Source organism: Vigna radiata, chromosome 6, assembly GCF_000741045.1.
Source record: "Vigna radiata var. radiata cultivar VC1973A chromosome 6, Vradiata_ver6, whole genome shotgun sequence".
NCBI classification, from domain to species: domain Eukaryota; kingdom Viridiplantae; phylum Streptophyta; class Magnoliopsida; order Fabales; family Fabaceae; genus Vigna; species Vigna radiata.
Genome location: NC_028356.1, coordinates 7,773,884 through 7,918,062, shown reverse-complemented (window position 1 = coordinate 7,918,062; position 144,179 = coordinate 7,773,884). Strand labels below are relative to the sequence as shown.

The 144,179-nt window shown below is 31.7% G+C and overlaps 14 protein-coding genes and 1 non-coding gene across 22 annotated transcripts in view; 4 read left to right on the top strand and 11 right to left on the bottom strand.

Annotated features, from left to right (window-relative positions):
• The window catches only part of LOC106764146, a 12,446-nt gene extending 5,496 nt beyond the window's left edge, over positions 1-6,950 (bottom strand). The window contains exons 1-7 of the mRNA XM_022782030.1: positions 6,877-6,950; positions 6,431-6,511; positions 6,146-6,211; positions 5,964-6,062; positions 5,128-5,183; positions 4,896-5,055; positions 4,556-4,762 (exon numbers count right to left, since the gene is read on the bottom strand). Of these exons, the coding sequence (XP_022637751.1) occupies positions 4,556-4,762; positions 4,896-5,055; positions 5,128-5,183; positions 5,964-6,062; positions 6,146-6,211; positions 6,431-6,508 (666 nt within the window). The 5' untranslated portion in view covers positions 6,509-6,511; positions 6,877-6,950. The remainder of the gene's footprint in view (positions 1-4,555; positions 4,763-4,895; positions 5,056-5,127; positions 5,184-5,963; positions 6,063-6,145; positions 6,212-6,430; positions 6,512-6,876) is intronic.
• Positions 6,951-9,885: 2,935 nt separating this feature from the next.
• Positions 9,886-12,930, bottom strand: LOC106764503 (metal tolerance protein 4-like). Its single transcript, XM_014648781.2, has 7 exons — positions 12,750-12,930; positions 12,365-12,534; positions 11,895-12,093; positions 11,321-11,499; positions 10,879-11,029; positions 10,498-10,631; positions 9,886-10,123 (listed from the first exon to the last, which is right to left on the bottom strand). Exons 1-7 carry the CDS (start codon positions 12,928-12,930, stop codon positions 9,944-9,946), a joined length of 1,194 nt encoding a protein of 397 aa, XP_014504267.1. The 3' UTR covers positions 9,886-9,943.
• A 6,573-nt stretch (positions 12,931-19,503) lies between these two features.
• LOC106763113 (cytochrome b-c1 complex subunit 8) lies at positions 19,504-22,182 on the bottom strand. The gene is made up of 2 exons (XM_014647302.2): positions 21,810-22,182; positions 19,504-19,790 (listed from the first exon to the last, which is right to left on the bottom strand). The coding sequence occupies exons 1-2, from the start codon at positions 21,977-21,979 to the stop codon at positions 19,742-19,744; spliced, it is 219 nt and encodes a 72-aa protein (XP_014502788.1). The 5' UTR covers positions 21,980-22,182; the 3' UTR covers positions 19,504-19,741.
• A 1,250-nt stretch (positions 22,183-23,432) lies between these two features.
• On the bottom strand, positions 23,433-27,629 carry LOC106765150 (KH domain-containing protein At3g08620). Of its 2 annotated transcripts, XM_022782029.1 has the most exons (8): positions 27,393-27,629; positions 27,092-27,162; positions 26,879-26,967; positions 25,764-25,915; positions 25,002-25,115; positions 24,761-24,877; positions 24,466-24,609; positions 23,433-24,012 (listed from the first exon to the last, which is right to left on the bottom strand). In XM_022782029.1, the coding sequence occupies exons 2-8, from the start codon at positions 27,115-27,117 to the stop codon at positions 23,866-23,868; spliced, it is 789 nt and encodes a 262-aa protein (XP_022637750.1). In that variant the 5' UTR covers positions 27,118-27,162; positions 27,393-27,629; the 3' UTR covers positions 23,433-23,865. The 2 variants fall into 2 exon arrangements, with proteins under 2 accessions (XP_022637750.1, XP_014505149.1); XM_014649663.2 differs by having other exon boundaries at positions 27,092-27,629.
• A 9,727-nt stretch (positions 27,630-37,356) lies between these two features.
• On the bottom strand, positions 37,357-38,310 carry LOC106763354. Its single transcript, XM_014647553.2, has one exon. The coding sequence runs from the start codon at positions 38,308-38,310 to the stop codon at positions 37,357-37,359; it is 954 nt and encodes a 317-aa protein (XP_014503039.2).
• Positions 38,311-59,637: 21,327 nt separating this feature from the next.
• LOC106764839 (ABC transporter B family member 25, mitochondrial) lies at positions 59,638-77,845 on the bottom strand. The gene is made up of 20 exons (XM_014649251.2): positions 77,265-77,845; positions 76,725-76,955; positions 76,452-76,626; positions 73,806-73,867; positions 73,416-73,459; positions 72,493-72,595; positions 72,166-72,273; positions 69,970-70,053; positions 69,821-69,881; positions 69,287-69,432; positions 68,974-69,090; positions 68,451-68,536; positions 68,213-68,301; positions 64,097-64,152; positions 63,790-63,870; positions 63,637-63,702; positions 63,447-63,539; positions 62,664-62,728; positions 60,486-60,621; positions 59,638-60,177 (listed from the first exon to the last, which is right to left on the bottom strand). Exons 1-20 carry the CDS (start codon positions 77,556-77,558, stop codon positions 60,034-60,036), a joined length of 2,241 nt encoding a protein of 746 aa, XP_014504737.1. The 5' UTR covers positions 77,559-77,845; the 3' UTR covers positions 59,638-60,033.
• A 6,429-nt stretch (positions 77,846-84,274) lies between these two features.
• On the bottom strand, positions 84,275-91,678 carry LOC106765311 (sister chromatid cohesion protein SCC4). 2 transcript variants are annotated; one of them, XM_022782028.1, is made up of 13 exons: positions 91,243-91,678; positions 91,004-91,155; positions 89,359-89,542; positions 89,016-89,132; positions 88,356-88,857; positions 87,614-87,652; positions 87,392-87,513; positions 87,020-87,166; positions 86,701-86,790; positions 86,478-86,602; positions 85,686-85,891; positions 84,982-85,106; positions 84,275-84,895 (listed from the first exon to the last, which is right to left on the bottom strand). In XM_022782028.1, exons 1-13 carry the CDS (start codon positions 91,453-91,455, stop codon positions 84,707-84,709), a joined length of 2,211 nt encoding a protein of 736 aa, XP_022637749.1. In that variant the 5' UTR covers positions 91,456-91,678; the 3' UTR covers positions 84,275-84,706. The 2 variants fall into 2 exon arrangements, with proteins under 2 accessions (XP_022637749.1, XP_014505372.1); XM_014649886.2 differs by having other exon boundaries at positions 89,401-89,542; positions 91,243-91,677.
• A 103-nt stretch (positions 91,679-91,781) lies between these two features.
• On the top strand, positions 91,782-91,854 carry TRNAF-GAA. Its single transcript has one exon. It is a non-coding gene; the product is annotated as a tRNA-Phe (tRNA).
• A 9,769-nt stretch (positions 91,855-101,623) lies between these two features.
• LOC106764506 (peptidyl-tRNA hydrolase, chloroplastic-like) lies at positions 101,624-102,483 on the top strand. The gene has a single exon (XM_014648785.2). The coding sequence runs from the start codon at positions 101,624-101,626 to the stop codon at positions 102,263-102,265; it is 642 nt and encodes a 213-aa protein (XP_014504271.1). The 3' UTR covers positions 102,266-102,483.
• Positions 102,484-102,705: 222 nt separating this feature from the next.
• On the bottom strand, positions 102,706-105,042 carry LOC106764205 (calcium uniporter protein 6, mitochondrial). 2 transcript variants are annotated; one of them, XM_022782027.1, is made up of 3 exons: positions 104,930-105,042; positions 104,082-104,618; positions 102,706-103,368 (listed from the first exon to the last, which is right to left on the bottom strand). In XM_022782027.1, the coding sequence occupies exons 2-3, from the start codon at positions 104,616-104,618 to the stop codon at positions 102,883-102,885; spliced, it is 1,023 nt and encodes a 340-aa protein (XP_022637748.1). In that variant the 5' UTR covers positions 104,930-105,042; the 3' UTR covers positions 102,706-102,882. The 2 variants fall into 2 exon arrangements, with proteins under 2 accessions (XP_022637748.1, XP_014503933.1); XM_014648447.2 differs by lacking the exon at positions 104,930-105,042 and having other exon boundaries at positions 104,082-104,923.
• Positions 105,043-106,988: 1,946 nt separating this feature from the next.
• Positions 106,989-109,541, bottom strand: LOC106763071 (transmembrane protein 56-B-like). 4 transcript variants are annotated; one of them, XM_022782026.1, is made up of 8 exons: positions 109,221-109,538; positions 108,928-109,016; positions 108,720-108,855; positions 108,485-108,559; positions 108,281-108,402; positions 108,127-108,202; positions 107,693-107,752; positions 106,989-107,328 (listed from the first exon to the last, which is right to left on the bottom strand). In XM_022782026.1, exons 1-8 carry the CDS (start codon positions 109,326-109,328, stop codon positions 107,326-107,328), a joined length of 669 nt encoding a protein of 222 aa, XP_022637747.1. In that variant the 5' UTR covers positions 109,329-109,538; the 3' UTR covers positions 106,989-107,325. The 4 variants fall into 4 exon arrangements, with proteins under 4 accessions (XP_022637747.1, XP_014502727.1, XP_014502728.1 ...); XM_014647241.2 differs by having other exon boundaries at positions 106,991-107,328; positions 108,131-108,202; positions 109,221-109,541; XM_014647242.2 differs by having other exon boundaries at positions 106,995-107,389; positions 108,131-108,202.
• Positions 109,542-115,313: 5,772 nt separating this feature from the next.
• Positions 115,314-116,477, top strand: LOC106763353. Its single transcript, XM_014647552.1, has 2 exons — positions 115,314-115,634; positions 116,421-116,477. The coding sequence occupies exons 1-2, from the start codon at positions 115,314-115,316 to the stop codon at positions 116,475-116,477; spliced, it is 378 nt and encodes a 125-aa protein (XP_014503038.1).
• Positions 116,478-117,211: 734 nt separating this feature from the next.
• LOC106763352 lies at positions 117,212-118,976 on the bottom strand. Its single transcript, XM_022782177.1, has 3 exons — positions 118,926-118,976; positions 117,634-118,875; positions 117,212-117,549 (listed from the first exon to the last, which is right to left on the bottom strand). Exons 1-3 carry the CDS (start codon positions 118,974-118,976, stop codon positions 117,289-117,291), a joined length of 1,554 nt encoding a protein of 517 aa, XP_022637898.1. The 3' UTR covers positions 117,212-117,288.
• Positions 118,977-120,982: 2,006 nt separating this feature from the next.
• On the bottom strand, positions 120,983-124,090 carry LOC106765301 (CBS domain-containing protein CBSX3, mitochondrial). 2 transcript variants are annotated; one of them, XM_014649877.2, is made up of 6 exons: positions 123,959-124,090; positions 122,777-123,043; positions 122,600-122,681; positions 121,864-121,937; positions 121,590-121,650; positions 120,983-121,375 (listed from the first exon to the last, which is right to left on the bottom strand). In XM_014649877.2, the coding sequence occupies exons 2-6, from the start codon at positions 123,032-123,034 to the stop codon at positions 121,233-121,235; spliced, it is 618 nt and encodes a 205-aa protein (XP_014505363.1). In that variant the 5' UTR covers positions 123,035-123,043; positions 123,959-124,090; the 3' UTR covers positions 120,983-121,232. The 2 variants fall into 2 exon arrangements, with proteins under 2 accessions (XP_014505363.1, XP_014505364.1); XM_014649878.2 differs by lacking the exon at positions 123,959-124,090 and adding an exon at positions 123,514-123,911.
• Positions 124,091-143,613: 19,523 nt separating this feature from the next.
• LOC106765165 (2-hydroxyacyl-CoA lyase) overlaps positions 143,614-144,179 on the top strand; it is a 3,102-nt gene continuing 2,536 nt past the window's right edge. Inside the window, exon 1 of the mRNA XM_014649689.2 lies at positions 143,614-144,179. This exon is cut by the window's right edge and continues 920 nt beyond it. Coding sequence (XP_014505175.1) covers positions 143,723-144,179 — 457 coding nt within the window. The 5' untranslated portion in view covers positions 143,614-143,722.

The window sequence follows — 144,179 nt, the reverse complement described above, 5'->3', positions numbered from 1 at the left end:
TATTTTATCAGTAGTCATTGAATTTTTTTCAGAAAAAAATAAATGGTACAGAAATTTAAATTTTACTTACGTAATATTTATATATTTTAGATTGTAGAATTCATATTATAAATTTATTGTAATATTTATATTTTAGATTATATAATTTATAATATAAAATTTTAAAAATAATTCAAAATATAATATACTCTTGATGTAAATTTATATTTTAAATTATATATATAATCTGTAATATAATTCTGAAAATATTTTGAAATTTACATATTTTGCAAGTTGCAAGATATGGAATGTTTATGAATTATAGATTTTAAAATATAATTTTATATTAGGAATTGTATAATTTAAAATGACATTTAACATTAAAGATTATGCAACAAAATACAATGGAGGTAAGAAGGTGCATAAAGAAATCCCCTCATATTAGATATGTTATAGGCAGAAGTTCCTGAAATTGTATGCCAATTTGTTGCCAACTTTTGCTTCTCCTTACTTTATTTTAGCAGAAAAGCTTCATCAAGCAGTACTAAATTTTGTTTACTTGTGGACAATCTTCACAATCAGTTCAGTCAACAATTTCTTTCAAATAAAAGTATATATATATATATATATATATATATATATATATATATATATAGCACTTTGATCTCAAAGCTTTTAGGCTCAGTTCTTTTGTAAGGATTTGGAGGAGATGATTTGGAGAAGATGATTTGAGTAGATTTGAGTGGATTTGAAGATAATTTTTTTGTTGTTTTTTTGTATGGATTTGTGGATAATTGAGAGTGGATTTGGAAGTAAAACTTGTGAGGATTAGTGTAGAATTTGATTGATGCAACCTATTAAAAAAAATTGTGTAATTGATAGAAATTGAAGATTACCAAAATACCCTTAATTATTAAAGTAATATGAAATTGTAATTATTAATTTTATATTTAATTGTAAAAATGTTTATAAAGAAAAAAAATTAATATTAATCATTAAGAATGTTTACTTTAATTTTTTATCTCAAAAACTATTTTTTAGAGTCCATCCATGTATTTCTTAAAATTGAAGGAAATTTGCAGAGCATTTTTAGTTATGGAGGAGTTGCTTAAAAAAGTTTAGTTATTTGAAAGTGTCACATTCGAAGCAACAACCATTTATTAATCCTCATTGGGTGATATTATCTAAAGTTGGAAAGTCTTTTTAAGATAATAAATATTAGTGTACAATGGAAATGAATGTAGAGTTTGTGAACCGTAATTGGTGTTGCCACGTGCATGGTTGATTTTAGAAACCAATGAGGACAAACTTGATATTTTACTTCAAATCAGTGCAAATCTCACCATAGTAGCGCGGAATAAAAAATGAGTGTATCTCGCAAATCAGCTTAATTCTATCCTCGCAAATCCCACCAAACGAACACAATTTAATTCACAAATCATTCTTCACATTTCCACGTGAACAAGAACATCTGCTCAAACGAACACAACATTAGTCTCTTTGAACAGTTCGCATTTCATTTCTTTTGGTTTTCAAATTATTCTTACTATCTACTATCACAATAATTCATCCAAAAACTGACAGGGATGTGCAGCACAAGTACAACATAAGAGTAATTAGTAAGAAAAAAAAACTATGGTCGCAATTGTCTTCTAATTATAGTGATTCCAGAGTGAAACTGACTCCTCGCCTTTTTTTTATGTAAGTGCTTCTTGAATCTTGATATAGACAACAAATCCTATTTGCATGTGTTTTGCTCTTAAAAGCTCAAGAAATGTTAAAGTTGTAGTTCATTATTAAAAAGTGGACTTAAGTCTAACTCAACTTCATAAAATTAGTTTGTAAAATAAGATTTACACCTCACTTATATATTATAATTTGGTCTTATCTCTAGTCGATTTAGAACTTCCAACACTCATTTGCATTTTTATATCATAGTTGTGAATTAATGCATCTATGTGTTATGTGTAGTTGTAAGTTGTAGTTCTTGAAAATGTCATGGTGATTTATCTTTAAGTATGTTAGGAGTCTCATTAAATAGAAAAAAAATCAATTTAAAATATATAAATAAATATAAGTTTTATTTAACAAATTAGTTTTATGAAATTAACTTAAATTTAAAATACACTTCTTGAATTTATTGTTACATTGTTCTAAGTTCTATTGCACAAAACATGAATTATTTTACTGTTAGAGTTAATGCATAAATATTTGGGGCAACATTTTAATAAATCTTAAACTAACATTTGATACAAAAAACAGTAAAACAGTTTTCATCAACTTCCAGCTTTCATAGATGGAAGTTGGAAGTGTCAAGATTGCCACCTAACACCCTTTAAAGGAAAAAAAAAAGACAAACATACAATAGAAGTCATCATCATACACTCCATATATATATATATATATATATATATATATATATATATATATATATATATATATATACTTTTTATAACAATTTTTTACTAATCATTAGCTCCAACATATGCTTTCTTTCTGAAATACTTTGGAGCTAGTTTTTTTCTATTTGCTTCTTCAACCTTTTCTAAATTGCTATCAGCATCATGAAGACAAATTTTCTTCTCTAACCTGTCTGAGTCGTGAATTCCGTTGATACCCTTTGACTTCCTTGTCTTCTTTGACAGCACTAGAGATACCATGGGCTTCTCAGTTTTCAATTGCACTTTCCCTTTCAAATCTGTAGTAGCCAAAAGTATAGATTTCTTTTGTGTTTTTTTCTTAGAGATTTTAGTTTGCTTAGTTAGATTTACACCCTGTGGCTTGACTTCTTTGTCTAAATGCTCCTGAGAACTCTCAGATTCGTTAGTTTCACATGCGGCTGCCCGTTTTGGCTTTTTACTCTTGGGTTCTGACTCAAGATTACATTTTGCTTTCCGTACTTTAGTTGCATGCATATTTTCTTCAACTAAAATATCATTTCCCTTTTCTTCAACCAAATTTGGAAATGCTCTTACAATATAAATCTGCAGCAATAACAGGTTAGGCTCATTATTCTTTTTGACACATTTCAGTTCATGTCATATACCAGGCATGCCTACAAATTAAAGTACACGTCCTGATTTCAGATATCTAATAACAAACCATAGACAATATCTACACCAAGTTTGGTGTAGATTTTGATGTTGATGGCTCATTAATAAAGATATCAGGAATTTTGAATCTGGGCTATTTGCATGTTTTTTACTACTCTAACGGGTAAGAGTAACTGTAGAGATCACCAAACTCCTCAAGAAGTTTGGAAGTGGAATTAATGCATGGTTTTGGAAGCATATACACTCATTTCTAAATCAATAAAAATGATTGATGGAACAGCATAAAGTGTGTCTTTGTGACAGTGGCTTAAATTCAAAATTCTACAGATTGGAACTAGAAATCGAGATGATGAGTTCCATGGAGTAATCACTGGCAGTTGGAAAGTGAAATAATGTCTCGTCAAGTGTTAAGAAAAACGAAATGTTAAAGATTTTTCACTAGATATAAAATCTCTAAATGATCAATGGTGAACTTTGGAAACTTTATGAAGTTTTGAATGAGAAAAAACCTCTAAATTGTTAAAGGTTAAGCTCTGAATTTTGACAAAGCTATGAAAGATGCATCATGAAATGCACCGTTCCTTTAAAAGGTGGAAAAAATTATATACAGAAATAAATAACGTTCCCCTTATTGTATATCCCTTTCTCATTCTCGTTTTCACAACAAGAGAGCCCCTCCCGTGTTCCAAAGTGAAGTGTTTTCGTAGGATGTGGGCCACCGACCACGGCAGTGCTATCTACTTTTATTAGAGTTGTTGATTCTCAAATTCTTATATTAGTTAGTTACTTAGTTGGGGCTAGGATTATTAGAGAAATAAGATATCTACTGTATAATGCACTCCATAGTCATCGAGCAGTTAAAGCTCCCAAAAGAACGTAGATTTCCCCAAACCCAAAGCAACACCACGTTTGGACCAATCGGTCACCGATTCCACAGAGGACTGATAGGTAATTACATATTAAAACCATAACCACAAATCTAAGATAATTAACAAGCTAAAACACGCTTATGGACTCTTGTGCCGTTCAGAAAGGTAGGTGATTCATTTATTACGAATTTAAGACTTTATTATGATAATCCATCATATTCATTTAACTAACTTGAGAGTTAGAGTGTCTTTGATAGATACACTATCATAATACTAAAACTAAAAACTATCATGACAAAGACCCAAGTCGATGTTAAAAGACTAATAGAAAAGTGTGAAGGAGTAGTTCTCAAGCCCACCATCTGAAACAAGATATATTACCTATAATAAATAAGAAAGATGGAAAGGAAGGGTTGTCTTGTCGTTTGTAAGAGAATTTGGGCATTGGTAGATGCAAGACCGTCATAGTTTAGAGACTTAGACACTATCTTCCGGGGAGATATCTGTTAGTCTTTGGATTAAAATACCAGGTTTCATTCATGTTCACCCCAGAAATTCGTCATTTGTAAGTTATTCTTGAAGTAATGACAATATAGCAGGCATAACAATTTTAGGGCTTTAAAGTAGTGTTACAAGAGTGCTAACAAAAATTACCTTAAATCTCGATGGTTCAATCAATTCAAAAACAAGGGCATCTCCATCATCCAGTTTATGATCCAATGCAAATGCTCTCCAACCACCGCTAAGTCCACTTTTGTTGCCTATGTAAACAGCCTTGTATTCTGAGCCGTTTTCATCTTCTAAAACCATGTCACACACAGTTTTTGGAAAATGTTCCTCACAAAATTTAGAAGGAAGACCCTAGCAAAATAAAGATAAAATAATATAGCAGGAAAATTAGCTTGTGTTACCTTTATTAGCAATACAAATCAAAAAGAACCAGCAGCAGGTTAAGTGCAGGACATAAAGAAATATTTTGTGAACTACAACCTACCAACCAAAAGCCCTTATAAACGTGAGACCAAAGCATCGACTTGATAAATGAGGGATTTGAAGAGTTCAAATTGATTTGGAGTGCCTCTGCAGCCTCCAGAGCATAAAGTCTTTCCTCTTCTGTAGCTTCTTTGATTTCATCTAAAGGCCTCGCAGTGTAACTGTGGATCCCATAACTGTGTTTATTAATATTTGATGAGCAATCTAGAAAAGTCATTAGTTAAGTAAACTACCTTCCCCGTGTTGAAGATATTGATCTCTTCCGCAAAGCTGGAAAGTGTATACTCACCTGTGATACAAAGAATATACACACTGTGAACTACACGTATCTGCTGGACCAACACCTCAGAAACAGAGTGACAAAAATCAATTTTTTTAAGCCACATAACACTAGAGAGACAAATACGGATGCTCATTTATTACCATAGCTGATCATTAATAAGTAGATATACCGAACAAGATGGGATTGACTAAAAAAAATTAGGGGAATTGTTGGGTAATTCTTAATTGGTGATTCTCGTGCATACTTAATTACTATGCTCTTGAAAGTTATATTTGACTCTAGATAAAACCTACATGCACCTTTGAACAAATGAGAAGCCAAACTTAAATAAAGGTCTTGTAAAAGTGAAGAGTAATTGTTATTTCTGAGAAAAACAATCACGCCACCACTGTATAAAGAAAGCTTGTTAAGAGTTGAATAATCCCGCCCATTCAATCTAATTTCCAAGCATTGAGAGTCAACTAGAGAGTGATGAGATTTTCAAGTTTTCAAAAAGAATTGTAAATTTATTGAGATGGTGAATATTTAGTTAGCATATTTCCATGAACATAGGCAGATGTTGTTGAACTACAAAATCAGGCTTATTCCATTGTTTTTCTTTGTGGCGTGCTGTGTGTTTCTATCATCAACAATCAACTATTGGTGTGTGCGTACATTTTGTCAACATCAGTGGTACTAGTTAAGATAATCTATTTTCCGACCAAATTTGATTTTTTATTCCTTTTTGGCTCCCATGTTTGTTGTTTGATCCTGCATGATGGTAGTTTGAAAGACAAAATTACTTACATCTTCCCTGTATGAAGGAACTGGGTTCCGCACACGAGAAGATCGCCTAGGTTCCACTTCCCCATTTGACTTCTTTGATTTCAGTTTATGAACATGATGCTGCACAGTCACAGGATGAAAAAAATTAATCAAATCAAATTCAGGTTCTTTGCCTAGAGAAGCCAAATAAAATACAACTTTACCCCTGACTTCTTTGCAGAACTTGTGATCTCAGTCAAATTTTTTGAAATCTTTGAAATTCCCAAATCCTTGAGAGCAAAAGGTAAAACCAAGTAAATTGAACAGTCATAAAAATTCAAAACATAAGATCAATAAGAAGCAAAGGTATGCACATTTCAACTCAAAAACATGAAAATCTATTTTTTTCACAAGCATACATATGCTGCTGAGAAAGATTAAGATATTATATAAAAAATGAATAAGAATGTCAGCTAATACTATATCATCTGCAACTAAATGGTGATTACCTCAAACCTCTTCTTGTTTTCTTCAAGTCTTTGTTTTCTGGCCTCTTCGTAAGTGTTGATTGTACCACCCTTTGCCATCTGCTGATGCACAAGACACAATGCAACAACTTACATCAAATATCATGTACCCAAAATAACTCACCAACTATTACCCATAAAAAAAAATAAAAATAAAAATAAAAAAAATAAAAAAAACAGAAATATTTACAATGGCACATTATAAAAAGACTAAAGTTGAAATCTTTTTAAGTTCTTTCTCTTCCAAAAAGATAACTTTTGTAACAGGATAGTCACTAAAATGGGTCCTGCACAAATTGGAAGTGATGGAGGTTGTGAAATATATTAGAGTGAAGCTTTGCGCACAAAACATAGAACCCACAGTAAGAAAGTAGAAGAAAGGCTGCCAAAAAAATTGAAGAAAATAATAAAGAAAAAATTATCATTACCCAAACCAGAAGTAGAAAAACCACTGGAGTGAATAGAACTTGCTTTCCTAGGGAAGTAGTAAGTGGGAATTTGATATTCAAAATTGCAGTGGATATCAGATTTAACCCTTCTATTACTAATACATTGTTAAGTATATATAAGGAAAATTGTTTTTACAAACCTTTTAATTACTTTTACTATTTCTGTTTCAAAATTATTTATAACACTATAATATAAAATAAAATACAGCCAATAAAAATATTAATTTTTTTTAATATAGGATTAAATATGTTTTTTTCTTTTAATTTTTAATGTAAATTAAAATTAGTTTTCTTTTTATGAATTTTAATTTAATTTTCATTTTTATAAATACATAAATTTATTATTTGTAATTAAGTTTTATTAAGTTTATCTGAAGTTAAATTTTAGTTTATTTTACTTTATAAATGTATAAATTTATTATTTTTAATTAAATTTTATTAAATTTATTAAATATTTGAAATAACTTTTTTAATTATTATTAAAGTAAAAATGTGTCAATATTTCTAAAACTAAAAAAACTAAATTAAATTAAAATTTTAGAAAGAAACTAAATTTAATTTTTACTTAAAATTATATAATAAAAACTTATTCAACCATTAAAATATAACTCTTTCTTTAAATATAAAATCAAGTTTATATGAAGAATTAAATATTGCAAGGACAAAACTTCTCCTTATATCAAACTAGCATAGCGACTCGTGCCTACGAACGGGCTGTCTTTTGTTCCTATTTGTTAATAATCGTTTTTATTTTGTATATAAAGTTGTGAAATTATTTGTAACGAGAAATTATAAAAATTAGGTTGTAGTGTTATAATTGTTATTATTAAAATAATTGTATAGTATGTTTGTTTGACTGAGTTAGTTTTTTTAGGTCAAACTTTTCAAGACGAGCTTTATTAGGACGAGTTTACTTAAATTGAATTGTGTCAAAACAAGTTTTGTAGGTCAAGTACTTGCAAGCCGAGCTCCAGAACAAGCTCAGTAGGTCAAATACTTACAAGTCAAGCTCCTATAAGTTGAGCTTTCCAAACCAAGCTCCTTTAATCTGAGCTATTCCAAGTTGAGCTCTCTTAGGTCAAACTTCTCTTTGTCGAACTCTCAAGTTAAGTTCCTTTCAAGCCAACCTGCTTCAGGTCGAGGTTAGCCTGAGCTTATCCAAGTCGAGCTCCCCAAGGCCAAACTCCTCCAAGCCAAACTCCCCTAAACCAAACTCACCTAGGCTAACTTCCTCTAGGCCCAATTGTCTAGGTCGAGCTCCTCCAGCTGAGTACTCAAGGTCAAGATATTTAGGTAAAGCTCTTCTAGGCCAACCTTTTCTAGGCTAAGCTCTTGAGGTTGAGCTATCCATCAACGTCGAACTTTCCCTCAAGGCTGAGTTGTCCCTCTAGGTAGAGTTCTCCCTCAAGATTAAGCTTCCATCAGGTCGAGCCCCGCTATGCCAAGCTCCTTCAAGTCGAGATCCTATAGGCCGAGGTCCCTCTAGGCTGAGCTCCCTTTAGGTCAAGCTCTCATTAGGATGAGCTTCCATAGGCCAAGCCCTCCAAGTTGAGCTCCTCTAGCCCGAGCTCTGCCAATCGAGCTTTTTAAGGTTGAGCTCCCTCAACCAAGCTTTTTGAGCTCCTCAGTGGACAAGGTCCTTCAACCAACCTCTTAGGGCTGAGCTCCTTCAGCCAAGCTCTACGAGGCCAAGCTCCTCCAAGGTTGAGCTCTCCACACCTTTTGTAACATCCCATTTATAGATGCCATGAGAAATTATAAAATATTTTGTAACACTCAAACGACCCATCGTCTAACAACTCAACCTCAACCTCAAGTTACCCATCCACATGGTCTAACAACCCAGTTACACCCACAGAGGACCCATCAACTAATAACTCAATTACATCAACAGACCATCCATCGTCTCACAACTTAGTTACCCCCGCGTCTTGGGTATTAGATCATCTCAAGTGTTAAATCGTTTGAGGTGTTAGACCGTGTGGGGTGTTAAATTGTCCAAGGTGTTAGGCGCTCTAGGGTATTAGATGCATTTGGCGTGTTAAACGCCTTTAGGGTGTTAGACTGTTTGGGATGTTAGATTATTTAGGGTGGTAGACGTATTTGGAGTGTTAAACATGTTTGAAGTATTAGACTATATTACATCGTATGGGGTATTAGACACTTGAATGTCTAATTGAGTCAAATTTTAAAAAATGTTTTTAATGTTGTTTGTGACACACACAAAAAAAAAACTAATTGAATCAATTTTTTTAAAAAAATAAGACTTGATTAAAACAAAAATAAAATTGAAAACACACTTGCCACATTTTAACTAGAATAAGAACGAAAAGAGTAATTAAGTCTTATTTTTAATATTTGATTCAATTAACATTTAACATGGAATGAAAGGAGTAATTAAGCTTTTATTTTTAATATTTTTTTCAATTAACATCGACTTAGTTATATATAATTTTTTTTTAAATTAGATACGATGAAAAAGATAAAAATGAATATATATATATATATATATATATATATATATATATATATATATATCTTATTTTCATTTAAAATTATTAAAATATATTTAATTTATTAAGTAATATAAAAGCATATTAATTTTTATTTGATTATTAGTTTCGTAATTTTATTTCTAAAATACACATTTATTTATTTTTAACTTTTTTATATTTATTTAATCTCTCGTTCAATTGATATTTGAGTATCTTATTTGATATTCATCTATGTATAATTTCTTTTTTTTCTTATTTGATCAACCTAAATATAACCTTGTCATATAAGTTAATAGTTTTTGGTCTTTCCAAACACACTTTACAAGAAGGGGTAATAATGTGTTAAATTACTTACATGCTTAATGATAGAAGTTCAAAGGACTAATGTTTTGTGTCGACAATATAACGTTTTGTGCTCATGTAAGATGCAATTGGAGATTTTCATAGAAACATAAAAGTGTATATTGATCTTTTATTCCTTGTATTCATACCACAAATGAAGGTTAAACTTAGAGAAGTTTACACTTATTCTACATGGTCTTCAAATGCACTTAAGGCTGAGTGTCTGGAAGTTTGCTAAGAACTGAGTGTTCTGGTTTGTGATCACATTCGAAGTCTAGATGAACAAACGCTCTCTCAACTTCTGGAAGTTTCTCTAGCTTTATCTGAAGGCTCTCTCCAATGGCATGTGCTTCTTTTAAGGGTAAATCCTCCGGCAGTTCTATGTCAACCTGAAATCAAAAGAACCAATATTATAACATCTCTTATGCCCTCCTTTCAGAACTTTTGAAGAGAAATGTTGAAACTCTCAGTCAACTAAGGTTAATTTAGAATATGTTTATATGTATATACATGAAAATCTTGGTTTACAAGTTAGTTTTTATAAATTCACTTAGGTTTAAAGTGAATTTCTAACAAGAAATCCTTACTGATACTAAATTCTGTCTTAGCTTTTAATCTGCACACCCCCTTGTGTTATATACATGGAAGAAATGAGAACCATTGCTCTCATGATTTTCCTTTTCTTGTAATGTCTGTATTCACAGTATTTTTCTTTTCTTATATATATATATATATATACATGTATGTATGTATGTATGTATACCTCTGCAAAATATAGAACGCCAAATGTGTAGGCGCGGACAGTGTCAATGCGCTTAATTTGATGAGAGTGCATTAGGACAAGATATGTCAGCTTCTGCAGAACTTCAGGAGATGCAGATTGTCCCACTAGTGAAACTGTAAGTTTAACAAAATGAAACCTCCACTAATTAATTTTGCATATAAACCATTCATGTTTATTTTTCTATATATTAAAAAAAGGACATTTGTGTTGCAGTTCCTGTAGTGATCTCTAAACAAAATTGAAATTTCAATTCTTTAATGAAAGTTTTTATCATAGACAGCACAAGTTATTGAAGAAAAACTCGGTTCTGGTTAAAGAGCAACACTAAAGCAAAAATACTTAAAGAATTATGTCTAATACCTGCATTTTCCATCACAGTGCCAGACCAATTTGTGATAGTGTAAATTGAAAGTAGAATAGCACCAACCGGGTCAATCCACCAGTAAAATTTATCACCAAGAACAGCTGCAACTAATCCAATCACATTTGTTACAACATCAAAGTGGTGATCCTGCAAGTTAGCATTTGTGATATTAGAACTGTCAATTTGGCTCATTCCATAAGCTTGATCCTAATCTACGAGAGTTGGAACCAAAAATATTCACATGATCAAAAGACCTCTCATTAAAAAAATCCATAGACCAAAATGTTAACAATAACCCTGTAGGTTAGGACTAGCTCATGAGCGATTTTCAATCTGAATAGGTCTATCTCGACTTACAGTAAGATGATGTTACAGCAACCTCTTTAGTTAGTTCATTATTCATTGAGCAGTTTATTATAAAAAGATAAGGACACATACATCTGCATAGGCACGGACAATTTTGTTTCCTGAGCTTCTACAATAAAGCCAGAGTGCAAGCTTCACCAGTGTTGCAAATATCATAACGGAGTACAACCATACCAGTTTATCATAAGACATCTTCTCAGGAGGACTGTTTTCTATCAGTTGTTGTATAGCCGTGATTAGTACCTGAAAGCCTGTAGCAAAAGCATATGATCTTTATGTTTACTAAGAACAATAGAACTTTCAACTAGTCAGATTCTATGCATATCAGCACTAGCTCAGAAAGCTGAGCATGTAATGTTTCTTTGTGAATACTTTAATTAATCTTGAGGTACATTGTTTATCAAAAATGAATCTAGAAGTTGCAAGATGGGAAAGTTTTGCATGAGTTCATCATTGTAATCTGCATCCAGCATACTCATCAAAGGAAAAAGAGAATGTAGATGAAAACATTAAATGATTGAAAGACAAACAACTTTGCTGCATGAACCTGTTTGGAGAAGGAAAATATTTTAGATAATGACATTAAATAAGCATTTATAAATGAACCGTTTGGAAGCAAGGAATAGGCTAAATCAATTCAACTCACCAAGTGTCGCCATGACTGCAGCAAAGATAATTATTCCCACTGGCTGCACCCTCAACTTCCCAATTGGGTATTTATACATGTTTACATCCTTCATTGCAAGGTGGGTGAACCAAAGTATGCCACCAGCCATGAAGTCAAGCAGAGAATCCAATGTTGATGCTGCAACAGCTATTGATCCACTCCTTATAGTCACATAAATCTGGATGTGTATATGAATATATAGTTATTTAGCAGACAGTACAAACAACTATGATACATAAAACAACAAACGTTAAAGGAACTTATACTAATCAATTGTCAGAAACATCTTCATATGAAGTTTCACTTGCATGAAGTGAATCCTATTAACGATGATAGATAGCTTTATAACTAATGGAACCTGGACTAAATAACAGCAAGCCTTATCTATTCAGAAAAACTACTCGAAGTTTCATGAATAAATGAATATCTACATCACATTAATATATCACCTTCAATGCCAACAAAGCTGCATTTGCGTAATTAGAAATCTTCATTGCTCGTTCATGTTGGGCTTGTTTTTCAATGTCTTCTGCATCAGTGCAGTCCAATGTTACTATGGAGTCAACTTCTTCAAATGACTTCAGAGTAGCAAATTGCCTTTCATAATATTCTTTCTCTCCTATAAAAATAGAGAACATACCACTTCAAAGAAGATAAAACTTTATGCTTGGAATACAGATCATGGCTCTATGACAAATTAAAGCAATCAAAACATTGAATCACCACTGAGAATCACCACAACACAACATTGAATCTGCAAAAAGGTTGTTTTCAATGTATGCTTAAAAGACTAAGCCATGGTACCATACAAGTCTAATATTCCCAGAGAGATACCTTGGGTTAAGTGGGTAGTATTGGAGAAATTATGATCAAACTCAAAGGGAGACTCAAAGTCTAGGCCACAACGGACCTTATCAGGAAGCTTGGACAAGAAAGTTGTTCTAAGGGAATTAAAAGAGTTTCCATCATGGTTCTGGTTCCCCAGTAGTGGCCTTGAACTGTTATTCTCATCCATTCATTCACAGCTTTTAGATTTTGGTTTTTAAAGTAACTTTAACGTTATGACACAGCCCTTGTAGAACCATCCATCATGCTTATTGGTGCTGTTCATACAAGCTCTTGCTTGTTTAGAAATTTATTCAAAGTGGGGCATTTGACCAAACAACAATGACACTCGGGAACAAGCATGCTGAATGCTGCATGCTCCATGTTGTCACTGCAAGGTGTCATGCTATTGGGTTGCAGCAAACTATTAAATTTGGAAGGTTTGACTTATACTTTCTTTGAGTTGTGCTCCCATACATGAACATTTTTTAAGTTGCAGTTAAACCAAACAACGGATGACGAAATGAAGAGTAATTGATTCAATAAAGATTTTTTAGTTGACTAGATTGGTTGTTTCAAATCATAAGTTACATCAATTTAATCCTTTAATTATAGAAATTGACACCAAAACTTATCATTTTATCATTAAATTGACAGCACTTTCTCGTTTTGAAAAACAGAATTGAAGTGATTTCATGGAAGATTTGAACTGTTCGTGTTCTACATGTACGTGGAGGTGGTGTAATCAAAAGTAATAGTAACAATCTGCTTTCCTTTATTTTAGGAAGTTTGGTTTCAATGTGACAGCAGAACTTAATGTCTTGTGCAGATTTTAAAGTTGAGAGTTTTATATTTTACATCAATAGCAACAAGGAACCTAAATATACAACGTTACACAAATTACTTAAACCTCTTATTTTAATTATAGAATAAATATTATAGCATTTTAAGATTCTTTTTAAGGTCATTAAGTCATTATTTTTATATTTTTTAACTACATAGAAGTTATGGAGCAGTTTTTATATTGTTTGAAAGTAAAGCCCAATCCATTATTTTCAAGGATTTTTGAAACTGTGATGGCCAGACTTTATATAAACGGAATAAGTTACTCTCGGTTTTGATTACTAAACCTACTTCTCTATTCAGAAAAGCACACCATCTTGAGTGGGTTAAGGTTTAGAAAAGAAAAGTTGTCCCTGTGTTGGGATTACAAAATTGCAATGACAGGAGGTACGCACATTATTGCATATTATTCTTTCATTCTTACTTCCATTGTTCTTGATCTGAATGTGTTACGGTATTAATATAATATGTTTAGATCAATTTTACTCTGCTCTAATTTTATCATTTGGTATCAGAGTCGGTTCATTCCTCTACCTTGCATGTTTTCGTTGATTTGGATTTCTTTTATTTATGGGCTTTATTATTTTGATGTTTTTAGTCCAAACAAAATTTCCAAGTTAACGTGGAAACCCTGATTCTGCGTTTCAGTTTTTGGGTCAATTCATGACCTATTACAATATTGTTATTTTTCAACCCTCATCTAAGAATTTGCAGGCTTGGTAAAAAGCAATTAATCTTTGAACGTGATATATATATATATATATATATATATATATATATATATATATATATTTAAATGTTTTTGGATTAATAATTATGCATATTTTATGGATATTATTTGTATGTATATATTTGTTGTTATACATGCAAATATGTGCATTATTATTAATATATTTGCATATTAAGAATTTTAAGTAAATATTTATGTATTATTAATGTTTTAGTAGTAATATAGTTTTAATAGATTAAAGAGTAGTCACAACATCTTTAATCAATTAAAATAATAAAAATTACTCACAGAAATTTTTTCATATTTATATGATTAATTAGGATAAGATATTAAATTATATTCTTCAATTTACCCACAAGAATGAAGAAAAGGAACATAATTTGATAGTTTTATCATTAAGAGAATGAGTCTAATTGAGTAAGACTTTAGCTCACGGGCAAGTTTTATGTTAATAGACTCATTGGTAAAGACATGTTTTGCATTGGTAAAACATGACATTTATTTTAGACTCAAATTATATAGTAAGCATGTAATTTTGAATTTGCAGTTTCTCAATCTATGAATTTTTCTGATATCAAGAGTGGTATCCCAAAGTTGAAAGGAGATAATTATAAGGTTTGGAAGGAAAGAGTTCTTCATTTAGGCTGGATGGACATAGATTATGCTATTAGAAAACCAGAACCATTGGGTATTAATGAGACCAACACTCAAGATGCCATTGATCTTTATGAAAAATGGGAGATGTCAAATCGTCTCTCTATTAAAAACCAACATTTCCGCTGGGATCCGGGGTTCAGTTGACCAGTGTGAGAATGTCAAAGATTTACTAAGGGCTATTGATGAGCAGCTTACGACATCCGATAAATCTCTTGCCAGCATCCTTATAATGCAGTTTTCATCCTTAAAGCTAACTGGAATTAAGGGAGTGAGTGATCATATCATGCGCATTAGGGACATTGTGGCTCAACTGAAAGCTTTGGAAGTTACCATGTTTGATTCTTTCTTGGTACACTATATTTTGTGCACTTTGTCTCACCATTATGCCCCTCTCAAAATCTCTTACAACACACATAAAGATAAATGGTCCCTTAATGAATTATTAACCATGTGTGTTCAAGAAGAATAAAGGCTATTAATAGAAGAAGGGAAGATAGTGAACTTGACTACTTCTTTTGAGAGTAAGAAGTACAATACATGTTTCTACAATATATCTACTCATATATTGCTCACTGCTCACTTCCCACTAGCCTCCTTAGGTTTTGAATACCTTGTAAGGTATTAGAAACATGGATTGATTAAAACTAGTCAAATTAGATTCATAACAGAAAAAACCAAATGGAGTACCTTTCTTATCAAGCCAATTCTTAAATTTTAAGCAATCTTTCTTCATGTGTCCTTTCTTTTTTCAAAAGAAACATCTGGACTCCTTCTTAATAACTGACTTAGCAAGAATCTTTCCCTTCTTATTAACTTGGTTCTTCTTATTCTCAAAAGAAGTAGTTAAGTTCGCCCTCTCCCCTTCTTCTATTAATAGCCTTTCTTCTTCTTGAACACACATGGTTAATAATTCATTAGCAGACCATTTATCTTTATGTGTGTTGTAAGAGATTTTGAAGAGGGCATAATGGTAAGGCAAAGTGCACAAAATATAGTGTACCAGAAAAGAATCAGACATGGTAACTTCCAAAGCTTTCAATTGAGTCACAATGTCCCTAATGTGCATGATATGATCACGCATTCCCTTAACTTCAGTGAGCTTTAAGGATGAAAACTACATTATAAGGGTGCTCGCAAGAGATTTATCAGATGTCGTAAACTGCTCATCAATAACTCTGAGTAAATCTTTGACATTCTCATACTAGTCAACTAAACCCCATATCCCAGCGAAAATGTTGATTTTTATGAACGTAACGGAGACACGATTAGACCTCTTCCATTTTTTCATAAAGATCAATGGCATCTTGAGTGGTTGTTTCATTAATACCCGGTGATTCTGGTTTTCTAATAGCATAGTCAATGTCCATCCAACCTAAATGAAGAAGAACTCTTTCCTTCCAAACCTTATAATTATCTTCTTTCAACTCGGGAATACCACACTTGATATGAGAAAAATTCACACATTGAGAACCTGCAAATTCAAAATTACATGCTTATTATATAATTTGAGACTAAAATAAATGTCATGTTTTACCAATGTAAATATGTTTTTACCAATGAGTTTATTAACATAAAACTTGCCTTTAGGCTAAAGTCTTACTCAATTAGACTTATTACCTTAATGATAAAATTTATGTTTCATTTTTTTTAATTCCTGTGGGTAAATTAAGAAATATAATTTAATATTTTATCCTAATTAATCATATAAATATGAAAAAATTCATGTGGCTAGATTTTTGTCATATTAAATATAATTATTTACAACTAATGTTTCTCATGTAGCAAAACTTTATATACAATTTTAATTGACTAAAGATGTAGTAGCTACTCTTTAATTTATTTAAACTATATTACTACTAAACATTAATAATATATAAATATTTACATAAAATTCTTAATATGCAAATATATTAATAATAATGCACATATTTTCACGTATAACAACAAATGTATACATACAAATAATATCCATAAACATATATATATATATTACGTTCAAAGATTAATTCTCTTTTATCAAGCCTGCAAATTTTCTAGAGGGGAAAGATGATGGGAGACACGTAGGGTTGAAAAATAACAATAGGTCATGAATTGACCCAAAAACTGAAAAACAGAAACAAGGTTTCCTCTTTATATTAAAGAGATGAAGAAAAGCAAAAGGATTTTTCAAAATCTTAAAACGTGAGAGAAAGAAAAAACGAACAGTTCATTGGCTTTAGATAGATCCTCTTGATCCAGTTTCAATTTTATTTTTGCTTTTAAATAGAAAAGCTCTGTTTAAGATTAGAAAAAAAATTGTAATCAGATTTAACGTTAATTTGGGAATTTTGTTTGGATTAAAAGCATCAAAATAATAAAGTCCATAAATCAGAAATCCAAATCAACGAAAACATGCAAGGTAGAGGAATGAATAGGCTTTGATACCAAATGATAAAACTAGAGTAGAGTAAAAATTGATCTAAACATGTTATATTAATATCACAGTAACACATTCAGATCAATAACAGATAACAGCGGAAGCAAAAATGAAAGAATAATATGCATACCTCCTGCCATTACAATTTTGTAATCCTAACACAGAAACAATTTTGTTTTCTAAACCTTAACTCACTCAAACTCGATGGTGTGTTTTTTCTGAATAGAGGAGTAGGCTTAATAATCAGAACTGAGAATAACTCATTCCTTTATATAAAGTCTGACCATCATAGGTTAAAAAATAATTGGTTGGGCTTACCTTCAAAGAATATAATAATTGTTCCATAACTTCTATGCAGTTAAAAAAGATAAAAGTAATGACTTAATAGACATTTTATATGTTCCTTTAAAAATAAAAAGTTAAAATACTATTATATTTATTCTATAATTAAAATAATACTAACATTCTCCTACCACTTGTCCTTCTCAAGTATGTAACAAAATACATCATTTTGTTTCTTCTTTCTTTCTTTCTTAAATTTAGTTTTTCCCCCTAAAATAAGAACGTACATACGGATTATAATTATCAACTAAAGCTTTTGTTTAGAGTTAGTTTTAAGTTTCATTAATTTCAAAAACATCAATGGACTTGTAGTTTTTAAAATATAATTTAGTTTCTTCTTCACTCATTTTTAGTTAAAATATGATTATGATGCCCATACGTTGGTTTAGCAAAGAGAATATACTTTATTTAATACAAAAAATCAAATTTAAAAAAAAAAATCCTTGATTTTAAAAATAAACGTAAGAATGCATAGAAAATTAGTTAATCTCACGCTTGTCACACAAGTTCTTTTGCTTAAAAAATTACATCCTAAGATTATAATAACTTAGAATGTCATACGTGTGTTTTGAAATATATTGCAATATTAATCATCAAATTTTCAATCAATAATTATAGCATTATTTAATTACATTCCTTCATCTTAAAAGAGACAAATGCCCTTTTCCTTTGGATGAAATTTCGTTGGCGGATAATATATTAAAGAAGAATAGTCAATTTCGTTAAAATTTACTCTCCTTACAAATATACACGTTAAATTTCAGTTTTATTTTAATTATCCTCAAATTTAATTACGTTAACAAATTTTAAGCTGTAATGTTTATCCCAATCGATCTTTAAACTTGTCTTCATAAATAGAATCGATTTTATTCTAATTAATCCTTAAAACTATCTATCTTTTATCATATAGCTTTTCTAGTAAATTTGTGTTAAATCCTTTACATCAAATATCGATCATTTTTAATCGAGAATAATCTATTTGATTTTTATAAATATTTTTTAGTCGAGTATAATGTTTGGTTGTATAGGAAATAATCTTTTACTTTGATTTAATTTGTTGATTACGATAGTATTATCTCTTAAAACTTAATTTTATCTTGAACAATAAATTTAGAATCTACAGATTCATATTTTTATTTAAGAATTTAAAATTAATGACAATTTTATCTAGGAAAGTTTGATAAGTTTTAAGTATTAATTAACAATTAAAACTCTAAATTTTTATACACCAAAAACAAGAAATAAGGATAATTGGAACAAAATTAAAGTTTAAATATTCATTTGTAAAAGTGATAAAACATGAAAATTAAACTTAAAATTAGGACGTCCTTATAGTTACAAAATTGTGTTCTTTTCTATATATAAAAAACTTCTCATGCCTGTAGAAATGCTGATGACGCGTTTGTTGATATGATATTTTTCTACATGTTTTTCAACTCTATTAATGAACAAAATTTAATTTTGTACTAATAAGATTGAGCAATTAGTAGAGCAACCCATCAGTTCAAGACCTCTCTTGATAACATAATATCTATTAGTGCCCAGATGAAATGCTAACAAGTGTCCAATTCAGACTTATATTGTTTAAAATAGAAATTCGAAAAATTATTAAATGACTTGTGATTGTCACCAATTATAAAACAAAATGCTAATCTGATCATATGGAATTCGATCCTTCATAAAACTACTAAATATTTTCTGATTTTAAATAAGATATCGATCAAATAATAATTTTATCTTTTACTCCAGCTATCACATTTTCATGATGCATGGAATTAAAAAATACAACACCAACTAATTCTGGCATTATTGACAAAACACGTAAATTGTCTTCCAAAATATATAGTATAGAATAGGAAAATTAAATAGAACATCAATGAACACTGAAAGTTAGGCTAAAAACTCGAGACATCTCAAAACAACCATAAGAGCAAGTTTGTGTCACATTATTCGGTGCGTAAATAAGAGCAAGGCAACAAACTTGAAACTTATCCAATCAGCTCTTGCAAGAACTCAGTACCTGTGATGAAGCTTCTCCTTTTCCAGGTAGTTCTGAACATACCTGCATCCATCCAAAACCATATCAGACATACAAATTAACCAGCATCAGAGATGCACTTAGAGATTCATGACAGGATATATTATAGAGTATAGTAACTACTCTTTGAATTTTGTCAAATTACACACATTGTTTGCTTATTCTAGCCATAAATTAACATCCCTTAATTGTTTAAAAAAAATATCTGCCACCACGATTACATTACACTAACATTCCGCAATTGTTTGAAAAACATTACACTAAACACTTATTACAGAACTTAATTCAAGTAGAAAGTGTATTTACCGAAATTTTACATATGATTAGCGTAATTTTCTATATTATAGACAAACCAATCCGGCATTCATTTTCTCATCTTCAAATCCACCTCTCCATAGAATTACTGGCTATTTTAAGTCCAATACCAAATAAAAAATGTAGTTAAATTTTGTTTACTCATAACTTTTAATGCAGAATGGTTACTGAGGATAACACCAGATTGACGGAAGGGAATATAATGCAGTGGAATAAAAAAAGACATACATTAATTTTTAAATAGGATGAATTGGAATGAACCTATTCATTCCACCCAAACCCTTTTTTTCTCAGTTTTTTTTCATGGGAGGTGATGTACAAAAAATTTTGGACAACCACATAATATTGCACTTCCGTGTGGGAGCTTCAATTCAATTATTCCCCCACAGACTCAGATTTAAACTATACCAACGCCAAGCAAGCTTATCTAACCACTGAAACAGGGGGGTTTAAATCTACCCACGCTGCCATTTAAGAGGCAGGACTGAGCAACCAATCAAACTAAGTTGGCTGGTTATTGACCTATTGTGAGTGATGTGAATACATTTTAGTTTGAAATCACTATGCACCAATTGATAAATATTGGAAAATGGAGAAAAAATATATATTAAATTCCTCCTAGAAATCATAAGATGGCTTATATAAAGGACCATCAATATCTTCTAAATGATATCTTATACTAACGGCCATAAGGAGTTTTATGCCCCTTTCAAGGGTGCCTAGTCTTAGGGCTATCTCTACTCCCATACCACATTTGTCACGGGGTCCTGTCGGGGACTTAGCTGGTGATCCAGGCAACATGTTATTTGTTCTGCTCAAGTTAATAATTGTCTCTTCCAATCCCCAAGCCTGAGTGTACATCACTAAGGCGTAAAACCATGTTTGCCCAAATGGAGTTTCCAAAGCAGAAACAATCAGACTAAGTTGCAAGTGGTGAACAGGGCTTCGTCAAGGCTCTCTGCCCTGCATCCAAGTCACTGACTTGTGGGTGGGTGGCTGGATGTTACATTGAGATGAGAAAGTGACTGTATTTTAACTCTGATGAAGCACCCACTGAGTTTTTTAGTTTACCAACTAACATGTACGGACTAAGGCCCAGGAATACTAGTCAATTACAATCTTTAACCCTCAGGAAAGCATCCATAAAGCCTTGATTGCGCGTTGTGTGGATGTTATGGCCGTGTCTTCTCGTTTTACTCGTCTTATATTCATGACTAATACTATTATAACCATGATTCGATTATAAATCGAGGTTAAATAAATTTTAGTCACAAAATCTTTAGGTTATGCGTTTATACCATTCCTCTCCTTCCAATTCCAATACCATAAACCCTAAGCACATCACCAACAAATTCAGTATTTATTGAAACAGATTCGTTTCTTTTTCCCTGACAAATAAAATACATCGCCTTCTTTCAGCAAGGTTCCAGATCAATTCCGGTCCAAACCAACAAAAAAACGTTTGACTGTTCATCGTCATTCAACCGAATTCACAAGTAATACATAGCCATGGCGTAAAACATAGAAAGAGGGAAACCCTAACACAGATAGATAGGTAGAGAGAATTACTGCGGGTGCCGACAAGGGGACCGAGTAATTCCGGTCCAAAACCAACAACAAAATGTTTAACTATCCATCATCACTCGATTGAATTCACAACGATAAACATAAAATACGTAATCATGGCGTAAAAAGGAAACCCTAACAGACAGAGAGAGAGGGAGTTACGCGTAGGTGCCGACGAGGGGACCGAGCAAGAGAGTGGCGCTGATCCAATTCTCGGAGACCTTGTGATGAATCTTGGTGGGCAAGTCCTTCCAGAGACCCGTCATTACCTTCTGCTGGAAAGGAGAGAGAGCATATATCACCGATTTCACCGGCACAATCTGTTTCCCCATCTTCTCAACCACCGCACAACCACGCAACACAGATCAAAGAATCTGAACCTGAAACGAAATGAAGGAAACAAAATACGAACCTAACTTTTAGATCCGGTTCCCTCTCGTATTGGGTTTGGAATTGGAACGGATCTTCCTGCCCAGTCCAGTCCAATAAGACTGCGTACCACAATTTCCTGCCTCAAACTCTCCACACTTCTAGAAAACACTGGAACAACTCTCATAGTTTCCTTTCCTCATTTCTAAATTAATTTAACTTTTTTATACAAATTCATGTTAGATATTACTTAATTTTAACATCTAAAAGCTCCAAAATTTAGTTTAATTTAATTTAATTATGCGAATATTTTTAGTTTCTCTATAAAGATATAAAAAATATATAAATTAAAATATTCTGTGAGGATGGTATGTATTTAAGTTTTCTATTTTCTTTATTAATTGATGCTGAATTAAATAATTTCTTTTTGATTGAATTTTCAACAAATTATCCTTTTTGTATGTGGTATTTTACATTTTATTTTCAAAAGTAGTATATTATAAATAGTGAAGGATTTCAAATAACTTAATTATAGTAATTTAGCTTCATTTTAATTCAAAAAGATTATTATTGGAATGCTTGTTTTAAATTATAGACAAGTAATGTTTTCCTTAGAGATAATTTGCTTTTATTGTTCTAGCTTGTCAAAAGTATGCTACAAAGAAAAAAAAATCATTAATATTATTATCAACTCAATATTTAAATTAAATATATTTTATCATTTGCTTACTTTAAAAAAAAAACGCAATCATTGTTCTCATTTTCAAAATCACAGTTTCGTGTATGAAACAACTAAAACAGAATAAATTCAATAGAAAATGCTGTCATAATCGGGGACAACGAAAAGTATACTAAAATAATGATGATACATCAACTCACCTTAATTATTGATCTTATTTAGTTATAAAGCAGACCTTAAGCTCATTTATACAATGATTGGGTAAAGAAATTACTATCATTTATCATTTTTGTGTGTTGAAAATTTTACATCGAATCGATTAGAGGTAAAGTCAAAAATTATATATTACCTTACCTTATAAGTTATTAAACTCTATCTTTTAAATTTTTTTGAGTAAAATGATAAAGTGGACTGTCATTAATTCGTTGATATTTTTATTATGTGTGCCTGTTAATTTACATAATTTAAATTAAAACAAAAATAAAAAAATTAAAAGGATTAAAATCTTTATATTATGAGTAAACAAAGCGAATATATAATAATATTGTAGTTTAAAACATGAATATTTCTATGATTACTGTTTTTGGGAAGATGTGGTTTAGCATAAGGATGAAGAATGTGGTGGTGGGTAGGGATATGAAGGCCCCACGATGGACTTGTAGAAATCTAGAATAGTTCCACTTTACAAAGACATGCGTTAATAAGTCAAGCCAAAACAGGATTAGGTTGGCTCAGTATTGCTACAGACAACAGCGTCCAAATCTACTGCATTAACCTCAGAGGTCCCACCAACAATACACATTATCCTTAACAAAACACTGTTATTGTGTTTGTGCTCAGAAGAATACATATTCTCGTAGCAACTCTTCTTTCAATGCAATCATGAACCAACAATAATAGTAATGATGATGATCAGTTTATAACTCTCAACAGAGTTGTGTTCATAGACATTGCAGATATACATACATATACTAATCAATCGGTCAAAATATATAATAATAATAATAATGAAGTTTTCCTAGTTTTACAAGTCTATTGGTGCAATTGATTGTGACTTAATATGTACCCCGGTTTTGTTTCAGTCTTTTTGTGAAGTTTTCTGATTGCTGCTTCACAGAATTTACATCCAAGAGCTGACATCAAATGACACATTTTGGCAATGTGGACACACTATTGGTCTGTTTTGGCCCGTTTCATTTCATTGGAGGTGAATGTGGAGGGACTGCCACTGAGTTGAGGACTCTCTTCTCTAAAATTGGAATTCAGCATAGCAAGTTCTCTCAGTTGTTGCCTTTTGTACAGGTCCTGTGACTCATCCTGCACATCAAATGGAGGAGAATAAGAAGTATTTCTATACAACACAGCAATTTACACTTAATCTCACTTTGGTGAGTGACCTTCAGCTTGACTCATGAAACATTTTGCTGCAAAGAAAACCCACTTTTCTACATGTTTCTCTCTTATACAGCTACTTTATTAGCATATAAACACTTTAAGTGGATTGATTACCTTAAGAGATGTGCAGAACAGAATAGTAACTACACAAAAAAGAGCTTTTGGGAAGAAAGTAAAGTTTTTTAGATAACCTGAAACTTCTTTTCTTATTTTTAAATCTGAGCAATTGTTGCTACTGCAATAAATGATAACAATGTGATATAAATGATAACTCCTTGCATAAAATAAATGTCTAGGGAGAAAAGTAGATACAGAATATGTAATTGGTAAGTAAAATTCTGAGTTCAGCATCAAAGTTAAACAATGAAGAGATACCATGGGTTTAAGTAGCTCTTCTATGATCTCCTGTGCTTGCCTCAGCCTTATATCAACAATATTTACAGGTAATTCAGCCTCAATCAAAATGTGCAGAGGCTCATTTAAATGCTCATAGCCTGGTCTTCCCCTTAACAACTCTTCCTTTATATTATAACAAGATAGTTAAAACAATATAAGTAGTGAGAAAATCACAACAAAAGAAACTATCAACCAGTTGAAAGGAAAAGCAACTGTGACATTAAATTAAGATCCAAGGAGTTGCAACTAGAAAAAACTTTAAAAGAGATGACACCTTATCAAGTTCTTTTATTGAACCTTTCCCTCTGATATATACACGGCAACCTGTGGTAGCCTCCACTCGCTTCAGTGAATTACCCCTAGGGCCAAGAAGCCGTCCAACAATATTGAACTGAAATTTAAGCTAAGCTTAGTGACTCAATTCTGAGTGGAACACCATAAAACTAACAGAACATGGCATGAACCTGCATAAGGTTGCAGGAAAATGCACTAAAATGTTCTACACTTCTTCTTACATTTGGATAGTTATCATTAGCAATATCCAGGCGCAATATCCTCTTCACAATGTTAGAGTTTGGTACACCTGATGCTTGCCAATCCACGTTTAGTCCCTGAACTCCAACTAAACCCTGATGTAAGATTGAACATAACCTTTTAGCAATTGAAATGACCAGAGGATAAAGATAGGAAAAAAGAAGAAAGGATAAATAAAATGGAATAGGGATCGTTATATATTCGATGGAAAGAAATCAAATTGTATCTGCTCTATTTCAACTGATACGGTTAAAGGAACCAACGCAAATTTCACAAATATTGACAAAATTCATGTGGTAAATTAACAATTACAAAAGTTTCAGATTTAGATGAACTCATATGCCTCCTCACACAAGAGAGATCATAGGTTCACCTTCCTTGTACTGAAATTAAACATTTTACTAAAAGAATGCGCAAGTAAGACCACTTGGTTATAGAGGATTTAATACCTTGTCATGAACAAAAAAATCCAAAAGCTTAAAGTCTTAGATAAAGGGTGAAAACAAATAAATGATTTTGGTATAATATTTGTAACTATTTTCACCTACACATGAGCGGCAAACAGATAATTCAAGAACCTAAGTACCTGAAGTTGTGATAAGCTTAGAGATATATTTTCTTTACAGTTCAACAACAGCACATAGGTTAACAATGAAACAGAAAAAAATAGGAACTAAACTGGAAAGAGTACCGGAGGATTATCTATAAAACAGAAGAACAAAACAGAAAACTAAAATACTTACTTCATGTGACATGCTGTTCCAACCTGTAAAATTTGGTTGTATGTCTAAAGAAGGCATAAGGTTGGGTTTGGGGCTTCCAAACTGCACTCTATCATAGTCACCGAACCCTTGGTTCTGCATCAATCCATTCTTTCCAGAAACCCTTATAATCTCTGATGATGAAGTAACATTGAATATAAGAAGGAGAACATGGAATAAGAGCTTACTAATGTAAGTTTCCAAAAATGAACATGAAGGAGTAGTACCGTACTAGCAAACACATAAATTCAAACCATGGTTATGAAAACAAAATGCTTTAGCAAGCATTAATAGTAAAACTGATCAGTTGAAGTTTGCTCTAATTATTCAAAAGAACATGCCTAATTTATTTCTTCTACTATAGTGAGGTGTCTTCAATTCAACTAAGCATTGTGTTCATTGTTGCGGAGAGTAACGTGTTTTTGAACAACATAAGGATTTTGTTTCCTCTCGACATTTTTGTTCGTCATTGCTTTTATGTTATCCGAATCTCACCACCTAACACGATTGATTCCTTTTTGTTGAATTTATATACAGATAAGAGTTCTATAGAACCATGTTGAAGTTTGCTATGGTCACATATATAGGAGACCAATCTGTTTTCAAGTTACATGTATTTTGTTCAACAATATAGACTTGTAATTCCCTTAACAACTATTAGTCATAAAAGAGCTAAGTAACAACCGGTAAATTGATATAAAATCATACTTCAACCCGGTGAAAAGACCATAACTTTGACTATTCAATGCAATTTGAAGGAGATACAAAAGGAATATGAGACACTGGTCCATGTAACGAGAAAACTGGGTTGTTAAAGATTAGGCCAAATTCATCTGAAAGAATAGGTTAGTTGCAATCAATGGAACAACAAAAAGAAGAAATTCTCAACGACAGAAACATTGGAAGGTTGTAATAAACAGCCTATGATCGCAATTTTGGTCGCATCATCAAGGTAATTTACTATTTGCAAACCCAATTACGACCGTATCATCCAAATTTGTCTGGTATCCCCCACAAAACAATATCAAGGATCGCAACAAAAACTTAATTACAACCTCAATTTAAAACCATTGACACATAGATTTAGAATAATCAACCTTGATTTAAGAGCCTGGTACATAAGGGTAGGACTTGCATGAAAGGTCCAAGCTTCTGATGTTCTGCTAGCAGCTCCGTTAAGTACTGACTATAAAAACGTGAACAAGAACATGCATACGGAAGTTAATTGAAGAACTCATTCCAGATATATGCATATGCATATAACATAGGTACCTAAAAAATCAAAAGGTTTCACAACAAAATTCATATACCTTTCAACATCAAAACTGCTTCTCATGTTTATGTTTGGTGAATTGGCCCTTGCTGTTGAAGGTGAGGAAATCTGATTATACAAACCAGACATCAATTCTTCAAGAATAAGGGCTGCAATATTGCACAGAAAGACTAAAGAAAATTGAACGCAGTAAGAGAGAATAAAGGGTTGATTGAGATGGGATTTGGCCTCATAGATCCTATTAGAAAAACACAGAACCACCTCACTTATTTATGTTTGAAAGAGAAGAAGAGAAGACAGTAATGGAAGAAGGAAAGGTACAAAAACTAGAAATATACACGGAGGGCCAGCTTCTGTTGCTCTGTAGTAAAAGCAAGAGTTAAAGGGTTTCTCTCAATCTATCTATCTATCCCTCTCAGAGTGTGTTTTAATTGTTGTTTTGTTGACTTCTAATGCATTTGCAGCGTTGGATCATTGGACAGTTGTTCTTAACAAACAGATAGATGTTAACACATTTATCCCATAACAATTTGAAATGAATGATAAATAGATACACTTGATTTCAATAATAATTTCTGATCATGAAAAACTTTACATCAATAACGTATTTACTTGTATGAAAAAACGATCCTTTTCTAAAGAACCTAAGGTATCTACTTTTAAGAATGAGTAAATTTTGAATCAAGTGTTGTGGGGTAGCGAAAAAAGATATGAAAGGACTTGAATCTTCATTGCATTTTGGAAGAGCAAAAGGCAAAGAGGTCTTTCCTTGGGTGATGTGACTATGAGAGTTGTGTTGTGAGGTGGAAATGGTAATTAAAATGGCAAAGCAATGATTGAAATGGTGAAGCATTCATGCACGCACGCTCCAATAAGAGTGCGTGAAGATGGATTTGGTTCAACCAGTAACAAAGAAGAAGCTAGCAAAGATAGCAGAGTAGGGTTACCTATGTGGGTCAATGGCACCAGATCATGATCAATTCTGCTATTTCAAACCAATCACCTCATGTTTCACGCTTCTATACTTACCATGTAACATAGCATAAATAATATTATAAAAATATTCTTTACACACTTAAATTTTTTACATTCATTTAATATTATTTTTACTTTTTACTTTTTTTTTTTTTAAAATAAAATACAAAAATTTACACTTTTAGAATCATTTTATCCTTATATTGATCTCTCTCAAATGAAAGTAAAATATGTCATGGTATTATTTATCATATTATAATTATTTCTTATTATTGTTAGCATTTTCTTTTTCTTATAATAATATTTATTCACTTGTTAGCAAATTTTAATGATAATTTGCCCTTCCAAAACGCAGCTATTAACTTGACAGCTTAATTGCTATTATTAATTAATTACTAAAATCAACTTGTATGCATTTGTTTGAAATATCATACCATAAATGTTATGCTATTTGTTTTTATTCAACCTTCTACCCATTTATTGTCTTACTCGAACCAACCCTATCGACCTACCAATGCAATTTTCTTTTTCTTCATACTTTATAGCCTTTGGAAATAAAATAAAATATATATGTATGTCTATATTATATAATTTTTTTATAATACAAGGATTATATAATTTTTAAATTTGTTTTGATATCATAAATTAAATTGATTGCCAAGTACACGTGATGAGAGAATAGGAGAGATATTTTCATTCATTCTATTTTCCTCTTCACATAATATATGATATATACTTTATGAATCTACATATAATATATTAAGTATTCTTAATTGAATGTGTTGTCATCTAGTGTTATGAATTGAATTAAATGTGAAAAAGGCATGGTTATAAACGTCTTTTCGTTATTTTCATTATCGTGTTGATTAGGATACATGTTTTAAGAATTTAATGTTAATAATTATGTTCCGATGACCCATACAATAAAGGTACCACTGGGTTCTAATTTCTAAGGACTCTGAGATAAGCATGCAGCAGAAAATGAAATAATGGGCCAGGCTTAGCGATTATAACTTTGAGGCTCTTGCTTCGTGCACCCATCATTACCAAGTATACTCCATATTAATAGAAAAGACCTAAAGTATCACTGTCACTATCATCGTAGCCCCTCTTACAAAGAAGAGAGAAAGCATAAGTCATGTAGAAATCAACATAGACTTCATCACCCACAAAGGTCACCCAAAAAACAGATGAGTGATGCATTTATCATAGGTTAAATATATGTTTTAGTCCTCATGTTTGTTCCTCATCCTTAATTAGGTCCTCATATTTTTTTTGTCCCAATTGCATCTTAATATTTGTAAATTTGAGGCAATAAAACCCTCTCCGTTAACTAGCCACTAACGTTGTTGGCACTGTGTTGATTATGTGTTAATTACACGTGGAACTCGTTTCGAGGCTTGAGGATCGCTTTCATTCTCAGCTTCTTCCGTGCTCACTTCCCCCTGATTTCAGTATTACCAGAGCCAAACTAGCACTGCCCAAGCTTCCCTTCATATCAGATCAGCCACTGATGACTCTCCGGTGAATTTTCTCTTCTCAGATTCCTCAATTTCAATATAAAGTTTTCATTTTTTTTCTCTTGTCTTTATTTTTCTTCCCAATGTCTTTTTTACTTGTTTTTTAGTGGTTGCTGGTTTTTTTTTTCAATGAAGTATTGGCGTTAGAAAGAGATCAGGGTATCAGGTTGATAATTGGGTGTTCAAACTATTACCATTTCTAGATTAGATTCTGAAGCAAATGGGTGATCTAGTATTTTTGTCCTTTTTTGTGGTTCAATGGATAAACCATCAAATTCATCCCAAAAAAGTTTCTTCTTTCTCTATCTTTCTCCCCTTCGTCAATGCCTTCTGGAATGGGGATAGGGGTAAGTTACCTCTGAGTTCTCAACAAAGGATTTCTCTGTTATGCCAGGATTTCAACAATCCATTTGATCTGTTCGAATCATTGTTTGAAGGCATGAATCGCAGTGCAGGTTTCTGGTTCTGTAATTTCTTATTTGCAGGTTGTTTGCCTCTATATGATATTATCAATGGATATTTCATTCCCTTTTTGCATTTTCCTCCATGGGTGGTTTCCGGAGAAGACGAAGAGAGACGGTGGACTCATGCTGGCGGCGCATGCTGACGGCTAGGATTAGGGTTTCTGTGGAGAAGACGAAGTTAATAGGTGGGAATTTTTTTTTTAATGGAAATTTTTTATGGTAAGAATTTACTTTTCTACGTGTAATTAACACATAATCCATTTAATTTAATACATAATGCCACGAATATAAAATTATTTACATATCAGCATAATGTCAACGACGTTAGTGGCTAGTTAACAGAGAGGGCTTTATTGCCTCAAATTTACAAATATTAGGATGCAATTGGGACAAAAAAAAACATGAGGACCTAATTGAGAATGGAGAACAAATATGAGGACTAAAACATATATTTAACCTTTATCATATCATACATCTCAGCATCAATCATATATCTTTTCAGAACATGTGTAATTAATTTCATCTTTTTATTAATGTAAAAATGGTTTTTACGATATCAAATAATGGTTAAAAAATAAAAATCAACAAAATGTGGTGATATTTTTGTGAACCTTTTAATATCGGTTTGTTTACTATCATTGTTAAAAGTGACTTAGCAAAGAAACAATGACGATTGTCTTATAATATGGATCGTGATATTTTAACAACGTATTTTTTACAACAAATTGATAACGTTACGTGTCAGTTTTTTATTGGCCTATTTTCAATTTATTTATTTTTTAAACTGATTTGAAAAAGGGGTTAGGGGTGGACATTTTCATATTCTCAAAGTGCCTTCTTTCATTTCAGCACTCTCTCCCCTTCTTCCTTAGCACGTTCTCCTCTCTCCTTTCTCCTTTCTCCTCTCTCCTCCCTCCTCCTCCATTTTAGGCTTTTCGTTTTCGTTTGAAGCTTTTTGTGTCTCTCTCTCCATTTTTTGAAGGCATCCAAGTGGTCTGTGAGCGTTCTCTGTGGACGTTGAGGAAATTCCTTCGTCATTGGGTTTCTCTCTTGCGTTGGAGATTATGATTGGGTGTCGATTTCGTGGAAGTTCTTACCTTTTTTGTGCAATGGGTTCGTTCGGTGACAATGGTTCTTCGAGAAAGGTATGAACTTTATCCCTTCATTGAGGAAGTTCTTTCGTTTGTGTCAATGAGTTCGTCCAGTGACATTGCTTCTTCGAATAAGGTATGTAGTTTTTCCCTTTTGCATATTCGTATTTTGTGATTGAGTTATTATTTTTGGTTGTTGTTCGTGATTTAGGGGGTTTTTGATTGGGTTTGTTCTTTAGGGTTGTGATTTGTGATTGTTGGTTTATTTTTTTGTGCAGTTATTTGTTCGTCATTCATTGAAAACCAAGTTTGTTGGTGGTTTGAATGAAATTTTGAGTAAGGAGCACAAGTCCATTATTTCGAAGGAGGAATTTACAACCATGAAACTGTTATGAAGGAAGGAGTACGCCGGAAGCGTTTCAAAAACAAAGCCTGTAGAACTCCATACACCAGATATAGTCCAAAACTTGATTGATTTATGTAATTTATGAATAGTGCAGTATTTAGTAACTCTAGAAGTATGGATAATTGTATTTCAAACAATTATTTTTATTGTTAATAAAGAAAGTGGTTATTCGAATTGTGATTGTTATTTTCATTCCATTTATTGTTTGGTAGTATTGTTTAATATTCATCCTTTATGATTGTTATAACAAATGTCCAGTTCTGTCATGCCTATGTGGATGGAAGACCAATTGTAATCGCTTACCAATGAAAAACACTGGTAAAGACTCATGGGGAGCCCTTAAGCCATGGTTGTGGAGCCCTCATGAACTTTTGGTACAAAATGAGATTTTTTCACTCGTAATCGATTACAGGAACTAAGTAATCGATTACCAGTGAAAAAATCTCATTTTGTATCAAAAGTTCATCAGAGCTCCCCAGCCATGGCTTAAACGCTCCCCGTGAGTCCTTACCAGTGTTTTTCATAAGTTTTCTGAATTGATCAACCCTGTTGGCCATTGTTAAAGGTGTCCACAACAAGAAATTTCAAACTTGGTCAGTCCTACGTCTGGGGAAGACCCACTAAGGGTGTTTCGAGGTTGACAGATGAGGTCTTGCACCATTGACACAGGTCTGATGCAGTAGTAATCGATTACAGGGGCCTTGTAATCGATTACTAGTGAAAAAAATTCCATTTTGTACCAAAAGTTCAGGAGCGCTCCCCAGCCATGGCTTAAGCGCTCCTCGTGAGTCCTTACCAGTGTTTTTCCAAAGTTTTCTGGATTGATCAACCATGTTGGCCATTGTTGAAGGTGTCCACAACAAGAAATTTCAAACTTGGTCAGTCCTATGTGTTGGGAAGACCCACTAAAGGTGTTTCGAAGTTGACAGATGAGGTCTTGCACCATTGACACAGGTCTGATGCAGTGGTAATCTATTACAGGGGCCTTGTAATCGATTACCAATGAAAATATTCCATTTTGTACCAAAAGTTCAGGAGCGCTCCTCAGCCATGGCTTAAGCGCTCCCCGTGAGTCCTTATCAGTGTTTTTCCAAAGTTTTTTGGATTGATCGACCCTATTGGCCATGGTTGAAGGTGTCCACAACAAGAAATTTCAAACTTGGTCAGTCCTATGTGTTGGGAAGACCCACTAAAGGTATTTCAAGGTTGAGAGATGTGGTCCTGCACCCTTCACACAGGACTCATGCACTTCTAATCGATTACAAGGACCTTGTAATCACTTACTAGTGAAAAAAAATCCCATTTTGTACCAAAAGTTCAGCAACGCTCCCCAGCCATGGCTTAAGCTCTCCCCATGATTCCTTACCAGTGTTTTTCCAAAGTTTTCTAGGTTGATCAACCCTATTGGCCATGGTTGAAGTTATCCACAACAAGAAATTTCAAACTCGATCAGTCCTATGTGTTGGGAAGACCCACTAAGGGTATTTCAAGGTTGACAGATGAGGTTCTGCACCCTTCACACAGGACTCACGCACTTGTAATCGATTACAAAGACCATGTAATCGCTTACTAGTGAAAAAATCCCATTTTGCACCAAAAGTTCATGAGCGCTCCCCACCCATGGCTTAAGCGCTCCCCATGAGTCCTTACCAGTGTTTTTCCAAAGTTTTCTGGATTGATCAACCATGTTGGTCATTTTTGAAGGTGTCCACAACAAGAAATTTCAAACTTGGTCAGTCCTATGTGTTGGGAACACCCACTAAGGGTGTTTCGAGGTTGACAGATGAGGTCTTGCACCATTGACACAGGTCTGATGCAGTGGTAATCGATTACAGGGGCCTTGTAATCGATTACAAGTGAAAATATTCCATTTTGTACCAAAAGTTCAGGAGCGCTCCCCAGCCATGGCTTAAGCGCTCCCCGTGAGTCCTTATCAGTGTTTTTCCAAAGTTTTTTGGATTGATCAATCCTATTGGCCATGGTTGAAGGTGTCCACAACAAGAAATTTCAAACTTGGTCAGTCCTATGTGTTGGGAATACCCACTAAGGGTATTTCAAGGTTGAGAGATGTGGTCATGCACCCTTCACACAGGACTCATGCATTTCTAATCGATTACAGGGACCTTGTAATCACTTACTAGTGAAAAAATCACATTTTGTACCAAAAGTTTAGCAACGCTCCCCAGCCATGGTTTAAGCTCTCCCCATGATTCCTTACCAGTGTTTTTCCAAAGTTTTCTAGGTTGATCAACCCTATTGGCCATGGTTGAAGTTGTCCATAACAAGAAATTTCAAGCTCGGTCAGTCCTATGTGTTGGGAAGACCCACTAAGGGTATTTCAAGGTTGACAGATGAGGTCCTGCACCCTTCACACAGGACTCACGCACTTGTAATCGATTACAGGGACCTTGTAATCGCTTACCAGTGAAAAAATCCCATTTTGCACCAAAAGTTCATGAGCGCTCCCCAACCATGGCTTAAGCGCTCCCCATGAGTCCTTACTAGTGTTTTTCCAAAGTTTTCTGGATTGATCAACCTTGTTGGTCATTGTTGAAGGTGTCCACAACAAGAAATTTTAAACTTGGTCAATCTTATGTGTTGGGAAGACCCACAAAGGGTGTTTCAAGGTTGACAGATGAGGTCCTGCACCCTTCACATAGGACTCATACACTTCTAATCGATTACACGGACCTTGTAATCACTTACTAGTGAAAAAATCCCATTTTGTACCAAAAGTTCAGCAACGCTCCCCAACCATGGCTTAAGCGCTCCCCATGATTCCTTACCAGTGTTTTTCCAAAGTTTTCATAATTGATCAACCATGTTGGCCACGGTTGAAGGTGTTCCTTTTTTACACAACTTCCATGTAATCAACAACAACCAATTTAGTAAACCTATTGTTTTAGTCCTAGTCCTCATCAGTACAAGGATAAACCAATTCTTAAAAACAGACCCAACAAGGTGATCAATAAACTCACTCAACCAAAAACACAAACAACGAAAATGAATATTAAGAATAATTAATGAGGAATATTATATTCATATTGATTTTTTGTCTCAGAAGTTGACATGTATATACAATCAAACAATACACTTTGAATAGTATAATTTTGTACAATGTCTATTCATTTCCTATAAAAGAATAATCTAAACCAATAATATTTTTCTAATGCTATAGTAATCCAAAATGTTACAGCGTTTGAATTCTTTGGACGTTGGAAAACAATTCATTACTTGTAACTGGTGGCGAGAGTGGAGGGGATGACAGTGGGCGACTTCGAGGCCCCCTTGTCGAAGACGAAGTCCTAAGTTTCTTGTGAGCGCGATCTGCCATTTGGTGTTATTAGGGTTTTGAAAGGGGGTAAAAGGTTAAATGGGTTGGAGGTTATTAGGTCTTTGAAAGGGGGAAGTAGGTTACATGGGTATTTATTTTGAATGGGGTAGTGGGTGATAGCAGAAACTGTCAGCGAAACCCACGAAGGAACAACGACGACAGTGAAAAAACGAAACCTTTCGAGAAAAGACACCGACGGTGGACCCAAGCGAGACTTCCTCCGACCACTTCAATGGCGGACAAAGGACTTCCTGCAGAGAATAGATCGACCCAAGCACTAACGAACAACGGTGAAGAAAAAAGACTTCGGTGGCAGAGTGAGAGTTTCGAATGGTGGGGCGAGAGTTTCGAATGATGGACTTTAATGGCGGTGGCAAGTCGAGAGTGTCTCAAGTGTTTGGAATGGTGGAGAGAAAATGGTGGAGTCAGACTTTGGAATGAGAAAACTTGAGAGAGAGAGAGAGAGAGAGAGAGAAAGAGATTGGAAGGGATGAAGGCACGATCAGATTTTCCTCACAATGCCCTTCCGAAAATGTCCTTCGTTTTTCATTTAAACCTATTTAAAAAACCATTTAAAACAACAAATGACAGAACGGCACGTGTCGTTGTCAATTTGTTGTCAAATGAGCGTTGTTGAAAAAACGTTTTTCTTATAATATTGTTGTTAAAAGTGGAATAGTGAAAACACAATGACAGTTTTCTCCTATTTCAACTTTTGTTACAAAGCATGTGTTACTTTTCATATTCTATTTTCTCTTTTCACAACTATATGTATAATTTTTCTGTCTCATTTTAAACTTCTTCTCTCTAGTTTGTAATATTCTTTATCCTCCTCAGTATTCACATTATCATTGTCGCTCAGTCTAATGTCGTTTCTCCTGTCATTCGTGTCTCTGATGTGTCATCGTTTGGATTTGCGTGCCACACTACTTTGTGTTCTAGTCACGTCACTACTGTTATGTATTCTACTTATGTCACTCTTCATTCTCGTACCCCATTTTCGTTATTGTTAGTTCATGCTCCGCACCATCGGAATGCGAACTTCCGCACCCTACGAAGCTCTGTTGCACCATATCATGCACTCCTTAATGCGTAAGGCTCTATCGCACCGCATTGTGCAACCTCTGCATCCCGTGAAGCTTCTCTACACCACGTCACACACTTTTTGTAGCTCCTCCTCACCACATTGCATCATTCTCGACTAATGGCCTTTTGCAATGTCAAACTGCTATGAGCGGTCCACGTGAAACCTATTGCATTCTTTGCGAATAGTCCACGAGAAAATGATGAAACCTCTGCACCTGAAACCCTAAATTTTTAATGATGGTTAGAATCTAGATCTGTTTTCATTTTCTAAATTTTTTACAATGATTCAGAAACATGTGTTGGAAAACATGTGTTTAAAATATCACTTCGCGTGCCCGCCCACTCACCCACCCACCCACACACACTCACCCACCCACACCCACACCCACCCACCCACCCACACACACACTAGCTTACTTTTTTTATTCTTACAATTCCAAAAATCTACAATTTTAAATTTGTTAAATTTTAATTATAGATTTGTTCTTCAATTTTTATAAGTTAGAGAGTTTTAGTTTAAGAATAATATGTATCTAATTGCGTGTAAAAGAACTACTATAAATAAGTATATATAATTATTGATTTACATATAATAATGTAGAATTAACTTTAATACAAGTTGTTGTATTTAATAATGTTAGCATTTAATTAACAATATATTAATGGTATTGATTAATTTTTAATAAGATTAAATAAAAAAAAATTATAATTTCACTTTTTTTTAAAATGATTTGATCCTAATTAGGTAGTTGATAAATGCACAATCCTCAAATCTTGGAGTTTCTACCCATGAACCCTTACACATGTAGATTAGGTACATGAACTCATTTCTTCCTTAATTTATATCTACTTAGTCGTTTGTTGGTGATTAGACACTTTGATTACACTATTATATTTTTTCATATTCTATACCTTCCTTAGGCATAATAAGTACAAGCAATATCATACCCATATAAATCAATAAATAGAAGATTATGATATATTTATGTTTTTAAAGTATATAAATTGTAAATAACTACTTGTTGTTTATCCTACAAAAACCATTTACACTAACAATCTTGTATCATTTCAAACTTTAGATTTTGATACGAAATTCATATATTTAAGCTAACATTATATATTAGAGATAAAAAAAAAATCTTACATTTCAATTTAAGCCATTAAATCAAATGAGTTGAAACCATTATAATGAAATGAATATTTGAAAACAAAAATGTTCATTTCTTTATTAAAATAATAATCAACTACAAAAAGTAAAGAACTTTAGGTTTAATTAAAATTTCACCCATAAACTAACAAGGTGAAATATATAATTCTATTTTTCTAGAATTGAAACTATGAAACTCTAACATAAAGACATCAATTTGAACTAATATAGAATAAAAAAATGTATGATTAGAATAGAAGAAAGAAAAATGTCATAAATTTAAGCAAAATATTCATGTTCTATCATTGGTTGTGTTCGAGTCCCAAATGCAAATGGTACTTTAATGTCACCAATAGAAGTCATATCCAAAATTTCATTGTTTTCAACTACACGATCCAATTCTTGTACCCTTGATGATCCATTTTGGTGTATTATCACTCTAACAACCAATAGTCCCAAAATAATCACCACCAACAACAAAATCCCACTAATCAACAACACAAACATCATATTTTTATGATTCTTCTCACCAAATTGAACTTTTCCACGACCACAAGGTTCTGGTGATGGGGCATTTGTCTCCACAACTATGGAGAAGTGTCCTTGCTGCATTGTTGAACACACATTTCCAGGTAATAGGATGTCAAAGTGTATAGAACCTTGCAAACCAAAATACACACACCTGGCCAATGCTCCAATTGGTACTGGTTTCACATCAAGGAAATGAACTAAAATTGACTTATCAATTGTCTTTATATCCAATTCAGGTAAACTTGAAACAGATAAATTATCACCACTGTAAGCTAAGAGGCCCAAAACAGGAGTCAAATATGAATAACCAGGCAAAGGATAAAATGTATCAGACCAGTTTCCCAAGTTTTGGTACACCAACACAAGCCTTTTCACATAAGGTTTCTCAACAACTCCATTTGGGATCTTAAACTCTTTGTAGTTGAGAACACCCTTGGTCCTCAAACTACCACTCCTAAGCCTCATTGCTGAAACTTTTATCCCTGATAGGCTAATAGGGACATGAGCATCATAAGACACCCCAGTTCTTGGATTGAAAAGAGACTTAAAGGCAAAATCTTGAAGATGAGCATCTAATAAACGAGGTGAGACAACAACATAAGGAGGGAGTTGAGCACTTGAAAGTGATAGATAAAAGAGAAATGTCAAGAAGAATAACACAAACAAATTATTAGTTTGAACTCTCATAAAGAACTCATTCATTTTATCAAATGAACACTTACTAGAGACAATGGGCTAGTTAGTTGGCAATTGGAAAGAAGTGTTTAAGATCAAATCTTCAAAATTCCTGTTAGATAAGTTTGGTGTTTAAAATTTAAAGGAGACAAATTTAAAGAAAAAAATGTTAACCTTTTATTAGGATTTCTCTTTATTAGTTGAACTTTCGGGAAGAGAAATAAAGAGAGAAGGAGAGACAGAAGAACATGTAGAAGAATGGAAGATGAGATGTTGGAGAAGTTTCAATGTTTAGGAGGTCATATGCGTATGAGTTTGAGAATAGTAGTCACTCTAATACATGAAAAAACATTACTCCAGTTTACTTTTTATAAGGATAAAATATGAATATTTCAAGTTCAGTTTCTTTTAAAAAATTATTTTATAACCTCTTTAAAAAAAGTAGTTAGTTTTTGTCTTTAAAAATTGCTTTTCATTTTTTTAACCGTTATGTAAAACTAATTTATCTTTTAATGAAGCGCTATTTAAATCACAGAGAGAATCAAAAAATAGTACGTTTCAAAGTTAGAGAAATTAAAAAAGTAAACACATTAAGAAAGAGTAAAAATATATTCGATCTTTTTTATAGCTTGCTAATATGATATTATATTATTTTTCTTTGCATTTCTGAAGATATTTTAAGTATTTGAAAAAGATTGTGTGAGTAATTTCTCGTGTTTTAGTCTAAGAACTTTGTTGCTAACAATGTATTTACCCGATAAAAAAATTATTGTATAAAAGATGAATGGTTAGTATAAAAATTGTTTATACTAAATAGATTAATTTAAAATTTAGATCTCATTTTTAAGCATTTCATAATATCTCAAACACAATTACAAATAAAATACTATATACATTAAATATTTGAAAGTATTCTAAAAAGACAAGTATTAAATAATTTATACATCTTTTGATAATATCTTAATGAAATATTAATATAAAAGCATATTAATAATAAAGTCAATTAATATTAAATAAATAATGTTTTAATTATTTTCCTAAAGTTGTTTTCGCTAATGTCTTAAAAATATGTATCTGCATTTGTTGAAAAATGATGATATGGACAAGAAAGTAAAACAATTAATTGAAGTTAAAGAGTGATAAATAAAAATCAATGAGAGAACAACAAATTATTATAATAAAAAGGGAATGATCTGATAATGCCTATCATCTCTATTTTTGGGTGTATAGAATTGTTTAAATAAATACTAAATTAATTCATATAATAAATGCTCTTTAATAATTCTGTATTTCTATTTTCTCAATTAATATCTTTAAAATATCAGTTAACATTTATCTTTTTTTTAATGAACGATTACCATTCATAACCTTAAATATGCTTAAAAAAAGTATTTCGTGAAAGGGATATATTAAAAGCAACTGCGTGTACAGAGAAAAATAATTATATAACACAAATTCAATGTTTCATATTTATACGCACTTGATAAAAAAGACATGTTTAATTAAATTTTAGACATTCAATTGCTTTAATACTTTTTAAATCCGGCCATAGAGAAGTCCAATGGGCTTCAAAAATTAAATCCTAATTAGAGAGGGAAAGATAATTACTTTTTGGGCTTCCATGATTACTTCCTGCACCTCCTATTTCCTACTACTCAACCTTGCATATCCTAAGACTCTAAGCATAAAACATGAAATTCTGAGAGTAGTATAAAGAAGCAAGTTGCTTTGAACTTGCAAGCTTCTGTTATGTTAACTTTTTGAGGTTCTTTCTGAAGTTGTGATTTTCTTATTGTTGGAAGTCTCACGTCAACTAGAGATAAAGTCATTTAAATATATAAATAGGTACAAATCTCATCTTACAAGCTGGTTTTGTGAGGTTAAATTAGGTTTTAACTTTATTTCTAATATAGTATCAGAGTCAGGTTAAAGCTTATCTTATCGATTAGAGCTTTCACCTGGTGTAAATCTTTTCTTTCCTTGTGTAGGCCTGTGTTGAAGATAATTGAATATCGAATAGGGATTATGAATAACGAGAGCAGCCTCCATGGTTGAAAAATGCTTCATCATAAAGGGTAATTGACAATTCAACCATTTTTTCTTCTCTGTTATCAAATTCCAATCCCTTTCATTTGACGACAACTCGTGCATCTTCAAATACTATACCTATATTATTAAGATTGTGTCTACACTACTTTTTCCCTTTCTCTGCAACATTTCCATATCCCTGCTCAATTGCAACCTCAAACCCCCCGACAAAACAACCTAACACTACCATCCTCCCATGCCTCATGCTTCCAATGCAGTAAGACAACCTCTTCTTTTATTCTTTCCACAAACTATTTTTAATCTTTTCTTAATTATTATTATCATACAATCTTATTGACTATTTTTAGTATCATTTTTTTAGCCACTGAGTCCACACTATTATTCTCTTTGTCTGTCTTCTATATACTTCTTTCCATAGATTGAAATCAACAATGAATATATCTTTTTATTAAAATAATCTCCTTTTTGTTAATAATTATATTATAACGAAAAACAAGACGAATTACAAGAAAATAATAAATATTTTAATAAAAATCGTAGTAATTATTTTTTTCTTAAAGGACTAAAATTATAATAATTGCGAATATTTCGAGGAAGTATTGGTGAGTGTGTATATGCTTATATCACTCTATCTGGCGAAGAGTATGAACAAATATCTAAATTGATTTATGAAAGATAAGTGCTTAAATGAGAGAGGTTTTTTTATTAAAATTTTAATCTATTTGCATTTCAGTTATTTTAGGTATATATAATATATAATAAACATTTTTTTATGTTTAATATAGAAAAATCTATATACAAACATATTTTTTAAAAACATATTTAAATAAAAATTTTAATTGGCAATATGTTGTTGGGAATTGGTCACCTCTTTGGTAGACAAGTCAACACGTCTGATGCAGTAGCAGCAAGCAAGCCCTAACTAAATTCGGTGTTCGATTATAATCGATACACCTAAAAAAACCCTAATTTTTTAGTATATAATTTATCTTCATATAACATATGAATGAAGAAGGTACCCATAAGTTATAATTCAATTTTAATCCAATTAATTAGTTTTAATTTTACAATAGTAGCTGTTTTACAATAGATAGTGTGTAAAAATGAAATTACTTTTTTTAATGTTTTATCCGTTTAATTTAATATTTCTGTTTTTTCAAATTGAAAGTAAAAAATAAAATATTAAATTAAACTGATAAAAGAATTTGTCTTATATATTAAATTAAAAGAATCTGCCTTTGAGTAATTAGTTTTTACAAAGACCATATAAATGCTATAGTATGCCTTAAATGGAATACAATTTTAAAAAATAAAATAATAAATTGATAATCACATTACTACAAAATTAAGAAATGAACGTGTGATTATATATATGTAATAATAATAATAATAATAATAATAATAATAATAATAATAAATATTTATATTTAGAAAATTATTTAACGTTTTCAACCCTTTTAATATTTTCTAAGCTTTAGAAATACAGTGAAGATGTTTACCACTTTGAAATCAACAATTTAAAAATCAATCAAACTTTTTCGGTTGAATTGGTCTCAAGATCGATCGTCTTTTTTTTGTTTTGTTTTCTTTTGATCGTTCAATCTTCTTCGAATACATAATCCGTTCTGATGAATTATTAACTTGTAGAAAATACTATGCTCAAATAAGATATGTTTCATAAAAAAAAAAATCTATTATAAATCAAGATTATTTTACACATATATTTATAAAGCTTGTGATACTCAATGGTATATTATATATTAATTATATATAATATCATGCTTCTGTTTAAGTTGTAATTAAACTCTAACAATAATAGTGTTAGTACATTATTAATTAACAACTAGTTATTTACAGTTTTATAAGATCTTGTAATTTAGTTACTGTATTTGATTTTTTTTTATTTCTGTTCCTTATAAAAGAGTATTGTGGGAGGCATAGCAGCCCCCCTAAGTTATTCCTCCTCAAGAGAACAAAAGGCCCAAGAAATTAATTTTCTCTTAATCTATATTTTTTTTAATCTAAAATACCCATAATGTTAAACATTTGAGAGATGTTATAATCAGTAGCTATATACATCATGTTTTTTTAAACATATTCTGCACATGACAGAGAGTTAGATGATAAGCATCGCAAGTTGTGGTCTGATGTTGTACAGACAAAAACAAATGGCTAGCATATACTTAGCCATTTTTTGTCGGATTATCATAATAATTAACACATAATCTCCTAATAAACTATAATTAATTTGAAGAGAAATAGATTTGTGTCTTTGGACAGTATGTGTGACGAAGAAACACATGATGTGTTGGTATTTTGGAATAAAATGATTAGGAAATTAAGAAAGTTTATTCAAGTAATTTGATGACTAATAATCACATGCGTGGATAAGGAATCCAGGAACCAGGTCTCCCTGCATATACTTTTTTGGTCGAGNTAGCAAAAACTAAAGCACAGACAAATAATTAATCTAAGTACGAGAATAACATATATTCAATGTTTTGGGATACTTTAATATTATAGGGGTATCCTATTAACCTGGTGTGAGCTCAATTTTGCTATCTCAGAGTTTTAGAAATTTATATTTAGGATAATTGTGAAAATTAATTTATTCAATGATCAAAGTGTAATTGATTACTAATCAATGATCAAAGTCGGTTTTTACTTTGGTAAGTTTGGTTAAAAAAGGTTAATTTCGTTAGCTTTAAAAAAAATCACGTTTTAGATAAAAAATGTAAATGGAGCTAAAAGAAAAAGTATGTTCAACAAATGATTATAAATTACAAAACTTTATATTCATTAAAATTAATCATTTTAGTGCATATAAAATTGTATTAATTTTTTTCTTTAGTATAAAAAATCTAAAATTATCATAGGATTATTTTTTAACCAAGGAAAAAACATTCAGATGAAAAAATTAAAAACCCGAAAAAAAAACAGTTATTAAATAACAATTATAAATGCTATAATTTAAATATATGATTAAATAAGTTTTTCGCAATTGAAACTTTTTTTATGTTCTAAACTCTGATATATTTGGTTTCCAAATGTTAAAATTAAATGTATATAATTTTATTAACTTCATTATATTAATTTCTTTTAACGTATTATACGTGTTTTATATTAGCATTTGATCACAGTGTAACACATTATTGTTTCATTGTTAGTTGGAAAACATATTAGACTAGGGATGATAAAAAAATCTGCATCCGTTAATAAAATTTGTGAAAATCTGCGACGGAGAGTTAGTATCCGCGGATATTTACTATTTATGGGTTACGGGTAGCGAATATTTTAATACCCGCTTATAAACGGGTTGAGTGTAGATAATATATTATTCGTACCCGTAGATATATGTTACCCGCCAAAAATAAAAATAAAAATTTAATTTATATTTTGTTAAGTTAAATTTAATTAGGTTAAATTTAATTAAAATTAAATTTTAATTTATGTTTAATTTAATTTATATTATATTTTATATTTTTTTAATTTTATTTTAATAATTTATAAAAATATATATTTTTTAAATATTTACGGATATCCGCGAGTATCCACGGATATCCATGAGTTTTAAAATATCAGTAGTTATTTTTTAAATGGATATCTGTGCGGGTAGCGGGTTGGGTAGTGGGTGAATTTTTTTTTTTGTCGGGTTGGGTTGCGGACAAATACTGTCCGTGCCCGACCCGTTACCATCCCTACATTAGACACATGAAAAAAGTAAAGTAATTGGGTTAAAATAACTATATCTATTCATTTTTAAAGTTTAGGAACTAAAATGTATTAAAATTTCATATGGAGGCAAATTTCAATTTAACAACAAAGTTCAGGGACTAAAAATATATTTAATCTTTTAAAATGTGACAATTACATATTATAAAGAGAATTGTGATAGATTCATAGAACTATCATTTTGATCGATATACGTCATCTACATGGTAGAAAGACTTAAGGGAGACATGCGGGAAGGGGAAAAAGATAAATAGACTAAACTATGAACTAAAAATAGGTTCACACTACATGATAAAATTATGGAAAGATATTTGACTTTGACAAGATCCTTTAAAATTTGATTCCGTGAGCTATATTGAAATTTCATACTTAAGGATAAAGTTTTAAATGAGCTTAAGAAATGGGTAAAATGATAAGTGGGAATGAAAAGTAAAATGAAGAAGGGAATGGTTTGAGTTGGAATTACCTCGAGTAAATGAATTTAGGTATCTTAAACAACAAACAATGAAGAAAGGGAGTGTGGATTCACGGTTGGAAAAATAAGGAAACTAAATTGTCAAATTTGGATATGCAAAAGTATAAAATTATCATATTGGGAAAAAAATCTTATTTGTACAATGTTATGGTCTATAAAGGCATGTTCTATTGCACAATTTTTGGCTTAAAGGACAATCATGAGTAAGTGCCTACAAAGTTAAATCTTGAGAATAAAGGACTATAATTAAGTGATGCTTATTGCATTTTGTGTGGATTGGAAGAAAGTACTAAAACACATTTATTTCTCACTTGCAAAATAGAATAATGATTTGGGAAAGAGTGCACCACAATCAATTATGAGATCATTTTCAACAATTCGATTTATTGACTCTTAATAGTAAAGGAAATAAGTTATGGAATGAAGTATAGATTGCAAGTTTAAGGAACATATGAAATTATGGTAGTAAAATTGTGTTTAGACAAGGAAAAGTGAATCCAAAACAAATATTTACTTTGACACAATTAAATGTTTGAGTTTGGATGAAACATAACATAGCTAATACTAATTTTTCCTCTTTGGATTGAATTCTTTGTCCAATTTAGTGCACCCATTTAGTCGCTTAGAAAGTATACCCAGAACCAGAGATTAAGAAATGAGTAGGAACCAGGAAAAATGAGAGTCTAAAGTTATGTTCTATCTCTTTTTCAATATAATTTAACATGCCATAATCTACTTTGGAGTTTTGTTTTCTATTACACTAAATTTGGATGAATTATGTTTCATACAACTCTTAACAAAATTGAAAGGTAAGCTAATGAATCAATATTACCACATACACAAAGCAAAGGTGTAGTAAAATAATGGATATGCATGACTCATCAGAAAAAAAAAACTAGATTTCCTATTATACGTGCTTGAAATTTTTCAAAAAAGATTGACTATGCAATGAAATTTTTTCGAAATGAAGTAAATTCCAAACTTTCTATTATATAGAGCTTAATTTGTCAGAATTTGTTATATGAATGCTAAATGGATAAATATCTAGAATATTTCATTATGATTGGATGAATGATGTCTAAAATAGGGATTATGTTTGCACAAACATAAGTATGTCATGCTTTTGTAAAAAGATTAGAACACCCAATGGATAAAAATGTTATTGTTGAGCCACCACAGTTATAAATAAACTAAAAAAAAGTCATATTTATCACAGAAGAAAAAGCATATATATAGAGGAGACAAACGTAATGGGACAGAAGAGAAGTCAGAAGTGATAACAACGGAAGAAACAATTGATGAACTTGAGAAAAAAAACCTTAAAAATCTAATATTATCCAATTAAGGCACCTGAAAGAAAAAAAAGAGCGACCTCAACGTTTATGAATAACCACCTAAGAGGAGACGGGACGTGTTACCATGCACGACGAAAAAGGGAGCAGATCCACAACTTCAAAAGGCGTTGAGATTTTGTAGGAGCTTTAGTGAAGGCATTGTTGACAGCATGATGGTCATTTGACCAAGATGATCAAAATCTTGTGATCATTGATTGAAACTAAAATTTCGATACTGACAGCAGTAGCTGATGATAGTAGATGGTGGTACTTCCAACAACCGTAGATGACAGGGACGACAAATTTTTTTTTCTTTTAAGAAATAGACTCTAAATACCATGTTTAATATAGTGAACATTATGTATGAGATTAATTTCCCCTAAGTTGAATATACACACAAAGCCATCTATTTATAATAAAAGAAATATAGACTAAACCCAAAAATTAAATAAAAATATAACAAACTAACTAAAAATAAAAGTAAATATAAAATAAAGATAATATGTTTAACATAAATAATCAAATTATTAAAATAAATGACAACATCATAGTAAATATTTTTCCAAAAAGAGCATAAAATATGTTTTCTCTATTATTTTCTCTTCGTATTTTTGTCTCTTTACTTGCATATATCCTCTTCTAACAAATCTACATTGTTTTCATTTTATTATTATACTTTTTTTTGGTTTATTTTCACTTTTAAAATGTCATCTGATTTCATTTCATAGTTGGTTAAAATGATTTTGTAGGAACAAATTTTCTTGTGTTCACAGACAATGAAGTTGTACACTTGTTGGTGAAGATTTGGATCTTGTTGGAGTTATCAAGTGTTAAGATATGTCAAATATTCTATTAACGAATATTAGAAAATCAAATATTGTGTTAGTTATAATTTAGATATTATTATAATTTGTACAAATAGGATCCTTGTATGTATATGTATATGATATTTTACTATTTAAAATAATACATCAGAATTATTCTTTAAACTTTTTAATATGGTATTAAAGTTAGGTTAGAGCCTATCCTAACGTTATTTGTTGGACATATTGTTCCACTCGCTATTGGACCACTCATTATGTCTAGTCTTACGCTCGAAATGTACATACCTCGATGTGAATGAGATGTGTTGAAAGTCCCACATTGACTAGAGATAAGGTCAATTTATAATATATAAGTTGATACAAACTTCATTTTATAAGCTGATTTTATGTTGTTGAGTTAGGCTTAACACCCACTTCTTAACATTTTATAAATCGATTTTGTGAGATTTAGTTATACTTAAAATTCATTTAATGAAACCAAGTTCAATGATGATTTTACTAATTATACCAAAAATGAAAATTTTGAAACAGAGAATAAATTAAAATATAAATTATATTGTATAATTGGGTTGGAGAATAACTGATTGAGTATCTTGGAACGAATTTTGTCCTCTGGTGATAGAGCATGAAATGGGAGAAATAGAATTTAAAAGAAAGAGCTGTAAATATTGTGATAGAAGTTGAAAATGATGAGGTTTAAAAGCGTGGTTGAAAATGTGAACGGTGAAGTAAAGGTGGGAAAGATGTTAATATGTCGTGAGTGGAGTGAGAGAGAAGAAGTGTTGATTCCTGGCAGGTAGCTGAGTCATGTTATTTTAAATTGGACAATTCTATGTACCCTGTTGCTTCCTTTTTTTTCTCCGCCAGATTAATTAGTGACTTCAAATCAAACCCATCAATCTACAGCATCACTCCCTATGTACAACCACTTTCTTTCTCTACAAAAAAGTACACTAAAAAAAGTTGCACATCATTCCATATTATATTATTAAACACCAAAATATATTATATATTTTTAAAATTTTTTACTTTAAGTTTATTCAGATTGCAGTTCATTTTTTAAAAGTTTTATGGCAATATATTATTTTATAAGTTCATTGATACAAGACTTTTGAATAACTCAAAAACATTAATGTAAAAATTAAAGAGTGTAAGGGAAAATATGGCAAAACTTGGTGGGTGGTGTAATTTACTTTAGATTATTTGATAATTAAAATGAATAGCTTAAAAAAGTTGTATTATTTTTATATGAGTCACATTTCAATCCGGTTATTTAAACCTGGTTTATGTGGATCGAATTTATGGTAGGTCAAGTTGGCTCATCAACCCACCTACCTAATTTTATTTTATTAAAATTTAATTTTAATTTTATGAAAAGATATTTATTATTATTTTTTCTTAAAAATATTATTTAAGTTTCTTATTTTCAAAATTAATTAAACAGTCATGTTGACAATGAAATTTGGAATTAAAATTTTAGATTTGAAATATAGAAAGTTTATAATTATTTTTATTTAAAAGATTATAATTAAGTGAGTTAGTGAATCAATCCGTTTATTCATCAATATGTGATTCAAATTTTTTTTATAATCAATAATAAACCGGACCGGATTGAAATATCTATTTTGATAGCTATAACTTCTATACATGACATAAGTAAGATTTGTGATTAAGTATTTAAAAATAACATTGATTTTTTTATGCAATTTATAACTGCTTTTATAAATTATTTAAAGTTTAGTCCAGTAACCAAAAATAGCTTAAGAATAAACCACATCTAAGTTATTTTACAAATTTAAATAAATAATAAACTCAAACAAGTTTTAAACAATCTATTACAACCAAATTTTTTAGTCTTTTAGTTCGATAATGTAGATTTGTTTCAAATGATTAAAATATATTTTTTCAAAAATATTGTTGGAAAAAACTTTTAAAATATTAATAAAGAACATAAGAAAATTATAATGTTAAATATTAATATAATAATTTGTAATAATAAACATTCATATTTCTTATCTAATAGTGTGGTTAAGATGGTTGCTACTTGTATGTTTTTAAACAGTTTACTACTTAGGATCATTTTAAAAATTAATGTTCACATTTTGATTGATTAATAATTAATATAATTGATAAGTGTTTTGAAAAAATAAATAAAACATTCAAAGATTTCCATTACAGAGATTAAAACTCGAATTTTAAAAAACTACCATTAAAGCATATTAAATGAAAGAATATGGAGAAATTTAAAAGATTTTTAAACAAAAATCAGAATTTGAGAAGTAGAAATATAAATTTGAAGTAAAAGTAAAGAATTGTTATAAAAATATAGGTTTTACGAAAGTTTTGGATTGAAAGAAAGAGTCTGGAAAAAATGATAATAATAGACAGTGTCGGATTGATGTAATAGAAAATAGTGCAGCAGAGTTGAGTTGAGTGGCACAAAAGATGAGAGAGAATGAGCTAAAGGGGCAAAGAGAACCCCACCTTTCTTCCCACTATTCTTTTTATTTATTTATCTCTTTCTTTACAGTACTTAAACAGTACAGGTAGGTTGGATTTTATGTGTGTGTGTGGTAAGAGTCTCTTTCAGTTTTCAGGGAGGGAAAGAAAGAGGGTGTGTGTATAAGAGGAGGAAGAGCTTCATCACTTTCTTATCACAAAGGAAGAAGAAACAAGAAAGAAAAACGCCCTACTTGTGCTTCTCTATATCTATCTTATCATGTTTGCAAAAGTCTCCTGCAAAAGAATTCCCTTGCTGGGAAAAGATAAAGATGATTTTTCCTTACCTTTGTTTTCTTTTCTTTTGGAAACAGTGCTTTGCCAGATTTGTATGTGTGGTTATGAGATCTCCAATCGCTTTCCTTTCTCTGACTATAATCAAGACAGTGACACTTCCCATCCTTTTCTCTCTCCCTCTGCTACTTCTTTCACACACCTTCACTTCTCTTCTCTTCTCTTCTCTTCACTGCTTTCTTTCTGCTTCTGACCCTTTAAATCTCTCTTCCTCTTTTCTCTTTTATCACTTTTCCATTCTTTCATTTACCTTTTTATTTTACTTCTACAACTCATTGCCTCTTCTAATTCTGTTTTCTTCATCCCTATTGCTTCCCATTTTTTAGCACTGCTTCTCATCTCCTCCTTAAGTTCAACCTTCAGTTTATGAGAATGGTAAGGTTAAGTGCAAGATGCAGTGTACTTGGTTTATTTCTTTCTATCTGCATGTTATCTGCATTATATCACACAACTTTACCTTTTAATTTTTCTGCTTATGAATATAACACTGCATTCGTGTTCAAGTAGAGAAAAGAAGCTCTGGTTTTTGCTTAATTCGTCACATTCCTAATATGTATGCGTTGATGCTTCACCTGTGCATGGATCAGCTGGAAACAAGGGTACACACTATTCTATTATTTTGGAAGAAATTGATCCTGAATTTTTTTTTTGAAAATGTGTTATGTCCAGATTTTCTTGTCTGTTCCTTTAACACTTAGGGTTAGGGTTCCTTCGTGGAGTACATCTTTCAATATTTTGGAAGTCATTTAATTCAAGTTTTAAAATTGATGCTGATTCAGATAAAATACAGTACTTTCTCTGTCATTTGATGGTGCTGGAACTTTGTAATTCCTAATTTATAAACATATATTCGAATGGGAAGGATTAGAGTTCTATGCAGAATATAATTCGTTCTCTTGTGAAATGATCTGATTTTACCTTCAACAAGTAAGGTTTACAGAAATACACAAGCCATAACTATTTATGAAATAAATCTGAAATATCTTATATCAGTACAATGAATTGGAGACTATATATGATTAAAGATTGCATGTAGTGTCAACTGACTAAAAAGCTTTGTTTGATTATATTGATTAGATTACTCTTGAAATTATCAGTGAGTTCACTTTTAATGATTTTATTGATACTAATAGTTCTGTTTCAAAGTCTAATTATATTTTGTAATTATCATTTTATTGTTGTGTCAGTGACAATTGTGATTAATTTCACTTACTTAGTAAAGATCTAACTTGTCATCCATTGTGTATATAGTATTGTTAAGTTTTATGTTGTTTGCTATTTGATAAATGTTTAAGATGGACCTATTATTAGAAATGGTTGAAGAGAGCTTCCTTCAGTCCACTCATGGATGGGTGAGGGGTTTGAATTAGCTGCTGACTCATTCATTCAAACACAATAGATCTGACATCATGGTATGCTATTGTGAATGTCTGAATGATGCAGGAGGTAAATTTCTTCCTTTTCTTGTCTGTGCTTGGACTGAAGGGAGCTCCCTCTAACTGTTTATAATGTTATCTTCTCTTGGGGTTAGTTTCTCTTCTTTCTCCTTCTATTCTTAAGTATATATGAATATATATTTGCACCTGACATAATCTTGCTACATGCTTTTTAGTCTCATTCTAAACCTTAATGGAATTTCTCATTGTACAAATAATCTTTTAATTAATTTGTTTTTGTTAGTAATTTATTTTCTAGCAAATTTTTGGCAGGGCTGCAACCTTGGTATTTTTTTTCCTGGTTATTGTTGCATGCATTTTACTAATCTAATCATTACACTTCATTTTGTGTTGGAAATTTTATCTATGTTTCTTTGGATTATAAGTTTAACACACACTACTTTTTTGGAAATGGTTAGTTCATATTGCAAGTTTAATCCACATAAATGTTTTGCAGGTATAGATCAATATTATAGCTACCCCTTGGAATCTCAAATTAAGGGAATAACACCAATTGCTTTGGTTTGGATTTAAGAAACCTCATGTTATGATTGTGTAAAAGTTTTTTTTTTTTTAAATGTATAAAATTGCAGCCAATATATAACAACAATTAGATGGTAAAAGTTTATTGGGATATTTTTTTTAAATGGTAGTTAAATAGCTGCCTCCCTACGTAGTGAATTTTTACTTGTGAAATTGATATCTTTTACGTTTATTATTCGTCTTATATATGCCATATAATTAAACAAAGCTCTTGACTTAAACTACTTACTAGTTTTAACTTATTTTTATGAATTTTGTTTTGCTGAGCATCTATAATTTTCATTTACTTAATTATTTATTTATATATTTTTTTCTTTTACTTCTACTTAACAGAACACAGGAAAACACATAAGGTATGAATTTTTATGGGGATGAATTGTTAATAGAAAAAACAATTTATATATTTTTTACATCTTCAGAGTGAGTAGAAAAACTTAAAATCAGTTTATTGGTTTTTGTAAGTATTTTATAAATTATGAGAAAATGGTAGAATATCTACCATTAAATTATATTATAGATTATGCCTAATTTATTTTTAACATGGGAAAATACTCATTGGATGTATTTACGGAGTAAGAGTTTTACTTGTAAAACACATTAATATTTTTACTTGAAATTGAAAAAGTGAGAATTGGAAATGCATTATCATTCATTATACATCTCTCCTTTGAACATTCATCTTGGTTTGGGTCACTTGGTTAGTTTGCTGGCTATGAACTCTCATATTTATCTTAGAAACATGCCAACATTGATTGCAGTGACTCTCACTTTATACCCAAATGACTAAACAAAAGAAAACATTACATTGGTCAAAGGAAAAAACTACAGATTTGCCTTTTCATGCATTTATCTCATAGGAGGAGGCTCTTGAAGGCAAACAATGTCATTATCGTGATGGCAGGTTAATGGTTATGATTCTGCTTACAGGGGACTACATATTTATGTGTCATTTATCAGGTAGTGCTTTTACCAGAAAACTGTCATAATAGACGAAGGAAAAAACTCATAAATAATGTATAATATTTAGAACAAATATTATAAATTACTAATTTATACTATGTGATGATATTACTACTTGAGAAAGAGGCTGTTATATAGCTGTTTATAGACTGACAATCTACATCTGTGTCATACTCTTTTTTCATATTTTCTTCTTGGAGTAACGTTGTTGTAATAATAATTGCATAACTGATCAATCTTCTGTACTCTGACCAGTTTTGCAGTGCCTGAAATTAATTAAATATAATTAAATATGAGCCGTGCAATCGGCGCCACAGACCCTGCCTTTTGTGTATCATTACTGTTCACTAGGCTGGGTCTAGCACTCTAGCTAGTGATTGGAACTTGGAGCTAGGACCTTCTAGTTTGTTTGACATTCGGAAGATTTATTTTTCTAATTTTCTCTTAAAATATCGTGCACTGTTAATACACTTGTTACTTTCAATGTATTACACTATTCTGATGTAATAACGTTGACAGAAGTTTTAATCATGTTTCATGTTTGTTTTGCTTACTTATAATGTGTTTTTGAGGATAATGTCACAGAACAGTATCATCTTAAACCCCAGCTCAGGAGGTTCATATACTTAGGAGCTTCATATTTAGAAATGATAAACTGTGTATTCCTGGATACTTCCAAAAGGACATGTTATTATTATATTGGTTTGCATGTGTATAACTGGACTAAAACTAGGCTAGTTACTTGAGGAGATCGAGATGAAAGTACAATTGAACTGAATCTCTTACTTTTTTATCTATTGAAATTTAATACTAGATATTTTGATAAAATGGGCATGTGATGTGTTAAAAGTCATGAAGTGCTCTTATTTTCCTCCTATTCCCTTTTGTCCATATGTTAGAATCCCCATATATTATTTTTTTTTTTTTTATAATCATGCTCAGTGTTGAGTTAATGCAGGACCACTATTCCTTCATTCATGTTTGTCCAGGGACGTGTATGAGTGATTTGTTTAATATTATATAATCAGTTGCATGTCACGTGTTGAAAAACCATTTGATAATTTGATTTTTAGAGAGTTTATATTGGTTAAAGATTTTAAATCTTTTAATAATAATTCGAAAGTGGCCCTTGTCTCCATTGTGGTACGGCTTTTTGTAAATACTTTAATTATGCAGCTCCTCACACTAACCCTCCATGAAGGGTGGTCCAAAGTAAGAACGAATGTTGAATCTTCACATGATGAGTGCATGGCTGGCATCATATGCATGCTGGAATTCTTGAAAGAGAGATGGTGAAACAAGTTTTCTGGTACATATGCAAGTGGGGTGCATGGTCTCAGAAAGCTTTTCCAATCACTAAGATTTATCTGAGAAAGCTGAGCTTGAAAAGCCAACCAGCAAGGTTGGTGGAGAGGGTTTTTTGCATTCCACAGGACAAACAATAAGGGAACAAGGACAAAGAAAAGCAATAAGTATAATAGAGTATAACAAATAAAAAGCCCATTATGGAGTACATTGCATGTGCCATGAACAGTGGCATGTTTTCACTGCCAATTTTCTCGAGTTCTTCTCAAATCATATAAGGGTTTAAGCCAATAAAGGGCTTGATGATGATGACTGAACTAACACGATCCACTGTCTCATCTCTCTTCTTCTAAGTGATTAATATATATCCTAGTGCTGTGAGTTTGTGTTTAAGGCCTTCAGAAGCACCATTAGCAAGAGCAGAAGCACCTAGATAGTAGTCAGAATATGAGTCCATTTAGAAAGAACACTGGATTGTGAAGTCACATGATGTTCTTCATGAGTCTTAACTCATAATATTTTTGAAGATTTTGTCTGAGTCCATGAATCTAACATGGCCCGAGTCCTCGTTTTTCACGAAGAGACTTGAGGATGGTGACACCACTCTCAGTCCAAGTGCCAGTACATTAAATACTGAAGTGTGGGGTTTCACCTGTGGTGGTGTGGTCCTGCTGAGTGTGATGGCAGCTGGGCCATCAATGATGCATAAATATGGTAAAAGGGCAAGGGAAGTTATTCACTTGGATTATACTCTTTTTTAGGTTTTAAATTTATAATATATTAAAACCTTCAACTAGTGTTTTTGAGCTGTCCTTGTCACTGTTACTGTATAGTCTCTGAAAGCTTATGTTCATTCTAAAGGGTTAAGTTTCAGCCAAATTAATAATCTCTTGTTATCATTAGAATCAACTTCGGAGAATCTAGACAACAAAAATCTAGACAACATGGCTTCAGATTTTATTTTGCTAAGGTGGATGTCACTAGAATTATACTCTCTGTCTAGTATGCAGTTAACCTCTTAGCTGCAACACTACTCTTTCCTCCTAACAAATGAACTCATTTATGGAACTTGAATAATTAATGTTTAATTTTTAGTAGGGGACAACTTGAATCTTTCACTGGCAATCTGTTTCCATAATATATCGTTTTTGCTACATTAAACATATATTTCAAAACATGCACTGGTTTTATACTTCTAGTTAACAATGGACAATTAGCAATGGACAATTTATCTTCCTCTTTCAGCTCCAAAACACATCTAAACATTACTAGTGAATCACATGTCTTTATTGTAGAATGAAGTTTGAAATGTTTAGATTTTATTTGAATAAACGTAGGAACTCGGAATAGATAAATATGTATGTTTTTCATAAGTTGGAATCTGTCTACATATAAAAGAAATTCTATTGTACTTGTATTTTTTTTTTCTCAAAAACTTGATTAGATGTTATTTGAGTTAATTTTATGTTATTAACAATGTCTAATTGTGTGTACGAAGTAATGAATAAAATTGCCCAGTTGAAAGTTATTATTATTGTCTTTTTTCTAACTTAAATATCAGATTCAACATGAATAGATAACAGGAAATGGTGAATCCATTCACTTTTTATGTCACAGGAAATAGCAATCTTTATCAAATCACACCTTAATCTCTTTTAATAATATAACCATATTTGAATTTGTATAATGAAACATTAACTCTAAATAATGTGAAAATATACATATTGAAAACAAATCTGATGGAGGCAAGGCACACATTCATTGTTTATCCAAATATGAAGAGTTCAAACTATAACTAGACATGAAAGATATACTATGAGGTGTCAAAGTAACTAAGATGTAAAAATACATAATAATACTTAACATGAAATTTTTAAAAAATATATATAATTATATTAAGTTTAGCAACCATAAGCAAGCAAAAGATTTGGATATAATAGAAATAAGTTTTGGTAAGATCCATAAAACTGTGTTCAATAAATCAGCAAAGCCAAAGTCAGTCTAAGCACCAAATAAATCTCTTGAGCATAATTAGCCTGATTATGGCTGTGTCACATTCAGTACTTGTACATGGTTGGAAACTTGTGACTGGTTCATGTTTGGACCAAACATTTATTCAGAATTTCCACGCACAGATGGGTCTAGTTTTTATTGAAACAATAAAATGAAGAGTAGACCCTGCCGAGGAGTTTCCAGATTCAGAAAGCAAGAAGTTTGAGCAGTCATAGATGAATATACAGGCATATTACCTTTGCCTACTCTCTTAGCCTTAGCATCTCCCAATTTTGTCTTCTCAGTAATGGTTGGTGATGCAGTTCTTCCATCCAAAACTTGAGATGTGTTGCTGCTTCCTGACTTTTCTGCCAACACTGAAGATCCTCTTTGATATTTGACTGCAAAACTAGCATGCCATGTGAGGAATAGTGATGTTGGTGTTTATAGCTAATTTTGAAAAATCGGAAATTGGAAGTTTATTGAAAGGGTACAGAAAATAAAATTACACAAGCATCAAAGTGGATACTGTTTCACTCCTGTTTGCATTTTACAAATGATATATAAAATACAAGTTTTATTAAAGACCACTTAAAAATAATGATTTAAATTCCTCTCACTTCATATATATAATTCTACAACTTATGCAATAGTTTATAGAAGCTAGCAGATCAAGTACAATACTTGGTGAAAGGGCATGTTACAATGTAAAATAGACATCTAGAATGAGTTTGATAAGTTTCAATCGTGTCTTTCAAAATTTAGAAATTTTTAAAAGTGGTTAGTAGAGGTAAGGAGTGGTTTAGAAATGCTAATTTTACAGTTTTTTGTATTCTTAGAATTATGCAGCTGGATGAGTAGAATTGGCTAACTGAGCGAGCCAACTCACATAGTATGGAAAATTTGTTATTTTGCTCTAGTTGGGTGAGTAGAATTGGTTAGCTGAATGAGTTTTTGAGGTTTTTGGTAGAGAGTTGCACTAGTTGAGAGAACCAGTCTAATTGGGCGAGCATAATTGGCTAACTGGGCGAGCCAGTTCGCTTAGCTTGGAAAGTTTGTTATTTTGCTTCTAGTTGGGCGAGTAGAGTTTGTTAGCTGGGCGAATGAGTCTGTTTTCTTAAGTGTTTTGGAATCCTTTTACCTATATATGGTTTTAAAATATATATTGGTTTGTTATACGAAATGTAGAAATGTTTATAACTTATGTTTGAATGAAATGAGATGTATAAGAGTCCTAAGGAGGATTCTTAAGAGTTGTTTCAAATTGTTGATTACTATGCAATGAAAAAGTGAAAGGGTACATGTATATGGTTTGAAAGTTATGAAGGTTAGTTCCAAGGTGGAACCTCTTGGTGTGGTTCAAATGTGTTAGAATGAATGCAGGTAGCTCAGTCTTGAGTGTTTTCCTAACACTTTAATGATCATATATTTTCATATAGAGAGATTTGATGCATGTGGTGAGAGTAATAGGATGTCTTAGTCTAGGTGCTTCAAATATGACTTATGAGGCGGTACAGACTAACCTTGTGAGGTATGGTGGGATGAAACCCAATTGGTAAAGGCTTTGCAAAGCAGTAGTGGTCACACAAGTGCATAACTCGTCATTTATTCTAAGTCCAAACAATCGGTTTAGGTATTTGTATGTTAAGATGCTTGAGTTGATATATATTATATATATGATTATTATGTGAAATGTTTTAATATATATGATGTATTGTTATTGAATCTAGTTTATCCTTCTTGTGATTGTGTTTGAATGTTCTTTGCTTCTTCTCTTTGTTATGATTATTTAGTGAGTGTGAGCAGAGGAAGATGAGATCTCTTTGGAACAGGTCTTGGATAGAGATGTTGCAGATGCTTAGTCTTATTTTAGTTTTATTCTTGTAGATAGTTTAGATTATAGATGATTTATATATATAAAGTCTCTTTTTTTATTATTAGATAACTGTAATAATTTTATATTTCAGTTTGTCCACTAATCTATTATATTAAATATGTAATGACTATTATATAGTATAATGCTATATTTTAAGGTGTTACATTTTTTATTAGTTCTATATCTTGATTTTTAGCAGTCCCATAAAATGCACATATCTTAACACATTTAGGACACTTCCGAGAGTAGTAGTGTTTCTTTCGGGAACATTTATGTCCCATACAGTGAATTGTCTCCATGCTCTTCCTCAAGTGTCTCATATCTTTGTTTTCAGTATCAAGGATGAAAACTAAAATTAAACATAGATATAGTGTTAAAAAGCATTTTATTTCATTGTATAATCATGGATTCTTTAACAAAGAAACTGCAAGAATAAGCAAACACTTCAATTGAAAAACTAAAGCAGCAAACATCACAAATCTTGAATTCGTTACACAAATTCAATTAGCTAAAGATACACATGTCCAGTTTTGTGTCCTAGTTTCTTGGATCTCTAGTTCAGTTTTGTTTTTTAATAATGGCAAAATATTGATTAGAAGGTAAAACTTGGTAGAATTTAATTAATTATTTTATTAGGTACAAAGGATCTAAATATATCAGTATGCAATTTTAGTGGGCTATATGTTCATATTTTAGTTACTAACATGGTAATGTTATGTTGTAAGTGACAGAAATAATAAGATAACTGATTCTGTACAAATAATAAGATAACTAGCTATTACATTTTTGTTTCAGCATTAGTCGAATGATAATTCAGGGCAAATGACATACCACAGTGACTAATAACATAAAATAGAAACTACATCAAGAAGGATAAGTATACACCAGAATTCCTTACCGGCAAATTTAGGAATTTGCATCCTCTGCTACGGTTGTGTGCTTTCTTCCTCCTTCTCTATCTGGAAATGTTAACTGTTAACATTTTCACAAATCTTCTGTAAAGACTATACAAGTATAATTCACCATGAAAAAATTGATGATGATTTTCATTTATTCAAGCACCTTGTGTTCGTGGGACTAATGACCTTTGTGCAAACATGTATCAAAATATGCACTTAACTGAATGCATGAAGAAAACATCTGGTGGATCACCAAAAAAAACTACGCATGTTCATATTTATTTATTTATTTATTATTGATAATAAAAAATAATAAAATTATTATTGATATTATCATAATATTATAAAAATAAAATTATTTTTATAATTTTATTATATATATATATATATATATATATATATATATATATATTATTTTGTATGTAGTTTTATGATTAAGAAGAGTTAAGTTTAAAAAAACAGTTAAAAACTAAAATTGATAAAATAATTATTTTAATTTGAAAAAAAATCATTTGAAAATTAAAATTAAAAATAAATTTGGATACTAACTACAAAAATTTTCTTTATATATAAATTGGAAAAAATATCAAAAGCTTCTGTACAAGTATGAAATGTTTTAGAATGTGTAGATGAAAAAAAAAATAGTAGAAAATGATACTCAAAATAAACACTCTTGAGCAGATAAATATGACTGAATAAATTATTCACTGTTATAAATCACAATTTAATTTATATAACTATTTTTATTATGTATCCATTATTGATTTTTTTTTTTTTCTATTAGAGTTGGCTGGCTTGATCTTCACATTTTGCCTTTCCTTCTTTTAACATCTTCACACAATAATAGTAGAGAAAAAAAAATATTAGAAGAAAGTAATTTTCTTTCTTTGAGATGTTAATTTTAGGGGTGGGGATAATTGCACCACACTCAAACATATAAATATTATCTGAAAAAAGTTCCAACCATAAGCCATAATAAATCTCATGATAATGATAAAAATCTAAATTTGACAAGATAAAAATTTAAATATAAAAATTTATTTATTTACTTATTTTATCTTCTTTTATAATATAGAGATATATGTGCTCCTCTTCAATTTTATAAGAAAATATCAACAAAATAATTTTCACACAACTTAATCAGTAAAAGTAATGTATATCTATAAAGTTAATATTATTTGATACCCCACAATCTATTATTCAAATCCAATAATACAAACTCTTGCTGTCAGCAGAAAGCTCATAAGACCTTCAATCATCTTGAACTGATGTATACAAGTGTTGCCTTTGAAGACCAAAAACTCACATATGTCGGTACAAAGAATTGATATACCATGAAATGACATATGATATTCCCTGCTGCAAGAATAGGCCTAGCTAAACAAATACAAAATGTACTACAGAGGCTAGGAAAAGCTTACAACAGACTTAGGTATCACAAAACTTCAAAATTGTAATGAAGTCATGGACTATTAACATTGCACAATGTCTTTTTCTCTCTGAGAGGAAGGGAGGAAGCTTTCTATAACTTTTTATGCTCCCACATCAATGGCTGTATCAATTGCATCAATTGAGTTATTTTGTTGTCCCCACAGTTGTGCATATCTTCCTGCTTTTGATAAGAGCTCTTCATGTGGTCCTTGCTCAACCACCTTCCCATTTTCCAGAACAATAATCTGAACAATGGCAAATAAAAGCTTTTTGATGTAAATAATGTACTGTTCAAAGAACAAACAGAGGTTTTTTTTAGGGTTCATAATATATCTACTGTTATGAAATGTGCTTTTTTATGATGTCTTGGCTTAATGTAAAGATGGTCCAACTTCAACATACATATTATCACTATTAGAAAAAAAAAAAATTAGTTAACTGTTCTGGAGCAATCTATGTAAGCTTAAAGTTTGTTATAAAAAGTGGACATGAACAAACACATAATATAGGAACCAAGTACTGTTTAAGGACACAAAAAGTAGATAGGGATTACCTCATCACACTGCATTGCAGTGGTAAGCCTGTGAGCAATGAATATGGAAGTTCGATTTTTTGCTACGGACTTTAATGCAGTTAAAATTTCTGCTTCTGTTGTGCTGTCAAGAGCACTTGTAGCTTCATCACACAACCTAGTAACGAGACAGGACAAGGGCAAAGGGAAGAAATTAAAAAAAAACATGACTAACATTCATTTATTCTATGTTGACAAACATTGATGCTTCTCACTTTATCTGAATCACAGGGATCTCCCATGATTGAAGAGTGGCAAAGTATATCTAATAATTTCTATCAGATTGCTAAATCAGTAATGCAGCATGACCACAATATCTCAGTGGGGACCAATAGGTTATTTATTTACCATAACCATATTATGATTATAATTTGATAAAGATAATACATCACAATAAGAGGCAATTGTAATTAAAATAAGTCAAAAGTCACAATTTCAACATTCCCTTGTAGATGCAGAACATTCACAGTGTATAGTTGCTTATCTTAATTTTCTGGATCTTACAATGCCACATAGATTTAAGCATTCCACACAAAAATTCATTCTAATGGTAACGTTGCTGAAGTAAATGCTTAACTTAATTTGTTAAGTCTTATACCATATTAATACTTAAAAACCCTTTCTCTAATTTTCCTACCTTTTTTAGTACGTCCTGATACCTGTTACGATATCCACAGATGGTTTCTTCAAGAAGGTTTCCTCAACAGCTATGCAGTAGAAAGATATTTACTTCTATTATGTTTCGGGGGTAGTGTTTGACACTTTTAAGTAAATTTACCTCATCATTGTGTACCCTTTATTGCTTGAGTAATTTTACTGTGTAAAAAGCAATTTGTTGAGTATTTTATTGTTACAAGGCTTTTTACGCGTAATGTATTTGTTCCTTCATCTACAAGGCCAATTCGAAATGAAATACTAAGGAAAATTCAAGTATTTCCTTGGAATACAGGTTGCCTATCCTACCAAGAAGGAGATTTTCATCTCCAAAAAAAAAATGTGTACTTGATCTCAAAGATACAGATAAGTTGGGAAGTACAACTTAAAGAGTTTCTATTGAACAGAATCATAAAATTAGAAGTTAATAGAACTCTCCTATAGAAAAGAACCAATACAAAAGATTGATAGGAAAACTCATTTATCTAATCCACACAAGACCAAACAGTAATGCAGTTCGCGTGGTAAGCCCATTTATACATGATCCAAGAATAAAACATATCCAAACAGTTGACAAAATTCTTTAGTACTTCACGTCAAGTGCAGGAAAGGGACTATTGTTCAGGAAAGAAGACACTTTAATCACAAAAGTAGACACTAATGTAGACTATATAGGTTCTGTTACTAAAAATCAACTTCCGCTTACTGTGTGTTTCTTAGAGAAACGCTTACTGTGTGTTTCTTAGAGAAAGTCTGGTAACATGGAAAAATAAAAACATGACAGAGTATCTCTTTCCAATGCAAAAGTTGAATTTTGAGCCTTTGCTTAAGTTGTGAGTGAAGGACTCTGGATGAAAATTACACTAGATGACCTTAAAATAAAGATAGATAACAAGTCAACCATGAGCATTACCCATAATCCAGTAAACATGATAAGACCAAACATATTGAAATTGACAAAGGTCTTGTGATTACAACAACATATATCCCTGACTTCAGATAGTAGACATTTCCACCAAGGACTTCCTCAGGATAGATTACAAAATCTTGTAATTAAGTTGAAAATGACATCCAGTCATTTCCAACTTGAGAGGGAGAGGATTAAACAGGGAATTATTAGGATAAGAATATCCCCATAGTGATCAGGAAAAAAATATATTTAGAATTTTCTTATTCATTTTAACATTTATTTCCTTATTTTAAAGAGTTTAATTGTTAAAAAATAAAGCTGAGGATAATGTAGTTGGTGTAATTGTTATCAATAAAATAATTTTTTATTTCCCTACTTAGTTCAAGTGTAATCTTTTTCTTCTTGAGGAAAGGTAATTCAATAAACACATTTTATAGAAATTATTTGATTACATCTTTGGAAAGAATGTAGACAAATTCATTAAAATAATTTCAGTCCATAAAAACAAATCTTTTTCATCTGGAACGTAGTAAACATAAAAATACAAAGCCACACAACAAAAAGTGTCGAGTAGATAAAATGATTAGAATACTCACAGAATTGCAGGCGCTTTTAAGAATGAACGAGCCAAGGCAACACGTTGCTTCTCACCACCACTTAACTAATAAGACAAGCCACAAGTAAAAACTGAAGAGTTTTTCACTGTAGACTTTTATCATTTGAAAAAATATAAAATAATGCAAGAACGTGGGATTGTATTTCCAAAGGTAGACATTACAACACTCACAAAAATAATAATCCCTAGGTAAATCTTTTACATCTTCTATAATCAGATCTTTGTAAAAGAAACTGAACGAGAGAGACGTCTGTAACAAACTAAACTGCATACATTTTATTAACCTGTGAAAGAGGAACATTACAGTCCTATTTATAGTTAACTACAACAGAAGAGATAGTTTTTCTTAGTAACTAACTGCTTTATTGTACATAAAATATAAAAGTACAAACTCTAATATAACTAAAGTACATACCTCTAATATTATTTAACACTTTAATCTAAAAAATGTCAGGTATGACTTTTGTAACAAAACCTAAATAGATATATAGAAATTTAGCCACAACAAAGGTCACATCTCCTCACACTTAAAGAACTTCTATTCTAATTTCTTTACACAATGCATTCATGTCCGTTTTAAATTAATTGTCGTGTCCTTTTGTAAGTTAATAACATCGGATTTTCTAAATACATCAAGATTCTGGGTATTTATTTCAGTGATCTGAGATTTGCAATCCATAACCCTCCATACCCTGAACAAGTTATTACCCAGAAGAACAATACTGAGAAACGTATATTTTAAAAAAGAAAGAATTTCTATCACCTTGAGCCCTCGCTCTCCAACAACAGTTGAGTATTTATCAGGAAAATTCATGATAGTGTTATGAATTGCTGCTTGTTGAGCAGCTTCATAGACCTGTATCCATACAGTAATAAATAAAACTTGGAACCAAGCAGTGGAAATTTGCAAGTTGAAGAAGAAAGCAGAGATACAGCATTACAGTAAAAGTTACCTCCTCTTTTGTTGCAGAAAGCCGACCATAGTGAATGTTGTGAAATATAGTATCATTAAAAAGTACCTGTCCACAATAGCTTAGGTTTCCACAACATGCAAGGCAGGGGAAACATGCATGAGATTTTAGAGATAGGTGCTTTGTTCAACTTACAGTATCTTGTGGAACAACACCAATGGACTTCCGCAAACTCTCAAGGGTTACCTCCCGAATATCTTGATTATCTATCTTTATCTGTAAGGTACGAGAAAAAATGAGAAGGAGAGAACTATATAACCTCAATTTATATAGTTCATTCATTATTGAAGCCTATACACACATCTTTAGAACTATATAACACAGGTGTTAAAAACCATGCATCTCATGATACAAACGGGACAAGACGAAACTGCATGTCATATATATCATGGCAATATAGCTTAAATTCACGAAAGTATAGATCAATTGATTCATATCTTACACTTCCAGAATTAGGATCAAAGAACCTGAATAGCAATCTAAGAATGGTTGATTTTCCTGTTCAGAATTATAAATTTGAAGCATGTCAGAAATGAACATGTATTATTATTAAAAAGCAGAGGATATTCAAAAGCCAGAAAACGCAACAAGCACCATATTTAAATTTAACAGAGGCATTCCATGTTTTAGTAGTAGGTATATCATATAAAAACTGAATAATACTAAGCTTCAATATCATAGGAAAACCAGTTATGAAGAGAAAATTCTGTTCAAATGAGGTTGGCTATAACCTCCTATAGATGTTTTTATATTTGTTCATGTAACTGACTATTATAAATAGTCAGGGTTTTGGGAGGGAAAAAGGTTGTTGATTGTATTCTAGGAAGTAAGGGGTTGGAGGAGGGTGAGGACCTCTCGACAGCCCTTCAGTTGTTCGGTTCTTACTGTTTTCTACTGTTTTCTTAATAAAATCTATCAAGAATTGTCTTGGAGTGTTCTATAATACTGGTTGTTCCTATCAATATATGACTCAGGTTCCATATCTTCAAATCATGTAAAACACATTTTGCTATCAAGCTTCCTCCCCACAAATTTAGAAAGATGATATTTTCCATAGGACCAAACAGACCTATGCTTGACAGCAATCCCAGAACACAAGATTCAACTAGTCTGGAAAGGAAATGGCTACAAGCCATGAAGAAGGCCACCTAAAAAGGTAGCAATTAGGGAAATGGATCCAAAACTTGCAGCGCAGATCAGCCCCTTCTAAATCCAATGGCCAGTTAATTCCAAAAAGAGTATACACCCACTAATGTTGTTGGGAAAGGTATAGCATACATGGACTAAGTCCTAAGCATACTTAATGTAGACGAGAAAATTATAATTATTGTTGCAACCATACGCATATAAAGGATTTAATCCCTAAAAAATTCTATGATAAAAATTTTAAAGTTTATAAAGTCCTCAGAAGTTCTATTTTTTAAGGAGTATGAGTTTTCAAATTTCATCTTAAAATCAATTTACATTATGTGAACATATATTTATAAGCTGCACTCCAAGAATTGAAGTAGGTGATGTCGGACTTCTCAACAATCCCCCCTCCATAGATGCACGCAGGAACAGGTGAGCCTATCACGATGGGCAATTTACCAAGATCTATTGCCTTTGATATGATAGATTTCATCTTAAAAACAATTGACACTAAGCGAAGTTGCCCAGCAACTATATAAGTTACACTCCAAGAACTGAGGTGGACAATGTGAGACTTCCCAACATAACTTAAAGTGTTTTTGGACAAGAAAAGTAAATAAAACGCACATACATATTGCACTGTGATTACTCAGATATAGTTGAGTTATGTATGCAAGCATCCATATATGCTTAATATAAGTTGTCTTAATGTTTTTCTACATAAGCGATCTTACCATGAGGATTTTCTCTAATAAAATCATCCACAACCGCTTTTCATAAAAAGAATTACAAAGAATTGTGTTATATGCTATCTCTATTATAATCTTCGACAAAGTGTTTTGTAGGAGCTAAAACCTTAAACTGCTTTCAAAAAACAGCGAAGTGATTCAACAATCATATATTTGTCTATCTCTTTGAATATTATGTTTGCATTTGTGAATTAGATGTAGCTATAAATTTTGTACAAGCCAATGAAAAAAGAAAGTTAGCTAATCGGCACAAATGCTAAAGTCACTTGTTAAAATATAAAGTTATTTCATTATTATTTCTGTTGTATGTACCCACCTCTAGGGTTAGGGCTTATGGTAAGTGCCTTACCTTAGTTTGAAACTCCTATATATACACCAATAAAAAGCACAACAGTGTAGTTTGAATACACTGGTTTTCATCCATCTGATTTATTCAAGTTAGCCAGATAAAAAGAAAAGGAAGAAATGTGTCTTACAGTTATATGAAAGAGAAAGAACTTTTTCACAAAAATTGTCATGTTGTTAGGCTAGACTCTCTTTCCTCAACTTTGTGTGGTTTGATATTTCATTTCTTTAATACATATAAAAGAGAAAGAACTTTTTCATAAAAATTGTCAAGTTTGTTGTTGATGTTAGACTCTCTTTCATCAACATTGTGTGTTTGATATTTCATGCCTTTAATACAGAAAAGAATGGGAAGAAGTTTATTCTACAATGATTATCTTATCAAGCTTATATAAGAAGACTCCCAGATCAAAGGATTCCCCAAACTTCGATATGGAAGAAACAATTCGGAAAACCTTCTTAGCCTTTTTTGTTTTGCTTTCTTCAAATTCATTTTTTTCATGTTTAGTTTCATTTGTCTTTGTCGGGTCGGATTATGAACAAGTGCTTGAATGCAGCATTGACATCCATCTCGTGTGCAAAACCCTTCCTTGCAATTGATAGTACCACGAGAACATCATCCCTGTTTCTATTTGATCCCAAGAATTAACCAAAAAAAAAAAACATTTATTGTACTAGTGCTTGTATACAACAACTACAGAAAGCAATGAACCTCAAGGGCTTTGTTTGTTCATATAATCCTAGGATTGTTCACTGCACTGCTATGTTCAAAGTGGTGGTGCAACTAAAGAAAACATGTGCCAAGAAAAAGCATTCCATCCAATTCCTTTGCCACAATTTGATAATAAACAAAGGAAATGTATCAGAATTAGATAGAGTGGGAGATAAAGGTTCGTCATGCATATAATATAATTTGGATTAGGTTGAAAAATGTAAAGCTGGCTGTGTTGTCTAGTAGATTTCAGAATGGGAGTTTGGAGAACCTTCTTTTGCTTTGCAGTGAAGGAAGCATGTCAGTGTGTGTTGGCTTGTATTCAAACTATTCCAGAAAAAGAAAAATTCTGGAACAGATTTTAAATGTTCGAGAAAGTTTATTCCATAATGATGAAAAATATTCTTTGGGAGTGTTCCAGAACAAGTAACCCGAAACAGTTAAAAATAAATTTCAGATTATTTATTCCGAAATAGGTAAGAATGCATTCCAGAATCCTCTAGAATATGTTTTGAAGCTTTTTAATACATTCTGAATAGCATTTTCCAATATGTATAAGGATTTCCAAAAAGAATATCAATATTATCAAACATACATATATTGTTATATAACACAAACAATATTTATGTAAAAATCCAAGAGCATCCTCCTACTAGAGCTGGCGAATCAGGTTGGCCAAGTGGAAACATTGTGTCAGTCCATATTCTTAATGGAGCCAAAAAAATAAATAATATGGCGGTCATTTTGGCCCAAACCAAAAGAAAGTTAAAATATTTAAATTCTAAATATAAAAAATATGCACTCCTAATCATTTAAGTCACAAATGAAATTAATTTTAATTTTTAGATGTAGTAATATGATAAATAAATTATAAACAACACAAGTATATGTTATAATCAAATAATATTATTTTCAATTTCTTAAATTATAATTTTTATTGTAAAAAAAGACTGACCAACAAGCCTATGGGTCAAGCCGACCTAGACCCATTTGGACAGTAGGATAAATGAACCGGATCAAAATTGTTCCACTCAAATTTAGACTCTTATATTTCCAGCCGAACCAAACCCATTTAACCAGCTATTTGGCCTAGTCCATAAGGCCAAAACAATTTACTGGCTCTGCCTACTACTGCTATAAACTATTGGCAACTATGATGTACTTAATGTTTTGTTTATGTACAATAAGTTTTTATTATTAATGATTTATTAGTGCAGGAATTTTTATCTATTTTCCCTTTTTGAACTTTTATAAATGTGTGTAGAATAATAGAATAGCGGTCAGTCCACTATCAGCACACATCTATCCCACTTTAAGGATCATCCGCTTTGCTCCACTCCACTATCCGGGATTGAATTCTGTGGTAATACCAGCTGTTAGTTTGGTAGCACTTCACATTGCAAAAAGTGAAACACTTTGTGATGTGAATTAGTGATGGAGAATGGTAGTAGATAGTTACCACTCGCAGACATTCTCAATTAATATGTGAAAACATTTGCAAAATAGTTGATAAAAAGTCAATCATAGGACATTTGCAATAGGCTGCAAGAAATTTTTTCTAAGGACAGCTTAGCATGCAAAATAATTTAAGAAAATAAGGAACTGTCATGCTGAATCTTACCACTTCCACTAGTCCCAACAATTGCAACACTTTTACCAGCTGGCACAACAAACGATATTCCATCTAGTATCTTTCTTTCTGTGAGGTAACTGGAGATAAAATACATCAATATACATAAATATGGCTTCTTAATTTTCTACTGCATCAATCTCTCTCTACTAATATTATCATATATACTAGCCGAAAGTCAATCTATATGAATGGTAAAACATCACGTAGTAAAGAGACAATCACGCACCTAAAATGTACATTCTCAAATTGGATACTCCCCCCATTGTATCTAAGAGGCTGTGCATTCTCTTTATCCCTAACGTCTGCTCTTTCCTGTAATAATAATAATAATAATAATAACAAGAACAACAATAATAATAATAATATAAAAAGCAAATAAGCATTATCACAAAATCAGAAAGGTGTAGATCTAGTAAGCATGATCACATAACTAAGCATATCTTTGAATAAATGAAAACAACAATACAGACGTTATGGACAAAATAACAAAGAAGATGTTTCTTTTGCAATTTTACCATGCTCACAGGAATCCAGAAAACTGATCAAAAGAAAGAAATAAACAAACAGCAGGGAACGAAGAATACTATCTCCAATAAGAAGAAATTACATAATTATTATGATGCCAAAAAGTTCTAGTAATAATCTGTATCTTGAACTCATACGAGGTGAAATAATGAAATTTCATGATCAACAATACAAATTTAAAAGAAACTTCAAGATAATTTACTAAAATTCCACACGGAAGATACCTCGAGTAACTGAAACATGGATTTCATGTCAACTAAACTCTGTATAGTCTCACGATAAACACTACCAAGGAAATTAAGTGGAAGAGATAATTGGAAGAGAAGCCCATTCACCATTACCTGCATATTGAGTTTAGATTAATTTAAGAAACGAAGATATTTATCATGATAGCAAGAAGAAAATTACAAAGAGATTGAAGGATAAGGAGTTCTTTGTCTATGAAAGCAAACATAATCATTAAAGAACAAATAAAAGCTTCAATGGAGCAAAGCTACGCAATCCTCAAACTAGAACTAAATTTAAGAAAACTTGTACCAAATCACCAACAGTCAGCGTTCCATCCATGATCCCATGAGAGCATAGCACCATTGCTGATGAAAGGGCAGTACTAAATATAATATTTTGACCAAAATTCAAGACAGCAAGACTTCGTTGGGTTTTCAGAGCAGCATCTTCATATCCTAGACAATGATATTACATACCACAGCAGGACAAACAACAACAATTATAAAAAGGAATTAAGAGAACAACAAATAAAACTAGAGAAGCAAGCAACATCAATTATAAAGAAGAGTTAAGTAAATAAAGTCAAGAAGCACCTAAATCTTGGAACTCAAAAGCTAACTTAAGCAAGATTAGATGCTCTCTTAAGTGAGTTTAAGGGAAACAATGGAAAATTAAAGGCTGGCTTGACCGAGGCTCATTACTAGCTTAACTGTGAGAGCCCATAAGACCTATGAAATAATGGTCATACGAATAGGCCAAGAACAGTATATGAGCAATTAGAATATACAAAATAATTAGTGCCATTTTGCACACCCAACTTAACAAGGAAAATTGATCACTTACTCTTTAGGTACTTGTCATAATTATCAGCTTCATAAACTTCATTATTAAAATATTTGACAGTCTGTAAAATAAGAAAAAAATAAGTGATAACAAAAACACTAAAAGGAAGATAACATTCAAAAACTGGCATTGATGACTGAAATGCTCACCTCATAATTAATAAGTGAATCAATAACCCTCGTACTAGCATCATTATCAGCCCTATTCATGGCTTTCCTGAACTTAGTCCTCCACTGAAAAAAACCAGAAAACATGAGAGTTCATGAATACTATAATCAATTAATTTTGCAACAAATCCACTGCATCCATCATACTAAAATCCATTTACCCCACCAAGTCATTAGTTGGCCAATAAAAACAAATTATATGTTACTGAGAACTGACACTTCATTTCACACAAAAGAAAACTGCAAAACTACTAAATGGGGTTTATTAATGTATTTGGAGGGATACTTTTTAAAGGGAAATTCATTTTTATAAAAAAATTGAAATGTTTTATGAAAAAAAGAGTTGTTCGCATGGATAATATTAAAAGAAATTGAAATTTCAGAAATTTACTAATAATTGGGTACCTTAATATTAGAGAATTTCAAATTCTACCTAAAAACATTTTAGTAAAAGGTGTAATTTTGAATTCTTTTGTACACTTTTCTCTCAAATGCATGCCTCTTTGTCTTCATATTTTCTCTTAGTCAGGACAATGTCAACTACGCTTTGGTAAAGGACATCATCGGTTTCTTGTAGTTACTTTTGGTCCCTACTGTGAAGGTTATATTTTGCTGATATAGGTCAGCATTATTTCTCAATTGACACTAGTAACAGTTTTCTGTCAATATCAACAGGGTTTTTTAAATGATATGATACAGAACCTTCTAGGTTAATGTCAATAAATATTACTTTTAGTCGACATTAAAAGGAGTTACTTCCAAGTTGTCATCGTTGGAATTATTAATTCTGGGAATTATTAATTCGCCAACGTAGGTCAAGGTTATTTTTTGGTTGATGTTTGTTAGGACTTTCTCAATCAATATTGGTGGAGCTATCTTTGAGTGGATGTAAGACATTTTATCGTTTGAAGTTTGTAGTAGCTATTTTCTGTCCATGTTAGCAGCATTTTCTGTAATCAGCGTCAATAATGTTATTTGGTAGGAATTTTTTTCAATCAAGGTCAAGAATGATACCTAAACAAGAAAAGTAAAATTCAATAAATTTGAACTGTTCTATCCAAACAAAACATTTAAAAAAATAAACAGATATATAAGCAATTCAAACTCAATGTATTTAAATTTTCTAAAGATTGTAAATTTTCCTATTCTAACACAAGGTATGTGATTTTGGTAGTCATAAATGGGCTAAACTTTTACGGCAATGTGTAATCCAAGCTACTACCAAGTGCTATTTCTAGGAGCATAAGGCTCGTCACTTTACGAAGGTTTCATTGGCCTGGTATCATATATGATGCATGTCCGATAGAGCAATATGCTTATTTAAAAGATAAGTGCATACTATATGTCATATGCATATTTAAAATTGTATAAAAATTCTTAAAATATAATAAATCTGTTATAAAAATCAGCAATAGTGGCATCGTGGCAGAAATCGGTGATACAGTTATAGCTTGTCGCCAAAAGATGGTTGTGGAGATGTGGGTTTTCCATGGCAGCCCACTGCAAAGTGATGTGGCAGAAATCGCAAAGTGGCAGTACGGTGCCATGCAAAACAAATCGCAAAGTCCCGCTGTCTCTGCAGACGCTAAATGCAAGTCCATTTCTTTTCTTTCAAATTTCTTTTTATTCAGTGCAACCCACCCCTTTTTTCGGGGTGTTTTTTATTTGATTTTATTGTAATTTGAATTTCTAAACATGATATTATAATTAATTATGGTTGTCTTTTACTTTTGTATTGTAATTATATTTCTGCATTTGTATTGAAATATCCATTATCTACATGTATATATTGTATTTTTTTTACGTCCAATAACCCATTATGGCTTCAGATATATTTTCATAAAAGATTTTTGGGGTCTCCAATATTTTCCATTATCTTGGTAACGATAACACTGTAATAAATATATAACGACAATTATGCAGACCCAACTTAAAATCACATTTCTAAAACATTTCCAAAGTATTTGTTCTTCATAGGTTTGGATACTTCATCAAACGTACCAATGAAGTATCCTAGAGGATTGGTGTCGGATATGTAAAACAAATTAAAGTATCAGTGTACAAGGTTGCCACAATGTCATTAACATATATAACAAGACCAGAAAGAAATACAAGAGAGTACCAAACATTTTCAAGCTTAACTACATTGCATAATTAGATCGGTTCAAGGCATGATACCTGTGTGATAGACAGAGTGAAAATAACATAAGCAGCAACTGATAAGGAAGTAATAAGCGCAAAGGGAGCTCCAAATTTGTAGGCCAGTATACCTGCTACCATAGATATCTGGATGTATACATGTTAAATCTGTTGAAGTTGTTAAAAACCCACAAGCAAGAGTTGGCATGACAAAATAGTTTTCGAAGATCATTAAAGAAACCTCAAAGAGAACAGGAAGCCACAATTAAAATACGGTTCCTGCTAATTATTTTCTATGTTTAAATGTGAGCAACATTGGGAGAATACATCATTGAGCTAAGCAACAAGGGAACAACCGAGGCATACCTCTATCATGGTAGGTACCACATTGAACACCATAGAGTAGAGAATGAAATTTATTCCACGACTACCGCGATCAATTATTCTACTTAATGCACCCGTTTCTCGGCTGAAAATAACAATAACTAGGTGAATGGGGTACTCAATTAAACAATAGACAAACAAACAAAAAACAAAAGACAATCACAAATAGAGGTGAATATTTTGTGACTTCGATGGTTTAGTTAATAATAATTCACATTTAAATCATTTAAATGTTGCTGTTCTAAAATGTGTGAATTAACACAATTCACGCAAGCAGACTGCAGACAGAAATTTAATTGCAGTCCATAGGGACTCGTAGGTGTTCACAAGAGCAACAAAATAAGTAATGAATTAGAAGAGAAGATGTTCAATGCTCGAGCCCATTTGAATGGTTGGCCTAGTTCTGCTTCAACCACAAAGCCTTCTTAAATTCCAAACATAGTACATTTTTGGTGTAGAAAGTCTAAATCAAATACAGACCACTATATAACAATCAGATCTTAATAATATTCAAGAATTTCTCTGGGAAAAGAGGGAGCTAAGAAGAAACTAATATAACCAGAAAACTAATTCAGAGATCAAGGAAAAATGCTCCTTTGGAAACTATTCACAAATAACTCGGCAAAGCCTATTAGAAAAGCAACCAAGAATTCCCAATGCATTCCAAGGTGAGGCTATAATTTCATTTTTAATCAAACCTTCAAAAAGTCCTATTTATTATGAAGTTACGATCATAAGGTAAAAATTAAAAAAGTAAATAACATAAAAGAGGGAAACAAATATATGTAAACTCCATCTAACCAAAATTAAGGGAATATGAACTTCACAGATCAAATAAAATTTGAGCAATTATAAATCTGCCCAAGAATAGGAGTAAATCCTAGTAATTATATTACAACACATACCTTAGATGATACCGAAGGTCAAGGTCATGCAAATGTGAGAAGACCTACAACAGTCAGATACATGCGTAATTTGAGTATTTTTAACATCATATAAGAACATAAAGTGTGATTTTGACAAAGACAGGGGGCTGAAGATGTTTGAAAGAGGAGTTAACTCTAAAACCTTTGTATTTGCCTCCCCTAAAGTGAACAAGTGTGACAGGTGTATCACCCATGATTTAAATGAATGTACCTCAGAAAAACTAACCACTCTAAAACAAACAGGGATGAACTGTTATTTTCTAGCTTAATCATTTTAGAAAAACCAAATCCTAAATAAATAAAAATAGAAATATTAAAAATACTTATATCCTTATTTGATATATTGAAACCAAGAAGAAGCATGCATACCTTTCTTGATACTAATCGAATTGTTCGCAGTGCAACCTTAGAAAATATAGCAGTCCGCAATTCTGCCACAAGTAGTTGCATCCAATAAATAAAAATTTAGCAGAAAGAATAATGAAAACACATGCCTTTTTCAAAGAGAAATAGACAAAAGCAATCAAATCATGCAGATATTCCTGATGGAGAGCCTCAGCTGCTGGGGCTGTTAATGAGTCACGCTGTCACTAGAGCTATTTGAGACTCGCATTGCTAACAGGTCAAAATACTAAACTCACTAATTCGTGAACTGAGTCTCCACTAGACATTTTGGCCTGTCTAGTAAATGAGCATAGATTAACTTTAATATGACCAGAATGAACTTGTAATATGTTGTTGACACAAATTTTTTATGTTCATTAAGCTGAATTACTTGTGAGTTTATAATTAGTTGAGCTCAAGCCAACAAAATAAGCTATTTTTTTATTGAACAAATTGTCATTGAACACCCTGAGCCCAGCCAAGATAAATTAATTTCATAGTCTACCCCGCTAGAAGTAACAGTAAAGAGTAATGAGTGTGTAAAAGATAATTTCAGTTCTCAATATCATTAAAGTAAGACCAGTCATTGACTCAGTTAGGTAGATTACTGGTTCAGCCATTGAGTCATTGGTCAAACTGTCAAAGCAGGTATATCCTTAATACCAATATTATGTATATAATTAATCTGAATATCAATTAAAAATGAAAATTTTCAAAATTCACAATAAGTATTTTCCTTTATTTGCTTTAAAACTACGAACAAAAAGTATAGCAAAAACAATTATTTTGGCTTTTTTGATAAAGTTGACCAATCTAACCCTCTAAGCCATGTAAAGAAGGGAACTAGCAACTAACACATGACCCCAAGGAGCAAAAGGTAATAAAATGTTTATAATATATTTAAATATTAATTTTAAAATTTGAAGCACCGTCTTCCATTTTCTAGTCCCCATTATGTTGACAGTCAGGGTAAACTATGATGTGAACAGAAAGAACATTGACGGATCTGTACCTGTTATGAACAAACAAAAGGCCATAAATTGATCAGGTCACTGGCAGTAAAGAAGCACTAGACTTTATTTTGCAGGTTGCACTTTAAAAAAGTTCGACTCATCCTATCTATACAACCTTACCAATTCACCAGTTCTTTTAGAAACCCACTAAGTCACAAAAGTTTATACCAAGTTATGCATTTCTCATCTCATGTGTCAACCCGAGCAAATTACCTAGTTGGTTCATTTTTTAACCCAGTCCGTGTAGTCAGAGATTCATAACTCTGGTTGGATATGCTTCAAAGTACAAACCCTTATGAGCAATTTTCTATAATGTAATTTCTGTAGCATTTTATTTTCTTTTGGGTAAATCGTGCCTTTGGTTATTATTGGGCTTGACGTATGTTCTCAAGTGTTTAAAACTCACACCTTGACATTAAAGTCATTATTAATTAGTTATGAAGCCTAAATCTACCTATCTATCTATCAATATATGTATGTATGTGCATGTGCATGCACAGGTACTCTAAACAAATTAAGGGAGCACAAATGACAAGTTTTGACAGATGTCATCTTCTCAGCCATTCCCACAAACTTGACCTTTTTGAAAATGAACTATTTAAAAACATTAACAAACATAATATGTGGAAAAAATGGATCCACATATGTGAGGAGCCCAAGTCCACCATAGAGGACAAAAATGGAGTTGGTGAAACTAGTAACTTCCGCTTCCTTACTGTGGGCTCAAAACAAAAATCAATTATTAGCTATGAGATTAAATAAAACATGAGACTTCCTTCACAGCATTTGAACAATCAAGAAGAGAAATATCGAAAAGGAAAAGGATTTCAAAAGTTCTTTCGGCCATAAAGATGCAGGTTGCATATAAAGTGAAACCAGATAGCAGCAGTGGGTGTAGTAGAGAGAGCATGGCATAGGTCTGGAAGAGAGAGAGAGAGAGAGAGAGATGGAGGGACATAGGCCTCTGATCAGGGCTTCACCCACTTAAATGGAAAATATTCAGATTAATCAGCATAAAGGGTCGGCACCATTACAAAAATTGGATTTGAAGAAGAAAGGATGAGGTTTAAGGATTTACGTTGAGTTTTATAATAATGTGGTTGGTATGTGCAAACTTAATAATAATATGACCATTGCCTGGGTTAAAATATAGTTATTATCAAATGAGAATTGTATTAGATATTCTTGTCGGGTTGTACTTAATATTCAATTTGCTAAGAGATCAGCATCTCTAAAAGTGCATATAGCTGTTTCAAATTTTCCCCTCAATTTGCTTTGGGATGGGGATACGTTATCAAACTCTCTCCGGTATTGATTTTTCCTTGTCAATATGCAGACGGATTGGGCAACCCTGCCTACTCTTATTCACCAGGTTTAAGTTTGCTTTTGTGCTTTAGATAAGCTCATTTCGGCTCATAAGGATATACCTCCTCGCTCCTAATCTAGTTACCTCTCTAACATAAATATAGCTTCAAGTCAAACCAGCATAAACCATAACTTAAAAAGTTGTTTCGTTTGAGAATCCTATACTTACGAATTTAGAATTGTAAAGCATGCCAATGCCACTCTCATAGATAAGAGCAAGTTTAGAAGGAAGATAAAACAAGTACATAAATACCGTTGAAAGCAGAAGCTCCTGAACGCGCAATCCCATATCCAACCAACACTGCCACTGGGGTTGCAAAAAGAGCCAACCCACTTGAACTCGAAGCAAGAGCAGCAGCATTCCCCGAAGCAGTCGTCAACGAATCAACTGCAAGCTTGAACAAGAACGGGACCTGAACATTCAAAACCTGAACACAAAGTTCCAACAAAAAGCAAGTGTCGTCAATCACTATAAGCAAGTTAGCCGTAGCATAAACCATGAACAGTAAGCAACAAGGTCACGAACCTTGGCCCCAATAAGTAAGCCCAATGCGGCAATAACCCGAACCCGGAATTCAAGATTATCTTTCATCCAAAGGTAACTGGCAAGTGTGCGAAGGATCCTCACATCAGCAACTTGCCCATTAGGAAGTGATGGTGATGGTTTAGGAATGGTGGAAGAAGCAGCCTTTTGGCTTTGCCTCCCATCATCTTTAGCTGAAGTTGAGAACAATGCTCGCCCATCCACACTTGAACTCTAATCCACACAATTCAACAACCACGATCAGTATCGAAGTCATGCAATTTGAACTGATCACAGGCATTCGTTCAAGAGAACCAAGAGGGAAAAAGACAAAACTTATATGCATTTTTTTAGATACTTTTGGTGGTGCTCTCCAATCAAAATCGAATTTTGACTTCAATGACCAATGTTGATCATTAAGGTAATCCTTTAGTATGCATATGAGGTGAAACTTCAAGTATAATCGAAGAACAGCAGCAAGAGCATCTAAGAAACTGCACCTAAGTTTTGCCCCCAAAGAAAAAAGTAGGTAATTTGACTAACAGGATGTGGTAAGTGAGGTCTGGAAACTCTGCCATGTGGAGAATTAGAATTTGATGAATCAGAGAGGAACCCCTTTACAGCAAAAAGCAAACCTGGGCACGCTCTGTGTTTTGGGGTATTGAAACTGATTCCATAACCATGACTGTAACATGTTTTAGTGCGACTTGGGTAGGTTGTGGCGATCACAGAAACTGTAAAAAGAGAGCGAACTCGATTGCCACTGCCACTGCAAGCACCGATGCTGGCATCGCGTTGAAGAAGGTGCCGAGAAGCTGAAGCAGCAGCAGCAAGCATTTTAGAACAAGTTTGAAGCTTGTTTGTGTTTCCTTTCCTTCCACAAATGGGTCCTAACCAAAGGTCGGAACTTTCTAGAGTTTGACGGATTTGGGAAGTTCAGAAGAAACCCTAATGGGATTCGAATAGAAGAATGTTAGATGAAAAAGGAAGGGGAGACATTCCTGTAGGAATTTGAAAAACATAAGGATTCGAAAGTGTAGATTTTTGGTATGAAGTTAGTGCACACATCATTCATTCTCCCACGGAATAAACTGCAAAATGAAACATAGTCAATTGCTATAGGTTTCTCAGCTTTAAAGTCTGAAAACCATGGAGAGAATTTAAAAATTATGTTTTTTTAGAGGAAAAATATGGTTTTAGTTTTACCTAAATTCTATTTAATGAAAAAAAAAATTAAAAATATTTGTGGTATCTCAATTAATTTCAAGACAAGTTAGTCTTTTTGGGTAATCTACAACAAACCATGGTTTTCATTTATCTAAATTTTATGTAAAAGATATTTAAAAAAAAAAAACTTAAATGTATACTTTTATCTCTAAATTTAAAATTAATTTTTGAGGGTTTTTTTACAATTTCAAAGAGAAAAAATGTTTCCAACCATCAAATCAAGTTATTAGTCTTATTCAAATGAACAAATAAAAATGTATACATGTTCATATAAGATGTCTCGTAACGAATGAAAAATAAAAGTAAATTAAATAGTAATTCATTCAGTTTTAACCATATTTGAGTAAAAAGGACTAATGCATAATTTTTTTTTCAAATTTTTATACTATTAAATTTAAATTTAGATTAAAAAGACTTACTTTCAATTTTATAAATTAAAACTCGTTTAAGTTTTTTTTACAAAAGCATAACTCTTTTTACAAGAAATTTAGATATTTGTAAGTTCATGATTTTTTTAAAATATTCTAGAGAAGTACTACTTTTATTATTTTGCTTCAAATGCTCAATGCAAAATCAAATTTTGATATAACTTTCGTATAGCCGTCTCAATTAAATTAACCAAAATATACATGTTAAATAACTTTGATAGAATTTTATTAAGTAAACTCACGTATAATTCAATTTTATAAAATTATTTTATAAATGAGATTTACAATTTATTTATATATTATAATTTGATTTTGATTATATTTATTATAGGTTCTTCAACACTATGAATCTTTTATTTTCTTTCACACTTGTATTACTTATTTCTTCCTTGTTTCTTATCTTAAGTTTGCTTACTTTCGTTCTTTGTTATTAGTTTCATAACTGTATAGGATTAGATGTGACTGACTATCCAAAGAAATAAATGAGCATTAGACGTATCGACTAGTCGGTAGGGGAGAATGACCAAATCAAATAGTCAATGACTATTTGATTTGGTCATTCTCTCCTACCAACTAGTCAGTACGTCTAAATGCTCGTTAATTTTTTTGGATAGTCGGTTCGACTTCAGTCACACCTGGTCCTGTACAATAATTTGTCTTCCTTACTTTAAGATTCATTGCTTCCTTTCTCAATTGGTAGTTTCATTAACTTGAGAAAGTATTCATTGGTTGAAGAAATTAATTTTAGCATCAAACAACAAGGTCACAAACCCTTTTAATTGCATGCGTGTTGTTTTTTTTTACTTGGGAATGACTTAAAGTTTTTTTTTTCATGATGCATGGCTAAAATGTGTAATAAAGTGTCTACATTAAAACCATAACCATGGTCATCAACATAATTTGTTATGCTTAAAAAAAAGTTACATCATTATTTATGCACTTATGTAACAATCAATGAAATTTCTCATCCTAATTTACAAGTAGAAGAGGTTTTAAATCAAAATCGTTTTTTAACAACCATAATCAAATGGTTGCATATGTTAGGGGTTTTTACCTTAAGACAATGATCCCTCCAAATTTTATGAAGTTTTCATATTTTACTCAATCAAGTCTTTATTTGTCATTATTTAACTTTGCAGAGCTTGAAGTGTTTTTTTTCTCTCACTTAACTTCATTCTCATAAAGGTATTTTGTTCAAACTTAAAAGTGATGAAGATTAGTTATCTATATAATGAGTTGAATAAAACAAAAAAACTAGAACTAATTTTCTATATTGGTTGACTATGGCTAATCTCAAATATAAAAGATAAAAGTTAACATTTTCATATTACAAAGTAACATTAATTGTCTCGTGATGTAAGGTTGAATGATTTAAACCACAATCTAATTGCACACAATTTCTCACCATAACAAAGACTTTTTTTGTCAAGTTACAAATCACTGCAAGTGAGTTGTGGTATGTGTAATACTTTTCGTTAGGATTCTACCAATAGTAACATGTTGTGAGTGTTTATGAAGTTTTGAGCAAGTAACTTAAAATCTTGCAAACAATTTGAAAAGTATCACTATGGTACCTTCACAAACGTTGACAATAACATATTTTATTTCCTTTTTTTATAAAGTGTGATATATAGACAGAAAATATTAGTTTATCTATTTTTTTATATTAATTTATATTGTATCTTCATTTTAGTCAAATTCAAATGAACATTTACATTATTTATGAACTTTTCTTTGTTCACTTAAATGGATTTAAGGGAGAATAATTGAGTGGATTTAAGAGAATTTGAAGATAATTTTTTTTTGTTTATTTGAGTGAATTTAGAGGTAATCGAGAGTGAATTTGGAAGTAAATTTTTTTAATCTGTCACATAAATTGAATCCTATATTAATTCTTACAAATTTTACTTCCAAATCCACTCTCGTTTACCTCCAAATTCACTCAAATAAACAACAAAAAAAATTATCTTCAAATCCACTCAATTACTCTCCTTCAAATCCATTCAAGTGAACAAGGCCTTAATGTGTGAAATGTATCAATTAAATTATCACACATGTTTATCTTCATGCATTGCACTCATATGATATATGACTTCTAACTAGTTTCAATGTGAAATATTGTCATTCTCTTAATATCTATTAAAAGTTTTTCTCAAATATGCACCTAAGATGATAACTTTTCAAAAATCTTCAATATTAAATATAAGGATAAATATGTTTTTAGTCCTTAAACTATCAAGCAAATTTGTTTTTAGTCCATCTTTCAAACTAAGCTACATTTTGGTCATTCTCCTTAAGAAAACCTTAACTTTTCGTCCTCCAAAACTAACGACTTTAAAAAGAAGCTGAGGTGGCTAACGGTGGAGTGTCACGTCATTTTGTTTACACTCGGTCAATCTTTTCCACCTTTTCTTCGTCTTTCTCCCTTTGTCTCCTTCCTTCCATCTTCCACTCCCTCCATCATCTTCACCAAATCCTCTAAACAAAGAAACCCATCACCGTTAGAATCCATCGCCGCAATCACCATGTCAGCCTCTCTCAACCCAATCTCTCCACCCAGCATCCCTATTTTGTTCCTCCAACATTCATCATCCCTATTCCTTTTTTTTTTTTGCAATTTATTGATTTCTGAGTTTTATTTTCTTTTTGGGTTAGTTTAATTGGGAGAAAAATTTGGTGGGGTGGGTTTAGTTTTGGATCTTATTGCACGAGTTCAAATGGGTCGGATCCAATTCTTTCCGGATCTAGTGAAGGTTTGATTTTGCTAATTTTCATGGCAATGTTACTAGAAGTGAAAATAGTTTTTGCTTTATATTATGGGAAAGTACGGATATTTGATTAAGTTAGAATGTTAATCCGTTTTTGTTCTTTTGAACTAGGCTTGAAGTGTTCTAATTTTCTTGGTAAAAATACAGGGTTTGATTTTCTTTTATAGTCTGGAAAAATTTTAATGTCATTGTTGTTGTGCTTCAAAGCTAGGCTCGAAGCTAATTTTGTTAAGAATAAAATAGAGTTTGTTTCATTTTGATTTGATTTGGGTTGTTCTTGTAGTATTAGTAAGGGGAAAAGTTTCTTGGTATCATTAAATTGTTTATGTTTTTGAGAAAGGAAAAAGATTTGACGAAGCAAGGTTATTGATCTGTTGTTATGGTGGTGAACTAGGGTTCTGAGGGTGGTATTTCACATGGACTTGAGTCAATAAGAAGATCCATTCTAGCTTTGAAAACAGATCCTTTGAATCCTCGACTAGACTAGATTCGTAAGCTAGTTGATGATCATCGTTCTTTGGCTCTTATGTATGCTTCCTATTCATGCAAACTCAAGCTCGAGAACTCAAAGCTTGAAAGGATTACAACTGTATGAAAAATGAACTTTCATCATTCGTAGGTGCATGAATTCCTTTTGAATTTGATAGGGATGCTGGTTGGGGAGGTTGGGTTGAGAGAGGCTGAGATGGTGATTGTGGTGATGGATTCTAACGGTGATAGTGATAAGTGTGAAAAATAATTGATTTTACACTTATAAATTAGCTCAAATTTGTAATTATTCATGAAATAATGTGTTTTCCTCATTGAAAAGTTGTAATTAGAAGTAGGAAAGTTGTGTAGTAAATTGTACAGGAATTTATACATCAAAGTGGAGTGCTGTCAGACGTTTCTCGCTAAGCCAACATTTAATAGCTTAGCTAAAAAGATGATTATTTGCTTAGTGCACCAAAATAATTCGATGAGCGAATTATGGACAGTTAAAGGTTTTGCAGTTGATTATTCGCTCAGCGCATGATAGTTGTGCGCTGAGCGAATTAATTAAATCAGAATTGGCTTTTAAGTTCAAGACAAACAGAAAGAAAAAGCGAAAGTTCCAGATAAAAGAAAGAAACAAAAACATCTTAGAAACTCCTGACTGGAGTTTCGGACATAGGGAAGAAACAAAAGCATCTCAGGAACTTTAGGAGACTACTTCAAGGCATCAAGACACCATTTTTGCAAGGGATTGCTTCAGATGTGTACGTTCTAGATGACTAGGAGTAATTAAATTTCTCTTTCGTTGGGATTGGATGTAATGAACTCACTGTGATGTAATTTTTCAATATATCGTTGTTCGTTCATATGCTCTTTCTTGAATTTATTATTATTGTACGAAAATACAATGTTATTTGAATGTCTCTGGAAAGTAAATTTGAACATGGACATAGATAGAGCACCTAAGTGATTTGGGATCTAGGGATAGACTCAATACCTTGGTCATTCTAAGCATCAAACTTAATGTAAATTGTATGTTAAAATGACTAAGGGATTAACAATTTGATATATTAATTTAGAATTGGTTGCTAAGGGATTAGGACTAGTATGCCTTGATGTGAATGTTTGAATGAAATAATGAAATATTGAACAGAGTTTTATATTCATATGATTCATCAAACCTAATTCCAACGAAGTTTCTTTTAAATAAAATTTTTTGGCACACCAACTGTTTGATAAAATACCAAAAATAGTTTCTTGTATTGTTTTGTGTATTTGATGTCTAATTGGGTTGTAAAAGGAAGAATTGTCATGTGTTGCACAAGTCCCTTGGGAGAACGATATTTTACTTATTCACTGTATTAGTTGTAAAGATTTGGTATATTTGCCAAAAAGTTATCAAATGAGTTTCTTTGTTTGGAGGATTTGGTGAAGATGATGGAGGGAGTGGAAGATGGAAGGAAGGAGACAGAGGGATAGGGAGAAAGAAAAGTGAAAAAGATTGACCGAGTGTCAAAAAAAAAAATGATGGGCATTTCACCGTTAGTCACCTCAACTTTTTTTTTAATGCCATTAGTTTTGGAGGACGAAAAAATAAGGTTTCTTTAATGAAAATGACCAAAATGTAGCTTAGTTTAAAAGAGAAACTAAATCCAAATTTGCTTGATAGTTTAAGGACTAAAAAGATATTTAATCCTTAAATATATATTATTTTTCTTCCATATTTCAAAAATTGGTATTATAAAACATATTCAAGGTGTCAAAATTATAAATAAGATAAATAGATAATATTATTGGTAGTTTGTTTTCATATATGTTGTATTTTAGACGGGTTTTCAAGTTATATATGCATTCTAAAATTCAGAATGCATTTTTAAATTTAAATTTTATATTGTACATTTTGAAATATAATTTTATATTCTAATATGTATAATCAAAATAGTATTTTAAATTCTACATTTTAAAATATTTTTAAATTAAATATTTTGAAATTTAAAATTAGGAAATGATAAAAATTAAAACTCTGAAATATACGGAGATACAGGAAGAAATCACACCCTAGTCGACGTGCACTTTAGACACGTGATGATGGAAAAGGGTGCCATATTAGCAATTAATATATTTAAATAATCTTACTTTTAACATTAAATAAATGGTTAACTGTTGGGTGTGGCTCTTAGTAATTTATAAATTTTTACAATTAAGTGTCAACTTTTAAATAATATATTTTTAAAAAATAATTAAACATATAAATTAATTAAATAAGTATAATTAAGGTTTAATACTGAAGTACATGGTAAAACATAAATAATTGAAACAATTATACTTTAAAAAACTATAAATATAAATATAAGTTAAAGTATCATGGTGTCATAAATTCTTGGATCTAAGTTCTTATTATAATTTAATTGATCTCACTGTACACTTTTTTTATTGAATGCTTACAACATTCATAGATTTATTTTATGGACAACTTTCATTTCTAAAAATACAGCATGGCATAACAAATTTAGATAAATATAACACATTTTTAAAGCTTCGAACATTCTGTACTGAATAACCATGAACAACAACTGCAAAAAGGCCAAAGCAAATGAAGTTCCTTTTGTAAACAAGTGGATATGATTAATTTTGACATAGAACAAAACATTTCATCTAGATGTAGTGTACATGAAATTCTATTTCAGTAAAACCATTGCAATTAATTTACATATAACATCTTCAAATAAGAAAGCATACTGATTTCTTTGAATTGAAAAATGCTATAAACAGCTGAACAAACACAATCCTAAGGACCTGCCTTAAAAAAAACTATTCTACTTTTTTTTTTCTCTTTCGATACAAAAAGAATAAAATAGAAATAAACACCTATTCTAAATGTTAATTGGTAACTTCTAATATCTATTCCATCTATAACTTTTGCAAAACATTCTAATTAACTGTACAGAATCTTTTACAGTGATGCGTGTGAAAAGAAAGCTTGCTGGAAACCCTATCTGCTAAACTCTTCAACCCACTTGGACCTTGGATCAATAGCTTGCAAGTAATTCACAAAAAATATAATGGTTTTGCCTGCACAAGGAACACACTATAGTCTCCGTTTTCCACGTCTTCTGGTGTCTATATCAACAAGTCTTGACGATGAAGGAGCAGGCATGGCTGCTGACAGACCAATAGATTCTGGGATATCAAGATTGACTCCCAGAGCTGGGTCTGCCATTGCACGCTTGATGTCCAAATCGTTTAATTGGTGGACTTGAAGTCTTATTTTGTCAATCTGTAGATCAATGTGGTGAAATAAACAATAAATAACTAAATCCAAGAGACATACCGCATACCGATTCTTTGTCGAGATGAACTTACTATTTCAATATGATAAATGGATGCATGTGCATCAGCAAGTCTCCTCTGCAAATCTTCTGTTTTTTTTGCCTGATACTCCACATTCTCCATTTCGTTTCCCCTTTCACCTAATTCTTTATATAAACCTACAAGAACCAGGAGGTATATTTGAACATTTTTTTAAATAAAAGAAACCTAATAAGAAACATTGAGATACATACAATTAAAGATGACCATTGTAAAAACAGGAATATATATATATATATATATATATATATATAGAGAGAGAGAGAGAGAGAGAGAGAGAGAGAGAGATGATATAATAAATATATAAATAGAAAGTGGGAGAGCACTTAGTGCATGATGCTCCCACTTGATGGGGTTTGGGGAAGGTAAGATGGGCACAGCCATACACCTGCCAATGGAGAAACTGATTCTAGGATTTGAACCAGCACCTCCAATTAAATATACCGTATAAAGCCACGACACCATGCAAAAAATTGAACAATTTAATTATTATCCCACTTACATACCAGCCAATCTACACAAGGTTTATCATAAAAAAGTTCAAACCAAAAATGAGCACAATAAATAAGCAAGAAAAGCATGACACTCAGATGGCAATCTAAGTACTCGTCTACAAATTGTGCAACTAGGGAGCACTTAAAGTCATAATAAATTTGTTGCATTCACAAATTAGGTAGTCTTAGATAAGATAAAAGTACCGGTCAAAACAGATAGCACCCAAATCTGAGTAGGAATATCATAAAGTTTCTTTGCTAAAGTCAAAGAAGATCTCAATATCTCCCTGGCTTGTACGGTGTCACGTAATGCAAGGGCCAAACTGCCTAGGATTGTCAAATACTGTGAAACAAGTTGAAGGTTTCCCAAATATGTATGCGTCAGCTGCAATCCCCTTGCCAGGCGATTTCTGCAACAAATTTGCAACTTAGACAAAGGAAGAAGTAGAATTTATATATGTCAGATGGAGGAAAGAGATCAGTCGCAAGTGAGATTCCATTCTGGAGATTACTTACTTTGGAGGTCCATTTAACAGTCAAATCCGTTACATTACATGACATAATAATTTAAAGAAACATCCACCAACTAAGGTGTAGCACTGATAGCACCGGTTCTTTTATATGAATGAAACCCAACAGAAGGCATAGTAATTCTTCCCATATCCATGTTTCAAAAACCGATGCAACGAAGTAATCCAGTCAATAGTTCAACCGGGGATCTTAACATATAACGAAAGTATAATAATGAATAAAATAAATGCAGGTAAAGTGCATTTTTCCAATTTGGATGCATAGTTAAAATAAGCTAAATTAAATATTTCTTCATTGCTAATTTTTTATTGTAATTTACCAGTTCAAGGTGTTGTCAATATTTTTATAAACATATGTACTAACAAATTTACTATTAAATTAAAAAATAACAAACAAATACACTAAACTCTAGATTGTAAGCTCAACATCTGTGCAGGTTATTCCATTAGTTATTTCAAAACTTACCTTGCTTCTTGTAGATCCTGTTGCTTCATCAATAAAAGACCATAAGCAAAAAGAACACCGGTCTTTTCTCTAACTCCTACAAAAGAATCCATTACTCCATAAACTGGGCCGATCAAATCAAGTGCCTGAGGGAAAAATATCATTCAATAAAAAATCTCCTGGAATTAAACTACTTCAAAAATATGTAGAACCAATTTAGTTTTTGTTAGAGGCATTTCTCCACCTGTGAAGAAGATTCAGCATCACCAATGCAGATGTAGGAGACAGCTGCATAAACTTGGCACATAGCTTGCATTGATTTGCTGTCTGTAAGCTACACAGAAATATGTAGTCATTGCTTGGATACTATGAAGTTATCTTCATCAACAATTTATAACAAGCTCCACAGACAAAAACATTAATATGTATGTAGCATGCCAAATCAGCATATATATTTGGCAAAATTATCAAAACTGCAGAAACTACATCTTGTTCACTACTAAAATATCCCATCTGTTACAAATATGTCATATGCGCGCACACACACACACATATATATATACCTTCACTGCCTCGATATAATGAAAAACAGCTTCGTTGTAACAGCCAACTGAATGAGCATATTGACCTCTAAGCATCTCAATGATGCATTCACAGGCCTGTAATATGGTTGGAAACCGCATGAACCAATTTTTCATCTGTACCAAAGCCTGAAAAATTGCAGTGGTATTAATTAACTATTTCAATTCCGGAATGTAATGGAATACCACCTTATAAATCCACAGGAACAGGAAAAATATCAGCAGAAGCAAGCCAGCTAACAAGGTGGATTATTATTTATTGCTAGCGACTTTGAAATTGTATGGAATAAATGCAAACTATCATGTCTTTTCATCCTTGGTGCTGACAAAATATACCATAGGAAGATAACCAACCTCCTGTGCTTCAACAAATTCTGCTCGTGTGAGTTCAATAGCCACTTTGTTTTCAAGAAACTGAACTAGTAGCATTAAGTACACACCAGCCATCCAGATAGAAGAGTGTTGTAAATCCACTTCTGGTAAAAAAGAAGGTTCGACAAAATTGCATTAGAAATTCTTGATTGCATGACAGCCTAACCATCTTACAGCAGACAAGTTTGGAATAACAAATCTCACCTCTAACACCATCAGTAATTCCAAGCTTTACTAACTCATCTGCAAGGAAGTACTTCAAAATATGAATAACTATATATAATTAAATGATTTTACATATGTTGGCCATTTTAACATATAGACCTAAATACTTTAGTACTGTTTCAAATTAAAACCTTTTATGTATATGACCACTAATAATCATTAGCATAGAAATTTGTAAAATACATTATTTACGATATTTACAATGTGAAACACTATTACAGAAGAAGATATATTATTTTCATAAGGAAAATAGTTTCAAAGTGGCTACAACTTCACTCTCCAAAGCAGGCCATAAAACAGCTGCGACTAACATGGAAATCCATTTGAATAACAGAAACAACTCAACTCATCAATCATGCAATCAGAACAAATAATTCAACAAAGTAATGCTTCTAATCTGTTGACACTTCCTAACACATTTCACATTAAGTCCTAGTTAAGAAAACTATAAAAAGTACATTTTATGGTTGTGATTGGACATATAGAATAGTTGAAAACTGATATATGGTGGAACTGCGAGTAAAAGGGCATAAATCAGACAACATCAAAAATTATCACAGGGCTATTTGGACAGCAAAATACAAATTGATTTCACATGAGAAATCATTATTTTGTACTTAAAAGAAGTAGCAGATGTACTTTAAGGATAGCAATAAATTGGAACAAACCCAAATGATGATGAAAAAAACACACAAACTCACTAAAAAAGTTTTTCAACAACCTTGTATTATATGCATCCCAGATTGTATGCGTTTAGCACATTCCTTAAAAAGTCCCTTTGGGCGCCCAAATACAACAACTATTAGATCAACCAATGCATAGGCAGCACTTTTAGGAAGCCATTCACCATCAATGGGAGGAGGTGCTAATTGAAGTTTATCTCCTATGGTCCTTCTGATATTCCCAAAATACACTGGTTGCAGTGATTCCTGCCCAATTAAATTCAACCCAGTCATGCTGCTGAGTTGCTCCTTAATCAGTGTTTGCTTTCTAGATAATGCTGTCCTATCCCTGTAGTGAAGGTCAGACCGTGAGAGACTTTGATCTAGAACTTCAAGTTCCTTCACTAGCTCCTGTATTTGCTGCGTTTGCTGCATATCAACCTTCATGGCAGCATCCAGATTGTCTACATGGGGTGCAGCATTCTTGTAATCACATAGTCGCAATCGGTAGAATATGTGAAGTAATTCATTATAAAATAGTAAGCCAGGGCATTGTCGTCGCTGAGAAGTGTTAGGATGCAAGAGAGAAAATAAATTAGAGCAAAGGTATAAAAAAAATCATGATATATCTCACTTAAAAACATGCAGTCTCTACAGTTGTGCATTGTCTGCACAAAGAATAGTAAAAAAGTAAGAAGCTAAAGAACATTTGCACTCACTTTATCTAGATCGATTAACTCCCAAATCTCGTTGCATTTATTAACAGCTTGCTCTACCAAATTATCATCATCCCATTGCATGAGTCGGACATGCAATATTGAAGTGGCAAAAAACATCTGCTCCATTGTTATAAAACAAGAAATTACACACAGAGCTGATGAGCAATATTATATTAAACTCATAACAAATGGAGTGCCTTTTATTTTAGCAAAGTAGAGAGTTAATAGTTGACACACACAATAGATGTGAAAGACAACAAACATTCAGAGGGTTCTATCTATTAGAGTTAGAAATTCACCACCGAATTGGTGGCAAATGAAGAGAAGGAAGCAAATAACATGCCTTTCCACGTAAGTTGTAAATTTGTAACTTTTGACAGCATACCTGCAACTCTGGCAAGCATACTTCAGTAGCACATACAAATCCACACTCTAAAGCAGAGATTGAACCCTGGTAGTCCCCTTCAATAGATAAAGCATTTGCAAGCTGTGAATTGAAGTTGCAAGACCACAACTTCATTGAAATCCTTCAAAAAAAAAAATAAACTAGACACCATGAATACGTAGCACCAGTAGTGACAGTAGTTGCAGTAGCAGTGTTAGTCAGACTTGAAAAAGGTAAGGGAAGAGTTAGATAGAGAAGAAACTCTGATTTGGATTTTAATGTAAACTGTACAATATGCTACAACTCTAGAAATAATTTATTGAAATAAATACAACAGTTAATAATTATTCATCCCATCCCTACGAGAAATAGCCCCAATCATTAATAGTATTTCCTCATATCTCCACACTCCTTCAAGCTGGTTGACGGATATTTACCATTTGCAATAAGATCATAAAACCGCTTTGTAAGAAGTTACTTCGTAAACAAATCTGCAAATTGAAGCCCTAATGGATATTGTAACCCATTTTAAGAACATTATGCAGTTTTTCTTTGAAGTTGTCAATCATAAGAAATCATTCACCCCTTGTTGTTCCCACTCAATAACATGCAATATTAGACTCTTTATCCAAATTGACAAGAATATCCAAATTGATGGACACGGGTTTTTAAATCAGATGTAGAAATGGAATGAGTATGCATATATTTGTTTCTTTTTAAATTACTAAACATTATTAGTTAATTTTTTTGAGATTTATGTAATCATAATTTTTTTCCTTATTATTTAACATGGAAAAGAAGAAAATGTGTCAATTTAACATTGAATTATTAATAAATACATTTTTTTACTACAATCCTTAATATTTAATAAATATACGAATGGATGCCAATATACCTGTCATCCAAAGGGGATGGAGATGACACACAATTTCCATATCCAGGAATGAGTTTATATTTCGAGGACTGTCATTTTTAAGATTAGAAACTGAAAAACATATTTTTGAAGGTTTTGAAAAGATCCCTCCTACTCTCATTGTATATATTCTCATTGTATATATAAGAAAGTTTAATACAAAATACATGATAAATAAAGAAACCTAACCACAATATAATGATGATGAATAAAATAACCTAAACACAATGTAATAATGATAAATAGGATAATCCTATACATAATATAATTATGATAAATATTCTAATAGTTATAATCAAACCCGCACCTTTCCTATAGTCATCCGATGCAATCCCATCATAGTCAAAACCTAGCATAGTCCACATCACTACAAGCTAATTTCAATTTATGGATAAGCACATTTCATCATTTTTCTTCTTATTTTTTTCTCCTAGAAGAAGTTTGTCCAAACAAATTCAATGGCAACAATAGATGGGCATCGTCCAAACTGTGAAGCATAACATCAGACAATAAAGTGCAGTGACAACAACCATTTATGGTAAGAAGCAAGCACGATAATAACAAACATTGAAGCTACAACTACGTTTCATTCTCCAAAGTCCAAAGTGCAAACCACTAGTTTAAGATGAGCTAAACTAAAACCTAAACTCAAAATACCAGAGAGAAAGATCTAGGAAAGAGAACACATACTCGTATCCAACAGATGCAGTGAGCTCAAGTCCCTTGTGCAAGACCTGTTTCTGCGGTGGAATAGCTCCGACAAGATGGTAACACTGGCTGAGCAAGCTATACGCTCTGCACTTCAATTCGAAGCAAGACGGAATAGACTTCAAAAGCAATTGCTGCAAAAAAGAACCAAAACAGATACCATAAGCAAAGAATTTGAAGTAGTGGAAACTAACAACAACGAGAAGGAGAAAAAGACTAACGGAACGTTCGAGGTGGGACTTGGCGTGGTTCACGTTGTGCGAATGGTGGAGGAGAAGTGTGGCAATGCGAAGACGAGTCTTGACCTCAACGATTGGGAAAAACGAAACCTCGCTTTGGCATATGGCTTCCAGGCACTTCACTGCTTTCCCAATTTCTCCTCTCGTCTCGTGGTACTCCGCGAGTCCCCATAGACCCTCGGCCACCGCCTCCATCGAAACGCGATTCTGCTCCTGCTTCTGCGGTTATGCTAATCCTGTTTTACTCTCTCTTCCTCCAATTCGAACGCCACAATTCCACATCCAAATTCAACAACCGCTTTTGCGTTTCGCTTTTCCCGTTTCTCGCTTGCTTCTTTGCTTATGCTTAGATGTGAAGTCAAAAGTCAGCTACGAAAAGGAAAAGAAAAGAAACGAAATTTGAAGAAAACAAAACAGTTCGGCTTTTCGTTCGGTGTCGTGCCTGACGGGCCCTTCTTGGGCTATTGGAACCTTAATTTCTCTATATTTATTATTTTAACATCCATATACATATACAAGTTGTGGGGATAGCTCAGTTGGGAGAGCGTCAGACTGAAGATCTGAAGGTCACGTATTCGATCCACGTTCACCGCAGGCTTTAAAAGTTTATTTTTCAATTTTTCCTTTTAAAGAACTTTAAAATTAATTTCTTTTGAATGATTTTAATAATATTCTTTATATATATAATTAAATTATATTTTAAAATTGGTTCAATTTTAAAAATTATTACTACATTCTTATGAGTTAGGTTATCGAAAAACAAATGCATTTGTTGATATGAGTAGTCAAATCAATTCCTTTAAGCTATCATTCAACCGTATAGTCCCATAACTATTAATGGAAGTGCCACTTGTCCATGCCTCTTGCACCGGCGATCACTAAGTTTGGATTGATAATCTAATTATATGTTAACTTCTGAATTATTATTACTTATAGATTATTGTGAGTGAGTGATTTGTTAACGTTATGTTAGTCAAAAGTAAAATAAATTCAATATATGTTGACTTAGTAGTTGAATATGTATTTGTTAAGAGCCAAATATATAGAAGTATAAGGGAAGAATATTTAATCATATATAATACAAAAACTAATATAACTAACAAATTAGAAATATTATGAACAAATAGAAGTATATTCATCGTGTAATATTTTCGGATTTAAATTCACAAAGGTTAATTAAGGGAAATTTTTGCTCTAAATAACGAATTTATATGACTAAATTTATAATTATAAACCGTTATATAAAAAGACAAATCTTTGAAACTTGAAATTATTTTGTGTAATTTAATTTATAAAAGCTCTTTCATTTAGATTTTAGAAAGCTCTAATTAATGAATTTATTTGACTAAATTTATAATTATAAACCGTTATATAAAAAGATAAATCTTTGAAACTTGAAATTATTTTATGTGTAATTTAATTTATAAAAGCTCTTTCATTTAGATTTTAGAAAAAAATAACTTTTAGTTGATGCATATACTAATTTTAATTTGTTAAAAAACTTAATTTTTTTCACTTATTTGAATGCTCATTTTATATTTATAATTGGATAATTTTTAGCTTTTAATACTAACCTTATAAATATTTTTTGATTTTCTTTTCATTATATTAGTTTAACTTTAAATAAAATTAGGAAATAAATCATTCTTTTATTTTATTTTCATTATATTAGTTTAATTTTAAATAAAAATTACGAAAATAATAGATTTTAAAAACTTTACGAGATTGGTAACTAATACTTGCCTGAAACTTTAAAAATTTATATATACACATACGGATAAATAAAATTCATCACAAAAATAAATAAAATAAAACAAATTCCTATTTGTTTTACTATTTACACTCCTAAATTAACTTTTTTAACAATTAGTCCAATGACCCAGTATAATCTCACACTTTTTTTATTTCCTCACCATCATATTTTTCTTCTTACACCATACTCTCCACATCATCAACCACATCACCATCTACATCATTCTCCACATCACATTCCACATCATCTACCTTTTTCATTTACTTTTTCCACCTCATTTTCATATTAATTTTTATATATCAACTTTTCTAATTGTTCCACTTACCTTTTTAATTATATCTTTTCCAATAACTCTTTTTTTTATTATTTTCTTTATCCATTTTTTCCATCTACTTTTCTACCCACTTTTTATTAATTTCTCTCTCTCTAAATATTACTTATTCCATTCACTTTTATAAATTATATCTTATTTATTATCTTCTCCACCAACATATTTTATTATTTCTTTCGTTCATTTTCTCCATCTACTTTTTCTACCCACTTTTTATTAATTTCTCTCTCTAAATATTACTTATTCCATTCACTTTTATAAATTATATCTTATTTATTACCTTCTCAACTAACATATTTTATTATTTCTTTCGTTCATTTTCTCCATCTACTTTCCACCCCACTTTTATATTAATTTCTTTTACTTATTCGATTCACTTTTATAAATTATATTTTATTCACTACCTTCTCCACCAACATATTTTATTATTTCCTTCACCTATTTTCTCCATCTACTTTTCCACCCCACTTTTATATTAATTTCTCTTACTTATTCCATTCATTTATCTAAATCATATTTTATTCACCACCTTCTTCACCAACATATTTTATTATTTTCTTCATCCATTTTTTCCATCTACTTTTCCACCTCACTTTTATATTAGTTTCTCTTACTAATAACTTTTATTTATTCCATCATTTTTCTAAATTATATTTTATTACCACTTTCTCCACCAACCTTATTTTATTATTTCTTTCATCTACTTTCTTCCTATACTCTTTCCACTCACATTTTATATTATTTTTTATTTTCTTCACCAATTTTCTCCATCTAATTTTTCCACTCACTTTTTATATTAATTCTTTCATTTACTTTCTGTATGGTAGGATATCTCCAACGGTCAGCTAAACCGATCGGACGCGCTAATCAAATAACTGGATCAAATTATTGATCGTATTGGACCCGAAATTGGGTCAAATCTTATTGGGCTCACAACCCATCATGTCACAGACGCGAAGAACCAAATAATATCATATATCACGAATCATATAATATCTAAACAGAGATATATCAAGTAAGTTCGTTTATATTTTATTCTGTTTATATTCTATTGATCTCATATCAATCCAAAGCCTATAAATAGAGAACGAAGGACACCAAACAAGGTATGCTGACATTCCACACATTCTCCCCTCTTAATACAATCGTACTGCAGTACCATCTTTCTCATTCTAAGCATTACTTTGCTGAGAATTGAGAACACGCTATCACCAACGTCTAACTTGATCGTCGGAGTGCCTTTACAGGTATCCCTTCTCCTCTCGGGCAGAAGTTGGAACTTGACGGATGAATTGGAGAACGTACGACTGAAGCATTGAAAGAACTTGAAGATCCAGCGTCAGTAAGAAGCAGAGCTACGTTATCGAGGTTAGTCCTTTCGGTCCCAAAATTATCACCGAAACACTTTCCACATTAACTTTTACTATTTACTTTTTTTTATTATATTTTATTTCATATAATTTTTTTCACCCACTTATTTTATTATTTTTATTCATCAACTATCTCCATCCATAACTTTATAAATACTCATACATTCTTCACTCCATTTTTTACACACAATTACATAACATTGATCTCTTTTCTCTCACAAAAAAAAACCTCTTCATTCCATCCCTAATCTCTACTTCATTTTTTTCTCACACTTTACCATTTCCTAATTCCTCTATAATTTCTTACCACATTTCTACTCCAAGGTCGTTCTTCTTCACCTTCCGTATACCTCTTCTCCAAACTTATTGCAAGTAAGGTCTTCCTCTATCATCCAAGTCCTGAACAAGGTACACATATTCTTCACATTTCATTTATGTAAGTATTTTAATAATTTTTTTATGTTTGTAAATTTATCTTATTTTTTACCACATTTATTTTGTTTTATGCTTGTGTGTAATATATCTTTCAACTCATCTCTCTTCCTTATAAAAAAAATAAAATAAAAAAAGAATAAAAAATGACAAAAATATATAAAACTTTAAAAAATACATAATAATATAAATAGTGGCATAAGTACTTGTACGATCATACGCATAAGCACAATACTCATTATCCAAAATAAAAAAGTCCTTTGACTCATGCCATCGTAAGCATTAACCTAGTGCTTATTATGCAAAAAAATAAAATAAATAAAAAGTCGTGTGAATACTCGTGCGACCATACGCATCAACCTAGTGTTCATTATGCAAAATGAAGAATAAAAAAGGATGACAAAAATATATAATTTTTTTTAAAAAATACATAATAATATAAATAGTGGTATAAGTAATTGTACATCAGCACAATACTCATTATCCCAAACAAAAAAATTCGTTTGAGTACTTTGTGATCATACGCATCAGCCTAGTGCTCATTACGCAAAACAATCAAATAAATAAAAAGTCGTGTGAATACTCGTGTGATCGTACGTATCAGTTTAGTGTTTATTACGCAAAATCTAAATATCATATAAAAAATACCCAAAATAAAAATATAATTTCCAAAAAAGCTAAAAAATATCAAACTCTCATACAATCATTCTGAGCCACAGCTATGCGATCCTTGATTCTCCATCTAGAGATATGTAGGAGCAAGGCAATGCCTTATCAGGTTCACTTTCTCAAAAATCCAAAATTATCTTTAATCATTTTCCAAACAATTCCCCAATCAAATCTTCCAAACAAATTTTTCAAAAGAACTACGTACCTCTGATTTCTCATACGAGAATACGTAGGAGCAAGGTCAATCCTTGTCGGTATTCCCAAAAATAAAAATATTTTTCTTTTTATTGTCTTATATATATTGTTATTTTCGGGGAAAAGAACCATATTGAAAACCACATCAATTTTGCACGTTTAATTAAAGGTACTGTCTTCGAGTAGACGTTGTAGGGTGCCAATACCTTTTCTACGCGTAACCGACTCCCGGATCCACAATTTCTATTTCGTAGACCATGTAGTTTTCCAGAATAAACTACGGTGGCGACTCCAAACTCTAATTTTCAAATATTTGATTCTTTTTAAATGGTTCGTCGTCCTCCTCATCACGATCCCGGTCGCGACATGTTATGACTTTAAACTTCTTAAGATGTGCTAATTCTACACTACTTCTTCCATTTTGTTATTTTATTTTGTCTTAATTAATCATTTAATTTTAATTTTGGTTGAAAACTTTTTAGTAGTTGTTTTTCTTTTGTTTTAATTAAGTTCGCATTTTTTAAAATTTGATTAAATTATGTTCTTATGGTTAGTAATATACCATATTGATGATGTCACATATTAGTTCATAGTTTTTTTTTTTGTTTTTTTACGGTTAAATATTTTGTTGTTTTTGTGTCAAGTTCATGCATGGCATGTAACACTGATAATATTAGTATGTCACGTGGCATTAACAATGTAGTGTGACACGTGACATTGATAATGTTAGCGTAACATGTAAGACTCTTGAAAATAGTTGCATTTGAGATGTTAAATTTTTTTAAAATATAGAAAAAAATTTATGTATAATACTATAGTAAATACATATAATGTTACAATAAAATGCACTTATTACTACAGTAAAATACGTACGTTGCTACAGTGAAAATACCTTGTGAAATATGTGTTGTTACAGTAAAAATGTAGTACAACTATAGTACTACTATAGTAAAATGTAGTACAACTACAATACTACTATAGTAACCCTAATTTCAACTATAAATAGGGGGGTAAGGAAATGAAGTTTTTCATCAAGAGAGTGAAAGTGAGAAGTTTAGTAGCAAATAAGGAGATTTTAGGGTTAGAATCTGAGTCGTAGAGAAAGTAGAAAGAGCTCCTGAAAAGGTGTTTTTCATCAAGGAAGTGGAATCAGGTAAGGAAAACTGACCTTTCTCTGTTATCAGTTTGTAGTAGGCATTTATGGTCTAATATTGTTGTGGTGTGAGACAAACTATCCTTTTTATTATTTTTTTGTGTGAATATTGTTGATGAAAATTGTCTTTGATCTTGTATTGAATCTATGAATATGCAAATGCTAATATTGTAAGTAGAAGTTAATTTTCTTTTTATTGTTTTATGTTCTTTAATTTGAAATATTTGATGGGTTGTGAAAGTCTGATTGCTGGATCGATTTTTTAGATGATTTTTTAGATGAGGATAATGTGAAATTTGTGAAAAACTAGTTGGGGAACACTTTGGCTAAGGAAAGACAAGGTACTTAAGTGGTCCATTGAGACACATCTCTCTTTCCTCGAAGTCTACTCAACAAGCTTTCACTTATTCATTTTTCCTCTTTCAAAAATGAAAAATATTTTTTCATATAGAAATAATCAATAATGTGAGGATTTTGGTTTTCTTTGATTAGGTCTTCCTCATTTTTATTTTTTTATTTTCTAAGTTACTTTAGTAAAATCTCAATTTCCACTTAGTTTACTATTGGATCAACTTGAAAATTTTATATATGGTTCATAAGACATAGTAGTCCACTTTGACCATCAGGGTTTATAATTTGAGATCTGTACCTAGAGAAATCAATTTTGAAATTTTTGTTTAAAATGATGACCACTTTATTTATGTCTCTAAGTGACCTAGGTAAAATCCCAATCTCCATTTCGTTTATTCGTAAGTTCTTAAGGAGAATGAATATTAGTGAGATAGGTCCAAAATTGTGCGTGAATGACTGATGTTTATTAGCTGCGTGTGAAGGACAAGAATTGAGATGGGTCCTATAGTTGCGTGTGAAAGACTAGTGTTCATTAGCTGCGTGTGAAGGACAAGAATTGAGATGGGTCCAATAATTGTGTGTGAAGGACTAGTGTCAATTAATTGCGTGTGAAGGACAAGAATTGAGATGAGTCCAATAGTTGAGTATGAAGGACTAGTGTCCATTAATTGCGTGTGAAGGACAAGAATCAAGATGGGTCTAGTAGCTGCGTGTGAAGGACTAGTGTCCAATAGCTGTGTGCGAAGGATAAGAACCGATAATTCCAATAACTGTGTGTGAAGGACGGGAATTGAGTCGTGTCCGAAGTTACGTGTGAAGGAGGACTCAAGTTTTTCTTGATTCAATAATCATGGTTTTGCTCGGTAAATTATGAGAAATTATGAAATCTTTGGAATGCATTTGAATATGGAGTGACTGATGGATTAGATCGACTAGTACAAATATAATTCGAGTAAATTATGAGTAAGATAATGAAGATTTATTATTGGCAAACTAATAGTGTAACATCCTAATTTTTTTGAGATCTCACGGTGCAATTTTTTTTTCAAAACCCTTCTATAAAACATTTATGAAAGATAATCAAACTTTATTCAATTAAAGTACGGAAGCAAAACATATATATAAACATCGTCTAGAAAGTTCAGAATATCACTTTTACATAAAAATACCAAATTGGAATACTTTCAAATAATAGAAAATAAATAATAAATCTTCGAACATAACATCCCAACTTTCGTCAGCTACTCAAATTCGATCTTATCTGTAAATCATCTACTTCCGTACAAGTATGATCATCGTAGGTGGAAACCACAACCACAACTTTCAGGGTGAGCAACTAGAATTATCTTATCATACAACATAAAATTATATTAACCACAATAATAACCAAATCATGAACCACTAGTACAAAAATCATATTTTATAACGTACAAATAAAATATGAGTTTTGTACGTTATAATAGGTCTACATATTTTATGACATAGCAAATATTTGTTGTCATAAAATGAATTGATTCATAGAAATTAGATGCAACAAACAAATATGCAGGTTAGATGGAAAACATTTAAAACTTGCAAGAAAAGCAACAACAAAAAATGATAAAATACGCCATAATGTTATATTCATCCATGCCAAACAAAAAACAGATATACATACGATATGATACAGATAAACAGCCATCCTGGAATTTCTATGAATCAATTCATTTTATGACATAAAATATGTAGACCTATTATAACGTACAAAACTATGTACGTCATAGTTCGTTTTTGTACGTTATAAAATATGATTTTTGTACTAGTGAACATATGTTATCACAGCATTACCATCACAACATTACATCATAAAAACATCAACACTCAATGGTCTATTTCCTCTACACTACCACACTACCTAACCACCATAACCAATTCATTATGAGTCACACGACATCCTCTTCCCGTATCACACATCTAGTTTCCCGCGTCACTCGGACGAAGATTCACCACTATTAGACCATCCTCTTCCCGCATCACACAGCCGAAGAGAATTTCTTTCCCGCATCACACGGCCGAAAGAGTCATCACTAGCAAATCATTCATCTTCTACACTCTTATCCTCACTCTCACGTAACGTCCTATTAAATCCATGGTTCCTCCACAAGTCATTCCTCTCCTATTTCCTTTCCACCAACCACACTTTCACGTCACCCCTCATCATTATCACTCCAAATTTACCATGCACCCCAACAACCATATAGATTGCAACATATAATAAAGAATATCATACAATGACAAATCATACACACAAGGTAATTCTAGCCACTCCCCTTACCTGGACTCGTACGATTTTTGTTTCCAAGATCGTCAAGAAAGCTTCACAACGTCACCGAAGGTCCTCCCATTTTTTATGTCTCATTCTCAGCTCTATTTTCTCCTTAAAAACGTCTTTTCTCTCCCTTATCTTTCTAATTTTCGTTTTTTCCTCTTAGGGTAGCAAAATGTCAACCCCTTTTTACTCTTCTCCTTTTTATCCTCTTATATTTATCTCTATCCTTTTATTTTTGATAAAATAAAATCACTAAGATTTCCTCTCTTATTCTCTCTTAACTATTTTTTAAAATATCATCAACCACCAAATTTTTTTAAAATCTACAATATCTAATAATGATTTTATTTAATAATAATATTTCTTTTAATATTTAAACTCACTAAGATTATATCTTCTATTTTCATTTAACTAATTTTTAAAATAACAACAACCAAATCTTCTAAAAGATTTACATAATATTATTTTATTAAATATCCAAATTATTTAATTTGCATACTTTTCCTTCCTACACCATCCTTTAATTAATTTCTACACCAATTAAATAAAGGTAAAAAACCATTTTCCCCTAGGAAAAAAATATAAAAATAAAGAAATAACATAACAATTGTGTTCTAACAAAAATATAAACTCAAGAACACTAATCTTCAAACAAAAGTCTAAAGTCTCAAAACAACTTTATTTTTAAAACCCCTATTTTCTCGGATCTTACAAATAGTATTGAGAATGATTTGAATTGGATGTTTTGAGTTGTGAATATGAATGTGACTTGTGATTTCTAATTGTGGTTAGCTCACCTCTGTTTGTATTATGTTGTACAATGATCATATAACGTATGTTTTGTACGATAGCAGATGAGATTTCAGAAATGGGGAGAAAGTTTTAACGCGAGGACATGTATTGACAAAATTTATTTGAGATTAAAAAAAATGTATTTGAATAATATTATTTCTATAATGTAATTTTAACTTGGATTTTGGAATAAATAGTTATGTTTTAAGTTTAATGTAAATGATGGTATCATACATTATTTTATTAAATGAATGAATGTTTTGAAAAAAAAAAAATTGCATGATATTCCTAAAAAGAGTGTTACATGACACATGATATTGACAATGTCACTAATTAACAAAAAGTTGACTTTTTCGTGTAAATGTCATTATTTTGTATTAAATTTAATTTTTATATGTTTTTTTTTTTTTATATTTCATCGTAGTTGTTTATAAAATAGAATCATGGATTCTCTCTACATTTAAATTAATTTTTTTTTAATTTTATATAATTATTTATATTAAAATTAGAATTTTATTGAAATTATTTTTAAACTAATTCTAACCACGGTATTGAATAGCATTCAAATAAATTACTTTTAATCTTATAAAATAATATAAATTAATAATATAGTAGTTATAAATACTTACTCTTTTATAATGAAACTTAAATTTATTTAATAAATATAATATTCAAAAATTAAAACAAAAACAAATTTTAAAAACAAATGACTGATTAATTTTTTTTCTTTTAATTTTAACTGAAATAAGAAAGTTATGTCAATTTTATACAATTTCACTTAAAAAAAATAAGATAATTATGATTAGATATATTATTTATTTTATTTTTATCTTTTATTTTTATCTTATATTTTTATCCTCTATTTTTAATTAATTTATTATTATTTATATTTTGGACTTAAATCATAATTTTTTTATTATAAATAGGTATCTTCTGTTTATTCCAAGATTAATCCAATATATATCTCAGGCCCTTATTCTCTCTATCTTCTTCGTCTTGCAATCGCATTATGACCATTCAAAGTAGTTCTTCTTCTACTTCTTCTGCTTCCATATCAACCGAGTCCAAAGAGAAGAAGGAAAATTTACCTTGGTTAATTGTTGGCCTCGGTAATCCAGGCAAAAAGTACGCTGCCACTCGCCACAATGTGGGCTTTGAGATGGTTGATGCCATAGCTGAAGCTGAAGGGATATCTATGAACACTGTTTCCTTCAAAGCTTTATTTGGGAAAGGTTTAATAGGTGATGTCCCAGTCATACTTGCAAAACCACAGACTTTTATGAATTCTAGCGGTGAATCTGTTGGGGCCATAGTTTCGTACTACAAGATTACACTAAAGCAAGTACTTGTGATCTTTGATGACTTGGATTTACCTTTTGCTAAATTGCGGCTTCTACCAAAGGGTGGACATGGAGGCCACAATGGAATGAAGAGTGTTATTAATCATTTCAAAGGGAATACTGCTTTTCCTCGTTTAAGAATTGGCATCGGACGACCTCCCGGTAGAATGGATCCTGTACCATTTGTTCTTCGCAGGTTCAATAAACAGGAAAGACAAGAGTTGAGTTTTATTTTACAAGATGGAATAGAAGCTCTTCGGATTCTTTTGCTGGAAGGATTTGATAAAAGTGCAACATTTGTTAATAGTTGAGGAATAGCTTATTGAATATCCTTTTGACAAGTACAAACAGGATCGTATAGCAAGGAGATACATACTACTTAAAAAGAGTAAATTCGTTCAAGCAAATATTTATCTATTCTTTAAGAACCAGTTTCTGCTCATTGAATTCGAACATGCAAGACCATGGTTTTACAGAGAAACTTTTCTGTCAGCACACAAGGATCGTTACAGAACATTCTTCCTTCATCAATAATGTTTAACATAAGAAGTTCGATTTTTGTGATGTAACTGCATTATTTTTGTTAAAAGACAACCTATTTTATTATTTTATTCATTTCAAGGCAATGTAAAATTTTATAAATTAAAGTTGCACTAATATGGTGAAAAAAACTTTTTAGTTTTTATGCATACTGCTTTTAATCTCTACGAGATGAGATGACAAAAATTAAAGAGATTAAAATAATACACGAAGGAACTAGAGTGACTTATTATCATCAAGTATAAAGGACATGAAAATAAAGTTTATACAACTAAAAGGAATAAATGAATAATGAAAGATTTTTCTTATTTTGTTCACAACGGTTAATGTAAAGATTTTATCTTTAGAAACCATAAGTATGAATAATACTAGAACAAATGTTAGTCGGTTAATCTTTGCGCAAAACATCCTCCAAATCCTGTTCCACCCCAATGCGATTTCTGAAAATGGTTTTGGCATTCAAAGGTTTATGGCACCTGCATCGGAGCTCATTGAATCTGTCAACATCAAAATTGTAGTTCTTGTGAAGGATCTTCTGTCTGGAGTGAAAGAGTCTCTTCATGAAATCTTGGTAAGTTGGGTCTCTAGAAGTGAACAAGAAGTAGGCATAGCCTACCACCAAACCAGTGGAAGTGGTGAAATATGTGATAGGTTCCATCACATCCCATGAGAATTCCCAGAATGTCAGCCTGAAGAACAGTCCAACAGTAAGCACACCAAGTCCTAGTCCAGACCACAGGACTCTCCGAACCTGCTTGTGTGCCAACGTGTCAATTTCTCTCTTCTTCTCTTGCAACTTCTTTAGCTCCTCCATCATTGGATCACTATCTTCTGTTAGTTCCAGTGGAACTGCTCTTCTAACCATATCCACCACCTGATATTCACCATGCAATACAAAAGGGATCATCAATCTATAAATCATACAACACAGGGCTTCTTATATGGAAGGAAATATTTGGTATATTTATAAACTAGATCTTTTTGGTAAGTTTTATTTGGATGATTAATATAATAAAGGTTTGTGTACAAGCCCAATATAAGTTGGTAAAACAAAATTCCAATTTTAAAACAACAGCAACACAGAAGTACTCAACAAATTGCTGACAAAAACAATAGATTTGTGTTTAACACAGTCACAGTTTTGAAGTATCCATGCCTTCTATCAGCGAGTGTACCAATAACAATGTTGTACAATATTATTCCATTTGATGAAAGATCATGTTTCGGTGAGTTTGAACTAACTCACATTAATGCAGACAACAGAGTTTCCATGTCACAAAGTGAAGTTCAAAGATTAACAACAAACACAATCCATTAATCCCCTATCATTGAGACAATCTATTAATTTGCAACTCTCACAAATTAACAAAAAAAGGAATGTAGCAATACAAAGTATTCTAAACTTCCAAACAAAGCCTAAAAACTAGGGGCCCATGAAAAGGGGTAATGAATGGTATCTCCTGGCATTGAATACGTGCTTGATTTGGCCATGTTTTAAGAGAGCCACACGGTAACAGATTCAATTTTTTCTTTCTGAGAAACAATTATCAATTACTGAATGATAGAATCATGATAGAGAGCAGTCACCTTATCAGGATGCAGATAGACCTTGTCTCTGAAGAGGAGAATAACCCCAGCATCATCAAGACAATGTGCAAATGTTGCAGCCTCCTCAGCATCTCTTGCAACACCCATTTTCTTACACTCTTCAAGAAGCTCACAGTAGGGAATAATCTCCTTCTCCTCTCTTTCAAGCTTCTCCTTTAGCGATTCCACATTCGCCAATCTCATTAGCTTCTTAGCCTCACGGAAGGACATAGAACCTTTTTTCCCATTCCCATTATCATCATTACTCCTATTATTATCATTATTATTACTATTCTCATTCCCACTGACACCGTCAGCAGGGTGTGAAACTGAAGATGTAGAACAGACACCGCTCTTCATCTGCCTCAACACAAACGCCACCCCTCCTCTCCTTCCACCACATGCGCCTTCAAAACCCCTCAAAGGATCAAAAGGCTGAACCTTTCCCCCACAACCATGGCTTCCACTAAAAACAAAAGACACCCTTTGCCTCAGAATTGATCCTCCACCACCGGCACACCAGCATCTACTCCACATCTTGAACACGCCAAAAAAAAAAAGGCTCAGACTTTTATCTACCTAGCACGGTAATTACGACTTACCATCCTCAAAATCAAGCGTTACCACAACCGATCATAGTTCTGAGATTTGCATGATAAGAACTTTTGTAGAAAGATAGAACGTATGCATTTACTGCTACTAAAAATAAAATGAAAAAATACAAAATAGAAGAGGAAGGGAGGAAATAGAGGCAAAGACATCGCGGAATGGAAAAAAGAGAAAACAAAACCTAATTCGGGAAAGCAAAGGGAAAGCTGGTGAAGTGTATAGAAAGAAAAGACGTATACATGCAACAACCACGAATTATCAGTGTTCCGTTTCCGTTACTTGCCGTCTGAATAGCTAACAGTCTTGCACCACAAAATCGTTTGGTAGTTGACGGTCTTCAGCAGAGATAGCAATGACGTTTAGAAGTTACAATCAAACACCATTTGTACTTAAAAATAATTTATTTTAAATATAAGATCGTATCTTAACAATTTTTAAAAATAAAAAATATGTCACTATTTTATTAATTGTATATTTGAAATAGATTAATTATAAATTATTACATAAATAATTATAAAAAGCTGTAAAAAAATTGTTAAAAAAACATTTCAACATACGAAATTGATGCTCTAATTCTTAAAATTCTTCCTTAGGTGTCGTGTAACATAACCGAAATTGGATTCGTGGCTAAAATGTTCATTCTTCTTTGGAATTTTGGGTACAAGGTTTGTAAATTGCTTATGGTGAACGTGATGCTTTCTAATGTGATATATACATCAAAATGTTATTTTTTGGTTGAGAAGTGTCGGGGATTATGACAGAACGACGAATAAAAAATAAACGAGAAAAGATTTTAGGAGTCGTTATCATAATTTATTATAGAAAAACTATGGAAAAATCCTAAAATAAAAACATGGTTTACGAAAACAGATTTTCAGGTTTGAAAAGGTGTTAGCATCTTATCACTCCTCCCAAAAGGCAATACCTATAATTAAATGTACAAAGTTGACATGGTTTTATTAAAATATTTAATTTTCTCCAAAAATAAAAATAAAGTAAAATAAAAGAAATTATTAGAAACAAAAAAATATTTTTTGTTTTATGGACCCGACAAGATTGACCTTATACCTAAGTATATAATGGACAATCAAGGATTGCGTAGTTCTTTATTTAGAAAAATGTTTACGAGTTTGTTTAAAAAAAATATTATGGATTGTTTGAGATTTTTGAAAAGTGAACTCGAAAAGGATTCACCTTACTCCTATATGATGGAGAATGAGAAATCACGTAGTCTTGGTAAAAAAAGGTTTAGTTTAACAAAAATTAACCATTTTCGATTTTAAATATTTTGTATTTTTTTTTATATTTTAAGAATGGTGGAAAAAAGAAAGAAACCGGCGTACCCTTTATTTTATTATAAAAAAAAACTTTATTTATGTAGTAAAAATCTTTTGAGAAAAAAAAAGTTTCAGAGCACAATAAAATAGAAAAAAGAATGGTGCAGAGATCACATACCTTTTTATCTTTAGATAATTCCTGTTTCTTCTTTGATGATTGAGATTGACAGAACCCTTGTATCTGAGAACCTATTTTTCTCTATACTCTCTTTCTATTATTTTTGCCAATCTCTCTCTTTTCTTGGTTTTTTCTTCTCTTTTCTTTCACTTGATGCGTATTTATATACACATATTATAATATCATATTTATATACACATATTGTAATATATATTATGATAATCTTGCCTTAATTAATTCACAATGGACAAAATACGAAAAGAAATGGTCTTAGAAGAAAAATAAATCAAATAATATTCAAGACATTTATTACTATATTAAACTAATATTTTAAAAATATTCTAAAGTGATATGTCCTTAATATTTTTTTTTCTTTACCCACCATTAATTATTATTTTTTTATTTTTTAATTTTAATTATTTATTTTTCTAGACGAAATTAGGTGTTGACAAGAAATGTAATGGTTACGTGAAAAAAAATATTTAAATAGCACATTTAAATATACATCAAAAAGTAGTTTTTTATTTACATTTTAATTTTTTAAAACTTTTAAAAATATTTTTCTACTCTTATAATCGAAAATCTTAATTTTCATGACATAATAACACATTTAAATAGAATGTTTATAAAAATAATATTTCAACATTCTGTGTCGGACCATGATTTAATTTATTTATCTGAAATATTTTTCATTTTGAAACCTTATTTGACAGAGTTTTATCATTAAAAAACACTAGATAAAAAAATATATTTAAATTGTTTATGAGATTATTGAGTTTAGTAGAAAAACAAAGTAACAACACTAAATTCTCATTCATAACGGGTAACTAGCATTTTCTATAAGTTAGATCCTTCTAGCTTACCAACTTTATCAGTAAAATTAGGAAGAACCTAATTTAACTATTGTTCATTAGAAAAAAGCTAAGAGAATGACTGAGGTCATATTTCGACACTAAAAGAATTTCAATTGAGTATTTCAAATTTCAAAATATACAATTGAAGTAAAGCTTACAATTTGAGGTTAAAACAAGAGTGTTGATTGTAACTGTACTATAAAACAATTGTTGGCAATGTCGAGATACTATGTTAAGAGTATATTGTCATGCTCCCTTGTTGTGTTTTGCCTTAGTGAGAGTTTTAACCATGCCCTTTGCAATCTTCCAGAACCAAAATATGTTCATCACTGCCAACACAGAAGGCACCATAATCAAGGTGTAAAAGCCAAAAAGAAAGACCTCCTGCACCTAAAATAAACCATATACAGTTTTTATTCAGTGCAATAAAGAAGGAAAATTGTAAAGAATTAGAATAATGATATTTAGACAACTTTTTTTAATAATATTTGAACATCATTTATGTGTTATTTTGTAATTGGTTCATGGTGTTTATGATTATTATTATTGATTATGGAGTAATTTTGGACCAATCACAGAATGATACGTAGATGATGTTCAAATATTATAAAAAAAATATTATAAAAAAATGTTGTTTAAATATCATTATCCAAAAAATTACGTAACAGAGAGGATCATAGAGCACATGCTAACCTCAACCAAATGGGTCCATATATGGTAAAAAAGGAACATGAATAAGAAAATCCTTGCAACCTACCACAGAGTAGATAATAATTAAGGATAGAAATTTCAAGCGGTTGAATTGAATTCACTCTGCACAAAAAGTTCATTAAGGTCTAACTGGTTTGCACCTGGAACTACCAAGAAAAGTAGTTTCATAACAACCAAAAAAACCAGAAGTCACAACAAAGTTTGACATTCTGCTAACATTTATTCTAAGGACTAAATTTCTGCATCTGCTGTCGAAAAACAGATAGCTTCAGCATTTTCAGATCCATGTTTTAGTTGGTTGATACATACTTTATCTGTACATTTTATCATTACAATGTTCTAGACAGTATACTTAACCTACTTAGCAGAGTAATTAGAGTTAGGTGAAGACAATAATTATCAGACAGTAGCAGTACCAACCACCCGAGGAACAATGCAATGCCATTCCAAATGTAAAGTTTGGAACTTTTAAGGCCAGCAATATCCAAGTACCTATATATAGAACTATTGTTATAAGTAATGTTGATAGAAGTACATGAAGGTAAATGAAATTCTGAACAAGAGATTTACCATCTAAGATTTACAAAAGGAGTAGTGCTCTCAGAGAAAAGAACCATTAGTATGTAGATATGAACTTGACCACTTAGCAGGGATAGTGTAATGGAACCTATGGATAGCCCGTGGTGTAGAACCTAAATATTGTGTCAGATACTGTGCATTGATACTGTTGTTAATGTGTTAAGAACAAGAACAAGAAAGACTGTATCTACTTACATATTCAAGACCCCCTAAAGCTGGAAACTTCCAAAGAATCATAGCCAGATCTGTTAGAAAATAACCAATAGAAATCTGTGCAGGGAAGTATAATGAAAAACAAAACACAACAAGTTAACATTCATAAATAAATTTCACATAGTATGACAGACAGAATCTTGACAACAATGTTTCAAAACAAGTGGCATTATGTTATGAGATTAACAACTAAATTTTGCTTATATCTTCAACTTACCCCCAATACTGTATCTGATAACCTTGATGATTTATTAATAACTACCTCCTGTGAATTCTCATTGAAGACATCTGATAAGAAGATGAGGTAGAAAGATGCAGATGATACAAAGAGAGCATGAAACGTAGAGAATCCCCTGCATTACAGATTATGTTAATACTCAGTTAATCAATATGCAAACAGGAACGATTATGCAAAAACACTTCACCTGTTATTCCATTCAATTTTCTCTGCACTGCTCAATTTGCTATATCCCTTGATCAACAAAGAACTCAAAAAAGCAGTTGATGTATAAGCCTTCAAGAAGGAAGAAAAGGATCAGGCTTTAAAATTGCCAACAAAAAGTTCTTCATTACAACCAGTCATTCTTAGAATTAACCCCTTTAAGATAAAACTGAACATATGTTTGACAAAAAGAAGAAATTGAAGAGGGAAGAAACAGAAACTCCAATCATAAAACTCACACACAACACAACTAACGAGGAATCTGAGTTCACTTACAATAAGACAGAAGATTATGCCAGAGAAGATAGATGCCAGCCATAGCAGTACTTTGGTTGGACTAGCATAATCATAAAAGGAGAATGCACCAAAAGAAGTGAATTCCATGAAGCCCTTTTGTTCTGATTTTCTGTATCAAACCAAACAGGACCGAAGACATTACATGATATGAAAAGTATATTCTATTATGAGGAAGAGATACGATAATGGTATTGGAGGAGTCTCTCCTCACAACAAATACAAAACATATCCATAATAATTCATAAGTAAATTATTTTTGTGTCATTTTTGAAAGGCCAAAACCTATGTGAATTTTGCCACCATAAGTACATTATGGCCATCCATTTCGCTTTTCCCACTTCACAAAATTCCTTGGGAAGCAAACAAAACCCACCAAAAGGGATAGGAATTGGGTGGGACAAAGACAAAAGCACACTTCTTTTAATGTTTAAAGTTTGGGCAATATATATATATATATATATACATACACTGACTTTTTCATTCTTAATCGATTATACATTTACATTGTTAATGATGCGTTTTAAAGAGAGTTCATTGGAAAAATGTATATTAAATAATAATAATATTATATTTTGTGTGTTAAATATGTTGGAAGTCCCACATCGATTAGAGATAAGGCCAATTTATAATATATAAGTGGGGTGAGCCGGTTTTGTGGGGTTGAGTTAGACCTATAACCCACTTTTAACAAAATATTTTAAAGAAAATTGAAGTATAAGTAAAAAGTAGGTTTTATGAAAATTTTGAAAATAGAAAAGAATAAAATGTACCTAATGAGTAGCAATTATGTAGCATAATAAATAGAAGTGAAGATGAGGACGCAATGGTGGGTTATTGACGCAGAAGCTTCACTTGTGTCCTCTGATCCATTCTACAAGCCACGTATGTTATTGGTTGTGACTTTTGCGTTATGTTAAGCTTTGACGTGATTTGTTGTCGGTTATTCAAAAATAAAAGATAGTAACAATTACTGTTTTTTCTTTGGCTTTTTAAATTATAATTCGATCAGTTATAAAAGAAAGAAATAGTTTATACTTCACACTTCTATCTCCAAAAAATTACAAGTAAAACTTTGAAAATACAATTATAACTACAATTCTTTTTTGGAACCGGAGAATCAGAATTGCAAAAAAAGAAAAATAAAAGGACGATTTTCTTCTATCTCTCAGTTTTCTCTGTATATCCAAATTTTTGTAAATGTGTAAATTACTTTTTTGATAGGGCAAAAAGAATAAAAATTCCCTTCCATAATTATCTCAATTACTTGTACTCTCACATTTTCTCCTTTCTTCTAATATAGTGCCACAGCACCTCATACCAAAGTGCTCTTGCTCTCCATCCTGCACCACATCTCTCACCACCACAACTCATGCACATGTTCAACTTTAAAACAATCAGTCAAAGGTATATATTCGTTCGCATTTCTTTCATTTACAATTATTTGTAAATGTTTAGTGTAGTCAAAATTGGTAGATGAATCTTATGTAGGAAAAAATTGGAAATTTAGAGATATTATGATATTTAGTGTTCATAGGGAGATAAATTTTCAGTCTACAAGAGATCAAGGTACAATTAGATGCCTTGACATATGATGGGATGATTTGGGCCTTTATGAATTACATTGGATTAGTCATCAATCAGTATATTGGATTAGTCGTTAATTAGTATGTTCTTTGACTAGATCAGGATAGGTGTGATTGTACATTGACATTTGTCTCAACACATGTTAAGGCAATTTGGTTATGAGCAGCCAATCTCGTAGTCGCCAAACATTACTCCAAAGGTTGACCTAACAACCATTGATCGTTGTTGGTTGTTCTTTGTTGAACACGTGTTAGTAAATGTCACAGTGGTTTCCTCCTCGTCTGCAAGTGTTAAGAGATGCCTCCAGTGGTTTAGAAAGGCATTTTATCCTTATATTACTCCTGGTGCAACCGAGTCCCGTACCTCGACTTCACCAACATCTTCTATATGAAATTCCAGTTTGTAAGAGATCGAAGTATGAATTTGGTTTGTTGGTATGTAATCGTACAATGTTTATGTGTTTATGCTATTAAAGAATGTTAATTAATTTGTTCTTACCTTCATTGCATAACTTTATCAAACACGTTATGAGAATCTTACGGACAATGATGGATTGCCGTTATGTGAGTGAGGGCATTATAGACTGACACCAGACGAATGAGGCATTACACATAGTTTGTGCAATGTTTAAAGAACATGCCCATAACAACAAATAAGGTTGCAATGTACGCAATACATCCATCATCATCCTAGCAAAATTTTTTTTATTATGTTTTGATTGTTTTGGATTTCTAAGTAATATTTGTAATTAAATAACTTCATTTTATATGATTAAACATCTCCGAATTTTTATTTTAATAATTTGTTTTACATAACACAAATATAAATTCTTATGTAAGTCTACATGACTAGTATTAAAGTTCATCAACTCTACAAATGTTTGCATCCTACTAACATAAAAAGATTACCACGCCCACGTCTTGGGGTAACAGTGGTAGACGATATGATATCTACCATCAATAAAGGAAAACTTTCTTGTAAGTAAGCCTGTAAAGATAAAATTAGTAAATGAAACTTATTTTATAATGGTAAAAAATAATAATCACTTTACCTACATAAAATGAGAACCTTAATTATGTCATAGACTGATTAGTTGATATTGTCTTATACTAGATGGTGGTATAGTACGTAGTGGAAAGATCATAGTATTTCAACAATATGACAAACTAACTAACACAATATTATATCGATTAACAATAGCATAACCAATGTTTGATATAGTCATCAACTTATGCATATTAGCCTGTAATTGATGAAACAAATTGTTATGAAAGAAAGAAGTAAGACATAATAAGTAAAGTGTAAAGTATAACAATATGTGCCCCTAATTGTGAGTCGACTAACAAAGACTTCCTTAGTTGTTTTAGTCAATCACAACCTCCCATTAATCTTGCGTATTCATCACACCACAAACTAAGTTCTTTAAATAAATCATGTCTAATAAGAGACCATGAATCTTCACCCATCTCCAACAAAGCAACAATGCATCTATACCCATAATGATCATCAACAATATCAACAATATAAGGGTGACAAATCGGATGGAACTGATCTAACTTATGTTGCACAAATTTAGCCTTAGATTGCATTTCTTTTTTTACTATAGAACTATCATGTATGGGGTGCAAGGCATCTACATGCTTGAAATATGAAGGTTGACACTTTGTAGAACTTTGAGATCGATGAACTTTAGTCTTTTATGCACCCTTCGTTTTAACTCTATGCATTAGAGGTACCATTAATGTCATAGCATGACAAATTTTTTTAAGTAACTTATGCTTAAAATTGTCACATGTTAACTTCTTTTAAATGATTGAACACCAGATCGAGTTCCTTTTGAATGCATAATTATGCTTGTGATTCATTTGATGAAATATTTGAAAAGATCAATCCAGTCCAAATCATACGAATTTAAGACTCGTGAATTAAATTAGGGTCATATCGTGCTAATTCACAAGCACATGGTAGACCATATGTTCATTTTAAAATGCATCCACAACTTTCACTATCAAATTCTATATGCTAAAATTGATCGAAGTCCTGAGAAATGAGTCACAAAACATATTTTGATACATGTTTAACCAATCATTTATATCTGTTTGGTTTAATAGCGTCACTCATAAGATTTGGATTCTTTTTTTAATATGGTGCCTTTATCTCATTATGTTGCAAGATGGCAACGTTATGAATTGCATCTTAGCACGAAAAAATGTCTCTTATACTAGTTCCCAATACTTTCTTCAGGCTCTCGTGAGCAAACTCAACCTAGATACAAATTATATGAACAATATTATAAAACATATAACAAAAACAACTAAAAAAATGATATTAAAACATAGTTGTTTGATTATGTGTTTCCTAAATGCATTACTCAGTTTGTCAATGTCTTTACAAAGTATTTTTTATACGGAGTGATCCAAGAGTCATTGACTCGTGTTCACAATCCATGACATTTTTTCATGCTTCCATGACATCATCCTATCCTTAACAAAATTGATTAACATTTTGCACTCGACTTGCACATTTTTTTGAAAGTGGAAGTGAAATAAGAGATTATAACATTCGGGGAATACAATATTAGTGACATTCATGAAAGTTGGGTCTTTGTCGCTAACAATGACTTATGGATCACCACCAGATGTAAAAAGTAATCCTTTTAGCCTTTACAAAGTCCAAGTGAAATTATCTTTTCGTTCACTTGATAAAAATACAAAGGCATTTGTGAAAGCCAACCCTATTGATGTGACTCTAACTATCTCAAGCAATGAAAACTGATATTTGTTGGTTTTATATGTGTTATTCATCAAGAAAATAACATTAAATGCATTCAATAATTTTACTACTTCATAATGTATCCAAAATAGGTCATTCACCACCTCAGATTCATTGATCTACTCTAGTAGGTATTTATCATGTTCTAACATCATCATCAATTGTTGTAATTCATTTATTGAACCTTTCAATGATCGTTTATCAGTGTATATTACATTATATACTTGTTTAATTATTGTCACATTATAATCATTATTTTCTTTAAGCTTCAATTGACTATTGGTTATATTAATAAGTAATGAATGTCCAATGAAATAAATTTAACCTCTCAGCAAAAAGGTGACCAATTAAAGTCTTTGCTAATCATGATTATATATGATATCTACACATTACCTTCAATACTCAATCTCTCCATTTGAAATTGATTTGCCTCTCAATTTAAAAGGACACTCATATTTTCTTATGTAGAATATACTAGGATGAACATTAGATCTTTATTTCTTGTGCTTTCCACCCCTTTCACATCCTAATAATACAAACGCCTTTATCCCAAGTTAATTATTAGCTTTATCAGATTTTATGATGACAACAACAAATCAAGATCAAAAATAATCTCTCTAACTTATTTAATTAACTCAGTATGTATACTTGGAAGATAAACGAAAAGACCATAAATACTACTATTGAATGAATAAGAAAGCTAAAATGAACAAGAAAACTGAAAAAATAAATACATAGACTTAGAGGTGCATGATGGTTTAGTAAATATAGAAACTATAGTAAATATTTTTGGTAAATAGTAATTACTATTTAACTAATTTATTTTATATTATATATATATATATATATATATATATATATATATATTTTTCAAAGGTTAAATTTGTTTTCAGAGTAAAATTTGGAGATACAGAAAGGACGGTTGGAGTAGGAAGAAAACCCAAATAAGTTTGAGCCCATGCCCTTGTTTTAAACTTTTGGTTCCTGCACCCCATAATTTCTGACTGCAACGCATACTAACTAAAAGACTAAAATACTCTCCTCCATTGTACTACATCACTGCTACCGATGTTGCATCACTGTGACTGCAGAGGAAGAGAGAACGTGTTGCAGAAAAAATATCGTTTTTAAAAATTCCTTTTAAAATATAGGTTTAAACCTCTTTTTAGTCCCCAAGTTATAAGTGGATGTTCAATTTAGTCCCCACTTTTAAAACTGTCAATGTTTGGTCCCTAAGTTATAAAAGTTGTTTCAAATCAATCCCTGTCGTTAAATGTGTAAGAACGACGTTAAATGTTGGTATGATGTGGCAAAGAAGTTATCAAACGTGGCAAAACGATGGCAATGGGAAGCCAGATAAGAAAAAACATTGGAATAAAAATTATATATTCGTGATGGTGGTGCTTGCCCTAACATATTCATGTGGATGGAAGGAGGTTAGGTGAAGGATTTAAGCTGATGTGAAGGATTTGGATGGTAAAAGTTCTTCGTTGTAAGACATCAAGATTTGTTCTTGGGTGTTTCCTTTGTTTCAAGTGTGTGCCTTAAGGTAAGGAAGTTGGTTTCTGTTAGGTGCATACCTTAACCTCAGGATCTAGTGTTGGGGTGTTCTTTGTTTAGGGTGTTATCTGTTTGGGGTTTCTGTTTTGTTCTTGGGTGTTCTCTATTTTGGTTTCTTGAGCTGGACGAAGTATTATTGCAGTTTTCCGAGAGGCAATGACAAAGAATCAATGTTCCTCGTGCTCATGGGGGAGCTCTCATGGTGCTTCATCATCAAGAGGAATGGTTGGCAGCGAAATCTGCTATTGTGGAGAGCTTGCCATATTGAGAGTGGCAAAAACTCCTAAGAACCAGGGCAAGCATTTTTGGGGCTGCCCTAATTACAGGCGGAGTCGTTATGAAGAAGTGCGAGGATGTAATTTCTTCAAATGGCACATTGAAGATAATGGAGATGAAAGGGATACTACAATTGGATGGCAAAGGAGAAAGATCATTAATTTGGAAAGATCACTTTTGGTTTATCAGAAAAGGGAGAAGGTCTTAATATCAATGTTATGCATGATGGGGTTGATTATCGTCATCCTTGTATGTCGTATGTTTTAATTTTGTTGAAGTGGTGTATCTGTCACATTTGTTATGAAGAACTTGGTTATATTGTAATGAATGAGATTGAGGTTGTAATCAGATTGTTGGTTGTAATGAGGTTGTAATGAATGAGATTGAGGTTGTAATGAGATTGTTGGTTTTAATGAGGTTGTAATGAATGAGATTGAGGTTGTAATGAACTTGGTTATATTTTGTTACTTTAACTTGGTTATATTATAATGTTTCTCACTTTAAGTTGATGATATCAGAATATGCTTCCATAAACTTCTAAAGAGCAATGTAAAGTACAAAGCAATATAAAAGTACAAAGTAATTGAAATATTATAATCAGAATCTGCTTTCATGATCAAAATGACAATATATTGGTCAAAGTAATATAAATCTAATGTTCAAGGTCAAATTACAAAGACCAATCTAAAATGGTCATGATGTTAAGAAATAACCCAGACCAATCTAAAAAGATGTAGTTGTTGTTAACCAAAATACATCTGAAGTCAACCAAAATACATTTGAAGTGAACCAAAATACATCAAATATCATCCAAAATACATAAAACATGATCCAAAATACATGACAGCCACATATCCAAACTACAAAGTAATACAATCTAAATTGTTGTTGTTGTTTGATTTGGCTGGGTTTGTTCAGTAATCTCACTTCCTTGAGTAGGGTGTAGTGTAGCTTCCTGGTGTGGGGTAGGTTCCTGGTCTGGTACAGGTTGCTGGTGTGGTGTACCTTCTTGGGGTTGCTGTTGATTTGATTGAGGGCAGTTAGGTCTTTTATGCCCTACTTGTCTGCATATGGAACATTTCTTAGGAATTCCTTTTTGTCCAATTTGTGTATCATCCTTCCTTTGCTCCCAACTTTCGAGTCTTCTTTTCTTTCGTGGTCTACTTGGCAAGACTCTTTTTGGTGGAGGCTGAATATTAGGTGTTGAAGTCCTTTGCCATAGATGAGGACCATTCAGAGGGAAAATGATTAGGTTGTATGTTTCTTCAAACGTGCAGGTCCTAAACCAATGTGGTAAGTATTCTTCAGGTTGAGAAACCTCATGGCTGTGAGTGCATGGCAGCAAGGTATTCCTGTTATTGTCCACTTTCTGCAGGTACATTCTCTTTTTTCAACATCAACCACATTCTTCTCAGCAATGATGGATGTATGGGTGATCTGAAATATTTGCATCCCTGACCAACTGTCAAATGGTAAAGAATTAATGTTAAGAACAAGACATAACTATTTAGACCAAATGAGAAGTTTTGATACCTGGGAATCCAGTATTTTGTCTTCTCTAACTCCTTCTGCAGTCTTTTTTTAATCTTGGGGCAAATGATACCTTCATATCTACTGATCTTCTCTCTATTGGATGCCCACCTGTTCATCAAGTACATTCGAATCTGTTCCAACATTGATATTATTGGTTTTTCCCGTGCATCTAAGATCACACTGTTAAAACCTTCAGATATGTTGTTGACAAGTGTGTCACAAGCANGTCTTCCTGTAAACCTGGATCTAGACCAATGTCTGCAAAAATATAAAGTTAAACATTCACATAAAGTTAAACATTTACATCAAGTTAAACAACATGTTATATTAAAGATTTGAATGCATCTAGATGAACTTGCCTTGGTGGAATTTGTACCAAGTATTTAAATGCGTCTAGATTAACTTCCTTCATCTGTCTCATTACGGACTCCCATGCTTCAGGGGTTATTGATACTGCAGCCTTCCATAGTAATTGTCTGAGGTTTAAGCCAGTAAACTTCTTTCTAAAATTTGAATAAATGTGTCTGACACAGTAACGCTGGTCCACATCAGGCAATAGACTTTGTAAAGCTGGCAGAAGTCCCTATTCAAACAGGGCATGAATATTAAATCACCTTACTTTCAATGGTTTACAAAGTAATGAATAAAAGGGTTTTGTGGTACTTACTTTTTGTTGATCTGATATAAATGTGCACCTTGAACAAAATCCCCCACCTCCAAGATCCTCAATTAACAATTCCAAGAAAAAAGTCCATGATTCCTTATTCTCTACTTTAACTACAACATAAGCTAAGGGACACATCTGGTCATTAGCATCTCTTCCAACAGCAGTTAAAAGCTCACCTCCATATTTCCCCTTTAAGAAATAGCCATCCAAATGTATAATTGGTCTACAGGATACAAAGTTGTCCTTACATGCTTTTAAACACACATAAATTCTCTTAAATATGGTTTGATCTTGGTTTGGTTCTACATTAATTTTAACTGTTGAGCTTGGGTTTGCCCGCAGCAACTCCTCTGCATAATCATAGAGTCTTTCATATTGTTGTTTGTAGCTACCCTCAATGTTGGTTGTTGCCATTGCCTTTGCTCTACTTGTTGTAGCCCTAGACACAACAATATTATATCTCTTACAGAATTTGTTATGCAGATTTGTCATTTTCATATCTGGATTTGTTTTCATGCTCTTCTCTAACCTACCACTTAACCATTTAGAGGTAACTACACCAATTTTGAATTCTCTAGTATAAGTGTGCCTGTCGACAATCTTTCTTAGCTGCCATGTATGCTGGGTACTCCTATATCCACAATAAGCGTACCAGGGACATTTCCCTTGTGACCCATAACATTTCATGCTAACTCTTCTCTTATCATTCTTCCACAGCTTCAACTTTCTACCATTGTGTACTCCATAACTTCTAATTGCATCAATGAAGTCATCTTTTTCAGCGAAATATGTTCCAAGTTCCCATATATGATCTTTCATACTTGTAGGCTCTTTGAAGGTTGCAAAATCTCCAAATCTTGATGTTTCAACATCTGAATCATCACTTAAATATATATTATCACAACTATCAGATTCCCACTCACTATCATTAATTCCCCTTGGCTGTACATGCTTCTTTTGAGTACTACATTCCCTTGTTGTTCCCCCTAGCCAGTCCTCTTCCTCAGCATCCCCCACTCCATCATCAATATTATCGTCACCATCATCAATATTATCCTCACCATCTTCAACATCAGCATCCCCACCTTGTTCACCATGTGCATCCTCATCAAGTTCAGCATGTTCTTCAACAACTACATCAACATCAACATCATGTGCATCACCTTGTTCACCATGTTGACCAACCTCAACTTCAGCATCCTCAACTTCAACCTGAGGAACTTCTTGCTGACCAACTCCAACCTGAGGAACTTCTTGCTGACCAACTTCAACCTCAGGAAGTTCTTGCTCACCATCTTCAACATGAGGAAGTTGTTGCTCACCAACTTCATCAACCTCCACATCACCTCCTTCAACTTCTCCTTGATTTTCACCTCCTTGATTTTCACATACTCAGATTGACTATGATATTCTATCGTATAAAGATATTCAGGTTGGGATATGAAGTTAACCACAAACAAATGAGCTTGACCATCTCTTCTAGCAATGTTTACCAAATTACATGCACCTTTGTCATCACTTAACAATTCCAACCTATCTTCTAATACAGGGCCACCCAGAGAATACCATAACTCCTTAACATTTCTATAACCCATCTCCTTTAGTATGGTCATTATTTCAAAAAAACTCCATCTGTCTGGGTCAATGATCAACGTACTAGTTTCACCTCCATGATATCCAAATGTCCCAGTAATCATAAACTTTCCCCCATGGTGAAACACCACCTCGATATCACAGTTGGACATTTTGGTTAATGTTCAACTATAAAATGCCTATATAAATGTCACTGTTAGACTAAATTCTAAACATGCTACCACCCACTATTACACATTACTAAATTCTATATTTTTGACGTACAACTATACACGTGCAGTGATGCTTAAGTAAAAAGGCATGAACCACACAAAAAACAAACAAACACAGAATAAACAATTCCTTTTTGTCCAATTTGGGGACCAAATACATACAAAAAGTGTGCCCAAAGTTTTCAATGACATTAAAGAACGGGACCACATCAAAGGCAACAAAACACAGTAAGGGACCACAACAGAACAATATCAGGGGACAAAAAGACAACATACTTCCATGGGGGACCCCAACAACATAAAATAAGTCATCAAAAACGCACCTTTCAACTTTTCTTTTCGAAGGAAGTCCTCGCTGACGAACCACGCTTCCAAGGAAGTCGCTCCCCACCACAAACGCTGACAATGCTCCTTTCGACACCAATCTCCTTCGAAGCAACGAAGCTCTGTCTCAACGAATCACAGAACGAACACTACGTACCAATTCCCCAACCCTCGAAAAATATAATCCCCAATCTCACTCTGCCCCAATTTTACTTTGCCCTAATTTTTATCCCAATCTTAATTTAACCACATTTAAAAAAATCACAAACAATTTATTTTATTTTACACATAACAACAATCATTGCTTGCCACGTCAACCATAATTGGACACCTGACATGCACAGTCACTTAAACGTTATAACTTTTTAGCACCGTTAACGGCAGAGAATGATTTGAAACAACTTTTATAACTTAGGGACCAAACGTTGACAGTTTTAAAAGCGGTGACTAAATTGAACATCTACTTATAACTTGAAGACTAAAAAAGGTTTAAACCTAAAATATATTTCATGGGTTTTGGAAAGCTTGCTTTAGAATATTTATTTTGGAAAGTTTATTTCGAAAAGTATTATATACATTTTAGAAAACTTATTTCAGAAACCATATGCTCGAAAACTTGTTTCAAAATATAAAATAATTTAGAAAAGATTACCTATAAAAGTAAAAGAATTATTATTTTATTAGAAGATTTATAAGTGCAGAGAAAATGAAGAGTGTTAATCTAAAATTTTCCCTTTTTATGAACGAAAAAAGTTGTTTTTATTCGAGTCAACCTACAACCTAAAACTTAATGATACAACACATCAATAAATGACGAAATAAAACGTTTTTATTTAATATTTAGATGTAAAACTTAAAATTTTGTTTTTTTTTCCTATTATTAATAAAATATCTAATCTACAAAATAATAATATTTTTATAATAATAATAATAAATTACAATATTTTATGTTAACAATTTTATTACATATAATTTTAATTCGAATTCATACGATAATAATTATATATTATTATGTTTTTAAAACTTACTATACATTTTTTCAATACACAAATATTACATGTCATATTTTATTAGTTTTAAAATAAATTTATGAAATACGAATTATTTTAAAATAAATGTATTATCTAATACTACATAATTTTCTTCATTCATAATTTTTTCAAGCACTTATTTGAAAATATTACGTATAAAAGTAACATATTAAACAGTGGCATCCATGATAGGGCAAAAAGAAAAGTTACCATCTGCAGAGTGCAGATTTGAACTTGCACTCAATCAACAGTGAAACATGTTTTCGAAAGTTGAAAACAGATTCAAACTGCATCCAGTTGTTATTATTAACATGCTGCTACACCATTAGGGTTAATGTTCATAGAACTGAAATCACAAACATATTTACAAGCACTCAGGCTTATTACTTAATCCAAATTAGCTTGAATGCTCTTCAGGGATTTTCATCATCATCATCATCTAATAACCCCCTTGTATGAAAGCATTCAAACGCTCAACCTCTTGACGGTGCTCACGCACCACAGCACGAACCACATCTCCAATGGACACCATTCCAATCATCCCCTTCTCATCAATCACAGGAATGTGCCTGATTCTGTTATCTGTAAGAAAATGCAGAATAAGATCACAAACATGATTTACAAGCTTGTGTAATCATAAACTTATATGATATCTTTCCGAATGAACAATAATATATACATCTAGTAACAGTGTGAATTTTGGTCCTGTTATAATAATATCCAATTACAAACTGTGATTATAATAATGACTATCTCAGAAGTCATACCAAGGATGATTTTCAAAGCTCATACATACCAGTCATCAGTTGCATAGCCTGTAGAACTCTGGTATTGGGAGTGACTGTGATAAGTTTGTTCTGCAGTCACAACGTTAGAATTTTAGTTTAATTCTCTGAACAGATAACATAGCACAAATTGCAGGTTCACTATAGAATAGCAGTATGTTTGGCAAAGCTTAATTTTGGAAAAACAGTAGTTTGTTTCTCAAAAGCTCTTTCTGCAAGTTAGCAGAAATAATAAAATCTTTCTCCAAGTTGAAATAAACACAAGAAGTACCATAATACACATACCTCCTCAGTCATAATATCTCCAACCTTGGTAGACTTGGAAGATCTTCCCTGCACAATGATCTTTCTCAGATAATCTGAATGACAAAAAGACCAAATAGTTAACACAAATGACCAAAGGATAAACAGACAGTGCTGTAGATAAATAAGACTATTTAACTGTGTCGAAAAATATATTGATATGCAAAGGCTTTTCCTGGATTATTAGCTCGTTAGCCAATTAGACATTTTACTTCTCCAACATAAATCATTTTGCATTCTCATCAGAGCACATGCAGGTATTTACTACTTACAGCACATGATACAAAGAATCTTGAAAGCCAAAAGCACCATCGAGTGAATACAATACAACCCTTTTTAGATTTTACAGGGTGCCAAGTGTGTCAAGCATACCAATCTCATTTTTTCTTGTTCAGTTAGGCAATTATGTATATGATGCTCAATAGCTTAACATATAAAACATGCAGAATATATAGAACTGAACTATTCTTACCAAAAATCTTGCCCCAAAACTAAATAGAATTTTAGGATCTAATATGTCACAGATAGGGAGAAACAGATGAAGAGTTTTTCCCTCCTCTTTCTTTGTTTCTATAATATAGAAAATCTAAGTTCACTACTTTGCATTTCCAAACAATTTTATCGAGACATTAGCGTAAAGAATTGCATCAGACATAAGCCATTATTTTCTAAAGAAAACTAAATCATCCATTAGACAATTTATACGCCAATCGGATACCTCTTTCGGTTATAATCCCTGCAATTGCCTTATTCGCATCAGGTTTCACAACAACCAGAGCCCCAACATTGTTTTGGGTCATCTGCAATGGATGTCAATGTAAGAACATACATCAACCCATTGTAAACTCCCAGATTTATTCCAAAAACAACTGAAATAAAATCAAATAAACATTACCGATTTAACAGCATCATAAACAGTATCATCTGTGGTGCACCAAAGCCAGGATCCATCTGCACCCTTGCCTTTGTCTTTCATGATGTCTGCAATTGTTGTACTCTCAAAACCATGTTCCTCAATGCGAGCAGGTGTAACAGATTCAAACCGTGAGGAGGCGATTGGCTGTAACAGGGGATTCACCATGCGAACCCGTTGCAGAACAGCATTTTTAATGACATTCCCGTTGGACAAAAATGTTCTCAATCCTCCTTGCATTTTAGCTGTCTAGAAACCAGATAGAACATCTTAGAATTTTCGATTTTGCAGTTTAATCAGTCTCAAGTATATCCATGCACAGATTTATGACAAAATTAAGCGATGAAAATATCACTCCGAAAAGAACCGTACAAGAACAAACTACATGCAAATTGGGAGATTCTATAGAACTAGTTTTGGAGTCACAGAAACCATAACTCCAATTAGATCCAGGATCTGTGTTCCGAGAACAGAATAACCCTCGTGTCCAAGTAACAAATAGTTGGCTCAAATCATAGGAATCATTTGATTTACTTATCTTCTATATCCATAGAAGAATCTCAAACGGGAAAGTCGAGACATGTTAGAAGAAAAAAAAATCCTATCAGAAGCTGAAAACATGTCAAAATATTTACAGAAAAAAACAAAAAACAGTGAAACATGCAGAATTTGCAGATCCAATCACCAGATGGACATAAAAAGTTGAATCACACTCTCACCTCCCTTTTCTGTTCAGATTTCTTTCTTAGATCGCCAAGGGATGAAGATTGGATGTAAATATATAAAAGGTCACAAAAAGAAAACCTGGTCCCCGAGAAACCAAATCAATAAACACAACACAACCCTACCCACATCAGCATCAATACAACCTTAACTAAACTAAGAAGCCTTTATTATTTTTTTTCATTCAAATCTGACCAACCAGTATCCCTTTCGAATTAAATTAAGATGGGTGAGACGTGGACCCTTATATTTTACATTGATGATCACCCAAAATAACAAGATATCAACCACAACTCAAAAACTGTTCAGATCCTTATTTTTCAAACATCACAAGGCTCAAACTGAAAGAATGGTACATGGATCACACAGGACGACGGAAAGGCGAAATGAGATTATGAAGAAGAAGAAGAATAAGAGGAAGAAGAAGAAGAAGAAGAATACCAGAGAGTAAGGTGAAGGTTGTGAAAGAGAGTGTGAAGGAGCGGCGTGTAGATAGAATGGCTGAGCTGAGCCCTACCCTTGTAAGACACTGACAACACTTGACTTGTTCCTCAAATCTCACAATGACCGTGAAAGTGGGGCCCTCTCTATACTTTTGGATCATGACAATGATGACATTATCCAAATTATTATTATTATTATTATTATTATTATTATTATTATTTATTTTATACCTTTATTATTTCAATTTGCAATTTGGTAAGTTTTGAGTGATTCTGACAACCTATCTTATCTGCTGCCTAAGACAATATTGTTGTTATATATGCTGATTGATTGTTCTAAATTATTGTTACATTTTTCAGAGAATCTTCATATTTGTTATGTCAGTAATCTAGTTTTGATTTCAGTTATTGTTTTTCATGGATTCTGTTATTGGCTGAATATGTTTTAATCACAATAAATATTTAAAATTGGATTTATTGTATTTAATTATGCTAACAAGAATATTAGGAAAAAGTCATCTCCTTTAAATTTGTGTAACGGTTGAATTCTAAAACTAACCTGAAGAATTTTTCTTACAGCTAGGTTTGGACAAAAACCTTACAAGTGTTGGGTCCAGAAATTATGGATGCTTTATGTAACCTGGTAGTAAGAAAAGACTACCTTGTAAAATTATAAAATAATAAAAATGCAATAATACATACAACATTATAGGAAGCTAAAATTTATTGTAAAATAATAATATGCAATAATACATATATGAAGCTAAAATTCTGGATGTTTTTACGGACAAATTGGTCTGAGATTAATTTAGATATGACTCTATATTATTGAAATTGATTTGGATTAGGTCATTGAATCATCAAATTATATATATATATATATATATATATATATATATATATATATATATATATTGTGCGTGTATGAATATAAAAAAATAGAAGAAAATTATTATAAGAATGAAAAGTTTATTCAAGAATTATCATCGTAATTATATACGATAAAATTTGTGATTTTTTAAAAATGCTTGTGAATGTTGAATAATATTATTTTTTTATGAGTATTCACATATATAAATCTTGAGGTTAAATTTATGTAGTACTATTTTTTTTTTTCGTGATTTACAAAAATTAGAGATATACAAATATATTGTAATATTAAAGCATAATACAAACTAATTTTAAGATATTGAATTATACCTAATTCTACTACTTATTAATATGATATCATAAAATTCAACTTTTACGGTTGACTCAATCTTATGAAATTGATTTAGTATAAAATAAGTAAACTATTATAATATATATATATATATATATATATATATATATATATATATAAATATATGGGTTTACTAACTTGCGTACGCCTGTTTTTCAGTTGGTATATTTTAGCAATGTGTACTGAGTTTCAGTAGACAAAAATATTCTTATATACCATGAATTCTAAGTTTTAAGGTTAAGGGTTTCATTCTCAAAATTAAAAAAATAAAAAAAGAAACTCCCAACCTTTTCTCTGTCATCCCTACTTTATCCCCAATTGAAAAAAAATAAAAAACACTTGCCTTGTTTTAATAATTTTCATTCTCAAAACTATAAAAAATAAAACCCCAAACCCTTACTCACCTCCTTCATTCCTCTCAACCTTTTCTCCTTCATCTCTTTCACTCAAACATTTTCTTTGTCATATCTGCACTAGCACCAACTAAAAAAACACTCATTATTAAATAAAATGGTTAGAAAAAAAAATACTTACATAAATAAAATGAGTGTTTTTTTAGTTGAAGCTAGTGCAGAGATGATAGAGAAAATGTTTGAGTGAGAGAGATGAAGGAGAAAGGGTTGAGAGGAATGAAGGAGGTGAGTAAGAGTTTGAGGTTTCTTTTTTTAGTTTTGAGAATGAAAATTATTAAAATAAGGCAAGTGTTTCTGATTTCTTTTTCAACTGCGGCTAGAGTAGGAATGAAAGAGAAAAGGTTGGAGCGAAAGAGATGAAGGAGAAAGGGTTGAGAGGAATCAGAGAGGTGGGTAAGGGTTTGGGGGTTTCTTTTTTTATTTTTTTAATTTTGAGAATGAAAATTATTAAAATACCTTCAACCTTAAAACTTAGAATTCATGATATAAGGGTATTTTTGTCTACTGAAACCCGGTACATATTGCTAAAATGTACCAACTGAAAAACAGGCGTACGCAAGTTAACAAACCCCATATATATATATATATATATATATATATATATATGAGTTTGTGTACGTTTTTTTTCCAATTGGTATATTTTAGTAATGTGTATAGGGATGGCAAAAAAATTCGCACCTGTGGATATCTGCGAATAAAATTCGTGACAGATAGTTGAATACCCACAGATATTTACTACCTGAAACCCGCGGATAGCGTGTATTTTAATACCCGCTTATAAACAAGTTGGGTTCGAGTATTATACTATTTGTACCCGCGTATATCCGCTACCCGTAAAAAATAAAAATAAAAATTTAATTTTTATTTTTATTTTATTAAGTTAAATCTAATTAAAATTAGCATTAATTTATATTTTACAAGGTTAATTTTAATTAAAATTGTACTATATGAAGTATACCGATCGGAATTAATTGTCATTTATGGACAATTAATAGGTATTAATAAGTCATATTACCTTACTCTTTACAAAATATACGGTATTGATTATTGATTATTGGGTGGTTTGATTGTACAATATTGATTATTGAATATTGATTATTGGGTTTGATTGCCTAAAAATATACTGCACTAATCTAATTAATAAGTCAGACTGTGTTACTTTTTACAAGATATACAGATTTGATTGCCTAAAAATATACTACAATCAATAGGGTTGCCTACCATAGGCTCTATAAATATACGATGTCTAAGTACAATCTTTCTCTTGTATTCTAATAAAATTTAGACCTCTTTATATCTTGAGCGTCGGAGTGTCTTCTACACGTCAACAAACCATCGGAGTGAATGGCATTCTCATGAAGGATTGAAGATCAAAAGAGAACAAAGCACAAAAGGACGACTGACCCTCGGACTAATTCAACGAAACAAAAATTAAATTTTAATTATATTTTATATATTTTTTTGTAATTCTATTTAAATTTTATTTTAATAATTTATAAAAATATATATTTTAAAATATTTACAAGTATCCACGGATATCTGCAGGTTTTAAAATATCTGCAGATATTTTTTAAGCGGTATCCGTGCGGGTAGCGCGTCGGGTAGCGGATGAATTTTTTTTATCGAGTCGGGTTGCGGGTAGGCACTATCTGTGTCCGACCCAACCCGTTGTCATCCCTAAATGTGTACTAGATTTTAGTAGATAAAAATACCCTTCTGTATTATGAATTCTAAGTTTTAAGGTTAAGGGTATTTCAATAATTTTCATTCTCAAAACTAAAAAAAAAACGAGAAACCCCCAAACCCTTACTAACCTAATTCATTCCTCTCAACCATTTCTCTTTCATTTCTCTTGCTCCAACCTATTCTCTGTCATACCTACTATAGCCACAACTGAAAAAATCACAAACACTCGTCTAACCCTAATCCACCTTCCTCACTTATCCAATTTGTTTCTCTCTCATCTCCATACTCTCTCACCCACACAATTCCAATTGAAATGAAATCTTTTGGATAAATAAATGCGATTAGGAGGGTTCGATGAAAGGACATCAATTAAAATCCTGGATTTTCGAATTGAGAGAGATATTGAGAGAAATCAAGAATTCTCACTATTTCTTATATTCATGGATAGGTTAGGGCAACAATATTATAAAAAAAAATACTTAAAGAAAAACTAAAATACTGGAAAATTGAAACGAAATATAACTCGAGATCCATGTATTCTTTTTTTTAACTATCTTTTCTGTACTAGATTCAATTAAATTGGGACGAAATCTTTCATCATTTTAGAATTCTTTTTTTTTATCTTAGTTGTTTTCATCTTTTTCTTATATTCGGAAGGAAAAGCCTCTATAGAGACAAGAACTGCAGGAACTTTTGGATATTTTGCACCTAAGTATGCAGGTATCACTTAGTTTTTAAAACTTCCCTTTACCACACCATGTCTTTGTGAGAAATGTCGTATTGAGTCAATTTCTCAAATAAACAGTTGGAGTAGAGTAGGCAATAAATATATTTCAAGTCAATGACCAAGCTTGTTATGGTATTCCTGGGAATAATATATCTTAGTAAAATCTAGTTTCATTAATTAGGATATTATATAGAAAAACAGAATACATAAAACTTAGTCCATGTATAACTTACGTGACCATGTTCAAAACAAACTATTCCTAAAAACAAGATCCTCCATATATATCATGATTTATTTTAGAAATAGTTTGTTCTGAACATGGTCACGTAATTTATTCGTGAACTAAGTTTTATGTATTCAGTTTGGCTATATAATAGACTAATTTGACGAAATAAAGTAGTACAATTTTGCACAGTTTTGCACCAGAATATTCATATACTTTTCAAACTGACAGAGGCCTGATACGCAAGCTGCAGATTATCAGTGAAAACCACAAAGTGTTAGTGTTGGTTGAACTAGTGAAACACAAACAATACCTAGTAGTGAGGCAAGAGATATCCAAATGGTTGAAGCCGGAAACATGGTCATTTCCATACAAGTTCTGAGGAATGTCATGGACAACTTTAGTGAGAATAACATATTGGGAAAAAGAGGTTCTGGAACGGTTTATAGAGGTGAGCTTCATGATGGTACAAGAATAGCAATGAAAAGAATGGGGGTGTGGGAGCAATAACAGGGAAGGGTGCAACAAAATTTAAGTCTGAAATTGCTGTTTTGACAAAAGTTCGTCACCAGAATCTTGTGGCTCTTCTAGGCTACCTTTGGAAGGGAATGAGAACCTGTTTGTGTAAGAGTACATGCCTCAAGGAACGTTGAGTATGCATCTTTTCAATTGGCTAGAGGAAAAAGTGGAATCACTGGAGTGGAACAGAATATTGATGATTGTCTTAGATATGGCAAGGGGTGTCGAGTACCTCCATGGCTTGACCCATCAAAGCTTCATACACAGGGACTTAAAACGTTCAAACATTCTCCTTGGAGATGATATGAGGGCAAAGATTGCGAATTTTGGTCTTGTTCGTCTTGCTCCTAAAGGAAAAGCCTCTATAGAGACAAGAATTGCAGGAACATTTGGATACTTGGCACCTGATTATGCAGGTATCACTTATTTTCATAACTTCCCTTCACCACACCATGTCTTTATGAGCAATTTCGTGTTGAGTCAATTTCTCAAATAAACAGTTGGAATAGAGTAGGCAATAAATATACTTCATGTCAATGACCAAGAGTCCTATTATGGTATTCTTGGGAATAGTATACCTTAGTAAAATCTAGTTTGATTAATTAGGCTATTATATAGCCAAACATAATACATAAAACTTAATCCACGGACAACTTACGTGACCATGTTCAAAACAAACTATTCCTAAAAACAAGATCATCCCTATATATCATGATTTATTTTAGGAATAGTTTGTTTTGAACATGGTCACATAAGTTATACTTGGACTATGTTTTACGTATTATGTTTGGCTATATAATAACCTATTTTGACGAAACAAAGTAGTACAGTTTTGCACAGTTTTGTACAAGAATATCCATATACTCTTCAAACTGGTGTAAGAGCACCACGAGTCCTGATACACAAGCTACAACTTATCAGTGAAAACCACAAAGTGTCAGTGCTGGTGGAGCTAGTGAAACGCGAACAATACCTAGCAGTGATGCAGGAGATATCCAAATGGTTAAAGCCAGAAACATGGTCATTTCCATACAAGTTCTGAGGAATGTCACAGACAACTTCAGTGAGAAGAACATATGAGGACAAGAAGGCTTTGGAACGGTTTATAGAGGTGAGCACCATGATGGTACAAGAATAACAATGAAAAGAATGGAGTGTGGGGCAATAACAGGAAAAGGTGAAGCAGAATTCAAGTCTGAAATTGTTGTTTTAACAAAAGTTTGCCACTGACATCTTGTGGCTCTTCTAGGTCACGGCTTGGACGGGAATGAGAAGTTGCTTGTGTATGAGTACATGCCTTAAGGAACATTGAGTAGGCCTCTTTTCAATTGGCCAGAGGAAGGACTGGAACCACTAGAGTGGAATAGAAGATTGAATATTGCCTTAGATGTGGCAAGGGGTGTTCTGTACGTCCATGGCTTGACCCATCAAAGCTTCATACACAGGGACTTAAAACCTTCAAACATTCTCCTTAGAGATGATTTGAGGGCAAAGGTTGTTGATTTTGGTCTTGTACATCTTGCTCCGGAAAGAAAAGCCTTTATAGAGACAAGAATTGCACAAAATTTTGGATACTTAGCACCTGAGTATGCCAGTATCACTTAGTTTTATAACTTCCCTTCACCATACCATGTCTTTATGAGCAATGTCGTATTGAGTCAGTTTCTCAAATCAACAGTTGGAATAGAGTAGGCAATAAATATATTTCAAGTTAATGACTAAGTGTCCTGTTATGGTATTCTTGGGAATAATATACCTTAGTAAAATCTAGTTTGATTAATTAGGCTATTATATAGCCAAACATAATACATAAAACTTAGTCCACGGACAACTTACGTGACCATGTTCAAAACAAACTATTCCTAAAAACAAGATCCTCCCTATATATCATGATTTATTTTAGGAATAGTTTGTTTTGAACATGGTCACGTAAATTATACGTGGACTATGTTTTATGTATTCTGTTTGGCGATATAATAGCCTATTTTGACAAAATAAAGTAGCACAGTTTTGTACAAGAATATTCATATACTTTTCAAACTTGTATAAGAGCTCCACGGGTCCTAATACACAAGCTGCAACTTATCAGTGAAAACCACAAAGTGTCAGTGTTGGTGGAACTAGTGAAACGCGAACAATACCTAGCAATGATGCAGGAGATACCCAAATGGTTGAAGTTGGAAACATGGTCATTTCCATACAAGTTATGAGGAATGTCACAGACAACTTCAGTGAGAAGAACATATGGGGACGAGGAGGTTTCGGAACAATTTATAGAGGTGAGCACCATGATGGTACAAGAATAACAGTGTAAAGAATGGAGTGTGGGGCAATAACCGATAAAGGTGTAGCAGAATTCATGTCTGAAATTGTTGTTTTGACAAAAGTTTGCCATCGACATCTTATGGCTCTTCTAGGTTACGACTTGGACAAGAATGAGAAGTTGCTTGTGTATAAGTACATGCCTCAAGGAATGTTGAGTAGGCCTCTTTTCAATTGGCCAGAGGAAGGACTGGAACCACTGGAGTGGAATAAAAGATTGAATATATTGCCTTAGATGTGGCAAGAGGTGTCGAGTACGTCCATGGCTTGACCCATCAAAGCTTCATACACAAGGACTTAAAACCTTCAAACATTCTCCTTAGAGATGATATAAGGGCAAAGGTTGCTGATTTTGGTTTTGTGCGTCTTGCTCCAGAAAGAAAAGCCTTTATAGAGACAAGAATTTCATGAACTTTTGGATACTTGGCACCTGAGTATGCAGGTATCACTTAGTTTTATAACTCCCCTTCACCACACCATGTATTTGTGAGCAATGTCGTATTGAGTCAGTTTCTCAAATAAATAATTGGAATAAAGTAGGCAATAAATATATTTCAAGTCAATGACCAAGTGTCGTGTTATGGTATTCCTGGAATAGTATACCTTAGTAAAATCTAGTTTGATTAATTAGGCTATTATATAGCCAAACATAATACATAAAACTTAGTCCATGTATAACTTACGTGACAATGTTCAAATCAAACTATTCCTAAAAACAAGTTCCTTATATATCATGATTTATTTTAGGAATAATTTGTTTTGAACATGGTCACGTAATTTATACGTGGACTGAGTTTTATGTATTCTGTTTGGCTATATAATAACCTATTTTGACAAAATAAAGTAGTATAGTTTTGCACCAGAATATGCATATACTCTTCAAACTGGTATGAGAGCTCCACGTGGCCTAATACACAAGCTGTAACTTATCAGTGAAAACCACAAAGTTTGAGAATGCAAAGCGAGAAACTATCCACCAAAATCCCTTCCTTTGGTGGTCTACACTATGACCATTGGAGTGAATTAATGGAAAAACTACTTTGTGGCAAGGGGCTTTGGGACTTGGTTAAGACTGGTGTTGAGGAACCGGTGGAGGGCACTAATGAACAGTTGGAAAAGTTGGAGAAATCCAAACTTGCGAACCATAAGGTAAAGCATTACCTTTTTCAAGTTATTGATTGACCTATTTTCAAACAAATTTTGGACAGGAGTACGTCCAAATATTTTGGGATTCATTGAAACTTAAATTTGGAGGAAATGAAAACATAAAGAAATTCATGCTTAATGGTTTGAGACAGGAGTTTGAGGTGCTTGAAATGATCGACACAGAAACTTTCACGAAATATTTTGCCAGGGTAATGACAGTGGCCAACAAGATGTGCAACAATGGAGAAAATATGTCAGACTCCAAGGTGGTTGAAAATAATACTTTGTACTTTGACATATCCTTTCACTTATGTGGTGGTCTCGATTGATGAACTACACCTTGTGGCCTATGAGCAAAAGTTTAAACGAATCACCCGGGATGATGAGAAAGTACTGATGTCAGAAAGTAGTCGAGGCAGAGGTCGAGGAAGAGTTAGAGAGTCTAACCAAGGTCGTGGACGTGGCAGAGGAAGACAACCTTTCTCAAAAGCAAATGTGAAATGTTTCAAGTGTGACAAATTGGGTCATTTCCAGTATTAATGTCCGTAATGGTAAAAAGAAGAAAATTATGCATAAGTAACGTAGATGAGTTGCTCTTGATGGCTAATTATGTTTTTTTATGTATCAAATGTGTTTTGTGTTAACATGTTAGTTGTTTACATCAGTTGACACATAATTGTTTCAATATCGTATGAAAAAAGTGTTTGACATAACTTTTTGGCTTAATAGCCTCTTTTGTCCCCAGTTTTACTCGATTGTGTTAATTTGGTCCCTGGTTTTAAAAAAATGTCAACTTAGTCCTCATTTGGTAAATTTTGCGTCAACTTCATCCCTTCCGTTAAATAAAAACACAGAGTTAAAGATTGATGATCTGGCATAAACGTGGCATTTTAAAATTATATGTGTGGTAACCTGTTTAGTATTTTCTTTAATTATAATTAATTTTGATTAATGTTTTAATTTTAATGACTTTTAATTATATTTAATGTGACATTAGTCAACATTTGACCATCCCCTACCTCCAAGCCTTTCACTTCGTCGCGTCGTTCTCTCCATCGCGAGACAGATAATCTTCTTCTTCCAAAAAATAATGTTGCAGTTAGCAATGGATCAAATCTTCTTCTTCTTCCAAAAGACAGATTGAATCTTCTTCTTCTTCTTCCAAAAATCTTCGTCACACCGTTCTCCCCTCTCCCACTTTTCCTTTTGTCCCGCTCTGCCTTCCCCACCCTATCACCACCCCCATCCCCATCAAACCCCTCTTTCTTACGCCCCTGTCAACCCTAATTTCCATAATTTTAAGAGACCCCGAATCCACCCTGTCGTTCCGTCCCACTACCCTCACAATGCCCAATTCAATGGGTTGCGCAAGGATGCGTTGCGATTTATCAACGACTATTATGGTTTGGTTCTCTTGCTTTGCGGGTCTGAGGAGGCACGATGTTGATGCGCGATGAGATGCTCGCGGTGGGGATGGTTTCTACATGATTAGGGTTCTTCAATTTGAGGCTCTTTTTGATTGGGGTTTCGGGGCTGGTTGCATTTCCTTACAGGTTTCGAAGGAGAAGTATTGAACTCGTGATGAATCTAGTGGTTTTGGAATGGATGAAACTCACAAGGTGGAGGCGCGATCTGGGTTTTGTATATGGGTTGTTGTTTATTATGCTGAGGTTGATGCATGTCAAGACACAAAGGATGATGAAGATGGCGTGGAGGAGATTGGAGTTTTCACGGTGGAGAATGGAGGAGAAGATGAACTTTCTCAAGTTCTCTCTCTTGTTGCGATTTGGGTGGTTGATGGAAGAACGAAAGAATTGTCACGGTGGTCTGAGGCTGCTCGCAGTGGTGCATCAATGGAGGTAAGGCGATTCACTGTGGTTGTTGGACGGCGTTGGTTGTGTTCTCGAAAGTGGTTGAGGATGAATGAGGAGTTGATGGTGTCCTTGGATGGTTGCGCGAAGAACGACGATTCCGGTGACAGTGGCAACACGAGGAGGTTTATGGAATTAGGGTTGTGGCAACGACATCATCAAATCACTCTTAAATTCCCCATTCGCAAACACGTCAGCATAGACATATCTATAAAATAACACGTATTCTGTCACATCATCAATCCTTGTTAACTCATTGGCAAGTGTACCAAATCGTTCAAGTAATAAAACTGGTAAGACCAAGTATCGTTTTCCCAAGAGACTTGTGCAACACATGACAATTATTCCTTTTATAACTCAATTAGACATCAAAGTGCACAAAAACACAAGAAACTCTTTTTGGTATTTTATCAAACAGTTGGTGTGCAAGAAATTTAACATAGTGTATTTACAATTTGTCAAGACTAGAATTCATCCATTTCATTCTCATGCATTCACAAACATCTCAATTTCATCCAATAAGTATTCAATTTCAATTCTAGGTTCAATCATATTTCTCAATACTTCAAGAACCACAATTCATGCCATGGGTGATCAAGCCACAACAAACATTAAGCAAAGAAATCAAATACTAACATGAATTGGAAAAGCATATATCATTAGCATCACAAAATACATAAGAATTTCATGTTTTACAACTAATCTCAACAAATAGGAAAAGCCCTCCATGGAGGAGAACTTAGGGTTTTACAAATTGAAGAGATAAGGAAGAAATTGGAACCAAAGAGAAGATGCAAAGCCTTTCCCAAGGTTCTTGGCAGCTGCTCCATGCTCCATTTGCGCCTCCCCTACGCATCTTCATCTCCAATCTGTGACCCATCTTCTTCCTCAACCCAAAAGGGGCAAAATCACCATTGAAGAAGCTTGAAGACCCAAGGAGGAGTGGGAGAGCTTCCCAACACCCCAAATAGCCTCCAAGGGCCTCTCCCAATCTCTCTAGGTGAAGAATGAAGTGTAGGAGGAGAAGTCCCTCAAAAATCGCGAGAGCCATGTTTAAATAACCCATTTTTGACATATCAGCGAGAATTCGCGCCCAGCTCGGATTCCTGGCGCCCAGCGCCACTTTTCACTGCATCAGATGTGAAAAACAGCAAGATCTCGCGCCCAGCGCGGATTCCTGGCGCCCAGCGCGGATTCTCTCTGCAGCTCTGGCACCCAGCTTGGAATTCTGGCGCCCAGCTTGGGCGGTTTTGACAACATTCTAAAATTTAGGCTCCTGTGCGATTCCAAAGGCGTCCAACATGGGTATTTGCTTCAGATTGATCTTTTATTGTCCCAAAACATGTTCCCTTGAGTTCTTGCTTGTTTTCCTCCACTAGAATTGCTTCCTATTCCTTTATTTCACACACTCAAACATAGAGATTAGAGGTAAAAACAAGCATATACTAAATAAACACAAGAAAACTAGAAAACACACTAAACGTGAGGATAAAACAAAGTAAAAGTTATGAAAGAGTTGATTTTGCCACTAAAATGATGTTTAAATAATGGTAAGAATTAACATTATCAATCCTTAACTCCGTTTGTTTCTGTTTAACAGAAAGGACAAAGTTGACGTAAAATTTACTAAATGAAAACCAAGTTGACACTTTTTTAAAATCAGGGACCAAATTGACACAATCAAGTAAAACTAGAGACAAAAGAAACTATTAAACCTAACTTTTTTTAACATAATTAAATTAAAATGATTAAGTAAATTTATTTTTAAAATTTAAGATTAAAATATATCAAATTTCACACATAAATAAATTTTAATTTCACAATAAAATTTAAAACTAAAAACATATTTAATCTTAAAAAAAATAACTTACTTTACTTTTACAAACATGTTTTTAGGTGACCTTTATACTATTTAAAAAAATATTCAATCATAAATATTTAATTGATGACATATAATAACAAAGATGAAAATTCATAATTTTAAATTTGGTTTAAATTTGAAATAAACTAAGAAATAATATTGTTTTTATGAGAACTAAATTGAAAACTCATTTCTATAATTCTATTTAGGTAAAAAATGAATAATAAAGCTTAGAATATGCATATATAACTAAACAATAAAACTGTAATTATTTCATAAAAAATAATCTATTAATTAATTTATCTTTGAAAAAAAATAAAAGGAATTATGGATGCAAAGTAAGAGTGAATAATTTGAGATCTGTGGTGATGGCGATTGGATTGATACGGGAACTTGTGAAGTTGTCTTTTAGCGGGGAAGGGCTTTTGGCAAATGTCCCTGAGTTATTACTCGTCTTCATCTGTCTCCAAAATCAATAACACTTAAATAATTTTCTTTTCTTTTCTGCATTATTTTTATATAACTGTTTTCTTTTATTTTTTATAAAACATGTTATAATATTTAGGTTTAATTATAATTTACCTTCATGATAAATTTATGTAATTTTAATTGAATTTTTATTCAATCTTTATGGTTTATTCAGTTTTTAAAATTTTAATTGAGTTTATGTAGTTTAGATATATTTTGGTAATTATTTTGTATTTTCATATCATTGTTACATAATATTTTGTTTTGTTGTAGGGGACTATTACCTAGAGATATTCCTTCAAGATTCACTGTATTTAATCAAAATTGTTTTAAATTTAGTTAACATTATAAAATATAAAATATGTAACTATAAAATTATTATGAAATATGAAATTATAAAATTATAATATTATAAAATAATTAAATTAAAAAATTAAAGATTAAAAAATTACAATTTAATAATTTTATATTTTCATAATTTCAAAATTTTATAGTTTCACAATTTTATAATTTTGTAATGTTAGAGTTTCATAATCATATTTTGTAATTTTAGAGTTTTATAATCATCTAGTTTTATAATTGTATATTGGTATATTTTATAATTTAAATGATTATGATATTATGTGTTTTTATAATCTTATAATTTTATAATTTTGTGAATTTGTTAATTTTGTATTTTCTAATTTTATAATATTATAATTTTATAGATACATGTAAGACCTGAGAAAAGAAACTATTGGGATTGTACACATGGCAGTAGTAGATAAAGGGCTGAAATTTTCTTAGCAAAATAAGGTGACTTAACTTTTCTAAGTCTTTCCCTTTGTCTGAAGAATCGGTGCATTTCCTTCAATGTTTTCTCCTCCCTTTTCTACATTCTTTCCACCTTATTTCAAAAATTGAGTCGTTAAATTGTTGATTAGAAGCTTTCTAGACAATCCTGAAGCTAAGAGCAACAATCTCCACTGATTAAATTCTGTTTCTTCAACCGATAAGTGTTTTCCCTTTTCCCCGTGTGTTTGGAAGCTGTGATCATGCAACAGATTTGCTTGCATGTAGCTTTCATATGTTTTCCTCCAATCCTTAACCTAATTTAGGTTCTAAAATCTATTCTTCATTCCCAAATGGATAACCTATAGGTGGTCATAGCAATTTCTAGCGATGCAAGAAAGCAGGTAGAATTTTGTCTCGTTGTGCAACTGTGTATAGGTACGGGAAGTTGTGGTTTTTGTGCTGTTTTGTGAAATTCTTGGGTTGCATGAGTTAGATTTAGTAGAAATTGTGATAGAATGCATGTGAAGATTATGTGTTGGACTTTGATTATAGTTAATCTGAAAATTTGTGATTTTTGCCTATTTTTATTTTGTTATGAATTGTGAATTGGATGCTTATGAACTGGTATTGATGCAATGTTGCGATGATATTGAGTGGTTAGATGGAATGAATTTTGTTAAATAGTTTAATAGGAGATAGTCAAGTGAAGTATTGGAGTTTTAGGTCCTATGAAGAGAGCCAAGTAGTCAAAATTTGAATTGGGTATTTCAAGTTGTTCTGGTCAGTTTAGATAGCTTGGGTAAGTCAATTGTGACTTATTAGAAGGGCTAAAAGTTTTAACAATAGTTTCTAAGTTGTAGATTCAGAATTGAGTACCTAGGTTGATAAAATTGAAGATTTAGAGTGTAAATCAATGTAAAATCACTAGATAATGAGGTTAGAAAGTATTAGAATCAATTAGGCAAATTTAATCGAGTATATAACATAATCTAGGAGGGGTAGAAGTTGAGAAAAGTTGATAGAATTGGTAAGTTTGGAGGTAGTTGCTTAATTCTGCATATTTTGCTGTTGTAGATTATGCAGACTTGCTAAGCGAATCCATTCGCTCAGTGAGTGAAGGAAAAATGGGGTTTGCTGTCAGGGGGTTTTAGCTTAGCGAGGAGCTAGCTAAGCGAATTATGAGTAATTTTTGGTATTTTTAGCTTAGCGAGAGGCTAGCTAAGCGAATTATGGATATTTTATTTTTGACATTTTTAACTTAGCAAATATTGTGAGCTGAGTGAAATCCTTTACTCTGACTTACTCTTTTCTTCTTCTTTCTTGAGTGATAATTGATTGTATGATTAATATATGACTCCATATGGTTTAGAATGGTATGTTGTAAATAATAAGAGGATGTCTGTAATTGAAACTCCAAGTAAGATCTCTTGGTGAGATCCTTGTAGTGTTTAAAATGAATATAGGGACTCAGTCTTGGGGGTTATCCTAACACTCTAATGATATTTCATTCTCACATAGAGAAGATAGATGCATGTGGTGAGAATAGTAGGAGGCCTAAATCCCTTCTCAATAATGAAGCCAACATCATCTGCATCCTCCATTCAACATCATCTCCTTCAAGGACTTGGCCACCATTAATAACATTCACATCTCCTTGCAAGTATGAAGCAAGTATGAACTTAATATAATTTGGTGTAATTTTGAGTTGATATCTCGCTTGGTAGAAGATATGGAACCATGGAAGATTGAATTTAGGTCAGAGACTCTGCACTTAAATTTTGAGATTTTGACCGTTTTGTCCTTTTCTAAATCTGAATTTACACATATGCAATCCAAATTTTTAATACAAAATTCAATATTAATGCCATGTCAGATTAATGAAACGGCCGTTTGTCTAATTTAACGGTAGACCTCTAATTGTTTCAATTTTACAAAAATAATAACCAATTGAGAAGTTGAAAAAGAAAAAAAACTAATCAAAAATAACAACTTACGGATATATTAAACCTAAAAAATATGTCTTATTACTTTTGCTTTTCAAAAGTTTAAGTGTTTAACATGTAGATTAACTAAACACTAATTTATAAAAAAAAAATTAAAACTCTATTTAAATCCCTCTTTTTGTGTATTACAATTACAAAAATGTTACCGTCTCTACAATTATAACTATTTTAAAGAAAATGGTATAAAATATTAACGTAAAATCATTAATTTGCATTATGTTAACTTAGGAATGACACACCTAAGAAAAAGGTTTTTAAACTTAGGAAGTGTTCGTTTCTAAAGAAAATACTATTTACACAAATTTACATAGACAGATAAAAATTTAAACTAGTGTTTGTTTAGATAGATTGGAGAGGAAGGGAAGGCGAGTAAAAGCAAAATGTATGTTTCATGCATGATCTGGGTGGATTTGTGAATATTTCTCACATTTACCCTTACCATCCAAGTACTTCTCATATTTGCAGGCATTGAACCAAAATTACTTAATGAATTCCTTTCTACGTCTCTTAATAATTAATAATAATAATAATAATTAATATTTTTTATTATTATTATTAATTATGAAAAACATTATTACTATTATTTCAATTTATATATTACTATTTTTTTACATTTTAAAAATTATTTTTTTCTTATAAATATTTTTACAATTATATATTACATTAAAAATTATTATTTTATATTATATTTATAATTAAAGATATTTTGATAATCTTTAATTTCTATCAATTAAACAATTTTTTTTATCTGTCACATCGATTAAATCTCACACTAAATTTTACAAACTTTACTTCCAAATCCACTAAAAAAAACAAAATCAATTCATCTTTAAATTTTCTCAAATCTATCAACTAACTCTTCTCCAAAGAGCGTTACTCTCTACACCTCACTTGTCTCACCCAGCACCTTCTAAATAAGAACTTTGTCCTTCTTCATTTAATAAAATAAGGGTTAAATATGTTTTTGGTCCCTTAACTTTTAGTAAAAATTGGAATTAGTTCCTCTTCAAAACTTTGGCCTAATTTAGTCCCTCAATTTTAGAAATGTATGAATTTAGTCTTTTAACCAAATTTTGTTAACTTTATTTGCTGTTTCAAACGCGTTTCTCTGTGAACATTGTAGCAAAAATATGTCAAACAGTATAAACAACCCAAATGTTATCATGAAATGTGCTTGAAACATCAAATAAATCTAACAAAATTTAGTTAAAAGGACTAAATTCATACATAGTTGAAGGACTAATTTAGGCCAAAGTTTTGAAGAGGGACTAATTCCAATTTTCACTGAAAGTTAAGAGACCAAAAACATATTTAACCCATAAAATAATAATTTTTTAACCACTAACAATCTTTAACACTGTATTTTAATCCCTGCACCTAATCTTATTAACAAAATTAAATTTAATACAACCATTTTTTTGACTTACAAAAGTCATTCATGTTTTCTTTATCTATTATTTTATGTTAACTAGTTCTTAAATTTGCTCAATATATATATATATATATATATATATATATATATATATATATATATATATATATATATATTTCTCAATTGTTTTGGCTTGATACTTGTTTAATATGTTTGTGATTAATCAAATCAAGTTCACGAGAATTCTTTATTAATAGGACTCCCAAACTACAATTTTTCAATCTAAATTATAGTGGGTCACTTTTTAAGATTCTACATACAAAATTAATATAAAAACTATTTATTTATATTATGGATTAATTTCAAAAATGTATTTAATTCTTGAATTTATTTTTCAATGTATATAATGTAAATTCAATTAAATTAAATTTTAATTTTAATTAATTTTAACTTAATAAAATATAAGATAACATTTAACTCTAATTAAATTTAACTCAATAAAATATAAAATAAAATTTAATTTTGATTAAATTTAACTTGATAAAATATAAATTAAATTTTAAATTTAGTTAAGTTATCAAAATATAATTTTAATTTTACTTTCGTTTTTTTCAGATAATTGATACTGTGAGAGTTCCTTACCAGACCATTGTTTCAACTGATATATTCCCTTTGTTATTTTGGAGTTGCACCGTCTCACATCTCTTCCTTAACAAACTTCTTTTCTTATCCACACGTGTCTCATAACTCATTTACCAACTCTAAATTTTTTAATACATTAAATATAAAACAAGATAACAGTGTCTTATAATAACCAATTAGATATATGAAAAATTTAAATGTTCAATGTATAAATAATTTAATAAAAATTAATTAAAAATATTTAAATTTTTTAAAGTTTTAAAATTTAATCAAACTTATATTTTAATGTGGATTATAAATGAGTTTTAAAAATATTTCATTTTAATAATTTACATTTATGAAATTTATTTTAAAATAATAATTTTGACAAAAGGAATTCTGCTGAAATAGGTGTAGCTGAGATCGCTGGCAAGTTATGGTTGCATCTAGGTAGTGACTTTCTGAGGTTGTAACTGGTGGAGGGTCTAATGAGGTGAGCCACCGCATTTCTACTTTTCAATGGTTAAAGACCACTGTTGCTTCTTTTGAAGTATTAAGGTACAATTCAATATAGATTTTTATTTATTTATTTATTAAATATTAGGACTAAATATGTTTTTTTAACTTTAAATAAAAATAAAAATTAATTATTTTTATATTTCTTGTATAATTCACTTTTCAAGTTTATAAATATGTTAATTTAATTATTCTAATTAATTATTTTTAAATTTATTTTATGTTTTAATAATATTTTAGTTCTTGAAATTAAAAGAAAAATCTACATTTGTAAAATTTAATTAATTTAGGATGTGCCGATTTTAAAGTGAGAAGCAAATGGTAATCATACGGTGAAATACAAAAATAATCATAGCACTGTATGTAATAGTCTGTTTAATATCTTTTTCCTCCAAGGAAAAGAATGGTAGATTTATCCGAGTGCCTTAAATTTCTATTTTTTTTTTAATTGAGTTTTATCACTAATCACAATGATCTATTGTGATCTTACACCTTCAAGTACAACATTACAAATTAAACTAACAATAAAAACAAAATTTCGGAAATTATAATTACTTACAAAAATAACAATGTTTCCTTAATTATATACTAAAATAAAATTTAAATAACCATTGGAAAACATGAAACAATGTCACTTTTAGTAGGATGATTAAATTCTAAAAGTTTATTTTTATTGTTGTCTAAGTTTATAATGTTGTATTTGAGTTTACATAATCAAATGGTTACATCACCCATATATATTATCAATTATAGCGTATAGAGTCATTTTAATCTATATTTTTATTTGAGTTTATTAGAAGAATGTTAAATTAATTTTAATTTGGATAAAAATAGAATTAATAACTTTTATCTTTATGGTCTGTACCAATCTTTAGTTTTGGCTTATAATATTATGAAAAATATCAACTCACATTGTTAAAATTAGTACGGATTGATAAATTTTTAATGAACCAAGATAATATGATTTTTACACTAAATGTTTAGATTTTTAATTCATAATATATATATATATATATATATATATATATATATATATATATAATGTTAGAGTCATTTTCGACCTTTACATGTTCCTTTTATTTTTCGAATACTTTTTATTTTTTTACTACCATACTTGATCACATAGAAGACCACAAAGCTACCAAATGAACAATATTGGGAGACATCCAAGAAGTATGAAAACACAATAAAGTTATTTAATTAAAGAAATAAATGATCATTTGTAAATGACATTTTATGAATAATTAGATTTTTAGGATTCATTTAATGATACATAACATTGTAATTATAATTTCAAATGTAATAATCTAGTTCTAAATTTTTTATATTAATCATCACTGTTTAATTATGTGCACTATGTGGCTATTATTTGACATGTGATATTTTAATTTAGTTTCAAATGTAAATTGTTATTGTTGTAGTACACGTTTTAAAGGGCAGTATTTTCATAATTTTGATAAATGAAATATTCTTGACTCTTCTGATAAACCAAATTAGTCAAAGATGACAATGAGTATTTTAAAATAAAATATAAAATTCAGACTGAGAAGCACTAAAGTTACACTAGTTGTACCGATTTCCGCAGTCATGCCAAATGATTGGAGGAGTGGAACTGTCCAAGAACAATTTTGCATCTTCAAGGATTAGTTTCTTCTCATTCCTAATCCACACTTAATACAATTATGCCTCCAAAATTCATATAGCTGCATAAGAAATAATAGAAAAATAATAATATTTATTATTATTATTATTATTATTATTATTATTAAAACATTATAAAAAAAAATAATCAGTGCCATTGTTTACCAATAATTATAATTACATAGTAACTAGGTTATGAGTTATCTGAATGAAATCGTGGTTAGGTGGAGGCAAATTCAACAAGGTTCCAAATTTCCACTCGTCTATAAATTCAGATCCGCACGTTAACCAAATCGCAATTCGTACTTCAGAGTCCTATCGTTTTCCACGTAAGTCACACACAAGCTCCAAAAACAGAAACACTGAATTCACCGCCGATGGAGATCGACGGCAACGTTCTCGCCGCCAAGTCGTTGGTCCGCTTCGGCGTGCGCCATATGTTCGGCGTGGTGGGAATTCCGGTGACGTCGCTGGCAAACCGCGCCGTCGCCCTCGGCGTCCGATTTATCGCCTTCCACAATGAGCAGTCCGCGGGCTACGCCGCCTCCGCCTACGGCTACCTCACCGCGACCCCCGGCGTTTTCCTCACCGTCTCCGGCCCCGGCTGCGTCCACGGCCTCGCTGGCCTCTCTAATGCCTCCGTCAACACCTGGCCTACCGTCCTGATCTCCGGCTCCTGCGACCAGGCCGACGTCGGCCGCGGCGATTTCCAGGAACTCAACCAGATTGAAGCCACCAAGCCTTTCTCCAAACTCTCCGTCAGAGCCTCTCACATCTCCGAAATCCCGGCCCGTGTGGCCCAAGTTTTGGAATGGGCCCAATCAGGTCGGCCGG

Coding starts and splice junctions, on each gene's coding strand:
- LOC106764503 (XM_014648781.2), bottom strand. CDS start 12,930: ATGGATGAGAATAACAGTTCAAGGCCACTACTGGGGAACCAGAACCAT. Junction 12,094..12,364: donor CAGCTTTGTTGGCATTGAAG/GTGATATATTAA, acceptor ATACACATCCAG/ATTTATGTGACTATAAGGAG. Junction 10,124..10,497: donor GCGTTCTATATTTTGCAGAG/GTATACATACAT, acceptor TTTTGATTTCAG/GTTGACATAGAACTGCCGGA.
- LOC106763113 (XM_014647302.2), bottom strand. CDS start 21,979: ATGGGGAAACAGATTGTGCCGGTGAAATCGGTGATATATGCTCTCTCT. Junction 19,791..21,809: donor CCCCTCGTCGGCACCTACGC/GTAACTCCCTCT, acceptor GGATGGATGCAG/GTATGTTCAGAACTACCTGG.
- LOC106765150 (XM_014649663.2), bottom strand. CDS start 27,183: ATGTCTGGTTTGTATAATCAGATTTCCTCACCTTCAACAGCAAGGGCC. Junction 24,878..25,001: donor CTAATGATAACTATCCAAAT/GTAAGAAGAAGT, acceptor CTTAAATTTCAG/TTCAATATTGTTGGACGGCT. Junction 24,013..24,465: donor AAGAGCTACTTAAACCCATG/GTATCTCTTCAT, acceptor TTTGATGTGCAG/GATGAGTCACAGGACCTGTA.
- LOC106763354 (XM_014647553.2), bottom strand. CDS start 38,310: ATGAATGAGTTCTTTATGAGAGTTCAAACTAATAATTTGTTTGTGTTA.
- LOC106764839 (XM_014649251.2), bottom strand. CDS start 77,558: ATGCTTGCTGCTGCTGCTTCAGCTTCTCGGCACCTTCTTCAACGCGAT. Junction 76,956..77,264: donor GACCTCACTTACCACATCCT/GTTAGTCAAATT, acceptor TGTGTGGATTAG/AGTTCAAGTGTGGATGGGCG. Junction 60,622..62,663: donor TTAAAAGCGCCTGCAATTCT/GTGAGTATTCTA, acceptor TCTCGTTACTAG/GTTGTGTGATGAAGCTACAA.
- LOC106765311 (XM_022782028.1), bottom strand. CDS start 91,455: ATGGAGGCGGTGGCCGAGGGTCTATGGGGACTCGCGGAGTACCACGAG. Junction 91,156..91,242: donor AGTCCCACCTCGAACGTTCC/GTTAGTCTTTTT, acceptor TCTTTTTTGCAG/CAATTGCTTTTGAAGTCTAT. Junction 87,653..88,355: donor TGGGATGCATATAATACAAG/GTTGTTGAAAAA, acceptor ACTTCCTTGCAG/ATGAGTTAGTAAAGCTTGGA.
- LOC106764506 (XM_014648785.2), top strand. CDS start 101,624: ATGACCATTCAAAGTAGTTCTTCTTCTACTTCTTCTGCTTCCATATCA.
- LOC106764205 (XM_022782027.1), bottom strand. CDS start 104,618: ATGTGGAGTAGATGCTGGTGTGCCGGTGGTGGAGGATCAATTCTGAGG. Junction 103,369..104,081: donor TCTATCTGCATCCTGATAAG/GTGACTGCTCTC, acceptor GGTGAATATCAG/GTGGTGGATATGGTTAGAAG.
- LOC106763071 (XM_014647240.2), bottom strand. CDS start 109,328: ATGGAATTCACTTCTTTTGGTGCATTCTCCTTTTATGATTATGCTAGT. Junction 108,856..108,927: donor AAAATTGAATGGAATAACAG/GTGAAGTGTTTT, acceptor TCTGTAATGCAG/GGGATTCTCTACGTTTCATG. Junction 108,403..108,484: donor CTTTAGGGGGTCTTGAATAT/GTAAGTAGATAC, acceptor CACAATATTTAG/GTTCTACACCACGGGCTATC.
- LOC106763353 (XM_014647552.1), top strand. CDS start 115,314: ATGACAAAGAATCAATGTTCCTCGTGCTCATGGGGGAGCTCTCATGGT. Junction 115,635..116,420: donor TTTATCAGAAAAGGGAGAAG/GTCTTAATATCA, acceptor GGTCTGGTACAG/GTTGCTGGTGTGGTGTACCT.
- LOC106763352 (XM_022782177.1), bottom strand. CDS start 118,976: ATGTGGAGGTTGATGAAGTTGGTGAGCAACAACTTCCTCATGTTGAAG. Junction 118,876..118,925: donor ACTTCCTCATGTTGAAGATG/GTGAGCAAGAAC, acceptor GAAGTTCCTCAG/GTTGGAGTTGGTCAGCAAGA. Junction 117,550..117,633: donor TTATATCAGATCAACAAAAA/GTAAGTACCACA, acceptor CTGTTTGAATAG/GGACTTCTGCCAGCTTTACA.
- LOC106765301 (XM_014649877.2), bottom strand. CDS start 123,034: ATGCAAGGAGGATTGAGAACATTTTTGTCCAACGGGAATGTCATTAAA. Junction 121,938..122,599: donor AGGGATTATAACCGAAAGAG/GTATCCGATTGG, acceptor TTTGTCATTCAG/ATTATCTGAGAAAGATCATT. Junction 121,376..121,589: donor GGCTATGCAACTGATGACTG/GTATGTATGAGC, acceptor ATTTTCTTACAG/ATAACAGAATCAGGCACATT.